This window comes from Sinohyriopsis cumingii, chromosome 17 (genome assembly GCF_028554795.1).
Source record: "Sinohyriopsis cumingii isolate HCF-2022 chromosome 17, ASM2855479v2, whole genome shotgun sequence".
Taxonomy (NCBI): Eukaryota; Metazoa; Mollusca; class Bivalvia; order Unionida; family Unionidae; genus Sinohyriopsis; species Sinohyriopsis cumingii.
Genome location: NC_142977.1, coordinates 99,286,111 through 99,430,182, shown reverse-complemented (window position 1 = coordinate 99,430,182; position 144,072 = coordinate 99,286,111). Strand labels below are relative to the sequence as shown.

The window sequence follows — 144,072 nt, the reverse complement described above, 5'->3', positions numbered from 1 at the left end:
CAACGAGTGACATTTTGCATCGTATGCTTTTTACAGTCTGGGCTCCCGAGGCTGAAGGGGCCTCGTACATCATCGTATGCTTTCACAGGCAGGGCCTCTAAGGCTCAATGGGCCCAGTATATTATAACCTGATTTCGCAGGCGGTGTTGCGAATAGTACTGTAACCATTTGTATGTACAAGGCAGGATCGCTATGGGCCACTATATTGGCAGTTCCCAGGACCCCAAGAGCCTTAATCCGGCCCTGTTCATCAGTATCGAGTATTTCAGTTACAAGCGTATTAAATCTTACTAGTATATATATATATATATATATATATATATATATATATATATATATATATGTTTTGACAGTTATTATTTAAACATAATAATTTGAAAAACATGACTCACTGAAGCCAGGTAAAAGTTATAACTTGTGAAACCTACACATTGAGATTATAAATTCTGCACAACTACTTAACGTGTGTTAATATGTTATTCTAAAATTTAATGGACTTCTTGAACTAAGTCTTCCCTTGTGTACAATAAACTACTCATATCTAACACATATTATAATATTAGATACACCTTAACTATCCAAAACTTGAGCTGAAATATAAGTATAAACTCGAGCACGTGCATTGGACAACTTTTAAAATTACATCAAAAATGTAATATTTGTTATTATCAGTTTGTATGGAACTATACGCTGATACAGCCAGCTTTCTGTGCGGAGACAACTTGATTGAACCTAAAATTACCAACCACCTGCTTTATGTGAAGACATTGGTGCAATAGCTACCGCCAACACCAGAATCCAATGTATCTCGTGATAGGACAACCCCAGGGGGACAGCCAATCACAACTGGTTCATATGCTGCCAAATCTAATAGTAACGCCACTGTGAGAAATCCTTCAAAGTGCTTGCTTCTGAACGATTGGAGTAAATATGCAAAGTATATATTGTCCAAATATCACTTTTATAAAAGTAAGGCGTTACTCATAGTAAACTAAGGACATTATGTTACGGAAAATTAATGCCTTAGGTTTAGCTATGTGATATATTTCCTTTACAACCCGTGACAATAGAGATTACTAACCATTTAATAGGAATACTTGGCACCTACTTTAATAATACAGATACTACGGTTACATCATACTTATCTATCAAAATTGTTATTATATGTAATTTGCATTGTATGTATGTTTGTTTTTTTAGTTTGTTTATTTTTTGAAATTTAATTCCATATCGATTTTGTTCAAAGCAATGGGAACATCCCATCTATCATGGGACAGTTTACTTTCAATATCAGCATTATAGATCGATCTTTTGTTGAACGGATTGAGCATATTAAAGAAGGAAGACAACTAATATTTTCACAGAGGAAAATATGGTAGAGATGACGGCGCTAATGATGATTCCAATGCAAGCAATCAAATAGCTTTACAGAATCAAAATAGCGAAGAAGTATCTTTGTACTCTTTTCTTAGAAAGAAGTTTGTTTTTATGTAGAAATGACCCACTATCCATTTCTACTATAAATTGTTTTACGTTATTGTTAAACGTCTTTACCAATCTGAAAAGTATCAACAGATGATATCATAAAAATCTCAGCATAATATTGATGCAGATATAGTTTTCCTTTTCCGTTTATATTCCTGTGACACTTGAATAAATCTTTCATCTTAATCTTATTAACCGCATACTAACTGAAGAATATGCTAGGTCGATTGTGGCTTTTTTGTGTGTATCTTTTTCTTGACTGATCGGATCACTAAGTTTTTTAACTTTTCTATTATAACTGCACTTACTTTATTAAGAAGATTGAAATATTTTGATCCATCAAATATGATCAAAGAATGTTCAAGCTTGTCAAATCATCCTTTGAAACATGTACCAACAAAGTCATATGTTATTGTAACGGTTAATGGTTTATCGTCGATTAGTTTCTATTTTATTTTACAGTTCTTGCTGTCGGTAGTTGTCAATGTTCCTACATTATTCTTAAATTTTGGATAAAAGTTATACTTTAACTGATACTAACAGATTAAGAAAATGACCATCAGATGTTTAAAACTTTCGATATCCAATTGCAAATGTATCTATTCCTTTTTCACAATACCCTTTGAAAAACCGAGTTGCATAATTACATCAGTTTCAAGTTTATGATGATTTTTTCCAATTGCCATTGTCCGAACACGATTAACATTTCGGCCAAGTGATGATTTACATTCTTCTAATTTTAAACTTTTTCAGTATAACCACCTGTTATTCCATTCTTCGGGACTGGTATTGAGTTTTATTCAGGCCTTTAAATTACTAGGACTTGTGTCTGTAATTTGTGGACTACTTTGAGATTTAATTCACAATACTGTAAGTTCTTTTTTCTCATTTTCACTTTGAATTGTAGAGAATAAATTAGTTCTTAAATTCTATAATGCCTATTGTCTCTCAAGTATGAATGAATTACAAATAACAGACAAGATTGGTATATCGAAAGAATCTCTGAATTGGTGTATGTTCTAGACTTGTTCCAAAATCACTCGCTAACAGAGGCAACCAGAGGTTTCATTATCTCGCTGATCCGAAGCGATGTTTAGGGTGTATTTATGCATCAATATGTAATAAATGTTTAATTTATTTATTTATTTCGTGGATAAAGTACACATATAATTATTTTGTTTCTATAGACATGGTTAAGATTTTCCAGCTCTATTCCATTATAAACTACTCGACTTTGATTTTTGAAAACTGGTTTTGATTCATACAAAATGAAATGACAGTTTAAACTACCAGTGCTTGGTGACTAATTGAGAGAGAGAGAGAGAGAGAGAGAGAGAGTGTGTCCACAAAGATTGGTTTCTTTCTGCAGCTAAAATACAGATTACATTCATTTTAGCAAAGTGTTTCCAGGCACAAGCGAACTCCATGAACATGTGATTAGCTGATCTACATGTAACCCATTGTATCCACTACAGTTTTCTGTACCACGATGAAGAATATGTCATCAAGTCCAAGCTTTCATATATTTTGTTTATTGTTCTTACTTGTCGACATTATAATGATAGTCATTAACACAATATTAAACGTTGTCGCCTTTCTCGATAATATAAGAGGATTAACTTTTAATGAAAGAAAGTAAAATTTTTAATAATCAAAGTGAAGAATCTGTTGGTTAAGCACAAGTGTTTAGCCAAGGTATCTAAAGCAGAAAGATGAACAGCGAGGGATTAGGTGAAAGACGCTGTTAAGGAAAAAAGTAGCAAAATGGTGAATTGTCCATTAAAATGGGTGAAACATTCTGTAGAAAGTTACTAAAATAGGCATAAAAGAAAGTAGAATCGTAAAAATAAATAAATAAATAAATAAATAAACAAATAAATAAAATAAATAAATAATAAATTAAAAAGAATAAATAAATAAACAAATAAATGAAACGGAACACAAAATGAACATTATAAATGAGCACTATATCAGGATTGAGACGTTGTAGAGGCGATGACTAATAATTTGTACAAAATATGGGAAATTGCTGTTTGTAACTGTTAAAGACCCATAGAAGTGCGTTTGATTAAATCTGTTTGACTTTTCTATGAAAAACATCGCAATTACGAATGTTTTGTTATTACAGAAGCGTTGTATCAGCACACGAGAAGGTATTCAGTGTTAAATTACCATAAGGAGAGATTGAAACAGTTCGATATGTTGTCCTTGGTAATATATGCAAGATAAGAATTAGAACTGTGTACCTTATATCGATACACATCTACTAAGCAGTGATCCGATTATTTACTTTCTTAATAAATGTTGATTAAGTAAATTGCAATTTGTGCTTGTCCTTGGTTTTTGATATGTTTATGAAGTTGTTAATGGAGTCTGTATGACTAGACTCAAATAGATAATGTATTCCATTCTCGAATGGTCGAAGGTAGAAATGAGTTGTAATAAAGAAATATTCTAGCCTGTACAATTTAGTACTTTTTTCCATTACTTAAGTCACATCGAGTAATAACACAAACAGCTGGTGCAATCAGAGGTGTGAGACAGAAAGGCCGTTTTCGAACCACATGCCTTCTTTACCGATACGTGATATCATATATTTATTTACCAGTAAAATGGTGTTGTCGACACCGACATTAATTTGACCAATAAAATTCAAAAGGATTGATCATAAAAGTTGCGCTCGAAAAGTGAACATAACGAGTAAAATATAATTTGATTTTCCGTAATTTTTTAGAGCTGTCTATTAATTTGTTTATTAATTTAGTCTTTGACCAACAAGAAACAAACATTCATTAATTGCTACCGCATGCAAAAGGTAACTTTTTTAACAAAGGAAATTAAAGCATAACAAATACACGAATAAATAAATTAATATTTCTATCATATTATTCTTATTTTGTTATCTATCTGACTATCTCGTGTACCTTTGAAAATTTGTCGCTTAACATTGCATGTATATGTCTTAAAAATGAAATCGCCGCTAACTGCTATGCAAGGCACAGCTATAAAAATCTGAACAATTAGTTAGTCCTTCATGAACTTTTAGAATTGTAATTTACGACATGTCTGAAAACAAAACTGACTGAAACCTCTTGAAGAAGTTGGAAATAAGGCTGTAAGTATTAGGATATGTTGAGGTCCAGCCAATCTTACTGTATTAGTGCATCCCGCATATGGATAGGAAAACATTAAACATGAAGACAAAAAGATAAAATTGCTGGACAAATTAAATATTTAATACTTTTCAACTTACGTAGGCCAGAAAGTATGTGCAGTGGAAAGTTTTAGCAGCACCCTAGAACTAGAACGGAGTAGTATTTCATGTAAAACGAAAGTAGTTTGACGTTGTATCAATTCTATCTTGAGGGATAGACTAAACACTCATCAAATATCCGCATATTGGACTTCAGTAAGGAAAAAACAATAAATGGTGCGGATTATAATATACAATTAACGAACAACTAACCTATTTTGAATACTAAAATTTAACTTCCACAAAGCAGTCTTTCCATATTCAAAGCTGTCTTGATAGGTTATCCCTCTTGGGTTTTTCTAGGAAGTGTTTAAAGTCAAGGATTCAGTTTTGTATGATCCAGTTTCATACTAATTGTACGGTTTAAAGGGAGAGGTTACATGATGCATGCTTTATGAAAAAAGAGTTATCTCTATATGACAAAGAAAAAAAAAACACATACACTTGAATTGTTAGGAAGACTAGGAGAAATAATGTCAAAAGGTATGTTCTTGTGAAATAAATAGAAAGATTGTGCAGAATAGTCGTGCATTTGGGAACCAGTTGACAATAGTTTACCTTGAAATAAATGGTGTGCCAAATCAAATGCACGCCTCTCATCAGGAGACTACTGAACAAGAGTACTAGGAGAAAATTATTAAGGAGCATGACACATTTAAGCTTTTGTAGTCCATTGAGACTCTGTAATGTGACAGAAGTAATGATACTGACCGATGCCACATGAAGGACATAACACATGCATTATATGGAATACCTGAGGGAAAAACATATATCCAAAAAATCTAATTAATAAAATAACTGACATTTAAAACGTCATAACGTGACTACAATCTTCTCAATGTCCTACCAATGGAATAAAGAATATTACTAGAGAAACGACAAGGGATGACTCTAAAAATATGAAGTGGACTTAAACTTCGACTCCAAAAATCTAAAAGCCAAATACAATGTGAAAAACCCTGTAAGTTATTATACATGAATCTGAAAAAAATTTAAGCCAGAGAAATCACATACGCGCTGATAAATCCTGTGAGAATTTAAATTTCTGTGAAAAGAGCGTGTACAAATTACACAATAAACTATGTATTTCTCTTGGATAAGAGTTTTACCATTGTTCAATTTTAGCAGGCCCAGAAAACCTTTTATCACAACTAATTACCACAAGAATAGTCCAAAAGGTTGATATAGGTGAGGTTTTCGCTACACGTAAATGAAGTTAATGTCAGCATACCCATCACAGCATGTAGATATGCAGATTTTGAAGATGATTTGTAAAAAAATTCTGAACATCCAATTTACCTCTAAACATGAAAACTAAAACTAAAAATTAAAAACCAAATTTGAAAATGAAAATGAACGTAAAAAATTGAAACGTACACTTAGAAAGGACAATTGAAAAATCCTAATTTGAAAATGATAATTGAACAAGAAAACTGAAAACATGAACTGAAACTATTAAAAATGAGAATTAAAAAATGAAATTTGATGCAAAACGAATTTGAAAATGAAAATTAAAAATGGAAAGTAAATAATGAACTTAGAAATATAAATTTGAAGACATCAAAATGTGAACTGGAAAAACTAAATAAGAAATGTAAAAAGACCAATTGGTTGAAAACTGAAATTGAATATTAGAAACAAATTTTAAATATAAATTTGGAAATGAACATGAAAATGGAAATTAACATTGTGAAATCACTAAACCAAATAAAAAAATTTATGATGAAAAGTATAAAGTAAACAGAAAAGCCAAATGGGAAATTTAAATGATAAAAGGTGAATTGAAACAAAACATCAGCCAGTGAATATCGAAAAATATGTATTACTTATTTGATGTCGCACTAATACAGGGGCAATTATAAAACAGAGTCAAACAAGAAACACCAAAGGAAAGGGCGAAGTTTAGCAAGTTTACAAATTAGAACTAATGGAAATATTGCATTTAATTTTTAGGATGACGCTCTCAGTTCTTTGAACTTCGATGATATAACGGACGTTGATAACTTCAGCGGCATGACGTTGTTATAGTATGTGTGTGTGTGTGTGTGTGTCAGGTACGAATCACTAAAAAAGATGCGTTGGATGGTAGTGGATGACTGGGCACTGGTCACTCCAACAGCATATTGATGGTATAGCGTTGCTGTTTCATAGTGCATGATGGGGTAATTATCACTCCAAACAGCTTGCTGGATAGTAGATAAATGAGTACTGGATATTGGGTCACTGGGTGTTGGATAGTATATAACAGGGTAATTAATGGCCTGTTCAATTGTATGAAATGTTCAACATTACGTTCACCGTTATCGCCATGTTAAGCTATAATGTTAAACATATGGAGTAAAAAAATTGGTGGTGGTCACTCCAAACGGCGTGTCGCTAGATTTTAATGGGCGATCTCTAGGTGTTGGTTAGTAGATAAGTCGGTAATGGTCAGTTAATGTGTATGTTAAACCTATGGACAAAAGGCATACATTAAATTCCCTTTAGAGACCATATCAATTGACTCATCTTAAACCTGTGGTGTATTGTTTATTCTCGTTAGATGCGATAAACGGCATAATGTTAATACCTGTTAGCGGACATATAGATCTCTATGTGTTAAACCAATTAACATTTTTAACTGGTGCTGGCCTTTTCAAACGGCGTGAATGACAGATGATTGGGTATTATATGGTGAATAACTGTTTGGTGGATAGTATATAATTTTGCGTTGGACATAAGGTAAGCAAGTCGCTTTATTTCCTCTTGGTAAAGACTATAATGAATATGATTAAAAACAACGACTCTAACGCTGACCAATAATTAAGTTCCTTCAAGCCTTAGACACATTATGCTGAGCTAAATCATACAATACATGATACAGTTAACACTTATTACTACGTCATTACTCTCGGTCTAAATTTCAATTTGGCAAATCCATTAGCTTTGTATTTTTAAGACAAAAATATATCTTAAACTATAACCCATCTTCGTCGGTAAAAATTCAATCAAAATAAATCAATCTTGTAACATCAATTCTTTTAAACCACGTGAGTATTTGCCTATACTTCCGACATGTTTCTTGAAAGGAAAAATTAGCAATTAGGAAAGTAGCATTGTCCGGGACTTACTTTTATTGTTTCCCCAAAAGCTAGCGAATAAATTAAAATGCGTCCAAGTCTACAGAAACATAGAGGTTATAAGTATGCATGTTCAAGTCCATGTCGAATGTTGACAGTTGTCTCTGAATCACAAACATTTGCTCAGGCCTCCATATATGCTGATTAGCGCAATGCAATTTATTCTATCTTATCAAAATGTGTGACACTTTAGACTTATATTAATTTATGTGAACAAATAGAACTATAATAAGAATCTTACACAAAGTAATTGTTCATAAAATTTGTTATAGTTTAAAACTGGGACATGTGATTAATAGGCTCCTGTTAATATACAAAACCTTCAGCACTTGAATGATAATGACAATACTTTGGAAAATATACCAGGTTTGTAAAAATAGGATAGAGACATTTTCAGAGCTAGTTTATTCTTGTTATTGTATTATTATTATTATTATTATTATTATTAATTGACATGTCTCAATCCATGAATTTATTGTTTCGAGAGATGCTATATCTGAAAGTTATAACTCCTACTCCTAATAAATTGATATGTAATCTGTGTGAATAAACATGTACGTCTTGTCTGCGTGTGCTCTTACCCGTGCTTGTTTGTGTGTGTGTGTGAAGAGACAGGTGGAAGAGAGAGAGAGAGAGAGTGAGAAGAAGAATATAAAAAAATGTATGTTTCTTTATTCTGTGTATGTGCGAAAGCGACAGACGCAGATAGAAAATATTTGATGAGTGAAATAAAACCTATAAATGGATAGTTTATCTTTGTGCTCAGGTATTTGTTTGTGTGAAGACAAGTAGAGATAGTAAATCTCAAAGACCAAAATCAATATTGTAAGACATACGCGTTGTTTTGTATTTAAGTGCTTGTGTGGCATGATGAAAATGTGATTTTATGTTCTTGATTTAAGCAATGACAATAAGCACTGTGATCCCTATTATCATTTCGACCTGTCTCTAAAATATATATTGTGCTATCCCTAAATAGATTGATATCAATAAATATTTCTTTTCAACAGTCAAGAAGGTGGGGGTTGGAGGTAGCACGTACCAGGTTACATTTTTCACTGTATGGTTACTTCGGGAGTGTCCATTTATATGGAATGTACATAGATTCAAAAGTCCTCTTGTTACAAATTTAATGATGTTAAGATATTTTCATTGTTCAGGCCAATATTGTTCAAAAATAAGTTGTATGCAAAGTAGTTGTTTTTGTGACAAATTGTTTTGAATATTACAAATAAAATTATATTTATGAACCTTTATTCACGTGTCTAACACGTGACAATGTGATGGTAAAAATGGAATGTTCTAAATAATATTCGGACCAAATATTTCGAACTGCAAAAGATAAAAAATCATTGTTTTAGTTTTTACGAGCGTATGCTAAAGTGTTTCGTATATATATATATATATATATATATATATATATATATATATATATATATATATATATATATATATATATATATACCTTTGTAAGAATGAGAATGATCCTATGATTTTCCGGAGAGAAGGTGACTTGTGTTTGAACTTCGCTTAATTTCTCAAGACCACTGGATATTTTCTCTTTCGTTGCGTTATTGTGCTTTATGTTCACTGTCATCTCTGATAAATACCTTGCTCGGGTGTTGGCATCCCACTCAAAGTTTCCCTGCCTATTATATCCAAAGTATAGCTAGCATACTGTAGCCATAAGTGTCAAAACTTCTTATTTTTATCAGCAAGTTCTCATCCCAATGCCTTTCATAGGGTGTCAGCTATAATGTAAGCTTAATCACCGCACTTTAGTTAAAGTGTTTAGATTGCAACTGATACAACAATTAACATACACATAGCAACCCCATCTACTACAAGGTGCTGATCATTTCATTCGGGGGTGGATGGGGGTGGAATGGGGGGATGAGCATGTGGTTCTCGAAATGTTTTTCTTTGAGCTATTTTTCCTTTATCCGAAGATAATACATTTTTGTTTGTTCAAAACTGGTATAATATTTTGTGTTTTTATTGCTATAAATCATAACAATATGTTTCTTCCAGGTAATAAATTTATCTCAAGTAAATATTTGTCTGGCTCATAACAAGAGTTTTAAAGTTTTGGCTGCCATTTGTGACAATTTTGATTGAATAGAAGAAGGATATATGTAGAAATATAAATGGTATTTACAATCATCTTTTAGCAAGTCTTTGTTTAGTTGGTAAGTTCGTTGAGTATCACTATTTTGAAGAAATGATTTTTGGTTTGTTTTTATGCAAACTCATGTCTGTATTATACTAAATTTACTATATAATGTTTACTTGTTTTGAAAGTTGTATTGCGGTTTTGTTCATATTTTCAACATCGTCAGCAAATAATAAACACAATGTGTCCCGTATTTCGTTATTGAGAAAAATACCTGAACCACAATCATCTTCTATTCACGGTACAGACATTCTAAATCAATCAGCGCCACCTTATGGTAATGTTTATGTCTCCTTATTTCGTTTCGAGACTACAAATAAACGACACGCGGTAGTAATTATTTAGAATAATGCAAACCAGTCTAAGCATGGGTGCAGATGAAATAGATATATGCGACTGGCTGACCACAGCTGGTTGATAACGAGAGTAAAATTTCATTAGAAAGAATCTTTTGAGATTTTATGCTCTTTGTAAGTGAGAGAAAAGAGACTACATTTTACTGATGGAATTGTAATAGTTTTAGAGACTTTGGAACACTCATTACTAAAACTAGCACCTGATTATTTTTAATGCGGAACTGAACAACATGTACGTAACACATTTCCATTAAACAATAGTCCCTCAACGGGACTGATGCTTTCCTGGGCGGAAAGAAATCACATCATTTCATGTGACTATTTCGTCCTTGCAATAGTCGAGTGTTTAAACCAGCAATGATATTATTCAACAATAGAAAGATTGTCAAATTGTATGCTGTGGTGCACGTCTTTGATGTCAGTTTGCCACCATTTTCGTTTTGGACAAAGTTGACATCAGTATAAGTCTTTTGGTGAAAACCCCATGTCATCATGATCACCCATTCAGAGGAGTAGCGTGAACGAGATTGTAAATAAGTCTCAGCAGCCATGCTCTGGCGTAGGACTTGTACCATTTTAATCTAGAACACTGCGAAAGCCCCGTGTCATAATGATCATCCATTCAAATGGCATAAGAATATTAAGATTCTGAAGACAGTCGTTGAGGCAGCCATCTTGGATTTACGACCTGCACAATATTCAGTCAGGACCAAAATGATATCATAAGACGTATATTGGCTTAAACCACATGTTGATATAGCCATCCATTGGGAAAGCAGTAGAGATTACACTACTTTCATAGTTCATAGTTGCTTGTAACCTAATATCATAAATAATAATTAATTTTTTTCCAAAGCACCTTTAATTAAACTCTCCTGAAAAACAACGTTGTCTCATAATGACCGTTTTAAAGATATCCAGGAATTTGTTTCAATCTGGCGGCTACGTTTCCACCTAAAACTTCTTAATATGGATCAAAATAATTATTATTGGTTCCTATGCGATATGTAGTCCATATACTGAGCTAAATTAATACCTACACTCATATCAAAACGATCATGACAAAGGGAGGCAATCATTTATTGCAACTGTAACATGGGTTCAAGTCGAGATATGTTATTTGAGCTTTTCTCAAATTATCACTGAATGACACTGAATTTGCTTACGTAAAATCGGTATTATTTGCCTTTCTTGCTTTAAAGGGCGATGTACATTTTATATAAATGGTGTACGTGTACAGTGATTATCATTGCAAAGGGTATTAAATCGTACAACTCACTCCTCCTTTATCGATGTCAGTTTTCATCACACTTGTGAAACCAAGTGATCTTTTATGGTGTTAATGAAATCCCAAATTAAACATTTTATACATTGTCCAAGGAAACAGTTTTCATAACCAACTGAGTCTTTGCACTCGAACCTGAGAGAGAGAGAGAGAAGAGAGAGAGAGTGGAGGGGGGAGAGATCCAAATGTAATATAATCTTTTAAAGATTTCAGGAAATGGATGAAAACTATAGAAAAGCATCAGGTGTCTCATCATAAATAAAACTGCCAAGGTACAGAAGCAAGATACAACACATTACCAGTGGCGTACCTAATGTATTTGGCACTCATGCGGATCCTTTCTTTGGCAGCCCCCACAAATAATTTTAAAATGTGCAAACACACAGAAAAGTATTATATATTTGCAAGTAGATGCTTAAATAGTACATTGCTGTCATACACAAATTGTAAATAACTTACACTTTGGCAAGTTTTCATTTGGTCTGAAAACTTGTACTGGTATTTCAACTTGATGGCCCCCTCCACCTTCTGGTTGTCACCTGGGGCGGACCATCCCCTCGCACCCCCTTCTTTGTACGCCACTGCACCTAACATATAATGACCCGCAACCTCATTTAGTAGTCTAGTTTTGCAGCGTATTTTGTACGCTAAATGAATTTCAAACACAAACTGCAACTCATTTCTAAAAAATGGAGGCAATCTTAAAGAGAGATCGAGATCCGCATGTAATCAAATCGGTCAAACATGTTACAAATTGATGAAAAATATAAAAAATGAAACAAAAGAATCTTTTATCATAAATAATTTGCCAAGCTACAGAGCAGGATATACTTAACAGATAGCGATCGTGCACCCTCGTTTGGTGGTCAGGGTTTGTTTAGGTAGGTATACTAGTTTTGAATAAATGCAATATTTATTTTGATGCCTTGTGAATACAAACTGTCCATTAACTGTTTGACCTTTGTTAGAAATGCAAATCGTAGTAAAATGGTAAAATTAATTAATAATATAAACTGATTCTTTATTAATTTCTTCATTATTCTTTAAAATTTTATAAATATTTTTCGAAATGAATTCGCTGTAAACTTAATGTTGCAATACTTATTTAAAAATACATTTCTCATACTTTCAAAGTTATGAACCTTGTTTTGTTTTGACATTCCAAGTCTTTCATTTAAATTTTGTATTTATTTGTAAACATTCTCAACGGTTTGAGAATTATTCGGAAATATGGGTCTTCTACCGGAAATCATATGCTATGCATACGTTTGGATAATTGGTTGTTGTTGTTGTTGTTGTTGTGGGTTTAACGCTATTTTTCAGCACACGATAGGCTATGTATGGCGGCCAGTATTAATGGTGTGGATAATTGGTTATTTAATCATTTATAGGAAAATATAACGTTGGTAAGCCTTATTTTGAAATTTAGCATAAAGAAAAATAATGTCATATTTTTTCTTGTAAGTGATTTTAAATGTGGTTTTGATTTCATAAAATATAATTGCATTTGCATTCTGAGCGTTCTTTTCTTAGGCCATACGTCAGCCAACTTTGACTCTTACGATCCATTTTATTCGAAATTCCCTCGCGGGAGTGATACCTCTGAATGACTTGACGTGTTCACAATAATGTCTCAAACCACGGCATGATAAGTGTTTCTTTGTCGCACTCTATCGCCTACCTCTTAAAATGAACACCAGCTGATAAACAACTCTTATGATTATTGCAGGACATAAAGTGTGGGGAAAATAAAATTAAAAATACAAATATGAAGAAAAAAATAACAAAAAGTGAACAAAGCAGAAATCGCAACTGGACCATATTTACAGAATACTGTTGAAGGCGTGTGACAGCATAATTTAAAACTTTGACATGTTCATTCGTGAAAGGCAACACATCTTCCAAGAAACTATGAAATAATTTATTATCTCAATAGATGCGATAATCAGTTATTGGTATTTTGCAAGGAACATGTTTGATGAAACAATAAAAAAGACATGAGTTGAATTCGTGTATATTCCAGTTAAATGTGTCGAATTAATTATCAAACATCAATGTAGCTGAATTTTTGGAGAGGTCCAATTGACAGTAGTGTTTTATGGACTATAACGGTTTTGAAGAACGAAAAAAAAATGGCAACACCTAGGTCTGACGGGCATTTATCAATGCATTTCGTAATGTAAGCACATTAATGAATGAAAGCAAATATAGTTTAGGCACTAAAATGTTTTTAAAAGAACATGTTCCAGTATTTTGCTACTAATAAAGAAATAAACATTTCGTTATATATGTAATATAAACATGTTTATCATGGTGTGAAATATTGGTGAATACACACACATCTCGTTACAAATTAGCATTCAAAAAGGGACCCATTATTTTAAAGACTAGAAAATCGGAGAAAGCTTGTCAATACCCTTTAATCTTAAGACACAACTAGAATATGAATAAGAGTGTAGCCAGAATGAAAGCAACCAATAAAGGAAGGCACACTGTAAAATTCTTAATGAAAAATAGTTGATCTTGACTACTTTGGCCGGATAATTTTGTATATGCCTATTCAATTAATTTGTGATTTATTTCTTTCTTTATAACCTTTCCAGGATGTGCATCTGTGGGGAGTTGGAAATGTATGTACTAGTTTTACTGTTTGATTTTGACTTAGAAAAACTCGATTTTGCTTTCTGTCTATCAATATTTGTATTAGATATTGTTACATTTTCACTTTGAATCAAATTAAGTTCTCTAAAGAACATGATGCTAATTTGACTAATACAGGCTCTTTCCACGTGTAAATTGCACATCTCTGCATTTGTGTTCCCTGTTACATCTAAGATAATTTGATTTATTTTCATTATTTATTTTTACACATTTATTTCTTCGATCATGAAACGAGGCGTTTGAGAACAGACATAAAGATGGTATAACCGGACTAGAACCAGATAGTTCTGATCTTGTATCATTAGTGTTGTCAGATATTTGATTCCATGGATCAAGTACCAAATCCTTTTTATCTCGAAAGACATTTTATCGTTTGTAAATTTGTTTGGGCCATTTGCTACATCAGAACAAGCAGACATTCGCATCACCTCTTTTTCATGATTTCGTTTTGAAGCGTGCACAGAAAATTAAGAACAATGTTCTCCGGGACATTTCTGATCACAACTAAAGGACCACTGACCACTGACCAGCCACATCTTTTCACAAACATTATTGTTCTGGGGTTCCAGGAACAAGTGTCATCTGAGCGTTACCTTAGTTCTGTTACAGTCATATTTGATTCATCTGAAGACTGGATTGTTTTCGAAACAGATGTCAATTCTTCCTGTTTTGTGTCACTTTTCTTGGTGTTTTCCTTGTATAGTGTCAACTCTTATTTACTTTTACTAATATAGTACTGACTAGTAATGGTTACCCGTTGAAGTTTTCCTTGTGTTGCGGTTGATACGGTTGAATCCATTGTATCCTCGTTGCCATTGTCCTCTCAGAAAGAACTAGTACTCTCGATGGACACGGAGGTATACGGTGAGTCGTAGCTGTCTAGGACAGAGGAGTTTCCTAAGTGGCCATGTAGGTGGTCAGAGGTGTGCATAAATGTATTTTTGCAAAGAAAAAACACCATTGGTGTGACGTTTTCTCAAGTGAAACACATACTAGTTTATTTATGTTGTTGTAATATTCCTTGTTGTCCTATTAATGTGTGCATCGTCAGTCAGTATAGCGCAAGTAGTTTGTTTTCTTCGTTAAAATTTATTTCAATATCGCGGGTGTTCAAAGAAGTTGGAAAATCCCACCTATCTCGGTGAAGTTTCTTTTAATATCACTATTATAGACAACTCGTTAGTGGAACGGATTGAGCATATTAAGGAAGGAAGACAACTCATACATTCATAGAGTAAAAAATGGTGGTGGTGACGGCGCTAACGATGATTCCAATGTAAACAATGAAACACGTTTATATAATAAAATGGTGAAGAACTGTCTTCATAAATATGTGAATGTAAACGAATTTCTAAAACAAACTTCTCCCGTCACATTGGTCGACTGAAATAATGTACTACCCAGCTGGTACCCTCAATTTAGATCTACCAATGAGAGTGTAGTATTCTCTTTAGCGCAAAGCAGCTGCATATTAAGTGGGCGCGATCATGGCCATGTCCCGTAATATAACTGAAAACGAGTCAAACTGGATATAGACCTAAAAATTCGAATCTCTGAGATCGGTGCTAAATTGTTTCATGGTACGAGATGTATGGCTTGAAATATTAGTGTTGATATTTTAAATGTTCTCGGGAGGAAAGAGAAACGTGTCCGCCTTTTGTGTTAATATACATGTTATTGGCATCCGTTAGCCTCGAGAGACGATGGAACTGCGCCCATAAGAGATGTCCCGGTTGGTGGTTGTGCAGCGTCTGCTGTGGCTAGTTAGTCCAACGCTGGAGTGGCAGTCCTTGCTGCATTTGCTAAACTTGAAGGTTGCGTATGGTGTTGTTTGGAGCTGCTTCTTCTTCCTCTGCGATCGTCTTTCATCAGCTAGCAAGCGTAGCTTGTCCTCGCTGGCTTTCAGACCAGTGATCAGAGCACGTCTCCTTCTTGATCTGTCTAGAGCGAGCTCTTCCCAGGTGTTGACATCGATGTCAAGGGCTTTCATGTCGTGCTTGCAGACGTCTTTGAGGAGGAGATGAGGCCGTCCGATCGACCTTTTGCCAGAGACGAGTTCCCAATAAAATTTGTATTCGGGTATTCGTCATTTATCCATCCGACGTACATGGCCTAGCCATCGGATGCGACGTTGGCGGAGGAGTGTGTCCATGCTGGGAATCTTGGCACGCTCGAGCATCTCGATGCTTGTTACTCGATCGCTCCAGGTGATCCCGAGTATACGTCGAAGGCATCGCATGTGAAAGGCGCTCAGTTTGTTCTCTTGTGATGCGTACAGAGTCCTGGTTTCACTGGCGTACATGAGATTGCTTAGAACGCAGGCACAGTACACGATGATCTTAGTGTTCATGGTCAGCATGCTGTTGTTCCACACTCTCTGCGACAACCTAGAGAGAGTTGTTGATGCCTTTCCGATCCGCTTGTTGAGCTCAGCATCGAGCGAGAGGTTGTTGGTGATGGTAGAACCGAGGTACATGACCAGATTGACCATCTCAAGTTCGTAGTTGTTGATGATGATGATTGGGGGTCCGCATCCTAAACGATCACGTTTGATTTCTTTAGGCTTATGGTTTACCCAAACTCATCGCATGCTTTAGCAAACCGGTCCATCAGGCGCTGTAGCTCAGCTTCTCTGTGGGTGGCTAGAGCAGCATCTTCTGCGAAGAGCATGTCCCTGATGGTGACTTCACGCACTTTGCTCTTTGCCTTTAGTCGTGCTAGGTTGAACAGTCCGCCGTCTGATCGGGTGTACAGGTAAATCCCTTCTGTGGACGTCCCAAATTCGTGCTTGAGCAGGACTGCGTAGAAGATGCCGAAGATCGTGGGGGCACGTACGCAGCCCTATTTAACTCCACTGCGGGTGTCAAAGGGGTCGGATGTTAAGCCATCGTACTGCACTGAGTCTTTCATGTCATCGTGGAAGGACTGGATCATGCTTAGCAGTTTTGGAGGGCAACCAAATTTCGCCAGAATTGTGAAGAGTCCGTCTCTGCTGACCAGATCGAATGCCTTGGTGAGGTCTATAAAGGCCAGAAAAAGGGCTCTGTGTTGTTCTCTGCATTTTTCCTGCAGTTGCCTTACGGAGACGATCATGTCGATTGTGGACCTCTCTGCGCGGATCCCGTACATCGACTTTGGGTACACCCTGTCAGCAAGCTTGTGCAGTCTGTTCAGGAGTTCAGGATGACGCGTGCAAAAACTTTACCCACGATGCTGAGAAGTGATATGCCTCTGTAGTTGTTACAGTCGCTTCTGTCGCCCTTGTTCTTGTACAGTGTTATGGTGTTAGCGTCTCTCATGTCCTGAGGCATTGCACCCTCATCCCAGCACTAGCAGAGGAAGTCGTGCAGCTGTGCGAGCAGCACGCTACATCCGCATTTGATGACTTCTGCTGCGATACCATCCTTCCCTGGGGCTTTACCTAAGGACAGTTTCTCTAAGGCCTTCTTTAGTTCGGCTACAGTAGGTTTCTCGTCCAGTTCGGCGATGAGAGGGAGGTTTTCAATGGCGTTGAGGACATCATTTGTCACGTGGTTCTTTTTGGAGTACAGTTCAGAGTAGTATTCCACCCAACACTCCATCTGCTTGCCCTTGTTGTGGATGGTATCGCCTGTGGCAGACTTCAGTGGTGCTGTCACTTTCTTCGAGGAACCCATTGCTTTCTTTATGCCATCATACATGCCTCTGGTGTTTCCGATATATATATATATATATATGTGTGTGTGTGTGTGTGTGTGTGTGTGTGTGTGTGTGTGTGTGATAAAGAGGATTTGCGTTAGGTTAGAGGCAAGTTTTAGTGCTGACTCGCAGCGGTTCAGCATGTCCTCATTGTAACTGACTCAAAGCAACACCAAATCCTATGATAAGTCTATTCAAGACCTTCATATTCTGTCCGGGACCAAGCCTAGGAATCATGACCATGTCACCACACATTTGTATTAAAGAACCACGGAAAAGGAAACCATGGTTTTAGACTTGTGCTGATCTACGTCATTCCCTTCAAAAAGATCACAAAAGGTTACAAAGCCGAAAATGTTAAAAGATGTACAAGATTTGGAAGAGATATGTATTGCTGATGGAGAACAGATCTCCGCTTGGTTCTCTATTGCTCTAAGGTATTTTTTTTAATCGATATCCAGCTTTCTACTTTAATATATATATATATATATATATATATATATATATATATATATATATATATATATATATAAAATTAACTTTTCTTTTCTAAAGTTATGTTGTTTCTAAAAATATATTATTATCTTTATTTTGTCGAGGCTGACCAAAACTTCATAATTCTTAACTAATGAGATCACTCTCTCTGTCTTTCTTCGAAATTAAATCGGATTTTTTCTGATATATGTTTGGGACTTAATCTCGTCATACCTGGAATTTCTATTTAGTGTAACCTAGAGCTCGAAATAACGAAATTGAAATTCACGGTGTCAGATGTTCATGTATGCACATAAAGATGCAAGTTTTGGGATGACCATAATATGTTCAATATTCCTCAAAGGTATCTTTAACTGAGCCTTAAACAAATCTTTTGAATGCAATTTTATAATTGCAAAATGACAAAAAGACAATATTTATAAACCAATTATCAGTTTTCTGTCAAGCGTTGTTTGTTCGGCATTTCAGTCGACCAGTACGCACTCTCAAACAGGATTACTTTTCATTACGTACTATCATCCGGGTTCAAAGCCAGTCTGAGTATGAAGTGGCCCAATTAATTCGTGGTCTGACACATTAGGTAACTTCATTAAATGATATGTACAAATTCAAACTATGAAAACTCCAATATGTTCTGCAATTTTCATGAAAGTTTCACTGAAGAATACAATTTATTATTGATTAAAGTGGTACAATTTTTCAAAACAAAGATCTTATTTTGGAACAAATTACTCTGGTTGAGTAATAAGCGTTGTTTTCTCTGACTCAGAGCTTGTTTATTATCTTAGCATTATCAGCACCTAATTTAGAGCTTCGACTACAATAACAAATAACTACCTAAATCAATTTAATATATTCGGCCTAAAATTGATTAACCTGTAACAGGCCTCATGAGTGATTGATTCACGTTGATCGTAACCTGAATCCTATCAAATATACATACTTCCTCACTGTGACGTTTTCTCTAACCAGTAGGTGATAATTTGTGGATAACAACTCCATACTTGAAAGACAGATTGAAACGCTACATTCAGTGCTAGACTTTATTACGGCAGAATACTAAGCCCACAAAAAGATTTGGTCGAAAGTTACTCTAGAGCTCAATTTTATCTTGAAATTATCTTGAAATGTGGCTCTGAAGGCTCTTTTGGTGCTTTAGTTTACTGAATACACTGGAGATAGAGACTTGAAGTGGGTAAGAATTGAATCATTATATATATATATATATATATATATATATATATATATATATATATATATATATATATATATATATATATATATGTATATATATCCTCAGCAATGAGATCTTCTTTTACAAAATAACATGATTACAAATTGGCATTTTATTCTGATGCTGTTCTCGTTTTTATTTCACCCCCACGAAACAGGAACTTTTTTCCAGAGCTTTGACATAGTCCAAAAATTTTACCTCGATCTAAATTAGTGAGACCGTGCATGCATTATTGTACTTTTTATAGTACAGTGATTGAAAGTTTAGCTTTGAAAATTATGTATCACAAATGTGTAAGTTGTGGGTTATGTATGTATATGTTATTTAGTGTGCCTTACCACCGATCCAGGGAAAGACTATAGTGGACAAAGTATAATAATGTGCTTTATTGCAAGCAAGCAGGATGCTTTCGAGGCTTTTTCAATTTTTGTAACTAAAATAAATGATACAGTTACGCTTCATTCAGCAGATTGTCATTTTGCAATGTAAATAAATATTAAGTTTGGCTTTGTATGCACTTTCAGACATGTAATCATAATATAAAAAAACAAAAGAGAACAAATCTTTATTTATAGCAAATATCTCAGGCCACACAAATCTTTTAATCTAAGGAAGAAATGCGACGTTTACTGAAGCTAGGTCCTAAATATTGCAACTTTGTTAAAATCTATTACTGTAGATCAGGTCTTCGGGGCAACTACTTGCTACGTAGTGAGGAACCAAAGTTATTTCAAACTATGATCCTGTGGCTCGGGTCCAGGGTCTTCATTTCTTATTTTAACTCGGTTCAACAATATGTTATACATTAGTTTGTCTTGGCATCAACACAATACAACGTTAAACTATAATTGTTTGCTTAGATGATTCATGATGACAGGTGCTTGTTGTTAGATGAATGTGATGAGTGTGTTCATATTATAACTTGTTGGCTAGCTCACAAACCTGATGAATGAGTGTCTTGACTGACGGGTGGACACTCACAGGCCCCATCTTAAGATGTCTCTCCTCTTTCTATGGCAAAATAACATGACTATTAATTAGAGGTTCCAATTTCAATGCGTCTTGTGTTTCTTTTATAAAATCTGATATTGATTATCGGTTCACGGTTTACTCTGTATACTGATAGTAATTTTGTTTTCCTTACAATTAGACAATTCGCATTATTTATTGCAATTTATCGTAATGTCATTGTACTTGTATCCAGTAAAATAACTTAGTTGCTGAACTGGTCATCTGTCGATAGTTTTGCAAATTAAATTCTATACTTACGTCATAAGGTTATACAGACATTGGTCAAATTATATAATGAAGCCTTGAAATCAAGATTGCACCAAAAGTACTGCAGTCTAGTTTCTTTCCATGACGTTTAAGACACAATCACTACGTACCAAATACACAAATTACATCACCAAAGCAATATACAGTTCAATCCTACACATACATGTGCTTGTTTTTGAAGAATAAACGCTATATATCGGTAAAAGGTGAGTCATCTAAGTACACATGCACAAACATATCATTTTTTTTTTTTCATGTAATGTGTGTATGATCGAACATAAATCGAAACATTTATGATCGATGTTTAGTGATTTTAATCTTTTCTTACCGGGTAGACGAATTTTCTGTAACCTAGAGTTCAAAAGAAAGGGATTGAAATCCACGGAATAAAATGTTTATAAATGAAAACATACACTTTTTTGCATAACCATCTTATGCTCCATACTAGATAATTTTCTTGAACCTCATTTTATAATTGGAAACTGACCAGCACCCAATCTTCATGAACCAATGGTCAAGCGTTGTTTGCTCGGCATTTGAGTCAACCCCTTCCAAACCCCAAGCTGGAACTCTGTTTTATTACTTAATAAACTCGGCGTTCAAAGCCAATCTGACTATAGTATGGCTATAATATTGCCTAATTAATTCGTGGTCTGACACTTTAGCTAACTTCACTAAATAATATGTACACATTTAAACTATGATACCTTTAATATCTTCCCCCAATTTTCATGAAAGCTTCACTGAGGATTAAAACGCATCAATGAGTTAAATGGTAAATTTTCAAACAAAAGTTTTCGCTGTTGAATAAATTATTGTGTTTGAATACTATGCGTTGTTTTCTCTGACTTGGAGTATGTCAGTAGTTGAATATCATCAGTACCTAAATTAGAGCTTCAACTACTATAACAAATAACTACCTTAATCATTTTTATATATTCGGCACTAAAATCGATTAATCTGTAACAGGCCTCATGAGTGATTGAATAATATAATATATGTTGGGGTTTGGCCCGAGACAATGATATTCCAGTCAAGGGGTTACATTATTTGTCCCCTCACGTGGCTTGTCGAGTGGGGAGACATATAATGTAACCCTGAGACTGGGATTTCCTTGTCTCAGTCCAAAACCCAACGTAGATAATTTTTATCACCCAATATTTTCCTTTAAAGTAAAAAGAACTCTTCACTAGTGCAATATAATTCACGTCCAAATGTTTACATGCGGATCATTAATACAAATATGTTAATGAGGTATGTGGCGTAACCGTTGCATCCGAAGCACACAGCTTACACAAGCGAGCAAAGAAAAAATAACAACATGAAACGTTGCATAGTGATTAAGCATTATCACATTTAATATATGGATGTTATATGAAATTAACAATACATGATTAATATTTATTACAGGAAAATGTTTCATTTTCATCAGTTCCATTTTTGAAAAGTTATAATGTAAATAATGAAACGATTCTGGCTACACATCTCTACTGTAGTTATACTTAGTACAAGCTGTAACGAAGAGTAACATGTTTTGCATTGGATTATTCAAGGGTAATTCAAGATCTATGTCATTATCGTACACAACACTCCTTTTCTTTGATGGAGGTGAAACTGTTTGTGACATACCTGTGTTGTAATTAGTATTGATTGTAAAATTACTCCCGTGTTCGAAAGACCCTCCAATTACGGACCCACGCGGATAACCATGTGCTAAACGTTCAAGTTCACAGATACTTTGAAAATTTATTTTTCTGTCTTGGAAGTATGGCAAGTGTTACAGTGAAATTTGCTTATGTATTAATGTGTGATAAATGATTCTTCTGGCTGGTAAGTGCATTATTTGCCATTAAGGATTGTAGGTATACTTTTGATTCAACTGGGGCACAATGGAGATGCTTAACAAAATTAGAAGAAAGAATGTTTGACATAACACATTTCTGGTTGTTACTAAATTTCTGTAGTTGAGAGAGTTGGGATTTTTGTGGCCAGTAATGTGTATAGCCTGAGTATCCCTTGGTTAATATAATCTATGTTGTGTCTTTGGACCAAGACAAGGAAATTCCAGTCGTGGGTTATACATTTTGTCTCTCACCAAGACTATGAAGTGTATAGGTCTATATTATATGTGCCTGGATGAGCGTTTTCTGTCATAGATCATTCCACGCAGCATTGAGAATTTTATCATATCTGTTGCACAGTCATTTTTCAGGTCAGGGTCTTTAAATATACTTAACAGTATATAATTTGTTTCACACGAAGTATTTAAAACTAGTTAGGAAGCTTTAGCTACATTTAATGACGCTGATCTTAAAATGTATTGAGTTAGGCCTGCATATAGGATAAAACTGACCATGATGTGAGGAACGAACTCGTTGGTTGACCATCGGGCTCGGTGAAGTCAATCCTGCGCTGCTCTTCGCCGAAGGGTCCTCATGTGGCTGATGAGACCGATACGAGATTCGCATGTCCTGGAGCAGTGTGTACACTGGAGGCATTGGCTGGTTCTTGACATAGAGGCCTTCCTGCGTTTCTTGGCGTCGGCGACTTTCATTCTGTGGGCATCCTCGAAGGTTTTGCACCCATTACTAACAGCTGCACTCCAGCCAGGTCTATCCTTGGCGCAGTACTCGAGGTTTGTCATTGGTATCGAGCAACATCTGAGGCTGTCCTTGATGAAGTCTTTGAATCTTTTCTTCGGTCGACCAATTTTACTGTGTCCACCATATAGAGCTCCATACAAAATCTGATGTGGCATTCGAGACTCCTCCATACGGATGACACGACCGTCCACCGGAGTTGGGCTCTCATGACCATCGCTTCAATACTGGTTAGTCCTCCTCTATCCAGCACTTCTTGGTTCGTCACTCTGTCTTGCCATCTGACGCCCATAATCCAGAGCAGGGATCCCGTGTGGAAGCGCTCAAGTTGCTTGATATGCTTCTTGTATGTTGTCCAGGTCTCACATCCATATAGGAGGCTTGTTAGAACAAGTGCTTTATATACCTTTATCTTGGTGGACGGTTTGATATTCCTGTTATTAAACACGCGAGAGCGCAGACATCATAATGATTGACTTGCGCTGCAGATGCGTGCCGTTATCTCTTTGTCGAGAGATCCATCGGAAGATATGCTGCTTCCAACGTTCTTGAAGTGATCGACAGCTTTCAGTTGGGTGTCTTCGATATACACAATCGGAGGACGAGCTATGGTGCCTGGGACAGGTTGGTGAAGTACCTCTGTCTTGTTAAGACTGATAATGAGTCCGAAGAGTCTCGAGGATTCCGCGAAGTGAACAACGATGATCTAGAGATCTGCTTCCGTGTGTGCCATGAAAGCACAGTCATCCGCGAAAAGTGCTTCAAGAATAAGTTTCTCCATTGTTTTGGACCGGGCATACAGTCGGTGAAGGTCGAAGAGAGAGCCTTCCAGTCTGTACTTTATGTACACTACGTTTCTGGAGATCACGTGTAGTATGGTCAGAACTCATGTAAATAATAGGCTGAATAATACTGGGGCGAGAACTCAACCCTGCTTCACGCCATTAAAAACGTTAAATGGCTTGGAGACATAACCGTTGTAGAGAATGAGTACCGTCAAGCCATCATGGAAAAGTCGGATCATCTTAATGAACTTCCTAGGGCAACCGAGTCGTGCTAAGATTATTCATAATGCATCTATCGAAGGCCTTTGCTGACTATGTTGTGTGGAACGAATTAGCATAATACCAAATAGCTTGATATCGTGTACGTGTGTGTGTTTGTCTCTCTCGAAATGTCTTGTGTTCTCAAAGATGGATTGACCTTAAGTTACTATGTTTTTGTTATATATTTGCTGTTGTTCTTGTTTGATTTTAGAACAACTACGTCAGGCACAGCAGAAGACGACAAGGATGACTATTTTAAAAGTAGTTCTGAGCGCGTGGACACATTGACTGAGACGTCTGGTCTGAAATGACTAGACTGAAATAAGAAAAGTAAGGTTAGCAAAACAGCTAGATATCTCTGTCGCTTGGGTGAGAATCACGTTTATCGTACCCTGGACAATATCAAATATATATACTTCCTCATTGTGACATTGTCTGTAAACGATAGCTGCAGATAAGTAGATAACAACTCCATACTTGAAACACAGATTGGCGCTACACTGTCAATCCTAGAGTTGACTACAGCTCTTTTCTCCATAGAATATTAAGGCTACAAACGGAATTTGGTCAAAACGAACTCAAAAGCTGATTTTTATGTTCAAATTATCTTGAAATGTGGTTCAGATGGTTGCTTTCCATCTTTTTCTGCCATATTGTACTGCAAACACTGGAGATAGAGGCTTGGAATGGGTAAGTACATAATATTACTCTATGTGACTTTTCTTTGCATAAGGATGTTTCTGGAATACGTTTATATTCATGCATACAAAATTAAGATCACGGCAATCGAATTAATAGCCCTATACTGCACAATCTACCAAAGATTACTGAATTACTATAGATCTAATAGTTCTATTCTACGAAAGATTACCAAATGACCATCGATTCAATAGTCCTATACTATCACAATGACCAAACAATTACCGAATAACCATCGATCTTGTAGTCCTATGCTATAAAAGCTACTGAAGATTACTATATGACCATCAATCTGATAGTCCCATTCTATAAAACCGACCAATGATTTTCGAACGACTATCGATTTAATAGTCATAAATTAACACAATACCATAGGTTACCAAAAATACCATCGATCTAACAGTGCTCTGCTATGCAACCTACTGAAGATAAATCTTATAGTCATATTTTATAACACCTATCAATGATTACCAAAAATGACCATCGATTTAAAAGTCCTATACCATCACACATACCAGAAGTTTACCGAATGACCATAGATCTTTCATTTTCCATTCGATCAACACTTATTCAACGTACTTACGTCGTCCTTAGCAAATATGTGAATTTCTGTACAAAAATATATTTGCCATGCGACACTCACAGCTGTTTCATATAATCATTTAATTACACATATTTTGTTATTCTGACAATTTGTTTATTTAATTAGATCATATAATGTAATATATTTCTGTGTGCATACATTTTACGGGAGAATGATTAAGTCTAATAATGCTCATGTTTCCCAGTCCTGGAAATATTTAACATGTACGATTTAGTGAAAGAATCAAAAGATAATCGATCTTTAAATCATTATGCCACGAGTTTCATTTTACCATTTGCAATGTGCTACGCGAGATAATTTGTATGTAGCTGCCCTTTCAGTCCCCACAACGTTTCATGCAGGTGACTGGAATTTATTTACTCGTAGAGAAATAAATCCCTAGGTAGTTATAAAGAAAAGAATACTATTGTGGCGAAGCAACAGAGAATGGCAGACAGGCATAACGAAAGATAGCGAAACCGAAAAACATATAGAGAAATAAGCAATCTAGTTTGTACATATTATTTTTAATTGATTTTTTTAAAGAATGCGGTGACAGTTTTCAAGTTTTTATTTGAATCTGACTTTGAATTTTTTAGATTAAAGATTCATATTGTAAACGTAAGGAATTGAGAATGGAAGGTTTTAAAAATTCGCAAATAATTGCAACAAAAATTGAACTGCAGTTGCAACATCATGATATTCTGTTCCTCACTGTATTATGCTCATAATATTTAGAAGAAACAAGAAGAAGAAGATTTTAAGCAATTTTATGCATTTATTCTTCACATTCTTATCTTTCCAAAACTATAGCTTTCTTCATTTATTACATATTGAATACCAAATCTAACAGGAACGCAAATAGGTTATTTATGCTTACATATGAAGTATAGCAAAGACGATTTAACGTATTTATTTAGTTATGCTGCGAGACAACCCATCATGTGGGGATATTAAATGAACATGGTTAGCTCTTCTGTATTGCATTTCCTCACAAACGCATATCCTAAAATACAAGTAGTTGTTATTCACTGAGTAAGGTAAAGGTTAAATATATTTAAAAACCTTTTATTCACGATTGGTTTTCCAGTTTTATCATTATTAACTTGCAACAATATATATATATATATATATATATATATATATATATATATATATATATACTGTACCTCACTTATGTGTAGTGCTCAAGAAAAAAAAACTTTTTAAAAGACGCACTGTGTATGCCGCATAAATATTATGTCTCCGTTACTTAATTTTCTCCAGAACTATGAAGAAATAAATATAGGGCAAAATATTGAAGGAGACAGATAAAACCGGGATTGTTAAACCGAAGAATACATCTAATTTAAGTTAGTCAGTGTAAACCAGTATGTTTGTTGAAAAACGTCCGACAGCCAATGGTATAATTAGGTTCTAATCGTAGAATACATGGTATTAAAACTTGTTTATTTTAATGTCTTTGACAATATAAAAAATACTAGATGATACTAGTAAAGATTTGGATAGGGGTGGGTGGGGTATATTTAAACGGCACTTTTAGCACACTGTTGAATATAGTTAACTTGCGAAACCACCCCAGGACAGCCCCTGTCTGCGGCCTTGGTGTATCCTTGGGACAGGCATCATTTAGCTCCCACTTCCTGCGCATGATATATAACCAATAGTGTTAAAAGTGCCGTTGAAAGCAAAAAGAACAATAATACAACATCAACAACACATAACAACATCTTTATTAAAATGCCAATCCTTTATCTGGCATGAGGCATCTCTATCTAATAAGGTACACACACACAAACAATATACATATATATATATATATATATATATATATATATATATATATATATATATATATATATATATATATATATATATACTTGCAGGTGAATAAATAAAATCCTTGCATTTCTGTTTGGGTAAAATGTGTACGTTTAATAAATATCGGTATTTCATCTTTTAAACAGTTCTAAATAAATATGGTATTTCTTACAGTACATCATCATATGTGAATTTCATGCTCCAATAATCAAAAATACAAAATCCTGTATACCCTATTCCTACCCCCACCCTACCCTCTCTCTCATTTAAAATGAAACAAAGATGAGCTGCGCTATTTAACAAATCAACATGCAAGGGTTTTACGATTAAAAGTGCAATCATTCTGTCAAAAATGCAGACAAATTCCTTTCACTATACAATTTCTATAGCTACGTCCACACAATTATGAACTGTTTAGCAGCGATGAAACTATGAAATGGGTGTGAGTTTTATATCGGCAATAGTACTGCACTCGACACATTAGAATGGGGGTTTAGATCTGTTTAGTCATGATAATACCTACTTCTCCCGGCAACCGATACTACTTATTAGATATGAATCCTTTAGGTATTTATCTCTTAAGTCATGTATATTACCTTTTCCGGTTCTCAAGTGCAAACTTAATAATTACTGAAGTGACACATTGCTTTGTCGCCAGGCAAGTATGTCAACCCGTGGTTTGATAAAATTACATGAATTTGAATACTAGCGCTTGTGTGATTTTGTTTTATTGATTAACAACAGGAATCTGACGTTTTATCAATAAAGAACGGTGAAATCTCTGACAACATGAAAACAATGTGTTCATTTTTATTACCGATAAGGTGATTTCATGATGTCAGAGGTTTCGCCGTACTTTATTGATAAAACGTCAGATTCCTGTGATTGAATTTAAGAGTCCATAAAGGTCTCCTAGTGTGCTCACACAGCTTTCGTTTATATGATAAATTTAATCTTCTACATGTGATTTTTAAAAGTATTATGTCAAATTCCTCATCATTGATGAAAATAATGACCACAAAACATCGATTTTTTTTATCGCACAAGGAAAAACGCTCCTAACCGATTTCGCGCTCGATAATTTCCGTAAGACAGAGTGGAAGTGGCATGTTGTCGGGAACTGTGCATTTATACTTTCTTTGTTAGTTGTATTCGGTAGATGGTAGCAAGCGTTATCCGACTAGTGACAGGCGAGATAGTTTGCAGTGACCATTTGAGAGACGACGATTTCGATACCATCTATAAAATTAGAGTCACTTGGTATTAGGACCATCAGACGACTCATTACAAATGCAGTACCAGGCGCTTTTCTCGCTAGATAACTGAGTCCGTGAACACCAGATCAACAAAAGACAAGGGTTACGGCAGGGCTAACAGCACGTAGATAGAGAGAAGCTTGTACAGACGCGAGATCTAGCGAGGGTAAAATATTTATACATCTTTATCTTGCTATATTATTGGTTGTGAGCCCCTACCCCCTCGTCACAAATATACCTAACATAAGAACGATCAACGGGAGAGGGCGATTTTATTGGGAAGGTGTTTGCAAACCAAAATAACCCCACCTCTACCCTCCAAAATTAATCCTGCTTTAGGTCTCACTGGATAGTTTCGTATTTTGACAGCCCCCTAATGTTTAAGGTAGAAGGCATGAACCTAATTATCACACAGAAGCTAAATCTGTAATGTGGTTTACATTTACTTTGAGTTCGGCTTGGAAATGGGTTGGCTTGTTGGTGACTGCCCATCACAGTTAGACGAGCATTGGAGATCAAATTCTTAACTTGGACTGCAAATGTGCAGCCGACTTAGCTTACGTATTCATGTGTGTCTGCTACAGAGGTAAATATCTAAAACTCTAGATGGTTGAGGGGTGATGAAAAGTATGCTAATTTGTTATAGTACTAGTGAACTCTATTCATGCATAAGGCACACACCGAGTCTTTGTTCTGCCTTGTCACAAGAAAATATTTAAAATAGCTCTTTGCTGTCATAAATGAGTGTGAAATTTAGGGGCTGTTGGCAGTGTTGGTTCAGTACAAAAGCCACCAGTTGCATCAGGAATTTACCAGATTGCCGCAGTCAAAATCTCACATGTATGCTTTCTACAAAAATCATTACATGTAGTTTGTTTTCATTTGTATCTTCAGTGTAAAACTCTTGTCATTTTTCTAAAATAGGTCATTGTCGGATGAAAATTCACCAGGTAAACTGTCCAGTGAGACCTTACAATGACGGGCGTGTGTGTGTGTGACCCTTGAATTTTAGTTTTGCCCACTCCCCCATTATTATTACCCCCCCCCCCAAAAAAAAAAAAAAAAAATGTGCATGCCCATGTTTTTTTTCATGCCCGTTCAAGAAAAATAATAATGACAAAACAAGTTTTCTACTAAAGCCAACATGTTGTGATTGCTTGATGTATTGTGTTTAATTGTAAAGGCTAATTACCCCTTCGTGTGGAGGCACTGAGAGTAAATTACATTGTTTGCCAGAATATACACAACTGTGTCAATGGATGGCGGTCTAGGTCAGAGTCAAACCCACAACCCACTGATTGTGAGTGTGAATACTAATGTCCGTTCAGTGAGGAGAGTATGGTATTATTATTCACAATATGTACAGAACCATAGTTAAAAGGAAGATTTAAATCTTTTCTTAGGTACTGAATGAGATTTTTGAGAACCAGCGCCCAGAAGATAATGCGCTAAAGAGAACCAAAGACAGTAAATGGTGTGACATATCCCGTGGTGTATTTTGATGTAACAGTGAACTTTCCATTCATTCCCTGTTTACATGGTTTGTATAGCTTCATATTTGATATGGAGTCCTAAGGCTTCACAAATCAAATCAGCATATGAGTCAATAAATAAATTATGTACTTTATTATTGCAGAAAAAACTACAGTGTATTGGTAACATGTCAAACTTCATGATCAACCCTTAGTTGTAAAAGTAAGCACAAAGATTTGGTGCAATTGTCAACTATTATTCAAACATGAAAAAGACTTCATGTGTGACTACCATATCTACTGCCAAGGCATGAAACACATTTTTCATACTCTTATTACAGGGACTAGATACACCGTCACGCAGTATTGCTGTTCAATGTCAGACTGATAGGATACTTAAGAAAAAACAAACATGCAAATGAAACATATAGCATTGTATTAACTAGACCCAGCATGATTATGTAAGCGTTTGACTCGGTAGAACAAGCACTTGTGGACTTGTTATTATTTAGCAATGATACACTGTAATTGATACACATATTCATGAGAAATCCTCATCTGTGTGAAAACCATGGTGATCAGTATACACGTCTAAAATTTCACCTACTACACAGGTTGTGAATTAAATGTCCAGCAAGTAAAGAGAAGGAGGAAAGGCATTGCAAACTTTCATGTAATTGTCAGCATTCATACACGACACTCATGTAAGAAAATGAGCTTACTTTTCCAATGTTAATTATGCATAAGTCCATTTTTAAAATGTTGGTAAACACATTTAAGCTATGTACAGATAGATGATGTCACATTTCAAGAAATAGAAGTATTGTTAATTTTTCTCAACACATTTTTCTCTCTCTTTTTTCTTCAGATCAATGAAGTGAAGAATAGTTATGATATGGATAAAGAGGGACTTTCTAGAGCCATACAAAATGCAGGACCACAGTGTGGAGGTGGACACTATTATTACAGACAGGCATGTTCAAAACAGAAATGGATCAGAGAGAATATGAGAGCCACACACAATTATGACGTGTGATATGTAGCCAAGGATATGTTGATATTGCAACTTTTACTACACTGAATGATACCATTTGATAAAACTCGTATACAAGCACATATAGTAATATAATAGTTGCATGTTTAAAGTTATATTAAATTTCGATAGAACATATCACTATGAATACAGTCAGCCCCCTCCTCCCCAGCCTTGTACATGCACACACAGGAGGGAGAAACTAACTAAAGAAAAGCAACTCGAACTTGAAATATTTCAATCAAAACAATGCTAACACATATTTCTTTTTGTAGCACATATTCAAAATCATATATCGCAACAAACATTATTATTATTATTATTATTATTATTCATTCGTTCATTCATTAATCTATGATTTATAGTTATGTTAAAATGAATGCTGTGTAAGTCTTGTTTCCAATTTCATTAATTATCTTTGGTAAATTGTCAGCATGAATATAGGCAGTGGATGATATTTTTCAGTTTCTTGAATTACTGGGGTAACGATTTTTTTTTCAGGCTATGTTGGAGAATTGATGGCAGTGCTGGAGGAAGTGACCAGGAAGCCGTAGTCAGTTCATAGTTATTGCCACCTGTATGCAGCCATGTATATATTATGACTGAAAATAGACTATACAGCACACTTTTTGAAATTTTAAACTTGAATAAAGTTATATTATTTCATGTATTCTGGTTTTATGCTACTTACATGTATTTCATGTTTTCAACACCCTTTTAGCATAAAATTAATTTTTACTACAACCAGTGTTAGGATACTAAATGAATCAAATGTGAACATGAACAGACAGCAATATGTTTTTAATGTCACAGTATAGAATCTGTTCAAGAAATGAAATTACAGAGCATTAAAAAAAATTCATGAGAATTTCCAAGGTAATGGACGAATGATTTTAGCATGATCTATTATCAAATTGAAAAGTTTGGGTACAAATTCCACACTCAAGTAAAGTGATAGTACTGATACATTTTGTTAATAAAGGAAGGATGTTATGAAAAAGAATTTTGAGCATAATTCTCACATGTGTATAAAGCAATCACTTGTCCCAAAATTGATCCTGATAGTGGCGGTATAACTACTGTAAGAATATTTTGCCTACAAGTGTTCATGTACTCGAACAGTATTTCCTGGCAATTTCAATATTGCTAAATGTTGGCACAGTATGCTGCTCCCAGGAAATATTCATCCAAGCAAACTGTATGAAATCTTGGATGATCATTGATACTATCCACCTTGACCTCCTCAGTTTTATTCAAAATTATAATCTTTTTTTACAGCATCTATAGTATCGAATATTTAGTTACTGCTGCAATTTCCACAGGTACACCAATATACATGGTAAATACACTCTGCCATTCAATATTGTGTTGGAAGCAAACGTGTGGGTAAAATTTATGAGAAGTTCTAGCATGTTAAAGTATAATATGTATGTATATTGGATGGTTAGACTTTTGTTCTTCCTTTTATACCACAATAACATAACAATAATCAGCAATGTGTTATTATTATTATTGTTCTCAAGACTTGTTTCCCCATAAATATGTATACTTCCTTTGCCACACCAAGACCCTCAGAAAAAAAATATATGCTTGCTGAATATCTGGATACACCAGGTCTATGATTACTTTTTCTTTTTAACATAATTCGTCACTTTTATTATTTGTGGAGGGTTATAAAAAAATCACACTAAAAGTACATTCGGGGACTGCATTTCATCACGGTTTAAAAGAAAAAACTTGTGATAAAGTTAATAAAGTATTTATTTCTACACCTCTCACAGTCTGAGTCTTAAGTGTTTAACTTTTAACACCACTAGCTACTGATGAAACACCCCCACATGACACTCTGCTCTGAAGGCATCCAAGTATTGCCCAAATTCGTGGCCTTCTCTTTCATTATGAATTTTAAATAACATTAACCATAGAATAATAATAATAATAATAATAATAATAATAATAATTGCTATAATGATAATAGTAATTACCCGAATTAATAGCCCAAGCGCTATTCAGCCTCATTATGCCCAATGGCCTCTTTAGGGTTCTCGTCTCGTTATGGCTTAAATTGGTGCTGTCTAACCTCAGCGAGCAGAATTTTCTTAAGATTCATTACGTTCTAGGAGTTCGCCTTCCTCACATGACGAAAATGAGCATGACAACTTTGCCATAAATTCGCTTGAATCATCACTAAATTCAGCCATCACCACATACGCTAAACGTGAGGGACTTCCCGACAGTACGTCACTTCCAGAAATCCTATTACTACCGGAAGTATAAAAATATTTCCAGAGCGGTTACCGTAAAACATCGATAAATGAACACAGTATCTTCATTTTCTTCTCTGTCAGTTAAAATATGCATATTCAATGCACATTTCTGAGTTATTTAGCAAAAGATGAACATTATGATATATAGTGTGTACACATTCTAGTAGACCTTTACACCGAAATCATGATGTCTTGTTTTTCTAACAAGATACTGACTTATAAACAGTAAAGAAGACCAGTTTCCGTATTTTTTGAAACTTGTTAAGCAAGAATTCAGGAATAATCAACGTAACAGAAATTGTGCAGGTTAATAGAGGAAGCATAGTTTAGACGATACTGACATACTTAAGAGTTTAACTTCATTATAATCCAAGTTCTAATACTTCTACGTTGTCAGATTGTTACCTTTATATTGAGATGTGTTTACAACAGTTAAAAACTTCGGGTCAGGAATTTAATACCAAATATTTGCAGTCGTCGTTTATCAATGTAGTGTGAAAGCGTGATCTCTAATAGTTCCAGTTCTAAGAGCTAAACAAATGAGTTAAATTTTGTTGTTTTATATCGTCATCATGATTGAGACGAGCTTTGTTTTAAATTCTCATTCTCCTTAAACTAATGCTCATGAGAATATATGGCTCAAGAGCGGTCGATGATGTATCGCCCCGACTAGGTAGTATAGCTGTCCAGTGCGTTAATAACAAACAATTATTTTGAAAATAGATTACTCAACATAATTGTTATCCCATATGTTTGTCCATGTCTGTCATTGCGTGTTTGTGTTTTTATGAAACAAATACCCCTATCCCCAAACCCTCCCTCCTGCCTCGGTCTATTTGTAGACGTAAGCGTTGAGTTGATTCAAAGTGTGTATGTTATCGTATCATATTTCATATTCCCCGTCAGTTTTTGTTTGTAGCTGTTGGTGATAGTAAGTAAAAAAGTGTGTTTGTTTTCATGTCATACTCCTCTCCATTTACGTGTTAGCTTCTAAGTTAGGTGTGAGATTACAGTGATACATATTTGACTGTACAAAAAAGTGTTTTCATTAGGTAAAGCATGTCAATGAACTTTAATTTGCTATACCAGAGCCATGTGACATATTCCTGCTTTGGAATAATACAAATGAACATAATAATTGTCAAGTAAAACTACATACACGTTCATCTCTTTTTGTTTCTCTCTATTTCTCTACAACAAGAACAATTGATTACTATTCCGCTCGTGAATCAACTGATCCATGTTAACATGATTTCATATACATTTTTTTTTTCAGCAGCAGAGGGGGCGAACAGACCTTTTGCTTAAAAACGTAACTTTGAAAACTGAAAACCTCATACGAAAAATAAGGTCACTGGCGTTAAGCCAAAACCTCTAACATATCGAGAGTTTTTCTAATTGGGTTACTTTATTTTTGTCAAAATTTGTGTTTACCCGCCTGACGTCTCAATGAGGTCGTGCCCCCTCTGCTGCTGTAATTTTAACCAAAAATGTTATCAAGACCCACACGATATCTTGTTCTAGGGTCGTGCAAATTTATTATTATAAATCCGTGTGGAGTAGCTTGTGCGTTTGAAAAGAAATTTTTAAATTTAATTATATCCATATCTCCGCTACACCAAGTTTGATGAATATTTCTTAAAGTATGTGTATCAACTCCCTTAAATACAACTAACATATTGCAGTTATCTCTGATTACTTTTGATATTTGTGTATACCTCTGCATTACATAAATTATGTCAATATTTCAGTGTCTGCCTCGAGAAAATATTCTAGCTGGATTTGATTGCTTGTCCATCATTACATCATCATATACTACAAGATTATTAGTAAATTCATCTAGTTCATCAATGCTCGGTGCTTTATCAATATCGTTTATAAAATTAATATTATCATCGCCATCTTCGTTTAACAATTTTGCATTTTCATTAAAATCTTTAAGCACATCATAACATCTGTGATCATCAACTGATGGTGCAACTAAATACAACTTGTCCCACTTTAACCATCTCATTATCAAATTAAGCAGTAATTGTGTCTTTCCACTTCCAGATGGGCCTATTATAATCATTCTGATAGAATTTGGCAATGATGAAATATGTTTTACTGGTTCTTGTTTTCGTGTCGCTGAAAAATCAACTACATCCATATTATTAATATACATGAATATTGTTTGCGTTGTAGAGTTAAACTCCAACCACTGATTTAGTCACGGTTACAACAAAAATAAAAAATAGCATTTGGTGGAAGATGTGCAATATGTAACAGAAAGAAATTGTCGTTTTTACCTGGAATTCAACGTAGAGACGGTGGTGACATTGTCAAGATTTCCAGGAACACCATGGGCAAAATACCCAGGAGCGAAACATCTACCAGGATATAATTATTGTGGTCCTGGTACCCGACTTGATAACCAAGATCAACCAAAACCTGGTGAATATCCAATAAACAATATTGATCAAGCATGTCATGTTCATGATATAGCTTATAAAATCAAAAATCTACAAGATAGACATATTGCAGATGTGAAGTTGATTCATTCGTTAAATTCCATAAAAAAATAAAAATATCAAAGAATCATTAGCTAATTGGTTGGTAAGATCTGCAATGAAAAGTAAACTAACATCAGGAGCAGGTAATTGATCAACTATTTATTAAGATAATGAAATCAATTTGTTATAGTCCATGGGGATTTTGGAGAGGTAGAGCAGTAATTAGTACACTTGTTGATACAGCAGGTGTCGAACGTTCCGCCGCCGCAAATTGGTTAGCGCGACAGACAATATGGCAAATTTTTCCACCACCACCTAAACGAATTCAGCATGCACGCTTTGATGTCAGCATTCCAAATGAAGTTATTCAGGCTGATATTTTGTTTTCACCACATGATACTATCAAAATTGGAAGACGTCATTTAACCTACAAATACGCATTAACTGTCATTGATGTTGCAAGTAGATATAAACAAGCAGAGCAATTATCAGCAAAAACAGCTGCTGAAGTTGTATCTGCGTTTGAGCGAATTTATCAACTAGGTCCCTTACGATGGCCACAACTACTACAAGTTGATCATGGCAAGGAATGTTTTGGTGCAGTATCATCTCTGATGAAAAAACATGATGTTGAAATTAGACGAGGGCATACTGAAATTCATCGTGATCAGGCAATTGTTGAACGATTTAATCGAACACTCGCTGAGCGGTTATTTGGATATCAGTATGCGAAGGAAATAATTCAGGATACGAGATCTCGCAAATGGGTTACAAGATTACCAAGTGTGATAGCTGCATTAAATAATGAAATTACTCGAACAACTTCCATGAAACCTACTTATGCAATTACAATCCCCCTGCTGGTCCGGGGTTGTAGAATTGGCCCGACGTGCCTCGCTACGTGTCGTAAAAGGCGACTAAGTAGAGGCAACTTGTTTGCCGTGGGTTGCGTCCCGTGTCGGGGGAGGAAAGGATCCTGGAAGTTGAGCAGGGGCTTTTCATGCAATACACTACTTTGGCCTCTACTTCTCTTAGACGGGTGGTCGGGATGGGCCCGGTTCCGACAAATTGCCTGGTCACGCCGAGCCCTAGGAAGTCTTTATTTACTCTCTGACCTTCTTTATTTTTCTCCTTGTATCTCTCTTGATACCACCGTTGCCACTATAGGCTATTCCTGTATCTTTCCCTTCCCAAAGTCTTAGAAGACTTCCTAGAAGGCGGTGGCTTAACGGGTCAATCGGGAGGTAATTTTACCGACCTTAGAAACAGGCGACTTTTAGGGTCAATCAAAGGTAATTTTGTCAACTGAGTATGTCATCTGTGTATCCCTGGCACTTGCAAAGTGTTCCCTTGTTGTGCTCCATGGTGGGCGGGGAGCATGGGTGCTAAATTTTAATTAAACCAACATGGAAAATTCCAAAAAAACAAAATAAAAGATTCAAACCCCTATTAGAGTCTGACGACGAACCATGTAGTGTGGAGTCATTTCCACGCTTCATGGTCATACAGTCTAAAGATGCCACAAAACCGCTTACCGCACTATCTCCATTTGTCATCGAAAAGACTATCACAGGATCGATTGGCACACCTAAAAGTGTTAAAAAGATGAAATCGGGTTGTCTTCTTGTTGAGTGTGAACGACGACGTCAAACAGACAATATCAAGAAAATGAAAACTTTCTTTGATATCCCAGTGACCTCATTCGCTCACACCACACTCAATACGTCCAAAGGCGTCATTCGCTGTCGTGACTTGGCTGGAGTCACCGACGCAGGTATCATTGAAGGAATGAAAAATGAAGGTGTCACTGCAGTCCGAAGAATACGTATTAAACGTAATAACAATCTGCAGGACACCAGCACCATTGTACTCACCTTCAACAGGCCAACTGTACCCAAAGTGGTAAAAGTTGGCTTTTTGCAAGTAAAGGTCGAGATTTACATCCCAAACCCCCTTGGATGCTATAAGTGTCAGAAATACGGCCATCACGAAGACCGCTGCTCAAAAAGCCAAATATGTGGCCGATGCGGGGACAATTCTCATCAGGTATCTGATTGTAGAGCAACTCCGCATTGTGTCAACTGTGGAAAGGAGCACCACGCCAGTTCCAAGGACTGTGATACCTGGAAACAGGAGAAGGAGATACAGAGGGTAAAATATGCATCTAACATACCCTATCCATAAGCCAGAAAACTCGTTCAGGCCAAAATAGCCCATCCTGGCCCATCCTTCTCCACTGTAGTGAAGAACAATCCGAAAACAACAAAGGGCGCTCAAACACAAACAGAAACACCCGATTCAACACCAAGCTCAAACATCCAACATTACCAAGCACAGAAAAACACGGCATCTACGCAGACTACATTTATTAATACCCAACAACCTAAATCACCAAAAAGTAAAAAATCTCACGGAAACAGACAACAAAAGGGGTCAGATGACCCCATCAAACTCTATAACAGGTTTGAGACATTGAGAGCATGGATGCAGAAGAAACTGCTTCATGCGCTCAAGGTAGCTCCAGACCTACAAACAATAAATTCACCCCCGTACTTCCTCCAGAGAAATGACCACACAAATTGCCTTCGCGAAAAGACTAACCTAGGTCCACAATCTTCAATTTAAAAGGATAATGAAGAACACCATCATACAATGGAACTGTCGAGGACTTAAAGCAAACTACAATGACATCCTCCAACTTTTAAACGAACATGATCCAGCAGTACTATGCCTTCAAGAAACATTCTTGAAAGATACGGACCACATCACATTTAAAAACTACTCCTTGTTTAACACCTACTCCCAAAATGTTGACAGGGCCTCAGGAGGAGTTTCTGCTATTGTAAACAACAGAGCCCCTCGTAGCGTCATCCCTTTAACCACAAATTTGCAAGCCATTGCTTAAAGCGTCTCTCTACATCGAGTGATTACATTTTGCTCTATTTACTTACCACCAAACACTAACCTAGTACCAAACGAATTAGGCAGCCTTTTTCAACAGCTTCCCGCGCCATTTGTTTTACTCGGGGATTTTAATGCCCATAACATTTTATGGGGTTCAACTCATATAAGTGACAGAGGTCACAAAGTTGAAGACTTTATTTCTAGACACGATCTGTGTCTATATAACACCAAAACACCGACATATTTACACCCAGGAACGGGTACATACACGTGCATCGATTTGACAATTTGTACTCCATCGCTACTTTTGGACTATGAATGGAAGGTCGCTGATGACCTTCACAGCAGTGATCACTTTCCAATCTCCCTTGAAAATACTAAATTTACAATTAATGACGCAACTCCAGAATGGAACATTAAGAAAGCCGACTGGGCTACGTTTGAAACACTCTGTCAAACTAGGCTCAATGAAGATACAGTTTTCAACATTAATGACCCTATTCAGCATTTTACTTCTATTTTGATAGAGATTGTAGAAGAATCCATTCCCAAGTCCTCGCCGAACTGTAAAAGAACCCTAAAATCTTGGTTCACTAAGGAATGTAAGGAAGCCATTAGACAACGCCGAGAAGCATTGAAAAAATTTAATAATCATCCGACGCCCGGAAACTTAAATATATATCGTATTGTCCGGGCCAAAGCTCGCCGCATAATTAAAGAAAGTAAAAGAGCATCATGGAAGAAATATGTTTCTTCTTTAAACTCTCGTTCCTCTATTAAGAAAGTTTGGAACACTATACGCAAAATAAACCGAAAGAGAAAACAAAATCCTCTCCGACATCTGAAACTGAACAATAACAATTTTAGTTCAAAACGTGACATTGCAAATGCTCTTGCTGACAGTTTCTCCAAAAATTCCTCATCATCTAATTATTCAGAAACCTTCCGAAGACTTAAAACTCAAAAGGAAAAGTCACGTTAAAATTCACATCCAACAACTCGGAAAGTTATAACCAACTGTTCTCACTATCAGAGCTTAAAGAGGCTTTACATAAGGCCCATGATAGATCCGCTGGGCCTGACCAAATACATTACCAGTTTTTGAAACACCTTCCAAAATCATCATTAACATCTCTTTTGAAACTCTGCAATGATTTATGGATTACTGGTTATGTACCAAACATTTGGAAAGATGCAACTGTAATGCCAGTTCCCTAACCAGGTAAAAATAGCAAAGATCCCACACCTACCGACCTACTGGACTTCTGTGTGTGCAAAACAGTGGAACGAATGATCAATTCTCGGCTTGTATGGTACTTGGAAACTAACAATTTAATATCTCCTTTCCAAAGTGGCTTTCGATATGGCCATAGCACCAATGATCATTTGGTTAGACTAGAAACATTTATTCGCGATGCATTTATCAAGAAAGAACATTTAATAGCGGTTTTCTTTGATTTAGAAAAGGCCTATGACACGACATGGAAGTATGGGATACTAAATGACCTGCACGATCTAGGTCTAAAAGGACGTCTGCCCTCTTTCATATCCAACTTTCTCTCAGATAGAGAATTCAAAGTACGAGTAGGCTCTACCCTCTCAGATCTCCACGAGCAAGAGATGGGTGTGCCCCAGGGCAGTATTTTATCTGTGACACTTTTCAATATCAAAATTAATAGCATCACCAAGTGTTTGACTCCTGGTGTGGATTGCTCGCTATATGTTGATGATTTTCTCATATGCTATCGATCGAAGCACATGCATACAATTGAAAGACAACTACAGCAAAATATACATAAGATTCAAAATTTGGGCCAGTTCAAACGGCTTCAAATTCTCGAAATCAAAAACGGTATGCATGCATTTCTGTCAGTTACGAAGACATCACGATGAACCCAACCTCACGCTGGACGGAACACCCATTCCAGTTGTTGAGGAAACAAACTTTTTAGGTATAATCTTTGACAGAAAACTGAATTTTATTCCACACTTAAAGAACTTGAAAGCTAAATGCATAAAAGCACTTGACCTACTTAAAGTAGTAGCGCACACTGACTGGGGTGCTGATAGAAAAGTCATCCTGAATTTATATAGAACGTTTATTCGCTCCAAACTGGACTATGGTTGCGTTGTGTATGGTTCAGCCAGAAAATCATATCTTAAAATGCTTGATCCAATTCGTCATCAGGGAATAAGACTGGCTCTGGGAGCATTTAAAACATCCCCGTGTGAAAGCCTGCTAGCTGAAGCGAACGAACCACCGTTATCGCATCGTAGAGAAATGCTTTCCGCACAGTATGCTCTAAAATTAAAATCAAACCCTCTGAATCCTGCTTTTCCGGCTCTTTTTCAACCCAAATACAAAATCTTATACGAAAATAAACCAAACGCCATACCTTCCTTTGGCATTGGAATATCATCCAGCCTTGACAGTACAAAAATTGATCTTTCTAAAATTCAGAAAACGTCCATCTCCGAAACACCACCCTGGCTACTTAAACAACCAAAAGTACTTTTTACGCTATACGATGGAAAAAAATCTGAGACAAACCCTTCCGTCTTCCACAGTTGTTATCAAGAACTCCGCACCGAATTTAAAAACTACACAAGAATTTATACCGACGGATCAAAGGATGAGAAAAAGGCTGCTGCAGCCTTCGTTTGTGGAAATCACACAACGCAAGTTTGCTTACCAAATGGAACATCATTTTTTTCAGCCGAAATCAGAGCAATAGACCTTGCTCTGCAACATATAGAAAGCAAACGTATTTTAAACAGTATCATCTTCTCTGACTCACTATCAGTACTTCAGTCACTACACAATAGAAAACTGGAGAATCCATTATTGAAAAACATACTTGTCCAAAATACCGAGATGAGTGTCTCCCACGATATAATATACAGTTGGTTACCTAGCCATATTGGTATTAAAGGTAACGAAAAAGCTGATCGCGCTGCTGAAATGGCCCTTACTCAAGAACCATCTGATTTTAAAATACCGTATACTGATTTTAAACCTAGTTTCAGAAAGTCCTTACGTCAGACGTGGCAGGCATCATGGAACGATGCATTGAATAACAAACTTCATGCAATCAAGCCAGCTCTTGGAGAATGGACTCCTTCCTACAGAACCATGCGTAGGGAGGAGGTAGTCATTGCAAGAATCCGAATTGGTCATACTTATATCACCCACTCCCACATACTAAAAAGTGAAGACCCACCAGAGTGCGTTTCTTGCAATGAACCATTCACTGTCAAGCACTTTATGATAGAGTGTTTTGACCTGCAACCTACGCGCGATCAGTATTACAATGTGCATGACATGAAGGAACTTTTTGATACTATAAACATCACTCGTATTATAGAGTTCCTGAAAGCAGTGAATATTTAATCTAAGCTCTAACTTTTATGCTATCACCTTGTGCAGTTTTATGCAATATATATACCTTCCCTTTTTAATACCTTTTCATTATTTTTCATTAACATACAACATTTACATACCCCGTTGATCGGGAAGCTTTATTTTGCACCGTTACCATCTTACGTTTTAATTTCAACTGTTTGTTTTTTTATATCGCTGGTCGAAATGAGACTTTTTATAATTTTTGAAAGATTATATACATAACATTTTGTTTTTCCCTAAATAGCCTTACAGTGCTAATGCGCCGTTAAAAATAAAATCAATCAATCAATCAATGCAATTACAAAAAAGCACATGCCAATAAAACGAAATGATTTTTCAAAACAACCAGTATTAGGTAATGTTACTGTAAGATATTTATATGAACCCTGTGAACTTGAAGGCGGTAAAAACAGAGCGACTGATCCTATTTGGAGTGTAACGACACATAAAATATCTAGTGTTATAAGATCCACAGGTAGACCTGCAATATACAGACTAGATTCAACTGCTCCTCAGCGTGTGATTGTACGCGAGCAATTAAAAGTAATTCCTGAAGACACACAATTACCACCGCGTTCACTTAACTAGCACCTCGACGTCGGTTACATTCAAGACAGGTCAGCATCACATTTTTGCATATATAACCAAACTTACTATTAATTCTGTCTACGGTATATTGTCTTGGATCATTACTCGAGTATCGCCACAACATTACTGTATTATAACTCGCACAATGATTATTCTGTACCTCATTTAGTTCCATTTGGCAAGAAAGCTATTTCTCGACTTATAAATGTATTTTTCTTCGTTGCATCAGCGATTATAAAATCTAGCTCATTACTGTCTATAATCAATCTTGTACAATGTCGTTTATGATCAAATGCTCCTCCCTATGTAAATTTACCTATTATTTTTCTACCAAGATCTTTTGCGGTTGTATCAGTATTTATATCGTCAGAATATATTTTTTGTTGTGGTAACCAAACTTCGGTCTGTCTTTGATATGATATAATTGCTTCACTTACTGTCAGAAATATCAATATTTTTATATCGAGCATATGCCATAATAATACTGTTGGTGCCCATATTTTTTCTGAGAAATATCTACCAAACAAGACATAAAAAAATTGGATGAAGATCTTTAACAAACTCAAATGACTCGACACAAGCGAATCCAGTCAAATCAAAATCTGGTAAAGATCCGATAAGCTGGTGATTTCATGTGTCGGATGGCCGAATCTACGAAAATACTTAGAACATTGTCCCATTCCAAGAAAACTTTCTGGATAACATGCAACCATATTAACCGAGATAACATCTCTGTGATCGTATTTACTATTCCAAATCCACCGTGTCCGTATTTGACACAACTCGATATTATATCAGTAATAAAACCAAACCGAGTTGGTTTCCACGAAATTTGTTCTCTAGCAAAATGAGCCGCGACTGAAGGAACAGTAAAACAATTACTTAATAATTGCACACCATCATCAGTATATTCAACGATATATCGTTGTGCAAGAGTTTTCTTTTTTGTGTGAAGGGAATCTGTTCGAAAAATCTCACCATTAGGCCGAACAAACTGATCAAATTTACCTTTTCCTTGAATACAGATATTTCCATCTGGTCTAAGAAATTCATTGTCGTTTTCAAAACTCTGAAATAACCATACTGAAACAGGATCTTTTTCACTTACTTCGTTAATAAAATCAAACATACCTCCTTGGTAAAATTCAACAGTCCGATTTCGTGGAAATATTGTTACTGCATTAGTCCACGCATGCGCATTATGATCAATAATTTCGATCGAAGTTCATTTTGATTTATATTTCGATTCGTACAAAATCAAAATGTCTCCTATTTTTGTTTTTACTATTATTGGGAATTTTAGTTTCTTTCCTATCTCAGCAACATCTATGATAGACGATCCGGTGTCTTTAACTATTTATCCCCACTCGTTTATTATTTTACGTCTTTTATCCGTTAGACCGTTTCCACGAGTCGAAATGGTAAAATGTTCTGTTACTCGTTCGGCTACACAATTCAGTCTTGAAAATTGTATCGGCTTTATATTATCAACGCTGAGTTTTTCATTCATCGAATAAATTCCATAAATAACCACGGTTACAGGATACGCTCTTTCATAATACGGTTTGTCAATACCAGTCAACATTCCTAGTTTGGAATTTTTACTCAATGTGGCAATTGTTTCGTTATGAAGAACAGGATCATATTTGTCATGATAATTCAATTGTCCGTTTCTGCTAGTACAATAAATTTTACTTTAAAAAGATATTTTCGATTGTCGTTCATCGTAGCATCGACACCATCGGTGATTTTGAATGTTGATCATACGTGAGATGCGCCATCTTACCTAAATTCCTTCTTGGCGTCGTGAAGTGTATTAATCAAACTTTTATTCTTCCGATCAACCAGAGATTTCATCGGTCAGTCAGCAAATATTCTGTCAAGATTAAATTTTTCTTTAGAAGGCTTGATCTTAGATAATCTCTCAAATTCGTTCATATTATAATTAAGACAAACATTTAAAATGAAATATTATATATATATATATATATATATATATATATATATATATATATATATATATATATATATATATATATATATATATATATATATATATATATATATATATATATAGATAGATAGATAGATAGATAGATAGATAGATAGATAGATAGATAGATAGATAAATAGATAGATAGATAGATAGATAGACTCAAGCAAAGTATAAATGCAAGTGGCTAATGATAGGTTTCTTGACTCCTTGTAATAAAGCCTGCATAATCGAATTCTGCGGACATCATCTGCAAAGCGTTCGTAATGGAAGTTTAGGACCAAAACCGTGTTTGAAATGCAGTGTTGGAGTTAGAGAAAACACGCAGTTGTGTGTACAATGTGGTGGTAAAAAATATAGAAAACTAAAAAGATACTATGATAAAAAAATTAATGACAGTGAGAAGGTTATAAAAAGCGTAGAAAATTATCTAACTAGATTCTCAAAGTAATGATTGAGACAAATTATTATTTAAACAAATAATAGTATATATAATATGGAACAAGCGAAGACTTTGCTAAAGACCCGATAATCAAGGATTATTAAGCAAATCGTGATGGTGTAATCAGACACTGTCGACGGGAAAAAAAACAGTCGGTCATGTGATTAATACTGATTTTCTCATATTTAGTACTGGGGAAAATCAAACATATCTCTGTCACCGATTTATATTTGAGTGTTATTACGGAGTAATCGAAAACGGCCTTGTGATCGGTCATATCAACGGTATAATAATCGATAATAATTGATCTACTTTACAAGCTATTACAAAAATCCAGAATTCTGCATGTGGTGGGACTGGCAAACATTCGAAAATTGCAAGATCAGTTGTATCTACAAATGTAGAGACTGACGAAGAGATAATATTTCAATCGATAAATTCAGCTGGGAGATATTTTGATATTAACTCGCTTGCGGTAAAATATGTCGCAGAAAAAATAAACAGATCTGCTCTCTCTAAAAAAATATAAACAAAACAAATCACTTTCCATTATTGTTCGTTATAACTGTCAAACTAAGCTATCTCCGCCAGAGGTATTAATTACCGCTTATATTTACTAAACTATTTGCATAATTTTTTGTGTCATTGTTCAGTAATTATATAATTGTCAATTTATCATTTCAAGCTGATTTATTTCGATGAAACGCTTTTTAAAAAATTCATAATCCCAAGGGAGATAACTCCCCTACTCTTGACAAATAGTAATTCAACGGTTATTTCCCTTTCTTAAGGTCAATGACATGAAGAAAGGGAAATAATTATGTGGCATATAATTCTGCGTAGATAGTTATTAATTTTGTCCTACGCAGAAATAAATCCGCATTGAACAGTATGTAGCAAAGCATATGTAACTTTATAATAATTTCTGAAAATGATATTTGTAAGATTGGAACATGGCGCAGAGGTAGCGTGTCTGACTCTCATCTTTGGGGTCAGGGTTCGAATCTCGTGACCGGCATTACTGTCGCGGTAACGATTATAGAGGTTTTTCTGTATAAGTTTGGGGGCTCCAGCCGAAAGCATTTCATGTGCACTCCTCATCACGTCGAACAACGTGGTGAATCCCGTTCTGCACTCAACCGGGTTTCGATATGGGGGAGATTACATGAAATTGAAAGGCCTTTTGAATATTCTAACATTTCGTTTCGCTTAGAAAATTCGCTGGAGGTATGTTTATGAAAGAATTTGCGATGCCCCCAAAAATAAACCGTAGCATGATGTAAGCTCTAAATCTCAGAGAAGGGTAAGGACATTCAGGAAGAATGTCGGCCAAAAAGAAAGCCTCGTGAGGTTTCCAAGGCCATAAGAAAGGACTCAAAAAATGTCGCTATCGAAGGCACAAAGGCCAAATAAAGGGACCCCATGAACGAACACCGCTCACCATGCTACGGTTTATTTTTTGTTAAATATAAATATATATAATAAAATGAATCTTGAAAATATTAATGCTATTATTTATATTTATTCCATCTTTTTAATTTTTTATTTCTGCAATAAAAATATTAAAAAGATGGAATAAATATTCAACTTGATCCTGAAAAGATCATTTCTGATTTTGAATCATTACAAAATCGTATATTTCAGGGTGGATACAGACTATCATCTGAACATCGATTAATGAAAAAAAATATACACGAAATCATATTACAATCTTAACCAACAACGAAAAATATAGAATTAGAAAAATGTGTACCTCTTCTATCGCGATTGATAATATTAGATCAATATTATCTGATGAATATGAAACAAAAACGATTATAAATACATGCGTGAGACAAATGACAAAAAATTATATCAGATATTGAAAGTCAAAACACTCTCGTTTATGAAAATGATTCTAGTAGCAACGTCACTAGTGAGAGTGATTAGTGAAAAGAATATACAAGCAGAATATTGTTTTTGTTACTTTTTAAAATATACTAACTAGAAAATATATTTTATTTTTAAAATTCAGAACGAGACAAAGTTGATCAAGTTTAATGCAGGAATGTGCATAATTCAGAATCTGATCTCTATCGCACGTGATCATAGAAATATGTTCTCTCCGCAGTTGATCTAATTGTTCCTGCGTCAATAAAAAGTCTTCGTTACCCTATTCATCAATAACTACTTCAACACGAAACTGCTCTGTGTTTACTGGAGACTGTGTCGTTATTGTTTTGATGGCGTTTTCAAGTGCTTCTCTGTCGTGTATGAAAACCCCCACATGTTGGAACATTATATAATTACCTCTTGCTTAATTGTAAAATATTGTTTTTGTTTAAAATTACAATTTTTTTTTTATTATCATTGATTTTTATATCAAATATTCTGAAAATGTGTTGTTTTTACATGTAAATTAGTCAAAATTCATCGTTTACTTTTTACCTATTGTAGTCGTTTTTTATGAAGAAAAATCGCCAAATTTCCAAATTCTTGAGGGTAAAACCCCTTGCGTTTCTCTAATTGATTTTGGTTTTTTTGTGATTTTTTTGTCTCAAGTTTGTTGAAAAATCTCTAAAATTAATCAAAAAACATCATTTTCTATTATATTTCAACCAAACATCCTAAAATAAATTAGAGAAAAGTATGCTGGGGTTTTCACCCTTCAAAAATGAGAAATCGGACAGATTTTTATGATAGAAATTGACTAACATAGACTGAAAAAATCATTACATTAACAATTTTTCACTAAAATAAAACAAAATTCTTTCAAAAGTATTCTGTTATATATTTATTTTTATTTTTTTAAATAAATTATTCAGAACCGGACAATATTTTTTCTGAAATATTTTATTTTTTCTGTAATATTTTATTTTTTCTGAATTTTTGTCAAAACTGCAGTGATCTCGCTAGGATTTTAAAACTAGGAGTCCAGGACTCCCGTTTTGGTAAAAATAGGAGTCCCAAAGTTGATCATGATCAAAAGTTGCAGTCCCTTCTTTCCAACAGAATCAACACAAACGTGAGCGGATCTATTTTTAGATGGAGAGGTTTTCGTAATGTAATCACTCGCTATAATATAGCTTCATTACAAATATTCCATTGACAGGATCACACATTTTTGGTTTATTTGTTTGTATACGTATTTGTAGTAATTTTAGGCAAATAAATAGTATCTAATTTGCTGTTTGTTTCCCGTATTTTTGCAAATACGTGTCAAGTCAGAAAACAGGTTAGACCTTAAAGCGCATCTCGCGAATTCCACAACAATCACTGTTCCATACGTAATTTGCATTTTAAAGTTAAATCTTTAATAAAATAATACCTAGGCTTTGGTTTCAATGATGTGTTTATTTTTTATGAATATATTTGCCCGATTATTTAAGAAAACAGACAATCTAATAAACTGGTACATCCCAGACTTAGCGAAGTCCGACATTATTTCCCGTTAGGCCTACTTGTTCACTTATAGTTTCAAACTAATTTTATGACGAAATAGTGTATAAGAGGCAGTTAATATATATAGACAGATCACCGATTCTGATCTTAAAACACACGTTTGTATGTTTTATCATCAAAGGATATCATGCAAGAAATTGATAGTTGCTACCTTACTCAGAAAAGGGTTAATGGTCAATCAGCTATCAAAACATGATGCTTGTGAATAGGCAAGCATTTGTCAACGTAATTGATATATAAACTAGGCCTATCTACTGATGCCTTGATGAATACATTTCGTGACAACAACCGGGCTAAGGCGAGGGGCATTTAAAAAAATATGGTATGGTCAGTCAATGTACCTCTTAAATAATCACAGGGTGAAGTCGTTTTCGTTTTCCTAACAGAAGAAGTCGAAGTTTACATTTTTAGGCGACTTGTCACCCACTTACGAATGGCATTTTGTGTAAGTCTCAACGTGTCTTGATTCTGAGGTCACGTGCACTGCTTATTCCGCTACATTCGGAAATGAACACAACAACGAAAGCTAAAGTTGTTTATTTGATGCATTTTTATAAATGACCACATGTACATCTCTGGGTCTTTCTGCCTCTGAATTCAATCACTGTAAATATCAGTACATTTTCCCACCCGCCGCCAGTCAAAGCCTTTGAACTTGCGCCCAGCTATTGCATCGTGTTTCTTTTTTATGAACTCTTATAAAGTGGCAACATATGCATCAGGGTGTCTTTCAATCAGCGAATTCTGTCATTGTAAATATCAGTACAGCTTATTAATTGATCAACACATTTTCCCACAAAGCAGGTGACTGAAGCAGGACTGGCAAGTCTTTGATTTTTGCCGCACACCTATTACATGCGTATGGAGGACTCCCGCCTCAGTGAATTTCTGCGTCCCAGATCAAAAGGTTGCGTCCAAAATACGCGTAATTAATCGTTTCGAGATCATTTTTCATGAAAATTAGTCAAAATTCATCGTTTTCTTGCTATTTTGGTCGTTTTTGACAAGAAAAATCTATCAAAATTTGTAATTTTGGAGGGTGTTTTGCCCGATTTTCTCTAATTCATTCTCTAATTGATTTTGACCTTTTTCGATAAAGTTTTGCATGACACATCAAAAAATCACTAAAGTTCATCATTTTGGATCATGTTTCAACCAAAAATCCTAAAATCAGTTAGAGAAAAGGGTGCTGGGGTCTTCACCTGTCAAAAATGAGAAATCTGGCAGATTTTCCTTGACAATTTTACACCAAAAAAATAATTTTGTCATCAGAATAAATAAATCTGATTTCACGGCGGGTTTGAAAATTGTTAAGATCAAAGATTTACAAGCTTACATATAAATTTATATTAAGAAATTCTCCACGTAGGTCAATCAAATGTCCGCTCTGGTCAGTAAGTTTGAAATTTATTCTTGATATTAACGGATTATGACATTGTAGATATACGATTAAATATCCAGGAGGTACTTGCGGAGTGAATGTATATAAAATATATCCTTGTTGAGCTTGATTTGATTTTTCAAGATCCATTTGAAAGCTGCTATCAATTACGTCACATACAAGATTGACTGCAATCGTTGAAGTTATATTAACGATTCCTAGTGAAATATGACGACCTTCACCATACGAATTATTATTGTGTCTAAGAATAGTTGGAGGAGGGCATATTTTTCTCCTTGACTCGAGTATTGTGGAAAAGTTTTCGTTGATAAGATCGTGGAGTGATTGTTTTTGCTCGTCTGTTTTAAATTCTAGTTATATAAATCACCTATTATTGTAGGAAACTCATCCCCCCCAATAATAGTAATAATTCCACGGATATGTTCTCAGATATTCTGGTTCCGTTATATATTTATTTTCGTCGGTGGAAAATTCAGTCCGTGATGGTTCTGGTGGTCCATGATACTCTTGCAGGATTTCAAGCCAACCTAAAACAGATTTGACTGATGATTGATAAATATCTACAACGTAATCTGGAGAATTTATCCCTATCGCGGATGATAATGTTGGTTCATGGACTGTTATAGCTATTTTCGCTTCTCTTCCAGTTATTGATTTGATTATCTGTTGAAATTCAACATTGATTTGTTCGATTTGATAACTTCCGATGGGAACAGAAACAATTAACCAAGCGGGGGTTCCATCATCTTTATTTCTATTTGCAAATACAAGTGAATTATTCGCCTGTAAACCACCAAATGATTTAGATCTGATATTTGGCCAATAATATACTCGTAATTGTGCTAGTGCGATTTTTGTTTACTGAATCGCAGTTGGAAAGGTAACACTAAATTCTGGATTACTTGAATTTACTGATATCATTGCTGTTTTTGTTGGAGTCGTATTCGTTACGATTTGTTGTAGTAGATCTTGCGATGTCATTATTATTTAAATTCCGATTTTCTAAATCAATCACCTGCATTGCTTCATCGTAAATTTTAATAATATCCGTGAATTCAAAATCTGATATTTTTCCATCACTAAGGCTAGTTGATAATAACGAAGATACTTTTAGAATATGCCGATGTTGCTGTGTGTAATTTTATTATATAATCATGCAATTTTGTATTTGTGAAAGTAGATACATATAAGGTTGCTTTTTTCTCTCTGTCTCTCTGTCTTTCTGTCTCTTCTCTCTATCTGTATTTCTTTCTTGCAATAGCAACTTTGAATAGAGCAAAAAGGTACCTCCTCCATCTTTTTATTTTTGACCTGGTGTAAGGACATTGCAGTTCCGTTTCTCAAAGAAGGCCACCTGTCGGACCTTTATATTGCTGTCCTATACGTAATGGTAACGTTCTTACATAATACTATAGTGACATCTGTAATTTTTAACTTTCATATGGGAATCATATTGTCCAAAACATAATTTTAAAAGTCCCATAAGGGGCCATACTGTCCCAAGCTTAATATTAACTTACAGGGGTGAGAGGACGAGAAAAACGACCCTTATAATAATTATAAATTTCATAGGAAACCATACTGTCCAAAACGTAGTTTTGTATTCCCACAGAGAACTATAGAGACCGGGGCATATGATTACAACTCTTATAGAGGGATAAAGTGTCACATGTTCATTTAATTTCTCATGGTGGGGCTATATTAAACAAAACGTATGGTTAAATTCCCAAGGGGGCTTGCCATCTCGAACATGAAGTTAACTTCTCATAGAAGGGAATAAATTCCCAAACGTAATGTTTAATTCTAATAGAGGCCTTACGTGTGTCAAACCGAACACTAAATTCACACAGTATACCACAGCGCCCCAGTGGTTGCATTGTATTCCATATGGATGAACGATATGATTAATGTACCAAATATTCAATGGACTAAATATCATATACTTTTCTCTGATTTCCAAAAATAAGGCGGTGTCACTTATAATGAAGGTTAGCAATGATTTTTTTCAAGATCGAACTGGTAAAATGAAAATGTCTAATTTGATACATTCAGGTTATTGTATCAGGCTGCAAATAGTCTGGCCGTGATTAGTGAAATCGGAGGAATCAAATAAATTCCTTTATGGATTTTAAAGACTACAACGACAAAAATACGGTATCAAATGAGTGGAGATCTTATCATGGATATAATCGAACTCAGCTGTTGCGAGAGTCCGTCAATGATGATGATGATGCGACAAAAGAATAAGTGGATATCAGATTTGGTGGCATCAAGGTCGTGATTGGTATTGTTAAATTGGCAATGCATGCACAGGCTTTTATCGACAAAATCGGAAACCCATTTAAAAATCCGATCCATCAGATATAAATTTCGATGGGTTTCATAACAGTGGTAGTCAATTTGCTGCTGACAAATCCCGATATTATTTCTTTATAATGACCACGATTACTATCACATCGGGGTCTTGTTGTGGTATATTACTTTTACCAATACTATTGAGTAATTTTGAAGATACTATCTAAGAATTGAAAGATTTGATATTCAGTTCAGATAACAATGACAAGTCACTTAAATCGTTTTCGGAGGCAGGCTCATTTAAGATCACAAAAGGTGAATAATAGAGATATATAAGTAAAATATCACGGATGATGGGCATTTAGACATATTTGGTGTTTGTGTTTAAGATTAGATTTTAATCATATACGTAATGGATTCTGATCTGTGGAATTTACCGACAAAGTCATAGATGGCCTGACAAAAAGCCGCTAACATCGATAATAATTTCTTTCCACTTGTAGAGAGCATCTGCTTCAAACTATAACATTACCAGACCCTGGTACAAACTCAGTTATAATTTTTTAAAGGCGTAATATAAATCAACCTTTGTACCTCCTGATTTACCAATACCAAGTCGAAGACAGCTTCAAATCATTGTACCATCTCGTTAAAACGCAAAATCGTTGATTGCATCAACGGGTGCAAATACACGAAGGAATTGTTTCTACAATGATGAAGTGGAATCCACCGCTCTATCCACCCCGGTTGCGTCCACAAGATATATGGAAAACTACATTAGCTCAACTGCGAAAATACAGATCTCGTAACTTATTCAACAAAGACGCACTTGTTCGCGCAACAGTTATTGGACCAGAACGAGAATGATCATTGAATATACCAGTCATATTTTCCAATGGCCGTAGTGGTTGGGGGCGCAGGGTGTGTGTGTGTGTGGCCTCATCATTCCAGTTCTAACTTTGAGGGATGGTGAAGACTTCCCTCCATCTCCTTTTTCACACCCTTAGATGCTGTGGCCGCCTTACCTCCTGCTGTCGCAACTTCTCCTCCCAGTTTTCCGTCTGGGGAACCACATGTCTTGGTACTGGTGGTAGTGGCCGTGGTGTTGGTAGTGGCTGTGGTGTTGGTAGTGGCTTCTGCAATGGACTCTATGGCCAGCTCGTCCAGGTTTCGCCTGGCATACACCAGGTGGATCTGAAGCTCAATTAATTTAGCTATTCTTCTCATATTTATTATAGTTGACTAGTCAACAATGGGTAACCAGACTGAAAAAAACTCCGATTTATATCTCTGAAGCGTGGACGTGAAGGAAAACATCCCTGACACAAAACTCACAAGACCCATATCATCCATAACATGGAACTCGCGGACCGAAAAGAAACAGTTTTTTACCTGCAATCACTAACTACAAACATTCACATACTATCTTAGAAGGTCTGGAAACGAAGTGTGTATAGTCACACTTCTAACAAAGTTAAAGAAACGAAGTGGTTATGGACACACTTCTATTTGTTTACTTTACAAACAGACAAAGAGAGGCAAACAGTTTGGTGATTTGACTAGTATCTCTTTTCTAGATGGTTGGGGTAGCCCTCAAAAGGGTTGTTTTGTGGACGGGATTGTGGCAATCTCCTATGATCTAAGATTGTGTCCCCGTCTGGCTGCAGACTTTCCCACATAATAAGGTCTGCTTCTTCGGATTGAGAAGAAGAACTCCTCGGTATCTACTCGATGGTCCACAAAGCCTGTCTGGCTCCTGCTGTTGCTGCTGCTGCTGCTCTCTCTGCTTCTGAAGTCTATAGTTCTCAGTCCACTCTTCTTGCTCCTTCTTGATTTAAAGACCTCTTCAATCAGGTCTTGATCTACTTTTAACATCCTGCCTTTCTCTATCTCATCAGGCTTGGGTATCAGGTGTTGCCGGACACGATGCAAATTCACGTCTGCTTCGTTCAGCTCGGCTAGTCTTGAACACATATTTGTAGGAGGATGAGTCAACGATGGATGGTCAGACTGGAGTCTGCCGCGCTTTATATTCGCGGACGCGATAGAAAACATTCCTACGTTTTTTTTAGGGTCGGAACGCTTTGATATTTGATTTCATAGTAAGGGTTAGAGAGAAGTCAAAGAGCATGTATAGTCACAAATTTGTTTTGAAAACAAGCGAGAGACATTTTTTCTTCACAACACAACAATTTTTATTTTAACAACAATTAACCAAAATATAATTTCAAACAAACAAACAAACAAACTATTCGTGACAAGGTTCACAACGTCGTGAAGTCAAATTCGACACATTATAATGGCGGTTTTGATCTGTTTAGTCATGATAATACTTCCAGGCCTTCTCCCGGGAAACCAATACTACTTACACAGGAAAGATTACAAGGGAATCCTCTATGCACTGTATGTATCTCTCAAGCCATATATGTTTCGTAATTCGTTTGTCATGTATAAAATTAATAATTATTGAAATATCTTATTACTTTGTCTCTTGGCAAGTATGTCAACCGGTGGTTTGATAAAACTACTAGCGCTTGTGTGATTTTGTTTTATTTATTGAACTTATAGTTCATGCAATGTTCGTCCTTAAACCTAAATCATGATGTCTTGTTTTACTGAGTAGATATAGACTACAAAGCAGTAAAGAAGATCAATTCCGGATTTTTTGAAACTCGTTAAGCAAGTAATTGAGGAATAATCAACGTAACATAAATTTTGTAGGCTAATAGAGGAACCGTAGTTTAGACGATACTGGCAGATTTAAGAGTTTAACTTCATTTTAATCCAAGTTATAATACTTCTAAGTTGTCAGATTTCGACCTTGATACTGAGTTTTGTTTACAACAGTTAAAAACTTCGGGTCAGGAATTTAATATTAAATATCTGCAGTCATCGTTTATCAAGGTAGTATGCAGCAGTAATCTATTATCGTTGCAGTTTTAAGAGCTAAAGAAATGAATTACATATTACTGATCTATGTCTCATAAAACAGAGTGAGACAAGCTTTGTTTTAAGTTCTCATTCTCCTTAAACACATTCTCGTGAGAAAAAAATGGTTCAACAGCAGTCGATGATGTAGCTCAACATAATTGCTATCACGTATGTTTGTCCTTGTCTGTCTGGCATTGCGTGATTCTGTGCTTTTATGAAACAAACACCACCACCCCTCCCTCCTGCATCGGGTTATTTATAGGCATGAGCGTTGAGTTGTTTCAAAGTGTGTATATCGCATTCCCTATTCCCCGTCAGTTTTTATTTGTAGCTGTTGGTGATAGTTTGTAAGAAAGTGTGTTTGTTCTCATGTTATACTCTTCTCCATTTACATGTTAGCTACTAAGTTAGGTGTTAGATTATAGTGATACCAATTTGACTGTACAAGAAAGTGTTTGTCATTAGGTAAAGCATGTCAGTGAACTTTAATTTGCTATTCCAGAGCTATGTGGCATATTCCTGCTTTGGAATAATAAAAATAAACATAAATACCGACAATTAAATAAAACTGTATACACGCTCGCCTCTTTCTGTTTCTCTCTCTCTATTTATCTGCAACAAGAATACTATTCCTCTCATGAATAAACTGATCCATGTTGTCATGATTTTATGTACATTTTTTCTCATGAAAAATTGATGTATCCAACAACACGACAGTATCTTTTTAAGTGTATCTGAAATTGGCTTTCATTGTTTATTTTATAATGTTGCAAATGTAAAACATGAGCATCAAAACTTTACCAAAGAACTTCGCAAATGTTGAAACGAAAGAAAATACACACATTTTCTACAAGTATTCCGACAACGAACTATACCTAGAGGTCAACGAAGCAATTATCCATTCTATGTTAAGATGTAGATCATGAAGTGCACTGGTAAGAAATCTGACAACAAACTGTACCTAAGGATTTACTAATGAGTATGTCTCTTTTAATAACGTATGTTGAATTGTAAGAATAGTCGTGTTTGGACTTCCATCATATTACAATTCCCATAGTCACAACCGATATGTCACTACTTACCTTTCAACCATAAGAAGATGTTTGAATGTGATACTTTATCGTTGCTTGATAATCACCAAATTGCATTGGATTCCATAAGGATAAACCATATGATTAATGCACCAAATGTTTAATTGACTAAATATCATATACGTTTCTCTGATTTATAAAAATAAGGCAGTGTCGCTGATAATGAAGGTTAGTAATGATTCTTCAAGATCACTTTCTCTTTATTCCTGTAATTTACAATACTGGGTGATCGTGGGCAGAAAACGATTTTATCACTTGGAATTCTTGTAGACATTATTACCTGGAGTTGGTAGAATTCCATTAGATCAGGGGAGGCAACTTCTCCTGCAACTATTTTCAATGCATTAAAGAGTCGTGTCCCTTGAACAGCATCCTAAACGACTGCTACTTTGAAGTTTGGTGTGTTATCTGGACGAAAATAATGCTTGCCCAACGAACGCATATAAGTTCATCAGACTGAGAATTTTAGTCGAGGAAAGGGTTATAGTTGAAGATAAATATATAGATTAAATAATCACATATATTTATCTAATGCATTTGGTGTTTTATAAGGAGATAATTATTAACATCGAATGGTCACAAAATCTGTGCTAATGAAAGGGTCGCATATGAAGAGAAAATGGGCTAATTCAATGACCACAAACATTTTAGTAAAAGCTTAGCATGTTAAGAGAAAATAAAAGCATTCAATGACCTGTGGTGGAAAATGTCACCAATCATCACCCAAACAAAGTTTTACAACTTCAGTGTATACGGACGTCAATGGGAACTCTGATATAATGACACAACTGGAAGCCGCAAAGAAATAATCTTCTCAGAGGACATGTACTAAATGTTGAATTTATAAATATGTCACACTCACGAAATGGGATCGTAGATGAAATATAGAAGTAAAAAATTTGCTCATGTTAGAATAGTAAGTAAAATTAATGTTCTACATTTAAGTACTGAAATTACAGTAGTAACTATATGTATCTTAAAATTTGCTAGCTAGCTAAATTGTTAATGCGATACAAATAATTCCAAAATAAATACTAAATAAATTATAGAAGTTACTGCAATCTAAAATTAAAGTAGACTCCAATTTCTTGCTATATTGACTCTTGAACCTGTTACATGCTGCTGTACATACCCCGTTGCTTGTTTACTGTCGTGCTGAATATTGCTTCGAATTTTCCAGGGTCTTAAATACGGTATTGTTGGAATTTCGCTGGAAAACCATTGAAATTTGGAGGACTCTTGGAAAAGTGTTAAATGTTGTTGAACTTGAAAATTGTTGTAAAGCTCTAACTCGTCTTGAGACTACAATGTATGCTAAAAGGATAATTATTTGCAACTAAAGAGATATATTTGGTTAAATTATCATGAATGACAAATACTTTATTGAATATTTGTCTAAAATCCGTTTCTGAACATCATATCGCCCTCCGTACGGGAGTACTATACAGTTACTTATCCTGCGCATGCTCAGTGAGCTATAAATAATAATGGCAGTGCTTACGAAGGCTACACGCAGTCATGGGTCAAATGAAACAAATTATTTTCTACAAGAAGTGGTGACAGCTATTAAATATCATCCAGCGACCAAATGTTATCTCATATCGCCAATCAATAAAACATCTCGCTATCATGTCAAATTTGCAAATGCGTCCTTCGAAATCATCAGTAGTTCACACGTTCATGTATAAATACTGTGTGTAAACAGCTGAAAATTTTGGTCGACTGTTATTAGTCCTAACTGTAACTTTTCTTCTTCCAATTTAAACATGTAAATGTTTAAAAGCTCTTGTGCGTGGTGTAGTAATTGTGGTGATCTTATAGGTCTTAGCTTATTGCTCTTGATAAAATGTCATCAATTATCGTAAAGACTAGACAAATTCAGCATGTTATACGTGCATACGTGTTTTTTCACAACTGCTTGCAGCGGTACAAAGTCGTCTCAATACTAAATTGTATTCGCTGGACATCGATGATAAAATAAACAGCACGGCTGAATTTGCGACTGTGTTGGTGGAAATACAATATTATCGACAATTCCGATCTCAAACAAGCAATCGTGTGGTAGCGGATATATGTGAGCAGATTTATCCGATGCTTTATGTCAATAAATTATATCTAACTTAATTGTACTCTTTAAAAACTTTCAATAATTGCAACGCCTCTTTTATGCATATAGCGTGAAAATGTACAATACAGTGTGTCACTGATTGTTTAACTTTTGTTAGACACGAATATCTTAGCAAAAAGGTAAATTAATTAATGATAGAAACGGATTCTTTATTAATTTGTATTATTATTATTATTATCATTATTATTATTATTCATAATATTAAAGTTATTTTTATTAAAGACTTTCAATGTCAACGTAATGCCTTGCAATAATTATTTTCAAAAATGAAGTTAAAAGTTATAAACCTTGGTTCATTGGCATTATATTAGCTATTTGAAATTTTGTATTTATTTGATTACATTCTCAATGGTTTGAGAATTATTCAGAAATATTGATCTGCTAACGGAACTCGTAGTGTTTGGATATTTGGTGAATCATTTACACGAAAATATGAAGTTGGTACGCCGTATTTAACCTTTAGCATGACGAAAAATAATTGCATGTTTGTTTTAGTATTTGAATTTAAACGTGGTTTTGATTTAATAAAGTATAATTGGATCTCCGATCTGAGAGTTCTTGTTTTAGCTCACAGATCAGCCAACATTATTGCACCTTCATCATCATCATCATCAGTCCCTTAGTCTGGTAGACCGTTGGTGCACCGCACAAGACCGAACAACCAGCTTGCTCCATTCTTCTCGAATTTCCGTTTTTCTCAGTGAGTCGCTCAATGTCAAGCCTGTCCACTTTCGAATGTTATCTTCACACCTCTTTCTCTGCCTGCCTTTCTTTCTTCTTCCTTGTACAGTGCCTTGCGGGATTGTCTTGGCAAGTCGTGAGACATGCCCATACCATTGCAGTTTACATTTTTTTTTCACTATGATGAGGAGGTCTTCGGGAGGCCCAATGGCTTGACTGATCCTTTTGCCGCGTTTCTTCATTGGTGACACGGTCTTTGCATGTGACGCCGAGGATCTTTCGGAAACATTTCATCTCTGTGGCCTGTATCATTTTCTCTAAGTCAACTGTTATGGTCCATGATTCGCAGGCGTATAGAAATATGGAGGTCACCAGTGAGTGCATCATTCTGACCTTTGAACTGAGTGCGATGTTCTTGTCGTTTCAGATGGGCTTCAGTTTTGTCAGCCTGCTTCTTACGCTCCGTAAAATGTAACACCCTATTCCGAATCCACTCGCGGAAGTGACGTATTCTACGACGGGACACCTCTCAACAAAGGGACATGTTCTCAACGATCTGCCTCATATCATGAAATAATACGTTGTTTTTGGCTGGTTTTTTTTGTCGAAGTATATCAACTAGCTCTTAAGAATGAATAATATCTGATAAACAACGCGTGTTTCAAATGAGTGTATATATGATTTTGCAGGATTTAACGTGCGCGGAAAAATTATTTTAACAAATATTAAAAAAAAAAAAAAAAAAAAACAGAAATCGCTATTGGGCCTTATGTACACCATATGCAGTGGAAAACAGTATGACAGTGTAATTTAAAACAGTAATTTTTCATTTCCTGAACGGCAACACAATATTCCAAGAAACTACGAAATAACTCATTACCTCAATAGCTGCGACAATGAGTTATTGGTGCTTAGCAACGGAAATGTTTAATAAAACAATACAATAAATAATGCAAGTGGAATTTGTGCGTATTCCGCTTAAATTGTGTCGAAGTATGTTAAGATCTTCGAATGTGATTCTTTATCATTGCTTGATAATCGCCAAACAGAACTGTATACCATCATCATGATCCAGTAAAAGATCTACTTAATTTACCAAATATTCAATGGACAAAATAGCTTTATATAATTGACACAAACAAGGCGGTGTCACTGATAGTAAGGTTAATACTATTTGGCGGGTTATATTCTCAGTGCCCATGCTCGCCCTTATGATTATATGAACGTTTGGCGGTATTTGGTTTCAAGCTGATGTTCGTCGGCTAATACTAATTTATCATATCACTGTTTAAGATTTAAATTATGATGATATTTATTTACAGATATTATTTTTTTTTAAATCGAGTGATAGAGAATGTAAGGTGGGCAAGGAGACCTATTCCTCTCGTCAATAAAAGAACAACTAAATGTGAGAAGTGGGTGATTGATGGTACCGAAATACTTCATTTTTGTACTTTGGAGACTTTACATATTTGAATTGGGATTTCATGATTAATTCCAGCATTGAAAGACATCTCATGAGGCATGCCAGAGATATATAAAATAAACCTATATATCATCATGAAAAGTGGGTTTTGATACAGGAATGTAAAAGCTCTCCCTAAATCCGTATATGTCAATATAAACGTCTACGTTGATCATACCTTTAGGAGGTGACCCAAATTGAATCCTTCAAGTTATTATGCCAAATTGCGGCTTGCTTCATAACAATATTTGGAAACTATTCGAAATGATTACACATTGTATGCTTATTTTATGTGACAGTAAATTGTTGATATTTCACCACATAAGGTCACGCTAGACTGCTAAATGCGCTATTGTTCAGTCGCAATAAAAATCATGTTCATTTTTTTAAAAACAAATTATTAGTAGCAGTACAAGTACTACTAATAATGATAGTAGTACTAGCGATACGAGGAGTTGCCGTGGCAGAACTAGTAGGTGTAATGGTGGTAGTAATAGTAACAGTGGTAGTAGTATTAATAATAAGAGTAGCTGTAAACATATTGGTAGTAGTGTGGTTACAACTAAAAATACTATTATTATTACAATTAACTAATTATGTTACTTCCTTTTATTTTTTTAACAAAGTGCATTAAACTTCTTCAAGAACCTTTAAAGAAAAACTTGTAAGGCATTTCATGTACTTAGATGTAATAGAAATCATGAAGACAAACGGGTATGAAGATAACATATTGCTGGCTCCAGTCCATCCATCGAATTAGCCAGTGCTGGTTACATTGCATGTCATTGAGTAAGGCACCTTGTTGCAATTCCCTTGGCGCAACGTAACCTTTATGTGTTGCTGTACCCTAAACCACCAAAGTATAAAATACTGTAAATCTATTTATTGCAAATACTTAAATATATGTTCTACCATTGTTAAGCAATTGAAGAACTTAATTATCATTATCTGTCTCAAAGGAACGTTTTGAAAATAGTTCTACTAAGTCACTCGGTGACATATAGAAATCCGAACAGTTTTTACTTTTTATAAGGGACTCTTTTGTAATACATGACACACATCAGTTTAGGAGACAAGAACTGACAAGGAACAAAAACCAAGTTAAAACATAGTGAATGTATAATAAACTTAAACTTTTAAAATTCAAAAGTCATTAGATGATCTGCAGACAATATGCTTGAATGTTTTCATAATTTATGTTATGTGAAATATTTCATTATGCAAATGAGCGGATGCGGGGAAATGGAAAAATCGTGGAAGTTTCATTGGTCCTAATATATTTTCGGACAAGTGTTACATTAAAAAAGTAAGCGAATAGTTGTATATAAACAATCAAATGTATACGCTCATTGATTGTACTGAAAAATATCACACATCTACTCGACCATCAACGTTTATTTCTTTCTCATTTTACAAAGCATAATTTTGTAATCTGATGATATGTACTAGTTATGATATTCTTTGTTTCTTTTGATATCACATGGCGTTTTAGATGACCTAATCCAATAAAGAGGAGACTGATTTATTGAAAGATGCTTTAATCTCATTTGATCAAAAGTTTCGTCTACAAACAAAATAACTTTGAGTACATTATTGCTTTTTCTATGTACTTTACAGACATTTCTGCACAAAGTACAAGGTTACCTACTTAAAGGAACGCTATTGTCACAGTGCAAGATACTGGTGGTGGACGGGGTAAGTAGAATAACTATCCAGTCACTTTGTATTTTTTACGTTGAACACGTACTTATAGGATACTGCACTTGTGTGAGAAAATATGAATGAGTTTTCTTTCGGAATAGTACTGCACACTATTTAATAAATCAATATAATATATCACATTAATTTACATAATCTCTTTAGCAATTACTAGTCTCATATTGACCCTGTTACATCATTAAAACTACCCTTCTAAACGTTACAAACGGCCATCTCTCTGCTTTGCATGATGGTAAGATTTCAGTTATCACACTCCTTGACTTATTCGTAGCTTTTGATAAGATTAGCCATGATATCTTGCTTCACCGTCTGTATAATGTTTTGGGAATCCACAGTACTGCTTTATCATGGTTCAAGTCATAGCCAACTGAAAGTAAAGAAATTCGTTCAGTAAATGGATCGAGATTCCAGCCCAGGTAACCATTAGGTCCAACAGGGTTCTGTTAGAGAACCAATTATCTTTTATTCTTTACACACAGCCCCTATCAAGTGTTAAAAATCACCATCCCGTGTCCCACCAGTTGTATGCTAACAGCACTAAAGTGTACAAATCTAGCTGTCTAAATGAAGTTGCTTACAGCATAGAAAGCATAGTGAAGTGCATTTCAGTCATAGACGAGGTGAAATAAGCTACAAATTAACAAAGATAAAGCTAAAGTCTTTCCTGACAAAGAATTTGTAAAGCCCAACATTTACCAGAAACAATTAATATCAGTGACACTCCTATTAAATTTTGACAATCCTTTAGAGATCAGGGTGTTACTTGATAATTCTCTCTCACTCTCACTGCACCAGCATCTCCTGAACACTTGTACAGCACTATACTTGGAATATGGGCAGTGGCACTCTTCTTTCTGGTTTTCCTATGTGTCTTCTGCAGAAACTAAAACAATTACGAAACACTGTAGCTAGGATAATTCGTAGAGCACAAAGAACTGATCATACCACCCCACTTCTCTACAAACTCCAATGACTAAAAGGCTGGCAGTAGAATCAAACGCAAAATCTCTTTCCTCTGTTACAATTTGTGACTACTTCTGTTCTGAAATACAGATCTGATCTCACCCGTGTGTATAATCCTGCTAGAAGCTTGCGCTCATCATCTGACACTCGAATATTAAGTATTCCCACGGAGAAACTAAGTTCTATCGAAAATGTTCATTTCCACAAAATGAAGGCCCAGCTACTTACAATGATCTTCCTCTTGATCTCAATGATCTCAGAGAGAAATAGACTATGATCTCATTTAAGAGTGCTATCAAGACACATCCTTTCCACCAGCAAGAATAAATTTGACATTTCTCCATTTGTCGTTTATTAGATTAAAACTGTATTGGTAACTTATTTAGTAAGTTTGTTTAATATTGATGGGACAAGAAAAGGTTTGGATAAGGTGGGGTTAGCGGGTCACATATATGAGGTCAGTTGCTAACCAGCTTTTAAATTTTAGACCCTCAGGTCTTGCTTCATTGGTGTGTCGCTTTTAAGAGGAGTGGACGAGATATGTGGCAACAATTACGTTTGATCCATCCCGATTGGCTAATGCGTCCTTTGCACATTAATCAGCCACACGTGATATTTATTATTCGAGTTTGGTTTGAATAACTGCTATGAATGAGTAGCTCTAAACGAGGTTAATGAATCTATGACAACATGCCCTCTTTTTATTTGCAAACATTTGTATGTTAGAGACATACATTTAAGGAAGATATTATGTCTTAAATATGATTATTTTGACTAATCATCTTTATAGTGAACATACTTGCAAGGAGTGGAAGAGTCGACAGACATCAAGAATGTATTCCGTTCGATATTGTTGCAACGGATGGAAGAACAATGGAGACCAGCTCTGCACAATTCGTGAGTAAAGTTGTACTTTAAAATGAACAGTGTCTACGTTGCTCAGTTGAATTTACTACTACTGCTATGTAGTAGCAATTACTCTATACATCAACATATATATCTGATCTTAGCTTTGCAGTAATGTTTGAACAGTATATTACATTTTAAATCCTCACAATTAATTTCACTGTTGAGAAATAATAATAATAAGAATCACTTTACAATAATCACCAGAATCTTCAAATTGATGTTTTTCAAATTCCGTCTTTGTTTAACAATGTCGATGTGATTTGCCTATGGCTCACATTCTATAAACTAACATCAATATTTCCTCGAACTGTGTAATGCTCCACTGGCTGATAATTATGCCAGGAAACCACGATACATTTCTTTATTTTATTTATTTTAAATGCTGAGTACTGCAACAATCTGAGATCCTCTGACAAAACTTTAATGCACCATATTTGGTAACAAAATATTTTCCTCTATATTTGAGTTAACGTGTTCACAAAAAATTGTAAGTTTAGTACAACATTCTATGTCATGGCCTTTTATTTTGAACCTAGTGTAATGGATAGAAGATCACTGCATTTTTCTCGGTGACTGTCAAGGTGTGCCCGAAATGAAAATAGTGGCTAAATGCATAGCTCGAGACAGTTATCTGTTCATAGCAAATGGCGGCAACAAGAGTTTCTAGACTGCAGTCACGACGACCCTATTGCATATCAGATTTGTATCATTTTCAGTTAGATTTAATTGGATGTCCGTTAGTGAAAATCCCAATTACATAAAAGCCTAAATGGATTTTGAATATCTTAACTTACAAGAGAATATTAAGCCTCCCACTAGATATAAATACATTTATCACAATACATAATATATCGGTATGTTATCGATATCTTTATGAATGGAAACAACATATCCGATTTTCATCAATTCCATAAAGTCGACAGAAGATGTTACTAGGTTTTTAAAATGTATATACTTTTATTTTTTCAGTAGGAGCAGACAAAATACTTGGTTGCGCTTGGTCCTGTAAATCACTCAGAATATATATATATATATATATATATATATATATATATATATATATATATATATATATATATATATATATATATATATCCTTTTAGGTATGAACATGTCTACAGATGGAGGGGGTACAGAAATACGGACGCATCCAGACATGAAAGACATGTTTGGCAAACAATTATTTCTCGTCAAACGTCAAGGTATCGGAATGATTATTCTATTATTTGATAATTATCGTTTATAATTTCGTTGTCACTATTTCCAAATGAAACATTTTGAACAACACTAACTTCTTTAATATGACGCTTGCATTATAATTATAAAATTGACGATTAAGTGCGTGTCATTCATATGAAAGGAAAAATATACGTTGCATTTTTTAAAAATATGAAAACTAAATCCCTAAGATCAGTGATTGGACAGACAATGACTACATGCATTATGACTAAATGTTTTATCTGACAAACCCAAGTATGGATAACTGGGCAAAGTTAATGATGATCAATTATAAAGTTGTTTAATGAGGATCCTTGCTTAGTCCTTGCCTTGAGAATGTTGAGGGCCGTTCGTTTAAGCTGCTGATGAAATTAAAACGTGACTACATTTAAATGTGAACTTGTATTATTCAATATTCGATAAATGTGTTACACATGAAAACAATTCTTTATGCCGACATGAAGAATGGAGATGGGTACAGAACCGATTCAAGTTTGAATCAAACAAATAAGCAGAGGTGAACAATATAGTTATCATAAATATTTGACATTTCTGACATCATTCTATGGAAATCTAAAGCTAATTTGTAATCGAATCGTAATTATTTAATAAATAATACTGAATAAAATCAAAATTATATAAAGGCTTTGCTTAGTTAACTACTTTGCATATTTTCAATTTTTTTGTTCATTTACTTCATTATCCTTTTATTTATTTCTTTAGTTTACTACTAGTTGTATAGGATATCTGACAACATTATACAATGTCACCAACATATTCACCAGAATACCCCAACCAGATAAATGAAACAACAACCATTCCATCAATTATTGCAACTATTGCTTAAAATAGAAGCGAAACAATCCACCTTTCCTAAAACACCCACACAAGAATTCACTCAAATTTGACTAAATTTGAAAGCACCTTGCCGTAAAGCCTTTATAATATTTACAAATGATGGCAACTAGACACTGTATTTGGCGGCTCTTATAAAATAAATAAAAAAGCATTTTTTATATTTTTTAAATAATTTCTTCTGAAAAATGCTTAACGGAGACCACCATGTCATTCGAATGTATAAACATAGTTGACTCCTGTTACTAAACTTATTTTGACCTTTAAACGACATATTCTCGAAAATCACTGACACAAATTTAACTAAATCTAATGAAATTTATGTTGAGATGAAAACTTCTTTCATATAATTATGAAGCAGATCTGAAATTTAAAAAGAAAAATCTTTATACTGCTCTTTCTCGAACACTGCTGCACAGAAAACATAATGGTCTTTTAGCCGTTCCAGTTTGAACAAGTGATAGAGGTATATAATAAAATATGACTATAATCGCTAGTCAATGAATAAATAAATAAATTAGAAAAATTTAAAAAAAAAAACAACAGAAAAAGCTTTTCTTTAATTTTGAACTTTCCTGGAACTGTACAACAGAATTTGGATAAGGCATTAAATGAAACACTTAAGTGCATATCTGCATAATAATATCGCAGCATTTGCTAATAGCTGCAAAATGTTTAGCGGTCGTTGTTAAAACTATTTCAACTGAGCTCGATCAAATTTGACTGAACACATTGATTATGACGCCCTTTCAATTGTCAATTGCACAGTCATGAGTCCTCTTCTTTAGGAATAAGAGTAATTTTAATCAATATTTGCTTTATGCCTCGGCAATTCCATTTTACTTATAGGTTACTGTATTTGAATGCAAAAATATGAACGAGTTTTTTTTATAGCTATATGCACTAATTTGGCTGCTGCTTTGGTGAGCCAGATGTAACCAGCTTTTTATCGTAGAGTTGGACATCTTTATGTGTTATATTGTCTCTGCATCCAATCGGGAAAATCATTTGCTGCCTCTTTTGTTGACTGGATTTAAGTATTTTTATTTTTGTGCGGTATTTGGTTCACCATCGGTTTGAATGACTGTTCATTCGGGTTTTCGTCAATACTGTGAACTAGATGTCGGGTAGGCTAGTATCCTCTTGGAGCGATCTTTGTGGTGGCCATATTTCTGCAGTAAAAGCATCACAAAAGACTAACAGTGTAATGGACAACTGGGATATAGTAGAATCTGGCATTCACTGGTGTAGACAAAGTTGTGCAGTAGAAAGACTGGATGAACATGTTATCAGAATGAATTTCCTTTGGGGCGAATGTTATTTTGTTTCATTTGGTAGACCTTTTGAGATCTAAGATTTTCGAGCATTGGAGTGGCAGAAGCAGATTGTCAGAGCTAGCGTTGCGGCTGCACTCTTCAAGCATTCTACGGGAGCTACAGTTTTAACGCTCTTTGACTCTACGACAAAGTCCTTAAGTGCATTAGCTATAACGAAAGTCGTAGCTTAGCTAGCTTTTGATTATCATCATTCGCCTTAATGATGAAACATCTTGGATAATTTAAGGAGACTAAAAAGTGTCCTCTTCAGCATCACTGGTCGAATTATTCCCTATTTTTTGGATACCAGGAATCTTACTATTTTTACGTTTCACATATTGGAGGCATATTAATTTGTCACTTGTGCTCACAATCCTCCCCGAAGGGCAACAAAATGGACAGTGATTTAGCCTCATTTATTGCGTTTCTCAACTCAAGACTAAACGGAGAGGTATTCTCTAGCAAACACTCTCAGGGATCATGTCGATTGTAAGGTTCCAAGGAGAACATTACGCTGCTTTAATGATAATGGTGACCATTTAAAAGCATGGGCTCACTGAAATGAAATTTTTATAACACAGCTCCAGATTGATCAGACCGGGCCTCGTGACCATGAAGTCAGAGTAGTATGTTGTGTCATATTGTCAAATATAGGTCTCACCTATACTCAACTTCGATGATTCTCTTTCCAGCCAATACGGGGCAGACTCCAAACAGACGACCTCTGCTAAGTTGGTTCTTGATGTCTTTCCCATTTATTCAAATGATACCGATGTACTATCCAGTATTACCAACAATAAAATAAATTAAAACAAGCAACTGTCAAATACATCTTTATCACAACTGCACATCATTAGCCGACCTACTTTTATGTAGACCATATCCCTATGCACCCTTAAAGTTTTGTACATAGGATGCAGGATATTAAATATCAACATCGTTGCTAAAAATACAAAACTTTTGAAACGAATTTTAATTAAAAACTTACAGAATATTTTTTATCAAAGTTTTTCAAACTGACATCATACATGCAGACCTCCTAAAAGACACATATGTTATGCTTACAATACCAATACAGAAACAAATTCTTATTAAGATATCGTTTATCAGAAGTTGAAACAATCGAACAAAACTATCTTTCCATTCAGGACAATTAAGCGTTACAAATAACGCAGATCTTCGTATTGTACAGACGATCAGACAACTATGAATAATTCTTCTAAAACATCTTAAGTTGAAAGGGTCATATATGTATAATACTTCAAGCTGATCTGTCTTAAAATGATACTGAAGGTAAAAGAGCAACATTAAGCAGCGTATTTGTCAAGATCATGAATCATGAATCATACTTCTAAAGTAATTTTTCGATAGATAATGCTCTGCTAACCCAACTTATTTACAAACTGCGCTTGCAATTTGTACTCTGGTATTTGACAGACAAGCTGATAAGCAAGAACCTGCGATGAACACTACAAGACACAATTCTTACGAATCCAATTATTCTTTCAGAATCTATATGGAAATCTTAGGAGTTTGATATCTAAAAGGAATAGTTTTATAATGTTTCATTTTTAATCTGCTTTATAATTCAAAACGGCGAAAAGATCTCAATATCCACATTGTTTCATAAATATTTATTTTATTGTTTATATGTACGAACAGATTGGAATTACCTTTGTGCACAAAGTGTAGACCAAGTATGTGAAGTAGGTGGACATATAAGTCTAAATATGATCTTATTTATTTTTGTTAATTGAATTCATTAATTTTAGCTGCAAATTGTGGAGGGAATCTAACAGCACAAACACGGACAACATCACTAACTTCACCTAATTATCCTTACATGTATATAAACAACCTACGTTGTAATTGGACCATTCAAGCGCCTTTGAATTCAAGAATCGCCATACGAATAACAGATATCGACCTCGAAGAAAGAGCAGTGTGTTCCAATGGTTATCTGAAAATATATCTAGGTAAGAATGTTAAGAATGAAAAGAGTGTACTGCAGTGCAATTTCAATTTGTCGTGAAAGATCAATTTCTGGTTTTGAACAATTCCGTTTTACTGTTCTTTTAAAAATTATAAAATTCATTCCCACCAGAAATAACAAGGTGTACTGGATCTTAGGTAAATTAAACACATTGACAGCTCAAAACAATGAGTAGAGAAGGATCACCATGATGATTTCTACTATTGACCTATATTGTGATTTGTTGCATTCAATTTATTTAGCGGATATATTATTTTGAATACTGATGAAATCTACCATAATTCCTTTAAATTTGAGGCCTGAACAGAATGGACAATTTGTGAAATATAAAATGAACCCTGGATCAAATAATGATGGGGATTGAAGTCATCCGGTCTTTCATGTGAGCGCCTCGAAAGTCTCAGCAACGCAGCTTAATAATTAACTTGGGCACAGATTACCAAAAGATAGTTAATTATGTATATATTGTCATAAACGCATTTATAAAAGAGCTGAAAATAAAAAGGTCCTGGTTTAAATACATATGGTATAAGGATAAATATGTAAACATGTATATGGGGGAAATAATACATGTGATATAAACTGATAGTTGATCAAAATTCAAATACATCTTAATCTCAGTAGGTGTATACATGTACATTTTTACAGATAGCAATAACATTCTGGAGACCGATAGAATTTGCAGCCGGAACAATATAGACTTGATCTTCATCTCGAGATTTAACAAAACAGACGTAATTTTCGTCACTGGTGCAACAGGATCAAATAGAGGATTTTCGCTCCAATATCAAGCAGGTACGTGCCCTTTTTTAGATAATACAGAATATTTTCATTTGAAAATGGGAGAATTCTTTGATTGTCTAAAACTCAAATGTAATCTTATCTTATGCATAATACGTATAGAAAAATTCCATATATTTGTATTTCATCATCTACCTTTATTAAATTCAAATCCTGTAAAATAGACATAATATAAGTAGTCAGCTAATTATTTGCCGAATGTTTGTTGATTTGCTTATTTGTATATTTTATTTATTTATTTATTTTTAGTTCCTATCTGTGGTTCATATCTAACAGCACAGGCATGGTCAACATCTTTGAATTCACCGAATTTTCCAGCCCAGTATGAAAACAACTTATACTGTCATTGGACTATTGAAGCAGGGGGCAATTATAGAATTGCCATCCACATAACGTATATAGATCTCGAAGAAACGTTGGAGTGCTCAAAAGATTATCTTCAAATATATCTAGGTAAACATGGTTTAATTTGTCGATGGCAATGGGCACATTAATTTTGTTGAATTAACAACAATACGATGAATTCAAGATGATTAATATTTTGAACTTTTGGTTAATGAGGAAGAGTGTGAAAATCATGTCTTTAAGTGACTCTTATAGTCATTCTCAAACAAATGGTCATATTCGTACACCAATGCTAATACATATCTGTTATCAGATACGATCTGATCGTGATTGTTAATGTAACACATTGAAAGAAATACATCTAATAATGATCCGTAAACTATTCCAAAGGAGTTTTAAGCTTTAATTGCAGGAATGGGGTTAAAATTTCGATCATTATTTTCAGATAACAGACGGATGTTCTGTCAAAAATTTAATTATTCCCAATATATTTGCGAAAGGTACAGGTGTTTTCATATAGGTGAAATTCTTCAAACAGAGTGTGTGACAAATAACTTGAATCAGAACAAATGTCTTTCCACAAAACTTTAATTATTCGCCCTTTTAATGGATAATTGTGAACGCTCGATTAACTCGATTAATTTCAAAGTATTAAATCTTTTAAATGCTGATATATCTGCATTTATACAGGTAACAATACTAGTGTGGGGACCGGTAAGATTTGCAGAGGGAACAATAAATATTTGTACTTCCTGTCAAGGTCGAATTTCGCTGATGTCATTTTTGTCACAGATGGCTCTACAGCAAAGACGGGATTCTCATTGCAATATCAGAGAGGTATCGATCAGTTTGATTAGATAATTTTGGAAACATTAAATTTAGAAACATGGAAGGCCATGCAAGACATTGATAGGATGATTGATGATTACAATTCAAATGTGCGAGCTGGTGGAAAAGAGTAAAGTCGACGCAATATTATGATAAAGCAAGATACCTCATTATGTTTATAATTGACCACACCCAGAAAGGAAAACGCTTTAGAACAAAAGGAACGTATGGACTATTAAAACTACGAGAAAGGAAAGCGCCATGCTTATTCCCTTATTTATCAATAGTTGTTGACAAGCTAGTGAATTTTAAAAAAGAAGAGTACTTTAGATACCTTTACTGAGATTATTTTACATTCAAGTTCCATTCCATTAAATTTGGCACTATTTCCTTCTTTATTAGATATATGATGTTGACATTAGAATGTAATGGTGTTTATTTTCTAGTTTAGAGTGAATAAAGTATTCTTTCTGATTTATGAATTAAAGTAAGTATACAAGATCATAATAGTATTGGATCTTTCTATAGTAACGAACAGGAAACTCGCTCGTTTTATTAAACAAGAACAAAACAAGCAAACTCGAATTGATCTACACTAAGCATTAAACTTTGGATCAAAGCGCTTCGCAGATTAATGTGTGCATATATCTTTATAAGAGCTCATTCTCTGACGTTCGATGCCATATGTTATTAGTAACACCGAGTTTGCAAAACAATAAAAACAATTTCAAAACTACTACTACGACTGTTATTACTACATATAATATACAATTATTTTCTTATAGTTATTGAAAGTTAAATTATACAAGCTAAAGAGATAATTCGAAGCTGATTTAGATTTCGGAAATGCAAACAATATGCTGAAAATTTTATCAAGACTTGGACCAAAGTACAGAGCTATGTTAATATATTCATTGATGACCTTTTCCCATGAAAAGATCCATTCTACTTCTATACGGCCGACAATTAATACATTTTCTTTATATTATTTCTAAGGACTCATATACAAAATCAGAAGAAATAAAAAGTGGGTAAGATAAATTATTGCTGTCCTCATTTTATCTGTTCCGATTTGATCTCTGTTTTTTCAAAGATATATCAATATGACTAAAGTACATATATGTGCAAAGCTGCCTTGATAAATACACAGATTTTTGACCGGAACGAAATGTTCTGTTTTTGAAAGTATGTGAATACAAACGAAAGCGTTTAGTAATTTTCTAGTGCGATAGAAACTGCACTTTTATAAATGAGGATAGTTTGCGTCTAATATCCAGAAAAAGTAATGTCTATATCGTAGGATATTAAACTACTTAATCTGATGGAAAATATTGTCTGGAACACATGGAATATTCAGGGACATAAAATATTGAATTACACCACGTCCCGCCAGGAAGCTGTTAGTTGGAAACTCAAAGTGAGAAATGTATTAAACAACATTTTTTTATGCAAAACGTGCTTAGAGACAGCGAACTAATTTGTAAAATCCCTTTACATTAAAATTTCTCATGAAATGACTAAGTAAAAAATTCGACCAAATTGTAAATAAAATGTGCTGTGATAAAGGCAGTTGAACCTGCACAAAACGATACTGATCTGTTCCACCTTTAACCCCATTTATAGGGCAAAGTGAGAACGCCTTTTTTTCTTCACAAAATAAAACTTTGTAATGAAGTAGTGTAATAATTGTAGAATTGATGCAGATCTGATATAAAATATGTTTCCCGTTATTACAAATATCAAACAGATATTTATACCAAGTCTTCTAATCATGGTGCACAACAAAATCTATTCAAATTTGAGTCAAATCATCATTGAGACATGGTCTTTTAACATTTGTAAATAGTGAAGCCCTGATCTCCAACATGACCTTTGGTACAAAACATAGAAATACTATAACATGACGTCTTTGCGATCTGAACAACAAACTTTGAAGTTATTTAATGAAAATAATGAATGAAATATGGATGAAGATATTTGAGTACATTCATATTATTGTTTGAAGACTTTCCATAGAAAGCATCATACCAGCGAAGAGTTCTTTGCGTTTAGGTATAAATCAAGTATGGGCGCGATTTCAGAACTAGATAGACTTCTTTCAAAAAGTTTAAAATACATTGTTCAATCATATTTGGAATCAAAGTAAATGATCTTGTAAACTTTATGTTAGAACGTGTCTTTGATCTGGATATGTGTGATTTTAGTCTACTTTTTAATTTAAATAGACCAACAGTCTTTCTTGATGACATTTGTCCAAGATTACTTTCAAACAACATTTCGCTAAAGCATTTATATGAAAGCGTTTCAAATGCTCTCAAATAATGTAAATATGCTATCAAATACGACCGCTGTCATTAAATATCCCAACAACTTTCCGTGAATTCTTATGATAAGCTGTCTTAGTAAAAGATTAACTTAATTTGATCCAAAGTATCGTTATATCATTTCCATTTTCAGCCTATCAAATGATGCATAAAGCGACGGCAATATGGCGTTTTGTGTTGAAAACAATAGTATCATTGGATGAAATTATCAAAAACTATAGATGATCCTAATAATTTAGATTTTTCCAAACTGCTTAAAATTCGCTGTTTGCTGATATCACTTGGTGAGAGATGTCATACCTAATCTCTTTGTTTTTTGTTACTGTTTATATATAGATGTTGATAAGAATTGGATATCGACAGAAAGTTTAGAATTTATACAGTCCGAAAATCGTTTGATGTATTTATTTCTTTTATATCTTTTATATTTGTTACATAGTTATATTAGTTCAAAGCTGTGGTGGGAATCTTATAGCACAGACATGGATAGGGACACTGACCTCACCTAATTACCCTTTCAACTATGAAAACAACCTACGCTGTAATTGGACGATTCAAGCACCGATGAATTCTAGAATCGCCATACGAATAATAGATATCGACCTCCAAGAAAGTGCAGTTTGTTCTTATAATTATCTAGAAATACATCTAGGTAAGAATGTTAAAAACGAAACCAGATTACTGCAATGTGATTTCATTCGTAGATTACATATTATTGTTCGACCGTTTTCATAAAGGATCAACATGTGGTTTTGATTGTTTGAGGAAATATAGAAAAACGTTCTTAGCACAAATAACAATGTGTACTAGATCTTAGTTAAATGAAACAGCTTGACATCTCAAGACAATGAGTAGAGAAGAATTACCATGATTATTGGTACTGACATATATTGTGATTGTATTGCATTCGATTTATTTTAGAGGCAATAGTATTTGGAATACTTATAAAATCCATTATACTTGTTTTAAATACTGACAATTGGACGGAATGGACAATCCGTGATTTATAAATGAACTCTGAATAAAATAATTTTGGTGTTGGAAGTCATCCAGGCTTTCAGATGAGCGTCTCCAAAGTTTCCGCAAAGCTATTTAATGATTAATGTGGGAACAGATTCACAAATGATAGTTTCTTATGTATATATTTTCATAAACACATTTATAAAATAGCAGACAATAACCAAATCTCTTATTGAAATCTATGGGATATAAGGAGAAACCTCTAGATATGTACAAGGGATAAACTATTACATCTGATATACACTAATATTTGATAAAATTTCAGATAAAAATTTTGTTTAGTTGTCGTATACATGCACATATTTACAGACAGGATTAACGTTCTGACGACCGGTAGAATTTGCAGCAGGAACAATACGGACTTGATCTTCATCTCGAGATTTAACAAAATAGATGTCATTTTCGTCACAGATGGATTGGGCACGACGAGAGGATTTTCACTTCAATACCATGCAGGTACATGTCCTCATTTAGATAATACTGAATATTTTTATTTGGGAACTTTATAATTCTTTGATTGTCTGAAACTTAAATGGTGCATCATGCTTATGGAAAACATCCATATCTCGGTATTAACTTATCATCTAACTCTTTTTAAATTCAAATATTGTAAAATAGACGTACCTTAAGTAGGCAGCTAATTATTTACGAAATGTTTGTTTGATTAATTTATTTGTATTTTTTGTTTATTTATTTATTTTTAGTTTCGGACTGTGGTGGATACATAAGAGCACAGACATTGTCAACATCTTTGAATTCACCGAATTTTCCAAACCTTTATAAAAACAACTTATACTGTCACTGGACTATTGAAGCAGGGGACAATTATAGAATTGCCATCAACATAACGTATATTGATCTCGAAGAAACTCTGGAGTGCTCAAAAGACTATCTTCAAATATATCTGGGTAAACATGGTTTAATTTATTGATGGCAATAGGCACATTAATTTTTTTGTATTAACAACTATACGAAAAATGCAAGCCCATTACTCGTTTGCATTTTTGAATAATGAGGAAGTTTGTGAATAGCATGTCCTGAAGTGGTTCATATATACACTTTCAGAGAAATGGTCATAACCATTTACCAATGCTAATAAAAATATGTTAACAGATACGATCCGATTTTGATTGTCAATTTAACGCATCAAAAGACAAAGATATAACAATTATCTGTAAAAGTATTCTGACAGAATATTTAAGCTTTAATTCCGGGGGATAGGGTTGAAAGTTTGATCATTATTTTCCGACAACAGACGGAAGATCTATCAAGAATTTATTAGCTGGAATTCTTCAAACAGTGTGTGTGACACATAACTTGAATCAGAACAAATGTCATTCCACCAAACTTTAATTGTTAGCTCTTTTCATAGATAACTGTAAATGATCAATTAACTCGATTAATTTCAAAGGCATTCATTCTTTTAAACACCGATACATCTGCATTTATACAGGTAACAGTACTAGTTTGGAGACCAGTAAGATTTGCAGAGAGAACAATAAGAATTTGTACTTCCTGTCAAGTTCGAATTTCGCTGATGTCATTTTTGTCACAGACGATTCGACAGCAAAGACCGGTTTTACATTGCAATATCAGGGAGGTATGGATCAATTGGATTAGATGGTTTTGGAAACATTAAAATTAGAAACATGGAAGGCCATGCAAGACAGTGATAGGATGATTGATGATTACAATTTAAATGTGCAAACTACTAGAAAACAGTAAAATCGACGCAACCATAATATAATGCAAGATACCTCATTAGATTCATAACTGACCACATCCAGGATGGTAAACGCATTAAGACAAAATGAACGTATGGATAAATTAAACTACTGGAAAGCAAAGGGCCATGCTTATTCCCTTATTTATCAATAACTGTTGACAATGTAGCGAATTCTGAAATGAAAAAAGAAGATTACCTTAGATACATTTATTGAGACTATTATATATTCAAGTTCCATCACATTACACTGGACACTATTTCATTTCTTATTAGAGGTAAAATGTCTAAATTAGAAAGTAACAATTTTGCTTCTAGCTTTGAGTGAATAAAGTATTCTCTCACATTTATATATTAATGAAATTATCCAACATAATAGACGATTGAATCTATATATAGCAACAAAAAGTACACTCACTAGCCTTAAAAAGACCAACAAAAACAAAGAAGCAAACAAAGATGAAATAATTTAAATATTCTTCTACCAGCTCATTCCTTGAATTTTGATGCATTATGTTATCAGTAATTCAGAATTTGCATACCAATAGAAAACAACAATAACAACAACAATAATAATAATAATAATAATAATTTAAAATAATACTACTACTACTAATAATAATAATAACAATAATAATAATAATAATAATAATAATAATAATAATAATAATAACAACAATGATTGACTGAGATTTCGGCAGTGGGCATAATATACTGAATAGTTTAGGAAAACTGGGACCTAAGTACAGAGATATGTTATTAAATAACGAAGAAAATGATAACTGATAAATTTAATCCTTGAAAGTATGTGTTCCACTCCCATATGTATGGAAGCCAACTAATACTTTAATTTTATATCATTTCTAAGGACGCCATCAAAGATCAGAAGAAAAAATAACTTGTATATATATATATATATATATATATATATATATATATATATATATATATATACGAGTCTATGCTCTTAATAAACTAAGACAAAAGAGTGAACACAAGAAGCTTTGTAATATTTAACAAATAATTTTTTTCTCTAGAATAAAAAGTGAAAAGACGAGAAAAAGAAACTTACGGTATTGCGAATTAAATCCAAAAACAATCCAAGAATGAAAACACAAGTCCTATCAATAAAAAGTGCTAGGCAAATCACAGTTGAAATCCCGATGAAAATCAAAAAAGTAAGGCGATGACGTCTGTAATTATCAACGTTGTACTGATGTGTCAACAGTGTATTGTTGAATCACAGAAATTATTATTCCAGTTTTGAATTCTGTATAATTTCCAGGGAATGTCTTTGTCCAAGAATTATCAGTGCATATTTGTATTTCCAGGGAAAACATTTGAAATTTAATAATTTGAACAACATAAAAACAGAGCTCAAACTGGACACAACATAAAACAATCTGACACCTCAAGTGTTAAAGCAGGACTGATAGATTTCTTATCATAACATCAGTTATAAGACTAACTAAAACAGAAAACAGATTCCCTGATGGAGGTGAAGAGTACATCCTTCTAGAAAAAAATCAAGTTTGTTGCATGATAATTATCATGTAGTATATATATATAATCTATTTATTGAAATTTGAGGCTCAATATGTATCATCCCGGGAAATAGATAGCCAGACAAGGAATTATTTATTTCCTTAGTTAACCTTTATATTTTTTTACTTAGTTGTTCCAAGCTGTTTTGGGAATCTTAATGCAAGTACATGGACAATAAATCTGACTTCGCCTAATTACCCTAACTCGTATGAAAACAACCTACGCTGTTATTGGACCATACAAGGCCCGATTAATTCCACAATCGCCATACGAATAACCGATATTGACCTCGAACAAAGCACAGATTGTTCTGATGATTATCTGAAAATACGTCTAGGTAAGAATGTTAAGAACGAGTTGGTGTACTTCAGTGTGATAACATTCGTTGTTGACAGACTATATTTCGATCTTTTCTGTGAAAGGTTAAATTGTGCTTTTTAAAACTCTTTTTTAACTGTTTCTATTTAGAATATGTAGAAGCACTTTGCCGTCTGAAATGGCAATCTATGTTTAATCTCAGGGAAATGAACCTGCTGTTCATTACAATACTGAGTAATATAGGATTACGATAATCATGGCCACTCTTTCCATGACATATTTTGTACTTATATTGCATTCCACATATTATTCGATAGACTAATAAGAATACTTATAAAATCTACGATACAGCCATTAAATCTAAAGTCTGGACGGAATGGATAACAGATATGTGATAATTAATTCATCTCGGGCGTGCACGTCAACATCAATAATTTTCAGTAAGTCTATTTATTTTGTTCAGAAATTTGCAAATGATTGGTAACATGTAAATAATATCACCATAGTTTATATGGGAAGAAATATTATACCTGGAAATTAACAAAATGTCTGTTTTAAGGCGACCGTGCAAAGAATAAATTTAGATCTAATACGCACGATATGCAATAATGTTCGACAAAAATTCACATCCATCATCATTTGAATTGATGTAATGCTGTGCATTCTTACAGGTAGATATATCGATTTGGAGACCTATAGAATTTGTACCAAGGACACTACAGACTTAATCTTCGTCTCGAGGTTGAACAAAGCAGATGTCATTTTCTTCACAGATGGAACACAAACGAGTAGAGGCTTTTCACTCCAATATCATGCAGGTGCATGTCAACTTTTAGATAATACTGAACACTTTAATTTCTCTGATAGCTTAAAACTTGAATATAATCGTATCGTATGCGTCAAATATACTTAAATCTTCCATATCTCTCATTTTCATTATATAACCCGAATGAAATTCAAATCCAATACAATGTCCGTAACGTAGGTAGTCCGATAATTACTTACCTTGTATACTTTGATTTATGTATTCGTTTATGTATGTTTATTTAGTTACGAGCTGTGGTGGATATCTGACAGCAGAGACTTGGCCTAAATCTTTGAACTCACCTAATTATCCAGACCAATATGAAAACAACTTATACTGTCACTGGACTATTGAAGCTAGAAGGAATTATATAATTTCCATCAATATTACATATATTGATATCGAGGAAAATACGAAGTGTTCAAAGGACTATCTTCAAATATATTTGGGTAGGTAATGCAAAATTTTAAATGATATTTAATTGACATCTTTGAATGTTCATTTTAAGGTACATATTAATTTGGTTATTTTATAGTCCTTACGATGAACTCGAGATCAAAAGTATTTAACTTTCTTATAAATATAAAACAGTATGAATATCACGTCATTACATGAATTGTACATTGTCTGACACATGGATATATCGCTATGCAAATGATAATAAAGCGTTGTTATAAAAAACGATGCGACCAGGATAGTCAATGTAATTAAAATATCGATATATAGCACTGATCTTTACAAAGATTTCTTCAGAAATATTAATCATTATTTGTTGTGATTCGACTGCAACGTCATGGCCGATCATTATTTTCTGATAGATCGAAGATGAACACGAAATATTAAGCTATATGACAGGCATTATCGTACAGCCTAGGTCTTCAAACTGAGCATGACCTATAACTTGATTCAGGCCAAAGGTCAAGACCAAAATGTATAATTTGCCTATTGCACAGATGATGGCTAATGGTCGATTTACTCGATTAATTGCAAAAGCATTAAATCATTTAAACGCTAACGTGTCTACCTTTTTTCAGGTAACATTACTCTTTTGGAGACCGATAAGATTTGCGAAGACATCGGTACCAATTCGTACTTTCTCTCAATGTCGAACGATGCTGATGTCATTTTTGTCACAGATGGTTCAACAACGAAAACCGGATTTTCATTGCAATATCGGGAAGGTATTGAGTAATTATTTTGAAAACGTTAAAATTAGAAATGTGAAAAATCAATAAAGGACAGTAATAGGATGATTGATTATTCCAAACCTGATTTGCAAGCAACAGGAAAACAGCAAGATTGATAGAATAATATGATACTCCAAGATGCATCGTTAAGTATAAATTGACTACACAAAGATTGGAACAATCTGAAAATGCAACATGAATGGATAGCCAAGTACAGATACGAGAAAGCAAGAGAGGTTATAAGTCTTATAATGATCAACAGTAGTTGCAGATATGGCGAATTTTAAAATGAGTGAAAAATAAATGTAACTTAGTTCCCATTATTTTGATAATTTCACAGTAGTTCCATCATTATATTACTTTCGTCACTCTTAACAAGTTGATAGTCGTGCTTATACCTTCACTACTATAGCACCGGGATCGAGGTCTAAATGCAGTATTTATTTTAGAATTTAGATTTTGGTAAAGGGATCTAAGATATATGTTTTAAGGAAAGCATTCAAGAGAATATAAATATTACTTGCAGCCAACTCTAGTTACAAACTATCCACCGAAGTATTAAAACCCCCAAAACAAACAACAAACAAATACGGAAGAATTAAACTATGCAGTTGCTTTCAGGTCAAGGGTCAAAAGGATTTCTGTATTTTTACATATTTATTTGAATGTTTGGAAAATAGGTGCAATCTGCTATTAGCAACAAAGTGTTTGTATATTAATATAATACCACAGTTAACTTAATGATAATAATAATAACAATAACAATAATACTTAATTATTTGATGATAATAACCATTACTATTACATAAAGTCAAGAATAAAGATTACAGAGATGGAAGGAATGTTACATCGAAATGGCCACCTTGAATATGTTAGCAAGACTGGAATGTAAATGGAGACCAATGCTGAGAGTTGAAAAAACTAAATATATATTAATGATTGAATTTAATCGTTTCATTTACTCAGTTAATGCTATGTAATCTATCTATTGAAACTTGAGGCTCAATATGTCTTATGCCGGGAAATAGAAATCGAGACAAGTAATTATTTATTGCCTTATTTGACCTTTATATTTTTTACTTAGTTGTTGCAAGCTGTTTTGGGCATCTTTTTGCAAGTACACGGACAATTAATCTGACTTCGCCTAATTACCCTAACTCGTATGAAAACAACCTACGCTGTTATTGGACAATACAAGGCCCGATTAATTCCACAATCGCCATACGAATAACCGATATTGACCTCGAACAAAGCACAGATTGTTCTGATGATTATCTGAAAATACGTCTAGGTAAGAATGTTAAGAACGAGTTGGTGTACTTGAATGTGATATCATTCGTTGTTGACAGACTATATTTCAATCTTTCCTGTGAAAGGTTTAATTGTGCTTTTTAAACTTCTTTTTTAACTGCTTTTATTTAGAATATGTAGAAGCACTTTGCCGTCTGAAATGGCAATGTGTGTTTAATCTTAGGGAAATGAACCTGCTGTTCATTACACAATACTGATTAATATAGGATTACGATAATCATAGCCACTCTTTCCATGACATATATTGTGATTATATTGCATTCCCCATATTATTCGATATACTAATAATAATGCTCATAAAATGTACGATACAGCCATTAAATCTAAAATCTGGACGGAATGGATAAAATATATGTGATAATTAATTCATCTCGGCGTGCACGTCAACATCAATAATTTTCAGTAAGTCTATTTATTTTGTTCAGAAATTTGCAAATGATTGGTAACGTAAATAATATCACCATAGTATGCATGGGAAGAAATATATATACCTAGAAAATAACAAAATATCTGTCTGTTTTAAAGCGAAAGTGCAAAGAACAAATGTAGATATACTATGGAATAATGTTGGACAAAACTTCACATCCATCTTCATTTGAACAGATATAATGCTGTGCATTCTTACAGGTAGATATAACGATTTGGAGACCTATAGAATTTGCACCAAGGATAATACAGACTTGATCTTCGTCTCGAGGTCGAACAAAGCAGATGTCATTTTCTTCACAGATGGAACACGAACGAGTAGAGGCTTTTCACTCCAATATCATGCAGGTACATGTCAACTTTTAGATAATACTGAACATTTTAATTTCTCTGATAGTTTAAAACTTGAATATAATCGTACCGTATGCGTCAAATATACTTAAATCTTCCAAATCTCTCATTTTCATTATATAACCGGAATGAAATTCAAATCCAATGCAATGTCCGTAACGTAGGTAGTCAGATAATTACTTACCTTGTATACTTTGATTTATTTATTCGTTTATGTATGTTTATTTAGTTAGGAGCTGTGGCGGATATCTGACAGCAGAGACTTGGCCTAATTCTTTGAACTCAACAAATTATCCATACCAATATGAAAACAACTTATACTGCCACTGGACCATTGAAGCAAGAAGGAGTTATATAATTTCCATCAATATTACATATATTGATATCGAGAAAAATACGGAGTGTTCAAAAGACTATCTTCAAATATATCTGGGTAGGTAAAGCAAAATCTTAAATGATATCTAATCGACATCGTTGAATGTTCATTTTAAGGTACAGAATAATTTGGTTATTTTAGCGTCCAAACAATGAACTCGAGATCAAAATTCTTTAACTTTTTTTATTAATTTAGAAAAGTATGAATATCACGTCATTACATGAATTGTACATTGTCTGACACATGGATATATCGCTATACAAATGATAATAAAGCGTTGTTATAAAAAAACGATGCGACGAGGATAGTCAATGTAATTAAAATATCGATATATAGCACTGATCTTTTCAAAGATTTCTACAGAAATAATAATCATTATTTGTTGTGATTCGACTGCAACGTCATGGCCGATCATTATTTTCTGATAACAGATCGAAGATCAAAAGAAATATTAAGCTCTATGACAGGTATTATTTTACACACTAGGTCTTCAAATTGAGCATGACCTATAACTTGATTCAGGCCAAATGTCAAGACCAAAATGTACAATTTGCCTATTGCGCAGATGATGGCTAATGGTCGATTTACTCGATTAATTGCAAAAGCATTAAATCATTTAAACGCTGACGTGTCTACCTTTTTTCAGGTAACATTACTCTTTTGGAAACCGATAAGATTTGCGGAGACATCAGTACCAATTCGTATTTTCTCTCAATGTCGAACGATGCTGATGTCATTTTTGTCACAGATGGTTCAACAACGAAAACCGGATTTTCATTGCAATATCAGGAAGGTAATGATTAATTATTTTGAAACGTTCAAATTATAAACGTGAAAATCAATAAAGGACAGTAATAGGATGATTGATGATTCCAAGCCTGATGTGCAAGCAACAGGAAAACAGTAAGATTGATAGAATAATATGATACTCCAAGACGCATCGTTAAGTATAAGTCGACTACACAAAGATTGGAACAATCTGTAAATGCAACATGAATGGATAGCCACGTACAGATGCGAGAAAGCAAGAGAGGTTATAAGTCTCATAATGATCAACAGTAGTTGCAGATGTGGCGAATTTTAAAATGAGTGAAAAGTAAATGTACTTTAGATCCCATTATTTTGATAATTTTACAGCAGTTCCATCATTATTAGATTTGTCACTCTTAACAAGTTGATAGTCGTACTTATGCCTTGAATACTGTAGCACCGGAATCGAGATCTAAATGCAGTATTTATTTTAGAATTTAGATTCTGGTAATGGGATCTAAGATATATGTTTTAAAGAAAGCATTCAAGAGAATATAAATATTAATTGCAGGCGTCTCTAGTTACAAACTATCCACCGGAACTATTGAAACCCCCAAAACAAACAACAAACAAAAACGGAAGAATTAAACTATGCAGTTACTTTCAGATCAAGGGTCTAAAGGATTCCTGTATGTTTACATCTTTGTTCCCTCTTGATTCATCCGCTGAATGTTTGGAAAATAGGTGCAATCTGCTATTAGCAACAAAGTGTTTGCATATTAATATAATACCACAGTTAACTTAATGATAATAATAATACTAATAATAATAACAGTAGTATTTAATTGTTTGATCACAATAACCAATAGTATTACAGAAAGTCAAGAATGAAGATTACAGTGATGCAAGGAATATTACATCGAAAGGCCACCTTGAATATTTTAGCAAGACTGGAATGTAAATGGAGACTAATGATGAGTGATGAAGAAACTAAATGTTTATTAATGATTGAATTTAATCGTTTCAATTATTCAGTTACTTCTATGTCGATGAATCCTAAGATTAAATTTTAATATAGTTTCTAGGAATATATATATATATATATATATATATATATATATATATATATATATATATATATATATATATATATATATATATATATATATGTTTATAGTATATAATATATATATAATCTATCTATTGAAATTTGAATCTCAATATGTATCATGCCGGGAAAAAGAAAGCCAGACAAGGAATTATTTTTTTTCCTTATTTGACCTTTATATTTTTTACTTAGTTGTTGCAAGCTGTTTTGGGCATCTTTTTGCAAGTACATGGAGAATAAATCTGACTTCGCCTAATTACCCTAACTCGTATGAAAACAACCTACGCTGTTATTGGACAATACAAGGCCAGATTAATTCCACAATCGCCATACGAATAATCGATATCAACCTCGAACATAGCACAGATTGTTCTGATGATTATCTGAAAATACGTCTAGGTAAGAATGTTAAGAACGAGTTGGTGTACTTCAATGTGATATCATTCGTTGTTGACAGACTATATTTCAATCTTTCCTGTGAAAGGTTAAATTGTGCTTTTTAAAACTCTTTTTTAACTGCTTTTATTTAGAATATGTAGAAGCACTTTGCCGTCTGAAATGGCAATGTGTGTTTAATCTTAGGGAAATGAACCTGCTGTTCATTACAATACTGAATAATATAGGATTACGATAATCATAGCCACTCTTTCCATGACATATATTGTGATTATATTGCATTCCACATATTATTCGATATACTAATAATAATGCTCATAAAATCTACGATACAGCCATTAAATCTAAAATCTGGACGGAATGGATAACATATATGTGATAATTAATTCATCTCGGCGTGCACGTCAACATCAATAATTTTCAGTAAGTCTATTTATTTTGTTCAGAAATTTGCAAATGATTGGTAACATGTAAATAATATCACCATAGTACGTAAGGGAAGAAATATATATACCTAGAAAATAACAAAATGTCTGTCTGTTTTAAAGAGAAAGTGCAAAGAACAAATGTAGATATACTATGGAATAATGTTGGACAAAACTTCACATCCATCTTCATTTGAACAGATATAATGCTATGCATTCTTACAGGTAGATATAACGATTTGGAGACCGATAGAATTTGCACCAAGGACAATGCAGACTTGATCTTCGTCTCGAGGTCGAACAAAGCAGATGTCATTTTCTTCACAGATGGAACACAAACGAGTAGAGGTTTTTTACTCCAGTATCATGCAGGTACATGTCAACTTTTAGATAATACTGAACATTTTAATTTCTCTGATAGTTTAAAACTTGAATATAATCGTACCGTATGCGTCAAATATACTTAAATCTTCCATATCTCTCATTTTCATTATATAACCCGAATGAAATTCAAATCCAATACAATGTCCGTAACGTAGGTAGTCCGATAATTACTTACCTTGTATACTTTGACATATTTATTCGTTTATGTATGTTTATTTAGTTAGGAGCTGTGGTGGATATCTGACAGCAGAGACATGGCCTAAATCTTTGAACTCAACAAATTATCCATACCAATATGAAAACAACTTATACTGCCACTGGACCATTGAAGCGAGAAGGAGTTATATAATTTCCATCAATATTACATATATTGATATCGAGAAAAATACGGAGTGTTCAAAAGACTATCTTCAAATATATCTGGGTAGGTAAAGCAAAATCTTAAATGATATCTAATCGACATCGTTGAATGTTCATTTTAAGGTACAGAATAATTTGGTTATTTTAGCGTCCAAACAATGAACTCGAGATCAAAATTCTTTAAATTTTTTTATTAATATAGAAAAGCATGAATATCACGTCATTACATGAATTGTACATTGTCTGACACAAGGATATATCGCTATACAAATGATAATAAAGCGTTGTTATAAAAAACGATGCGACGAAGATAGTCAATGTGATTAAAATATCGATATATAGCACAGATCTTTTCAAAGATTTCTACAGAAATAATAATCATTATTTGTTGTGATTCGACTGCAACGTCATGGCCGATCATTATTTTCTGATAACAGGTCGAAGATCAAACGAAATATTAAGCTCTATGACAGGTATTATTTTACACACTAGGTCTTCAAATTGAGCATGACCTATAACTTGATTCAGGCCAAATGTCAAGACCAAAATGTACAATTTGCCTATTGCGCAGATGATGGCTAATGGTCGATTTACTCGATTAATTGCAAAAGCATTAAATCATTTAAACGCTGACGTGTCTACCTTTTTTCAGGTAACATTACTCTTTTGGAAACCGATAAGATTTGCGGAGACATCAGTACCAATTCGTATTTTCTCTCAATGTCGAACGATGCTGATGTCATTTTTGTCACAGATGGTTCAACAACGAAAACCGGATTTTCATTGCAATATCAGGAAGGTAATGATTAATTATTTTGAAACGTTCAAATTATAAACGTGAAAATCAATAAAAGGCAGTAATAGGATGATTGATGATTCCAAGCCTGATGTGCAAGCAACAGGAAAACAATAAAATTGAGAGGATAATATGATACTCCAAGACGCATCGTTAAGTATAAGTCGACTACACAAAGATTGGAACAATCTGTAAATGCAACATGAATGGATAGCCAAGTACAGATACGAGAAAGCAAGAGAGGTTATAAGTCTCATAATGATCAACAGTAGTTGCAGATGTGGCGAATTTTAAAATGAGTGAAAAATAAATGTACTTTAGATCCCATTATTTTGATAATTTTACAGCAGTTCCATCATTATTAGATTTGTCACTCTTAACAAGTTGATAGTCGTACTTATGCCTTCAATACTGTAGCACCGGAATCGAGATCTAAATGCAGTATTTATTTTAGAATTTAGATTCTGGTAATGGGATCTAAGATATATGTTTTAGAGAAAGCATTCAAGAGAATATAAATATTAATTGCAGGCGTCTCTAGTTACAAACTATCCACCGGAACTATTGAAACCCCCAAAACAAACAACAAACAAAAACGGAAGAATTACACTATGCAGTTACTTTCAGATCAAGGGTCTAAAGGATTCCTGTATGTTTATATCTTTGTTCCATCTTGATTTATCCGCTGAATGTTTGGAAAATAGTTGCAATCTGCTATTAGCAACAAAGTGTTTGCATATTAATATAATACCACAGTTAACTTAATGATAATAATAATACTAATAATAATAACAGTAGCATTTAATTGTTTGATCACAACAACCAATAGTATTACAGAAAGTCAAGAATGAAGATTACAGTGATGCAAGGAATATTACATCGAAAGGCCACCTTGAATATTTTAGCAAGACTGGAATGTAAATGGAGAATAATGATGGGTGATGAAGAAACTAAATGTATATTAATGATTGAATTTAATCGTTTCAATTATTCAATTACTTCTATGTCGATGAATCCTAAGATTAAATTTTGATATAGTTTCTAAGAATATATATATATATATATATATATATATATATATATATATATATATATATATATATATATATATATATATATATATATAATCTATCTATTGAAATTTGAATCTCAATATGTATCATGCCGGGAAATAGAAAGCCAGACAAGGAATTATTTTTTTTCCTTATTTGACCTTTATATTTTTTACTTAGTTGTTGCAAGCTGTTTTGGGCATCTTTTTGCAAGTACATGGACAATAAATCTGACTTCGCCTAATTACCCTAACTCGTATGAAAACAACCTACGCTGTTATTGGACAATACAAGGCCAGATTAATTCCACAATCGCCATACGAATAATCGATATCAACCTCGAACAAAGCACAGATTGTTCTGATGATTATCTGAAAATACGTCTAGGTAAGAATGTTAAGAACGAGTTGGTGTACTTCAATGTGATATCATTCGTTGTTGACAGACTATATTTCAATCTTTCCTGTGAAAGGTTAAATTGTGCTTTTTAAAACTCTTTTTTAACTGCTTTTATTTAGAATATGTAGAAGCACTTTGCCGTCTGAAATGGCAATGTGTGTTTAATCTTAGGGAAATGAACCTGCTGTTCATTACAATACTGAATAATATAGGATTACGATAATCATAGCCACTCTTTCCATGACATATATTGTGATTATATTGCATTCCACATATTATTCGATATACTAATAATAATGCTCATAAAATCTACGATACAGCCATTAAATCTAAAATCTGGACGGAATGGATAACATATATGTGATAATTAATTCATCTCGGCGTGCACGTCAACATCAATAATTTTCAGTAAGTCTATTTATTTTGTTCAGAAATTTGCAAATGATTGGTAACATGTAAATAATATCACCATAGTACGTAAGGGAAGAAATATATATACCTAGAAAATAACAAAATATCTGTCTGTTTTAAAGAGAAAGTGCAAAGAACAAATGTAGATATACTATGGAATAATGTTGGACAAAACTTCACATCCATCTTCATTTGAACAGATATAATGCTGTGCATTCTTACAGGTAGTTATAACGATTTGGAGACCTATAGAATTTGCACCAAGGACAATGCAGACTTGATCTTCGTCTCGAGGTCGAACAAAGCAGATGTCATTTTCTTCACAGATGGAACACAAACGAGTAGAGGTTTTTTACTCCAGTATCATGCAGGTACATGTCAACTTTTAGATAATACTGAACACTTTAATTTCTCTGATAGTTTAAAACTTGAATATAATCGTACCGTATGCGTCAAATATAGTTAAATCTTCCAAATCTCTCATTTTCATTATATAACCCGAATGAAATTCAAATCCAATACAATGTCCGTAACGTAGGTAGTCCGATAATTACTTACCTTGTATACTTTGACATATTTATTCGTTTATGTATGTTTATTTAGTTAGAAGCTGTGGCGGATATCTGACAGCAGAGACATGGCCTAAATCTTTGAACTCAACAAATTATCCATACCAATATGAAAACAACTTATACTGCCACTGGACCATTGAAGCGAGAAGGAGTTATATAATTTCCATCAATATTACATATATTGATATCGAGAAAAATACGGAGTGTTCAAAAGACTATCTTCAAATATATCTGGGTAGGTAAAGCAAAATCTTAAATGATATCTAATCGACATCGTTGAATGTTCATTTTAAGGTACAGAATAATTTGGTTATTTTAGCGTCCAAACAATGAACTCGAGATCAAAATTCTTTAACTTTTTTTATTAATATAGAAAAGCATGAATATCACGACATGACATGAATTGTATATTGTCTGACACAAGGATATATCGCTATACAAATGATAATAAAGCATTGTTGCAAAAAAACGATGCGACGAGAATAGTCAATGTAATTAAAATATCGATATATAGCACAGATCTTTTCAAAGATTTCTACAGAAATAATAATCATTATTTGTTGTGATTCGACTGCAACGTCATGGCCGATCATTATTTTCTGATAACAGATCGAAGATCAAACGAAATATTAAGCTCTATGACAGGTATTATTTTACACACTAGGTCTTCAAATTGAGCATGACCTATAACTTGATTCAGGCCAAATGTCAAGACCAAAATGTACAATTTGCCTATTGCGCAGATGATTGCTAATGGTCGATTTACTCGATTAATTGCAAAAGCATTAAATCATTTAAACGCTGACGTGTCTACCTTTTTTCAGGTAACATTACTCTTTTGGAGACCGATAAGATTTGCGGAGACATCAGTACCAATTCGTATTTTCTCTCAATGTCGAACGATGCTGATGTCATTTTTGTCACAGATGGTTCAACAACGAAAACCGGATTTTCATTGCAATATCAGGAAGGTAATGATTAATTATTTTGCAACGTTCAAATTATAAACGTGAAAATCAATAAAGGACAGTAATAGGATGATTGATGATTCCAAGCCTGATGTGCAAGCAACAGGAAAACAGTAAAATTGAGAGGATAATATGATACTCCAAGACGCATCGTTAAGTATAAATTGACTACACAAAGATTGGAAAAATCTGTAAATGCAACATGAATGGATAGCCAAGTACAGATACGAGAAAGCAAGAGATGTTATAAGTCTCATAATGATCAACAGTAGTTGCAGATATGGCGAATTTTAAAATGAGTGAAAAATAAATGTACTTTAGATCCCATTATTTTGATAATTTTACAGCAGTTCCATCATTATTAGATTTGTCAATCTTAACAAGTTGATAGTCGTACTTATGCCTTCAATACTGTAGCACCGGAATCGAGATCTAAATGCAGTATTTATTTTAGAATTTAGATTCTGGTAATGGGATCTAAGATATATGTTTTAGAGAAAGCATACAAGAGAATATAAATATTAATTGCAGCCATCTCTATTTACAAACTATCCACCGGAACTTTTGAAACCCCCAAAACAAACAACAATCAAAAACGGAAGAATTAAACTATGCAGTTACTTTCAGATCAAGGGTCTAAATGATTTCTGTATGTTTACATCTTTGTTCCATCTTGATTCATCCCCTGAATGTTTGGAAAATAGGTGCAATCTGCTATTAGCAACAAAGTGTTTGTATATTAATATAATACCACAGTTAACTTAATGATTATAATAATAACAATAGCAATAATATGTAATTGTTTGATCATAATAACTATTACTATTACATAAAGTCAAGAATGAAGATTACAGAGATGGAAGGAATGTTACATCGAAAAGGCCACCTTGAATATTTTAGCAAGACTGGAATGTAAATGGAGACCAATGATGAGAGTTGAAGAAACTAAATATATATTAATGATTGAATTTAATCGTTTCAATTATTCAGTTAATGCTATGTCGATAAATACTAAGATTAAATTTATATATATATATATATATATATATATATATATATATATATATATATATATATATATATATATATATATATATATATATATATATATATATATATCAAAGGGATGTAGCTTAATTGTTTTATTGCTTCTGATACAACCTGGTACAATCATTTGTTGTCATTCGACAGGTTTTTAGCAGAAATGAAATATTTTGTTGTCCATATTATGCAAAAAGGAACAAATATATCAATTTGTTTCCAAAGCGACAAAATCTTTACGCATTGTATATTATGGTACTTTGTATCAAATATCCACATAAATTACTTTACGATACTGCCAATATTAAATAGATAGGAATATAAGATATATGAATTAACCACGTCCTCTCAGGCAGCCGTTAGATTGTCACTAAATGTAGGAAAAGCTATTAAGCTAGTCTTTCTCTGAAAGATCTTAAATGATACTGCAATACTCTTAAATTACCATTTACGGTACTGATCAAGAGAATCCTCTTAAATTACATTTTACGGTGAATGATAAGAAGAATAGGACCAAACTTGAAATAAGGTGTGATCGTATAAAAATTATTTATGTCTACACAAACGATGGTGACTTGCTTTATTTTTTATCCCCATTTACTGGAAATGTGATAAATGTCATTATGTCACAAAAGGTTTTGTGGAATGTAAGCATGATAGGCGGAAAATATTTCAAATATATACAGATGATTGACATCTGCTGTAAAATAAAGATTCCGTTATACATAAAGCAAACATACATATACACAAATTATACTAAGCATAGTGCACAAGAGAATGTGTCAAAATTCAATTGGAAACATCTTCATATTAACGTATGGTAGCATTATTAAATAGTGCAGTTCTCCTGTCCAATATGAATTTTGATAGAATTAATATAAAGTTTTATTTGATGTTTTGAAAACTGATCCGATATTGGTAGGCAACGTGTTACGACTCTAATTTATTAAACTAAGAAATAAAACAAGCGAGAATAGGTAGCCTTTGTTAAATTGAAGAAATAATCAATTTCCCTCAAAATAAAAAGTGATACTTTAAAGAGAACTTACGGTATTGTGAATTAAATCCTAAATAGTCGAAAACGGTCTATCACAAGTCCAAATGTATATATCCAATTTTAATAGTAATGTACCAATACCTCGGAATGCGGCGATGTGATAAGATTCCTGATGTGACACAATAATATAATACAAAATGTCCTTGAACGAATTCACAATAATTCCAAATTAATGTTTTTATACAAAATTATTATACACCACCTTAACATCTAGTGAATAATTTAAATAAATAAATCCTCTCCAATCTTAAAAGTAACACTGCCTAAATTGATTCCACTAAGACAAATGTTATGTATGGAAATACTAATTATAAGTTAACAATTATATTCTTAAGGTAAGAAAGTAAGAAAAACAGGACGATCGGTATTTTAGGATCAGCTTTGTAAACAGCTTGCTTCTAGAATACTGTGAATTTCCAAAATATTTTCCTTCAACTCAGAATCTGTAAATATGTTTACCTTCAAGTAATAATGATCTTAAATGCAATCTACGATAATAGACAATATAAGCAATGTAATATTTCGCTTACAAAATACAGAACATTAGTCAGGTAGGATCAACTCCTACCCTCAGTGATGGATAAATGCCAGTAACATATTACAAATGAATGATACATAGCATATAATAATGGACAATAGCCAACAGAGAAATTAAATATATTTGACAAACGTTTATATAAATGATAATGGGGAATACAAATTGGCTGAAGACGGTTGACTACATTCTATAATATTTCTCGCAAGCGCCCGTGAGAATTTGAAAGCGTTTCGATAGATATCAACTCACCAGGGAAGATTTCTTTGTATTTAGGTACATGTCAAATTGGTGAGCGATGACAGATCCACATATATGTCTTCTTTCAAGTTGTTCTAAAATACAATATTCTAAATTTCCATTGATCTCTAGAATCAAAATTAACAATTTTGTAAACTTAATGATCAAAAATGTCTTTGATCTGGATTTGATTAATTTTATGTCTGTTTTGCAATTAAATTAGCTTAAAAATGATCCACTGAGGACGATTTCAAATATGACTATCTTTTTGTCAAAGAAATTATGGAAGCATATTAAAGTAGTACTATATATATATATATATATATATATATATATATATATATATATATATATATATATATATATATATATATACCACTTTAAAATGCTTTCATAATTTCTTTGTATATATATATATATATATATATATATATATATATATATATATATATATATATATATATATACACAATTTGCATTGTTTGTTTTCTAGCACTTTAAAACATTTGTATTTAATTATATTCAATGGATAATATTGTATTATGGATCTGAAGTTGTCCAAAATCTAGTGCATTTCCACCTGACGTGAATCGCTGATTTTGAAAAACTTGTGTAAATAGGAAATGCATAGCAAATATCTTTTCTATTAGTAATGGTTAGATAATGATTTTCACTCTTTTCTATTACTCCTTTAAACCCACGCAGTTGTAACATATATCTATCTATCTATCTATCTATCTATCTATCTATCTATCTATATATATATATATATATATATATATATATATATATATATATATATATATATATATATATATATATATATATATATATATATATATATATATATATATATAAACAATGTATGATATGTCATCTATCTAGAGAACCTTGAGGCCGAATATTTAAGATGTTTGAAAATTACAGGTAAGAAAAAGAATTATTTATTTCATTGGTTGTCCTTTTTATATATTTACGTAGTTGATCCAAGCTGTATTGGGAATCTTACTGCCTATAGATGGAGAAAAACTCTGACTTCACCTAATTACCCTAACCTGTACGAAAACAACCTACGCTGTTTTTGGACAATACATGCACCTATTAATTCCAGAATCGTCATTAGAATAACATATATCGACCTCGAACAAACCACAGATTGCTCTTATGATTATCTGAAGATACTTCTAGGTAAGGATGTTAAAAACGAGTGGGTGCACTTTAGTGTGATGTAATTCTTTGGTGACAGACTATATTTCATTTTTTAAGGTTAAATTTTGCTTTTGAGAATTCCTTTTTAACCGTCTTGCTTTAGAATATGTAGAAGCACATTCCAGTCAGAAATGGCAATGTGTATCTACTTTTATAGGAATGAACTGGCTTGGCAGTAGAATGCTTTCAATAGAGTAGGATTACGATTATTATTGCTACTCTTTCTCAGTGACATATGATTATATTGCATTCCACATATTTAGATGATAACTATTCAGAATACAAATAAATTCTACTATACTGCCTTTAAGTCTGGGTAACATATAATTGATAAAAAGCACCCTGATCAGTACAATGATGGGGTTGTAATTCACCTCGGCGTTCATGGGAACACCTCATATGTTTCAGTAACTTTATTTATTGTGTTTACTAAATTCGGCAATGATTGCTAAAAATGTAAATGTTGCAATGAAAGCGTTTATGTAGGAAGACAAATTCTACTTAGAAAATAGCATAAAGCCTGTTTTAAGCAAACGTACAAAGAGAGCAACTATAGATATGTACAAAAACGAATTTAATACTTGCGTGATACAATGATGTTTCATCAAGATTCACATTCATCTTTATTTGATTGACGTAGACATGTCGATTTTTGCAGGCAGCAATAACGATTTGGAGACCGATAGAATTTGCAGGAAGAATAATAATACAAACTTGATCTTCATCTCGAGGTCCAACAAAGCAGCTGTTATTTTCGTAACCGACGGATCAGGGACGAGTAGAGGCTTTTCACTCCAATATGAATCAGGTACATGTCAACATTTAGATAATACTGAACATTTTAATTTGAAACTTGCACTTTTATGGAAACTTTATTCGAAAGAAATTACGTATACAGGAATATAAGATATATAAATTAACCATGTCCTCTCGTGTAGCCGTTAGATTGTCACTAAATGTAGGAAATGGCTATTAAACTACTTTTTCTCTAAAAGATCTTAAATGATACTGCAATATCCCCTTAAATTACCATTCACGGTAATGATCAAGAGAATTGGAACAAAAGCGAAGCATAGAGTTATCGTATAGAGTTATTTAAATATACACAAACGATGATGATCAGCCTAAATTGATCCCAATATACTGCAAAAGTGATGAATGCCTTTATGTCACAAAATATGAAGTGGAATGTAAGAATAAATGGCGGAAAACTTTGTAATGAAAGCACATGAGATACATACAGAGCAGTTACAGCTACTGTAAAATACAGACCCCATGATTACAAATAGCGCAAACGAGATTTACACAAATTCTTGGAACAAAGTGAACAACAAATTGTGCCCGACTTTGATTGAAAACATCTGTATGTTAATTTCTTTCAAGATTTTTGAATAGTGCAGTTTTGCTGTCCAACATGACCATTGATACAGAATTACAATATTTTCATATGACATTTTGAAAACTGCACAAAAGATTGGAAGGTCTTTAAAGTGGTTTGACTCTAGTGTCATAAACTAAATAATATATAAGAGCGAGAACCTACAGGTTTTGTAAAATTGAAGAAATAATTGATTTTCCTAGAATACAAAGGGTAAATTTAAAAAGAACTTACATTTATTATGAATTAAATTCAAATAGTTATAAACCTTCTATCGCAAGTCCAAAGTATCGAACATTCCAAATAAATTCTAGTAGGATTCCGAACAATTTCCAGTTTTGATTCTGTTGTACCAATAACCTGGAATGCGGCGAGGTGAAAAGAGTTTTGATGTGACACAATGATATAATCCAAAATGTTCTTAAATGAATTCATAATAATTATCGGGAAAATATTATCATGCAGCTTGTAATTCTAGTGCTTAATTTTAATTAATAAATAAATCATCTCCAATCGTAACAGAAACACAGCTTAAATTTATTCCACTAAGGCTAATGGTAAGATATGGAATGAATAATTATGAAGTGAACATTTATATTGAAAGATAATACACCATAACAGAACCAGGACGATTAGTCAGCCAGGATCTACTGCTACCTTTAGTTTGGACAAGGTCAGTTACGTAATACAATTAAATGTTCATAGCAAATAATCATGGACAAAAACCAACACAGATTATAAAGTAAATATAGTTTATATAGATGACAATAATGAATGAAACGTGGCTGAAGACCATTGAGAATATTTGTAATTTTTTATGGTGAGCAATTGACATAATTTGAAAACGTTTCGATAGAAATCATCATAAAAGCGAAGATTGTGTTTAGCACGTAGGCATATGTCAAATTGGTGTGAGATGTCAAAACCACATATACTTCTTCTTCTTCACCTTGTACTAAAACACAATTTTCTAAGTATCTTTCGATCTCTAGAATGATAATGAATAATTTTGTAAACTTTATGGTTAAAACTGTCCTTGAAACGGACGTGTTGAATTCTCTGTCTGCGTTTAATTTATGTATAATGTTTCTACCCAAAACTATTTAATGTGATATTACGATATCCCAACAACTATAGTTGCGAATATTAAGTACTAAAATAGATTTATGTGTCTGTTATATATTGAAATGAAATTTGTCATTTTTTATATCTTCTTTTGACCATTTACATTTGGCTATCTTACTTACAAAGACTTTAAAATGGTGGAAAAATGTATTTAAAATAAAAAGAAAACACATGTTAAACCCTAAACAGATATGGTAAAAGACTGCTATATATGCGAAACTAAATGTAAATCCAAATCATAGGTTGATGAGTAAGTTCCCGGAATAAATATTAAAACAACTTCTCTTTCATCAGAGTGGAAATTGGTACATTCTACAGAATGAGTTACACAAGAACTAAAATTTCATTTCAATTCAATTAATCCGAACAGAGCTGAACATGCTATCTAATGTTAAAGTCCATAATATATTTCTATTAGGTCCAAGTGGGTTACCAAATCCATCAAAATAACAAGATCGCTGTGACAAGATATTATTTTAGTAAATCAGTCTGTTGCAAAATAAATTTGCTGATCATAATGTTATTAAATCCATTCAATGCAAACTATAAACAGGCATCTGTTAAATCTAGTTAATACTAATTATAAACAGGCATCTGTTCTTGGAAAGATGGGTCTGATGTTACGAACTGCACCTTTGGCTCGGATACACCACTACAGGTAGTAAAATTATGATAATACATTGATTCTAAAGAAACTATATTGTATATTACCTAATTTATAGCAAGGGCGATTTCACAATTGCATTGATAACTGAAGGATAAGAATCAAGTTTATTCTATAGTTTAGAAGTTTTATGACTTGACATAACAGAGCAGAAAGTATGGGTTGTTTAAGCACATTTATGTTTATTGTAGGAGAGCTGTGGTTTGTATGTGTATAAGACTCTTAGCAAACTAATCCAATATGGTTTGGGAATTATATGCCGGAGTATAATGCAGACTGTTGACACTTTCCTAGCAAAACTTTCAAGTATTAAATTAATCTTCTTCTACTGCTCCCGCTTCTCCATCCTCTCTCTGTCTCTCTCTCACTCTCCATCCTCTCTATCTCTCTCTTCAAGTACAGCACCACCTCAAACAGCAATGCACGGAAATAAGGGTACTTATTCCCAAATATAATTGAAGTCTTCTCTCTGTCTATTTATCTTCAAGTGCTTGTTACAGCCTAATTATATTTGCTGTGTCCATGGAATGGAACCAAACTATAATTCACAATCTTAGTAAATTAATTCTTAAATATCCTTTTGTTATCATAAGCATGTATGCACTTACACAATTTTTATTTACTATCCACAAATCTTTTTGACACAATAAATAACTCCTCCTTTTAGCACAATGGTTTCGATGCAGAAACGGGAGGAAAACGTTGGCATAAAATAATTCGGGCCAATGTCTTATCGGGCCAAAAACATGTTTCCCAAAAGTAGGTATACAAAATAATTTGTTTTCCGACAAAACATTTTTCTCTCAATTTAGAATGGATCAGACTTCGTGAAAAGACCTTTTGAGAAGAAATTAATAACCACTCAGAAGCCACAGGAAACAGGTATACAAAACTCATTTCGGTCTTTATACTTTATTAAACTCTAGGGATCAGAGATCTGTCAGATAATGATTTTTGTAATTTACAATTATTAGCAGGATCGTTGCGTTGTACATATTAACTTCTGAATCTTTAAAATTTTCAAGCTGTTCAACAAAACATGTATATATATATATATATATATATATATATATATATATATATATATATATATATATATATATATATATATATATATATAATTGTGACTCTATTAAAATCTCATGGAGGTGAATTTGATATGCCTTATCTTTTGTTTACTTGACAGTAACTTGGATTATAATATCTGTAGTGGCTGTCGTCGTATTATTAATCTTTGTTGGACTCTACTGTTGGTTTCGTCGCCGAAGACTGCAAACTCAAAGGTAATACCGTTTAATTAGTCTGCAAAAAATATTATACACTTTTATAAATACGTTAAGATCTATATACAATAGATAAAATACAATTTTCAGTTTTATATTATTTTCCTAATGATGCAAACTCTCTGATTTTTATGTTTGATTTTGTTAATAGAAGTAAGGGGGTCGTGATCGCTGAATACAGTAATCGGAGAAGTGCTGCTGAGTCAATATGAAAATGCCAAACATCACTTCTCGATTGCGGAATAATTTTTCTGGAGCTTGTTTAAATGTTTTAAAAAAAACCACTGGATGATCCACACCAACCCCTACATTACCTGTTTCAACATCATTTTAATTCATTGGCTGAAATCTGGAGCTGAATGACTGGAACATCTTTATATGTAGCCTTTAATTTTATCAAAAATTACTGATACTTGTCAGACCAATAAAACTTGGATTTCTTACTCCATACAGTTTTTCAGAGGCTCCGCATTTATGGAAAAATTTGAACGAATGTTCCATTAATTTTCAAACATAACCCCAAAACATCTTCGCTAGCCGATGTTTCGATATGATAATGCTATTTGCATCTTGGCGTATCGAGCATATAGTTATGTACTTCTGGTCTGTGAATTCTATTGGATGCGGCGACAAGGTACCGCATCCAATCAACATTATGTTGTTCAAATTTAAATACTACCCCATATGATCCAGACAAGAGGAACACGTAACTTGAATTGACTGATAAATAAGCATTTTTCCACTGCCGAGCCGTTTCTGTACAAATGCCTTTCATTCAAATACATCTATAATGGATTCCCTCTGGTACTTAGTCATACTTTTGATATTAACTTACAAAGCATCCTTCTTGAGTCAATTTCATCCACCATTTGCGGCCGATGTGCAATACACCACTCCTCTGTTACACGCTATTGGTTGGTTTGCATTACATATTAAGGGAAGCAACTCATGAAATCCAATAGATGTTGCTTGGACAAAGCTCTAAAGTATATGTCCGGTCCGCCAAGGTCTCGATAGGGTTATTATATCGGAACCTTGGCTAGCGAAGATGAGGTCTACAGTGGATTTGCATATCCGCATGACAGTTGCTCAAATATCCAGTTCGGCACTCTAAAATTGGATACATTATTGAGTACGTCTGATAGATATCTGCAATTTGTTTCTGAATCTAAGAATGTTAGGCAAATTTGTTTAGCAAGAATATATATTCATTCCACTTATAATGATTCCAGGGATATGACCTCAAATTATAGTCATCTTCAGATAGATACACTCTGAGACCGTTTTAACTATTGTTGAAGTTTAGCCCAGACATTTAAAAGGATAATGTAACTTTGGTTATTCAGGATAAAAAAAGGCCGTCTAACATTAGTAACGATTCAAATGCACATTTCATAGTATGTATGTGGTATTTTCACACAGAAATACTGTAAACATTTTTCCTAAACTAAATGTATGACCAGCATTGAAAATGCTATAATGATTTCGCTTTTATATTTTTAATTCTACTTCAAGGCAAGTTCAGGAGAGGCTACAAAGATCTGGCACAGAACTGCAGGAAATACAACGAACGACACGTATGGCGGTAGAAGAGCAGATTTGCCATGGAATGACAGATCTATCCAATGATTCCTCACTAATACAGTACGGCACAATAAAACTGGATAAATCATGGGTCAATTCTAATAGACTTGTACAATCTGTGTCTCAAGCGAACATTGTCAGGGAGGGAAATGTTGACCGAAATATATTTTACATTCCAAGAGCGTAACTTACAACGTCAGCATCGGATTTGAGTCATACATAATGACAATGGAAAGACAAAATTCTTACATATGGCGACGGTGGAATAAATGCATGGTTTGAGCATTTGCTTTCATCATTTTCAAGTTGAAAATATACATCGATTGCACGAAATACTTTAAATCTGAAGTTGCCTGGATCGTTTAGAAACATACGCTAGATTGAAAAGTTAGGATCATTTTTCTCCGAATATTCAAACCGTGAAGGAATCTCAGATTATATCTTCACTCGTTGAAATTGTGATATCCTAAACATGTTAAGCAAATCTTGCTTTACTTATGGTTACGCATGCTTATCGATTTGTTCAATATTGTTCGGAGTGTCCCAAATGTTGAGTTCATCAGTACAGGATCGAGGACGTTAATAACATACTATGTATTATCACAACTTCATAAATACCCTTTTAGGTTTACATGCTTCATCTTTCTTTTATGTTGTTATTATATCAATATTGCATTATCACACAACTTTTGTTCCTCTCTGTTTTGTCGCACTATTTTTAAACACAGTGAATCAAATTTTATAGCTAGGCGTGTAATTAATAGAAGGTAAAGAACTCGTTTATTGCTACTACTACTTGTCATTATCATTGTTATTGTTATTCTTATTATCAGCATTAGTATTATTCTTCTTATTATTATTGTTAATATTATTACTATTATTATTATAATTTAGACATTTAATCCACCAGCCAATATTACAAAATACAATACAATTAAATTGAGTATACACCATGGTGTATATAAATTAAATGTAATGTTTAACATCAGTATAGAGACGTAATTTCCAATAAATAATATGTGCATACTATAATAATGGTCTTACTACAACTATGTATATCAATCACCATTCGTATGAGTTATCAAAGATTGTCTAAGACTTAAAGCCAAATTTATAAATTAAGAAAGATTTCTTATAATAAATATTTTACCAAATATTGCTGCAGACGTATATTGATAGTACACTTCATTAAAATATTTCGTTCTAAAATGATCATAAGCTGGACAAACACAGTTCAAACAAAATTCATCTTCTATTAAATAAACAGTCTTTTTCCGCGTAACTCACAATACCTATTATGTTTCTCATTCCAATTTGCCGACCTGATTCTACCTTTGAGTGCCTGCGTTTACCAAACAGCTTCCTAAAATGTGATAATTCGCATGATAGGTAATTTTCTAGTTCCAAATCAGTTTTATACATGCTATAAATGCACATTTATGTGAATTGATAATGTCACTGTACCAATTTTGGAATGTCAAATCCTTAATTTTATGCGAAAATAGTGCAAAAAATTGTTTTGTTTTTCCAGCATCTTGATTTAAACAACGTACCCATAACTAGCGCTAAACAACATGTCTTTTTAACTTGTCTGGCATATGTGTAATGGTTGGTTTCCTCTAATTTTTTTAACATTAAATAGCATTGGTGTGGGTGGCGGGTTAAACGTATTGTTGCAACCTTTAGCCGGTATTTGATAAGCTGAGGTACAAGTGTGTATCTTCCTCACTCACCTAACGCAATCGCATTACACTGGTCAACAGTGAAATCATTACTGACTTGAAAAGGCCCTAATCTGTAGTATTTTGGTGTGCCGAACACGAATATAACCGTGAAAAATTTGTATTGGCTCTCGTTTTGAAGATATTCATATACCTCATTTTCTATGTTTCACTGTGTAAATTTCTCCAGTAGGACTGCAGCAACATCCGGAATAATGATGTAACATTGCATAATACCATCATGCTCACATCATCCACAGTTGATTGCATCATTTTCTGATGCAATGCAATACTAATGCCATGCGGCTGCTGAAGTAAGTTGACGTCAGCAGTGTACTATACATGTGTAGGCCTATTATACTAATGCCAGGCGGCTGCTGAAGCTGACGTAAGCAGTGTACTATATAAAGCCCAATCAGATAGGTTCAGCATTTAAAATATTTTAGACGTTGTGCGAGACAGTTCAAGCTACTGTTACATAAAACTTATTATTTTATCCATTTACGTACAATAAAGAACAGTAATGCCTCGAAAGTGTGTTAATACCGCGGACAATTTTTGCTATATTTGTGGGGAAGTGACATTTGCCAACCAGAAGAAAAGTATCAATTCTCAAGTGAAGAAGGCATATCATCTTTACTTCGGATGCAAGGTTGGTGACCAAGACAAGCCTTGGGCTCCGCATATATGCTGTGCTACATGTACAACACAGCTTTCACAGTGGTTGAATTGCAAAAGGTCATCAATGCCGTTTGCAGTCCCAATGGTGTGGAGAGAGCCAAGCAACCACCTAAATGACTGTTACTTCTGCTTGGTTCCTCCTCTTTCCGGCGGAATAACGAAGCGAAAGAAGTCGAGAATAGTCTACCCAAACATTCCGTCTGCATTGAGACCAGTTCCACATGGTGAGGGACTTCCTATTCCAGAACCTCCAGCAGAATATTCTCTTGATTCATCTGACGAAGACAAAGGTGAGTCGACCTGTTCTTCTCCTGGTCCATCAGCATGCAGTGATCCAGATTTTCACTGTGGTGCATCATCAACCCCACACAGAATAACACAGGAAGAACTAAATGACCTGATTCGTGATTTGGACTTATCAAAGAACAAGGCAGAATTGCTAGGATCAAGACTCCAACAATGGAATCTTCTAGAAGAAGATGTCACAATTACTGCATATCGAAAGCGCCACCAGCAATTGGAGCCTTTCTTCAGAAAGGAAAGTAATCTGATATTCTGTTCCGATATTGAGGGCCTCATGAATGCTTTAAAAATCACTCATGACCCACAAGAATGGAGACTATTTGTGGACTCTTCGAAACTGAGTCTCAAGGCTGTGCTTTTGCACAATGGAAACATTCTTCCATCTATTCCAGTAGCGTATGCTGTCCACATGAAAGAGACATACGATAACTTAAGGCAGCTACTGAATTCCATTGAGTATAACAAGTACAGCTGGCACCTCTGTGGTGATTTGAAGGTAGTTGCCCTTTTAATGGGACTGCAGCAAGGATATACAAAATACATGTGTTTCTTATGCGAGTGGGATAGCCGAGCAAGGGAAATGCACTACATGAGGAAGGAATGGACTCACAGGCAGAATGTAGCCATTGGAGAGAAGAATATCCAACACCCAGCTCTGGTTGAGGCTCAGAAAATCTTGCTACCACCCCTTCACATCAAACTAGGTTTGATGAAGAACTTCGTGAAAGCCATTGACCGGACTTTGCCAGCATTCCGATACCTGCATGAAAAATTCCCTCGACTCAGCGAAGCAAAGATTAAAGAGGGAGTTTTTGTGGGTCCTCAGATTCGAGAGCTTTTCAAAGATGACCGGTTCAACAACTTGCTGGAAGGTGACGCGAAACAAGCATGGAATGCTTTTCGCCTAGTTTCTACAAACTTCCTCGGAAATGTTAGGGCAGAAAACTATAAGGAACTAGTAGAAGACATGTTGATGAAGTATAAGAAACTTGGCTGCAATATGTCTCTAAAGATTCACTTCCTTCATTCCCATTTGGATTTCTTTCCTAGCAACTGTGGTATTGTTAGTGATGAACACGGCGAACGTTTTCATCAAGATATCGCAACAATGGAACAAAGATACCAGGGAAAATGGTCCACTACAATGCTGGCTGACTACTGCTGGACACTCCTCAGAGATGCTCCCGAACAGCTGTACAAGAGACAGGCGAAGAAATCTAAGATGTAGTCAATGACTTGATTTTTTATAGGTAGGCTATTACAGTTGACCTTTTACTATTGGAATGCATTTCGTTATGTAAACATTAATTTCTTGCAGATTACAAAAAAACTAGAGCCAATTTTGCAATTTGACTGTCATATTCGTGTTCAGCACATAAAAATTGATAAGAATTGACTAATTTTATTTCAGTAACATGACTTTTGTAAAAATTTGTTGTCCAGTGTTATTAGTAGTGCAAAAATTGTGCACAATTTCAATATCACTGCTAAATTCATATCCCCAAATTCCAGACATATACCTCGCAATTGATTTTATCACAGAATCGAAAGGTTTAAAGAATTTACACTAAAACAGAAATCCATTTGATTATTCAAAATCCTTGAAGTTGCTATCTTTTCCTCTGGTATCTGCTCAGCCTTCATCCCAATAAACTTTGCAGAAACAAATAGACCCGCATACTTGTAGTAAGGCATACACTCAATAAATTTTTCTTTTCAAAACCAAACCCCCTCTTTTTCTTTGAAATATTCTCCATTTCTGACATCAATGATTTTAGATTTATAAAAATATTGACCATCATAGCAGTTTTATCACAGAAACGTTCAATAACATGTATTTGATTCTAAAGTATCTTTAATGTATCAGCACAATTAGCAACATCATCAGCATCACGCATTGCAAAATTAGTGTTATGTTCATTTGATCCAACTTACATTTGATTTGATTGTTTATTTTAATTATCTTTATTCCATTGCATGCCATTGTAATGTCATTTTATTTATTGGCTTTTATATTTTCCAGAAATTCAGTTTAGTTTTTGGAAAACCTTTAATTAGAACTTTGTATCTAAAGCTGACCTAGTTCCTGACCTTATTTCACGATTTTAAGTAAACAATTTTTCACTATTGGTCTTTTTTAAACAACTTAACGCCAAGTTGTCTTTTTTCATAGTGACCAGTTGGAGTTTATTTTTAATTTATCCTCAGATTATTTGGATTCTAAGAGATTATTGTTCCCAGGAAATACTTTTGCTCGGAATTAATTGTTGGACGAAGATAGTTATTGAAATTTACAGAATTTATTCACCGGAATATTGTTTTCGGTGGTTCAACAAGGAACTGTTAACACATCAGTACTATACTGACTACAATATACGTCATATCCTTCCATTTTGGATTTTCGTCGCGACTCGAACTCAAATTCATTAGAATATTTTGTCACTAGGACTTCCATTTTTTAATTCTTGGATTATTCGTGGAATAGTTTTGGATTTGATTCTTAAAACCTTAAGTTCGTTTCTCATTGGTTACCTTGTTTTTCTAGGGAAATATATTATTTGTTAAATTTTACAAAGCTTGTTGTCTTCACTGTTTTCTTGTTACTGTTTAAAAGTGCCTAAACAAATAATAATATCATCAATCCTCGTCCGCGATAAATAAACCTCTGTTGCGTTCGAACATTGGATGAGTAATAAAATCATTAATGAAAAGGTAGAAAATTATAGGCTGAAGGCACAATCTCGCCTTTTACCTAATGTACATGCGAAGTATGTAATTAAATCTCTACGTGTTCGGACACAGCATTTCAGTTTTCTATGCATATCTTGTCAAATCCTTTACTATTTCAATATTCATACCCTCACGTACTAATGACAATCCTAATTTATCATGCTGTATTTAACAAAATAATTTTTTAAAATCGAAAAAAATGCAATAAAATCTACCTTTTCTTTTAGAAACATAGTTTGTAACTAAAATGACTAAATATATAGTCTTATTCAAAGTATTATTCCAAAACCTTGCTTCGGCGTCGCCTATTGTTTGATATGGCTTATGAAAACGTCTTACTCTGTCGCACTCATCGTATTCCTACATTATATTAAACACATCATTTCCATCTACTCAGACCAAACAAAGTGAGCAGTTATACCAACTTGTTATACTGCAACTTGTGGTTAGAATCAGTCAAAAATTCTCCGACAGCTTCACTGAAGCTGATGTTATGTCATCTACCTTCCCAGTGATATCGACTTGAATCACTTCAAGATGATCTTTAGCCAAATGGGATGTACTTAATTTAGATATTAGTTGATAGATATGATGAACAGCGTCAGAATTAACTGCTTAATACAGTCAGGACGGGAGAACAACTAATGTACAAAGACATGATGGTTGATCCAACTAGGGTATCGTGAATACAGATCAAAGTTATTCTGAGTGATACGGGTTTGACACAGGTTAGCTTTATTCAAAATATTGTCATATTCTATTAACGACGGTAAATCTCTAGTAAACGATATCATATTTACAAGTGTTTCTTCTTCCTCATCGTCATACGTGATAAATGTATCATTCACGGTCCTTTTTTATTCTTCAACACCATTCTCTTTCTCTCTCTCAAACACACTGTAGGATGGAGAACCTTTAACGTGATGTCATGTAACTAGGAAACGTTCCCATCACTTTCCCACATACATTAAAAAATTAGCTGACTACATTATGTTAATGAATCAATTATTGTGGACAATCAATAGCTATGTCTGAATTTAAGACAGTCTGTACATTTACGGGTAACATTTATTTACCTTCTCAAGTGAGTTAATGGACTGAATTGACTGCAGATGTTTTCTCCAGCCGCGACTCTCCTTGGTTCTCTCATCCGCTGTGCATGTTCAGACAATATTTCGGGACTATCGTCATCTTCGAAGCCAGTGGACTGCTCTTATGAACATCATGAAGCCTCTGCAGTTTTTCAAGATCTACTTACAAAAGTAGTCTTACTGAATCGTCCGTGACATGTGCATCATAAGGCAAATGGACCAATTTAAAGCCACCAGATGTCAAACTCTGTATCAAGTCACAGTCATACAGATTGCTGCAATAAACGTAGGTACTTCGGTAGTTTGGTTTACCGATATCATGGTCGCATTCACAGGGTGCACACTTTTGGCAGAAGCCCACCATCGTAATGCCACCAATTCCCTTCCCAACTAGCTGGTGTATGTCGATATCTGTCAAGCAACTCAAGCTAAACACATGTCTGCCCCAGAAGAACAACCCAGCAAATACCCGGAAAAAGTACAATACTGGGCTGTGTACAAGCCGTTGTGATGGAGCAACAGGCTTCAAATACGTCCGCTAGCAGTAGCACATTGGTCTTTTGTTACAGGCTGGAACTACCGGTAATGTGTTGCGTCTGTATTTTATAATTTCTTCTCCATGATTATATGTTATATATAACCATATTTCAGACTTGACCTTTTTCAAAATCAAGTGCATTGTGCACCTGACCAGGAATGTCTATTTTGTAAACAAATAATACATAGCTAATATTTCTCCATGAGGGTGCGTTAAATATTAGGATTATTATCAGCGAAGGTAAATGTATTTAATTTGGCTTGGGTCTAAGACAATGCAATTCCGCCTCCTCAGATAATCTGTTTTACCTGAAGTTTTCATGCTCTTTATTGTCATTTTAGTAATAGATTTTTTCTTTTAGACAACTTAGAATATTTCAGAAAGGAAATTGTGGGCCCCATCCTGGTTCTACACTGTTCTTTAAGCTTTTTAACAAATCTTGAATGCTTGAGAAGTTACCCGTTCTCATTTCTGTGTTTAACGTCTAAAGTATAATCAGTCTTTTTGTCGTGTCCTATTATTAATTTGGGTGTAATTTTTTTATTCTAATTATTACCTGCTGCAAATACAAAGTGCTCATCTACAATATACTTGGACAGAGAATTAATTTGGAAATATAATGATTTTGGAAAAGAGCATGTGTGGATTATATGACACAACAAAATGCTACTAGCACATAGCCACAATTCAGGTTATTAGCACATTACTACAATCGTGACCACTCGCACATCATCACAAACATTATTGGAATTTACTTGGAATGCCACTGTAATTCAGCAGGAACTTTATTCATCTGGACTTGTAATAAACGTTTAGAACTATTTCGGATTTGATTCACAATTTTGTAAGTTCTTTTTAAATTTTGAAGGTACTATTCATAAAATGAAAACTGGTAATAAACTGTCGCTGTTCTTGTCAGATTGTCATGTATATTTACATGACTATTTCGAATGACTTTTATCATTTTTTTCTTTGCTTTTCCGATGTCCTCCATGATCAAGTGACTATCATATTATGATTAAGAATCGCAACAGTATAATTTGCTGAATAGATACGTAGCGTACAATTGCTTGCTTAACGTGTGGTGCTATGATATTTTCCGGTTATATCGAAGTGATATCGCATACTGTCTACTAGTTCCCGAAAGTTCTTTCAGCCATCCTTATTCAACACCATCTGGCAAGATATCAGAGTACCTCTATGATCTGTTATAATTCACGAATGTGGCGCAGTACAATATTGGTGGCAGCTTAATGGCCTCGGTATAACGCGGGTTCCTTGAGAATCAATGACCTTGTCAACGTCAATGATCCATTTATAAGAAAAAATCTTGTCAAAAGTAATTTTTTTTTACTGAATTATGTCTGATTTTGATTTTTTTAGCAGAAAAAGGAGAATTTGTCGATTTGTCGATAAATCACTCAGAGATTCGCTGGGGTTTTCACCTTCAAGATTTAGGAAATCTGAGATTTTCATTATTTTTTAGTATCATATATAATTTCTCTTGATTTGTAATAGCACGACATGATCTTAACTTTTAGGAATCTATATTTTTATTCAAATAATTTTTACTTTTTTCCGAAATATTTTTTTTCCTGAATTTAGTTCTTTTTAATGAAATGTAGTCAAACTTTATCGTTTCTTCACCCATTTTAGTCATTTATGTCAAGAAAAATCTGTCAGATTTCCTAATTCTTGAGGGTGAAAATCCCGGCGAATCTCTAAGTGATTTATCGACAAATCGACAAATTCTCCTTTTTCTGCTAAAAAAATCAAAATCAGACATAATTCAGTAAAAAAAAATTACTTTTGACCAGATTTTACCTTATAAATGGATCATTGACGTTGACAAGGTCATTGATTCTCAAGGAACTCGCGTTTTCGATAAATACTCTTTTTTAATCGAAAATCAGTCCAAAAACTGACCCAAAAAAAAACCACATGAAAAACGTCATTTTAGATGTGTTTTATCAATTTAATGATAAATCTCTTATAAAATCGCTGGGTTTTTACCCTAAAGAATTAGGAAATATGACAGATTTTTTTCTTTGACAAGTTTATACACCATCAGAGTAAAATAAATCTGATGGTGAGGTTGAAAATCGTCAGAAATCTACGATTTTACATATAAATTTATATTAAAAAATTTTCCAGGTAAATCAATTAAGTGTCCGTATTGGTGAATAGAGTTTGAAATGTATTCGCCATAATAAATTATTATGACACCGTAGATAAACATGATTACTCGGTTCTTGTACGATCAGGAATCTCGGAGGTATTTGCGGTGTAAATGTATATAAAATATATCCTTGCTTACCCTGACTAAAGTTTTGAAGATCTATTGGATAGCTGTCATCAATTGTGTCACATACAAGATTAACTGCAATTTACAATTCCTGGTGAAATATATATGCCGCCAGCGTATGGATCATTGTCATGTTTGAGAATATCTGCTAGAGGTTTTATTTTTCTCCATGCCTCGAATATTTGTGGAAAATATTCGTTGATAATATTATTTGACCGTATTTTATGGTCGTTAATTTCAAAATCTGGTATTATAAACGTTTCTAAATCTGCTTCGGATATTTTATAATGTTTGAGAAATAATCCTTTTTGATGAAATATTCTTGCTTGGAATGTAATTGTCCCCTTTCTTATAATACCAATGCTTTTATTACTAATCTGCTCAATGCCTGATGCAATTTGAATTAAATGTTTTATTATTTCGATAATTGTTTCTCTTAGATCGTTATTAGGATATTCCAGAAAATAATTTTTAAACAACAATTCTAACTAATTTTATGTAATTTCATATTTATCTTTAATTTCTTTGGATATTAATTAAAACATTAATTCATTATCATCTCTAGAATTTATGAAAGAAGAAGGATATAAAATTCCACGCACAGGGTGTAATGGATAATATTGACTTTCTCGATATTTTGGAGTTGTTATAAACTGCTTTTCGTCAGTGGAAAAATCGTATCGCCGCGGTTCTGGTGGTCCATGATATTCTGGTGGAATTTCAGGTCAACCTTATACAGAAATGATTAATGATTGATATATATCAACAACGTAATCTCGCGAGTATATTTCTATCGCGGCTGGTAACGTTGGTTCGTGAACTGAAATAGCTATTTTCGATCCTTTTCCGCTTATTGATTTTACTCTGCGTTGAAGTTTATCATAGATTTGTTCGATTTGATAACAACCTGTGGGTACACCAACAAAATTCCAGTCGGGAGTTCCATCTGGTATACTGTTATTTGCAAATACAAGCGAATTATTCGCCAGTAATCCACCGAATGATTTGGATCGGATGTTTGGCCAACTATGATAGTGCGATTTCTTTTACTGGAATTGCAGTTGGAAAGTTAACTTTAAATTCAGGACTGGTCAAGCTTACCGATATCATTGTTGTCTTTAACGGAGCTTTATTGCTTACAGTTTGTTGTAGTATTACGCCTGACGATGTCATTATTATTATTAATATTATCCAAATCATAATTTGGCAAATGATAATTTGGTAAATCATACGTGGATTTTATCACATTTGTTACTTCTTCGTATATTTGATCATCTCTGCAAACTCCGTGCGCGAAATTATTTCACCATTAAGACCTGCTGATAATAACGAGGATAATTTGATGTGTGATAATGTCGCTGCGTGTAATTTTGCTACATAATCATGCAATTTTGCATTTTAAAATGTGCATAATTTGTTGCGATGATATTAAGAAGGCAATCACATGTTGTTGCAGCTGAAAGACACATTGTAACAACTGCTGATGCCGTCATTGTTATTGCTGATAACAATACGCCGGTTCCAGCGATAACAGCAGAAACCGAATAAACACTTATATCAATAACAATTGTGCGTCTATTTATATTTTTACTGTTATATTATATTGATCAATGATATCATTTAATTTTATTTGCCACATACATACCTGATTATATCTATACTGAGTTGCAACATCACGATGAAGGTTCATTATTTAGTTAGGTGGGAATTTAGCTACTAATTCAAGACACCAATTGTAAATCAAGCCGTTTTTTTCTTCCGGTTCCCCAGTAAATCTTGCCTCGTTGTTTTCATCTAACATCACTGACATAGATCTGCCTGACAAATAACGCCGTGAAATTGTGGTGGATATCATGAATGTTACAACACCAAGTACTGAAAGCCTGTATATACCCGTGACCTCAGCGCGATGTGTAATGGTTTTATTATGTGATGACCATAATGCTTGTGCAGACGCTACTGTATATACCATGTCGTTAATTTGTTTGTGGGGAATTTTAATCAGATTCATTTTTTAACGATATCAGGAATTCCACTTATAACATCACCTAGTCTTTTTCAAATATCATCGATATTACTCTGGGTTATCGTCATTAGCTCTGAAAATGAGTTAGGATCTCCGATAACACCTAATCGTTTATTAATCGTTTATTAATCGTTTCAATGTCTGGCATAGCTGTTTTAATATCGGCAAGTTTTGTGTTAACATCAACGAGTTTCACGTCAACAGTCTACGGATCTGCAAAGAATTCCCCTGGAATTTCATTAATATTTCTAACATTTCTACGAAGATTTGAAAACATATTTACGTGAACGTGACACTCAGCTCGTAGTGTGCTTAATTTAGTATCTACATTATTGTAGTTATTATCTACATATCTTTTGTTGCGCCATCCTCATCAGATGTTGGATATCTTAAAACGGTAAATAAATTACCGTCCATGTTGAGTTCACCTGACATTGTATCACCGGTAGATCGTAAACGATTAGCAACACTTTTTGCAATTTCATTTCTAATAGTTGCGATTGATATGTTCGAGTCCCTGATTTTTTGGTAAATAATGGAATATTATCCATATTAAATCCGAGAACTCGTCTATGTCATTCCATTTGATATTACTCGTCTTCAAAACACCATGTTTATCCTGAAAAACAACAACCTCATCTGGATCAACTCCAGAAAGATTCATAATATCAGCAAGCTCATCTTTAGTCGCGCAATTCGACAGATCAATGTTGTCGAATTTTTTCTTGCCCTTAGTGGTACCATAAAGAGAAGATCTTCCGTAAATATCTACCATTATACTTTAAGATTTATTTAAATCACACGGCGATGCCGTGTACTTGTATACTCGTGCACGACCATAAGAGGTGGTCTTGACGATGATGATGTAGTGTTAAGTGCAGCAATTGTTTCACGGCTGCATATTGGCGGATCTGTTATCTTTTGTGTTAGTAATGTTGAATACCAGATAGGAGTTGAACGCGCCTGAGAATTTATCGTGTTTACGTAACTTATAAATTCTTTTGGTGGAGCCAACCCATGCGAATCAAAATAAACAATTCTACTTGGATGAATCGCGTATGCAACCCATTGAGTACCTGGACGAGAAATGTTATCGAGATTAATGATGCTGTTTCAACATTGTTTGGTTGTTTTGGTAATTAATTGCGCATAAAAACACCTAGATAATTTTTTATATTTAATTTTTAGCAGTATCAAGTAAGTCCAAATTTGACATTGGTAGAGCGTTAAAACATTCTGCGTCTAACGAAGTGTCCCTGAAAGTCTCAGACCACGTACATATTTTTAATTTTTGGTAATCTTAGACCTCGTCCTTTCTTAAATTCCTTTTCCTGTTGCTTTCTTTAATGCCATTCCAGCAGCGGTTCTGACAGCACCGAGTGCGGCTGCTTTTGCAAGGGCAAGTGCGGCTGCGCCAAATAGAGCTGGAATAGCTGCAAGAAGTGGAAATATACCACCTGTCTTAATCGAGTCTTTAATCGCACCCGCAGAAAGTTTCACGCCAATCTTTGATTGTTTGGCTTTATTAAAGCGCTTAAGTTGACGTTCTGAGAATGATAGTTTATATGAACCAGTTGCGATTTGTTCTGATTTAGTGATATTTTCATTCCACAGTTCTTTATTGAATTTGACTGAATATTTCCAATATCACCAGGAGTCAGACTGACACTAACATGATAATATGGCATTATTAAATATGTGCGTGATCTAATTACACGTCATTACGATGTCACATATTTAGAAAATATTACATATTTTCCATTGTGGCATCAATAACTCTCATTCGTCCACCAACACCTTCAAGTAACATCGAATTATCAATGAGTATAACATTGATTGCTCTATAATTAACACCAGCTCCTGGATTTACACGAGCTCAAAAATGAATATCAACAACAGATTGTCTAGATAAATCAAGATGTTCCAGTGAAAAGCAATAAATCAGATATAAATTTCTAAAATCTACCGGTGATATTCGTAAACCGGTATCTATATTTTGATCACGACCCATAAATGCAATTAAACGATGATATGCACGTGCTATGTAATTATTTTCAAAATTTATTGATATATCTTCGGATGGTTCTTGATGTCTATTTATCCGTAAAGAAACTTCACTAACTGTAAAGTTGTCAAATATCATAATGACTACGTTCTTGACTATCTAATCGATCAGCACTTTGTAGCGCGATAAATATATGCCTTGGCGCAGAAACTCCTTGTTCTAATGCAATATGCCATGTAAATAACCCATCAACATTAATCTGAATGCTATCTGTGGTCATTGTTAACCATGATAACAATTATTTATCACCTGAATCCATAAAAGAGAGTATTTTTTCTTCTTCAAAAATTGATGGAGTCATTACTGGCATCAATAGTGAAAGTTTACATAAGATTATATTACCAGCAGCAACGACGACTGGTGGCCAAATAGCATCATTATCGTTACACTTTCTTACAAGTACAACTGTATGTTTCGCTCCAAAAATAACTTTTCTGACATTTCGACAAGATCCAAAGATGTGTGATAATGGAATAGCGCATGCAAATCTTCTACGACCATCTTTAATCCTTGATTTACGTATAGTAAATCCTATGTTATAATTATCGTTGGCGCTTTGTAAAATCAAAAATGCAGCGCTAGGTCTGCTAGGTCTGGATATTGCTGCAGCTGGTTGTGGATCAGTCGCAGTTTTTGTGGCACTTGTACTTATGAATGTTGTCTGGGATCAGGATGATCAATGTTATCTTTAGCGAACATCTTTGACGGACCAGCTGCTCTTGTATAAACATATGAATATCTTGCTAAATTTATTATCGTTGTAGCAACATCAAAATATTTTTAAATTATTTCAATGTTTTTTTCTCGTCCGTCAATCATGTACGTAGTGCTGTCAAATAACGCCATAATACCGTTGTTAGCAAAACCAACTATAGCATCAGCTGCATATTCTGTATTAAGAGGAACATCTGTTACAAGCTCTCTTTCTACCTCAATAAATGCTTCAGCAGGTAAAATATATCTACTTGTATTATGAACTTATAACTCGATTCGACCACGCTGATTTGGCAAACGTGCCAAGAACTTGGGCGTCCATGTCAAACTCTGGATTGGAAATACGTTTGAACATTTATCTAAAATTATCTTCGAATATCACGAAGACCACTATCTGAAATAAAACTTGTATTTGTCGGAACAATTGCATTAGTCAATTTTGTAGGAGCGACTTCATTAACAGCCAACTCTGCTAATTTTTGATTTCCAGTCTGATTTATTTTTAATTTAGGCATAATTTTAGTGCTGGCCAGTTTTACTGGTTTTAGGTTTGTTTTCGTATTAATCGAGCTAATCTTTCTTTAATCGCCGAAAATACTTTACCGGAAACATTACCAAAAGCACCAGTACCTTTATCACGAACAATGTCCATAGCTTTCATTCCTAAGTGTTTTGCAATCGGTATTGGTTTTGGAGCTATCCTCGCAAATAAACCTTGAACAGCATCACCAAGTCCATCTCCGTTAAGTTGCTTTGTAAGTTGGTAATCGTGAGTGTAGTACCCTAACTGTGATTGGTCTACGTTGTGCATTGTGTATAATCATTTTATTAGTTAATCATTTATCTAATCAGCGATCTTAATAGAAGCAATCTTAATCGAAATAATAATCATGAACGATTTCATCAATAAGAGATCGATAAACATTAATATACATGATACCGCAGGTACATCATCTTCGACAAATATCAGCTGCTTCATTAATAATTTCTGGAGAATTATTTCCAGCATGTTTTCCTCCAATCAGAATTTCTAAGTGATCAACATCGGCAAGAACATTGTTAGGACAAGCGCCAACACCACTTTGTTGAGTTACAAGACCACTTCCAGTAGCGCCGGTATCAGCTTCTCTAAGCATACCAGGAAAAATATCTTCTTCCGCTGAACTTGTTAATCCAAGAGAATATCTTCTATCTTGTACTTTGTGCTGAAATTCAAGAAAACCTGAATCACCGGGTTTGATTGAATCATTATCTTTAAAAACGATATTCATTTCTATTAAACAAAGTTCAGGTTTTCGTTTTTTAGCAAAATTAGGTTTTACATATTTTTATCTTTCCTCATAATCATGTGCAGCAACATATACTGCTCTGTTCGAATCGCTTAGAATATCGTGGATAAATTGAGGAAAAAATATACTCACAGATCTCGATGATTTTTTTTTGTTGGCTTTTATAGCTGTTGTTTTCGCTCTATTTGTTGCTGCGGTGGAGGAAGTTGATACGAAAGTTCTGGCTGGGGAGGTTATGGTTGATCTTCAGTTACAATATCTAGTTGTTTTTTTTTCTCAATTCTCTTTTCAATTTTTTAAAATCGTAATCATCAGCCTTGAGAAAATTTTGCTTAGTAGAGATAAGATACACATCTCTCTCCCAATCATCTTCTGTAAAAGAAACAATATATCTTACCCTCACATAATAACCCCTACCTTTATAATTTTTAGCAATTTCATAAACTTTTCCTGTGTCTGCATTCGTGATGGCTCTAAATACCCTTTTCGTCAATTTATCTTGAGGAGGAGATATAGGTTTAGGTTGTTCTTTTAATTGTTGCTTAAGTAACGATATTTTTCTTATTTCCGCTTTATGTGCAATAAAATCACAATCATCCTCTCTAGCTTGCTTACTTCCTTTGTACAATGGAAATATCCAAATTTCCCAAGTATTTTTGAAACCGGTTTATCAGCATGTTCAAGATCTAAAAAGATATCTTTATTACTAAACATTATACTAGCGAATTCAGCTAATTCTTTTGCTGTTTTCAATTTTCTTACTATACCAACACTGTCTTCATGAAATTTATCAAATAATTTAATCTTTGGTTTTGTGTTTGGTTCTCCACCAACTGCAGCTTCTTCTTTAAGCTGAGCCAGTTGTTGAACGCATGGAAGATCTTCCAAAATATCTCTTGTTTGTCTAGTTTATTTTGCTATTTTTTAGTTTGCTCACGAGTTTGTTTTACTGCTGGAATAATACTTTTAGTAGCCTCTGGAACTATCTCAGTAACGTTTACAATAGGTTTGAATAATTTTTCTGTATCTTTTCGTCTAAGGGAATCATGAACGGGAAGAAATTTATTTATTGCTTCTAGTCGTTCTCGAGCTATTATAGCTGTGTAAGATTCTTTAGCTGGTGGAATTATTGTCATGATAATGATTTAATAATAGCAGCAGAGAGGGTGCCAAAACAAGTTGGTTTAATTTTAAAACATGCGAGTATACATTTATATTTCAGGTCGGGGAAAAAAAGCAAAAATAATAAAATGAACTAACCCAATTAGAGAAGCCTCCGCGTGGTTAGAATATTTCGATTTTAACGTTATTTACGTTATTTAATCGTTTTATTTACGAAGGTTTATTTCCATTTTGGACATTTCCAAAAAGTGATCTGTTCGCCCTCTCTGCTGCTGGAATTGCCTGATCGTTAAAATTTTTTAAGTGCCTGTCTTTCTTCTTTATGAGCCTCTTTGCATAGATAGTTCCATCAGGGTACTGTTTGTTTAGTTTTTATGCCACTAGTTTTGGATATGTTGTTAGTTGCTGCTATTTGTATATTATTAATTATAATTTCATTAAAAGTGTTAATATCAACATTTTCTAAGCTATTGGTGTTTATTTGTTTAGTTGTTCCCTAATTGTTCCCTAATAAGCACTGTCGTATTTCCATAGTGCATGTTTTTTGCATGTTTTTTGATGGGGTTATGTTGGACTGTCATCTGCAGAGTGATAACGATTTGAACGTGGTCACTGCCAAGCGAGCCAGTTTGATCCACCCCGAGCCAATAATCTGTGCTAAATTTGGCGAGCATATGGTTAAGTCAATGGCAGACAGAGTTCCATCCAAATGATTGAGACGTGTTTTTGTCCCATCATTGAGGATGGTCAGGTTGGATTTGGCAGCCCATGCCTCAACCAAACCGCCTCTTTTGTCTGTCTCCCCCCGCAGATGAGAACATTGTCTTCTAATGTGTGCTTAGTAATTTGTCTATAGGTGGCCAGATTGAATACATTAGTGTTCCCCCACCCACGGTTGTATATATTAAAGATTTGAATATTACCCGTTACCGTTTGAACTATTAAGGACTGAATTTCAAACGCCTGATTGCTACCTGGTGTTGGTGTCATATCAACTGGTATTATATTTGTCAGATTGGTGAGGCCTTCTCACTGTGCATTATTGCGATTTTTAAAGTAACCTGGTGAGTAAGCTGTGTTTTTTAGTTGTCTAGTTTTATCAGATATCTTGCTTTCTTTGATGCAAATGATACTGGTATTGGAACTTGATCTTGTAGTTTAATTTTTAGTTCGTTAATGTTAGTTGCTATTCCTCCTGAGTTTCATTGCCATATTAGTAAATTACGTTTAGTTGTGATATTCATTATGGTAGGTGGTCATTTAAGTTGTTTCTTGAATGGAGAATGGGTTTAAGTCATTTTGGATGGCATTTGTTGGATCATTTCCATTATTTGCTCTAGATTTTGTATGTTTGAGTGAAAGCAGTTTATGGTGTCTATTAGTATTTTTTTAACTATATGTTAAACTGGCGGTTCTGTTATGGTTCTATTATTCAAGTTTAATTTTACCTTATCTGTTAATGGGGTGTTTGGGTACCTTTGTCCTGTTTGAGTGTTGTTAACACCTTAGTCTTGGGTTTTTCTGTGTTTTGCTGTTCCTTGGTTTAGTGTTTTATTTGTAACATTTGATTTTCAGCTTGTTTCTAAGTTTTTGTTACCCAGTTTTGTCAATTTTTTATCTGCATGGTAGAGTAAAGTTTTGGCGTTCATTAATTCAACGATTTTGTCCTCACTGATGGCATAGGGACATTCAGGGGATTGTGGCATATGCTCATCGCTGCATTTTGTGCATTTTGGTATGGCCCTTCGGCACTGTCCCTTATGGTTCCCCCATCTTTGTTTACATAGTTTGCTGAATTTGCACTTGAACTCGTAGTGCACCCAATGCTTACAGTTGCCGCAGAACCTGGGTTTGTTAAGGTATGGTTCCAGGCGAATGCGTATTCCATATGGGCCTAATCGTACCATGCTAGAGAGTGGCTTTTTTTATTCTAAGACCGCTGTATTGGTCTCCTGTCTTTTATGATTTTTTAAATGTATATTCCCTATCAATGGGTGTCACACTGTCTTTGAGTTGTTTAATTAATATTTGATGTCCATCCATTTGTTTGGACATTTTAGCTTCATGACTGATTTAAATGTGTTGGTGTCTATCTGAGTGTGGGGGTTTCAGTTTTTGTTTTGATGTTTGTGTCAGGTGGAGTTCGGGTCTTTATGAGGGATTTAGGGTGTTGAAATGTTTGGCCTAATTTGTGGTGTCTTTTCACTTTAAGTTTGATGTTATTTATTTCCTCGAGTTCTAAGAATTCGGCCACTTGAGTAAGGGTGCTGCAGTGCACAATTATGTACTTGGTGTTCGGCTGGTGTATAGTAAAATGTCCCTGATGCACCTTGTGTAGGGCCCCTGTTAGGCTGTTGAGGCTTTGGTTAAGCATTTGTGAGGAATTACTATTTAAATAAATTGTGTGTTCTATTGTGGCGCGAACGACGAACGATTTTACTTTATATTTGTTAAGCACGGACGTGAAGGAAAACATCCCTTACACTCGCTTCACATAGTATATACTATACACACGGGAAGGAGAAAAAACTAACCCTTACTATACTATCCACAAACCACAAATATACTATTAACACAAAGGTGTTGAGCGAAAACAAACCAATATCTGCAATCCACACAGGAAGGAGGAAAAATAAACCCAAAATATACTATCGAAAACCACAATATCTACTATGGAAACAAATCTATGCGATCGATTTCGAAACCCCAAAATCTACTATCTACACAAACGTTTACTCACTTATTCAAAGGCACACTCTAATATGCACACAAACGTAAGTGAACTCATACAAACACACACACACACACGCACACACACAATCACATCAGCAAACGAGTGAGTCTTTATAATCACACTACTTCAAACTCACTCAAATTGGCAACATGAATAGTCTCTTTTCGAGGGATTTGGGTAGCCCAGAGAAGGGCTGTTTGTTTTTGAACTCCAGATGCACCTAGTTAATGGTGACACCTACCAGGCCGGGCACCAAAAGACACAGAGTCGGCTCCAGTCATTATTATCCCAAATGACTGTAGTTGCTGGGAGTGGGATGGCAACTAGTGTGGCCTCATCATCCCAAGTTTCAGTTTGCTAGACCCTGAGGACTTCCCTCTGTCTTCTCCTGTGCCACACCCGTTAATGCTGTGGTTCTCGTGGCTGCTTTCGCAACTCCTCCTCCCAGTTTTCCGTCTGTGGAATCACGGTCCTTTGTACTGGTGGAAGATGTTGTGGTTGTGGTTGACGTGGCTGTAGTGCTGGTGCATGTGGAGGTGTACTCACCACTGGTTTCAACTCACACACAGGTTTCATCATGAGGTGACGCAGGATGCTTGCCTTCATTTCTTCCTTCATTTTTCTTCTCCTTCTTCTCTATCCTGGCTCGACTACTACGGTCTCCATAGCCAGTTCAGCCAGGATTCGCCTGGTATACTCCAGGTGCATTTCGAGTTTAAGCAATTTAGCAATTATTGTTCATCCTCTTTAGTTGATGCGTCAACGATGGGTAGCCAGACGAACGAGCGTTTCACTTTATATTTGTCAAGCGCGGACGGAAAGGAATCTATCCCCTGATACCAAAACGTACAAAACCCATATCATCACCCTAAAAACATGGAACGCGCCGACCTGAAAGAACCACTTACTCACTTTTTTACTTACAATCTCAAACTACAAACACAATCACATACATATTAATTTTTGACAAGCTACGGAAACAAAGTGCTTCTAAACATACTTCTAATTTTTAACTTAATAACATACCATTGGCAATGAATTAGTATTTCTTTTCTAGAGTATTGGGTAGACCTAAAAAGAACTCTTTTTGAGGACGAGGAGTTATGGCAATCTTTTGTTGTCTACGATTGCGTCCCCGTCTGGTTACAGACTTTCCCGCAGGATTGGGTCTTTTTTTCGGAAAGAAAAGGAGAACCCTTTTGTGTCTACACGGCAGTCGACAAAACCTCTGTCTTATTCCTGCTGCCTTTGATGCTGTTTTCTCTGCTCTCCCTGTTTCTGAAGTTTGTACTTCTCCATCCATTCTTCCTTTTCTTTCTTGATTTCCTATCTAAAGAGTTCTTCTATAAGGTCTTCATTCACATTCAAAATTCTGACATTCTCTGTTGTCTATTCAGCCTTCAGTATCAGTTTTTGCCTGTCCCGATGTGAATTCACAAAAGCTTCGATCAGCTTGGCTAGTCTTGAGCACATCTTTATAGGAAGATGAGTCAACAATGAATGGTCATGCAGAGACGGACTCGCTTTATATGGTTCAAGCGTGGTCACGATAGAAAACATCCCTACAATGTTTAGAGTCGGAACGCTAGGATAATTTGATTTGAAGGTGAGGGATAGAGAGAAGTCAAAGAGCATGGTTCATCATAAAAGTTGCAAACAAACGACAGACGAATTTTTTTCAAAACAACATTTTTATTCAAATAACTAGCAATCAACAATTAACAATTAACAGTAAAACAAGCGAACATTTTTCAAATAACAAACTATTTTGGACATGGCTGACAGCATTTTGAAGTCAAGCTAGACTTCCATAAATGGAAGTCATTGGGCCACTGATGTACATTACGTTTCCTAGCTAAAGACAAAAGATAGCCATAATGGTCACAAAACCATCGATCTGCTGTGTCATCATTTCTAGAAGAGTGACGATCAAAATAAGTGACTAAATGTTCTAAAGAATATCCATGACTGAGTTGATGCAGTAAATACACAATATGTTGTCTACACACCATGGAAACTATGCCTTGTAATTTCACATTATTTAATCGTGTTGTATGGGCATTTCTTCTCATAAAGTCGATAATATCGTCTTCCAAAGGTGGCATTCCATAACAATCAAAATACTCCACACAACCTTCTTTAGGAAAGTAGACGGCTACCCAGCGGGTTCCTGGAAGATGACTGTCGTCCATGTTGATGACATAAGCTTGATGGTCTTGAGATTTGCGATGAAGCAGTTCATTTTTAGCACACACCATCCAAAATGTCATACGATTCAGGACAAAATCTAATACCAATCACTTTGTCCTCCTGAAATTTTATCAGTAGGCAATGTTCCACTTTATGGTTCTCAATGATGACACTTTTTTGGTACTCTTCAAAGCATGAAGAAACAGTGTATTGAATTTGGTAGCAATTGTGTACACCAGATGTTGACCGCTAAAATAATAGCCTACAGGAATGGTCAACAGATATGTGTGCCATTTAATTTTGGTGTTCGGTGGATCATTCATAGCAGCAGTTCCAGTTACAACAGATTTTTGGGTGTTCAAGTATTCTTGCACTTGAACGTCATAAACTTCGACCGCAAAACTGTTTTGATATTCATTGATGTTTTTGATTTGTGTAGGGTGAATGATTTCCACCAAAGCCACTTCACAAATGTCTTCGTGATCTAATGGGATGGCCGTGTAACTCCACAAAGTATTGTGGGGAAACACCTCCACGGAAGTGTCACTGGGTAACGTTAAGTAAAATTGATTGTTGTTGTTCAAAATTCCAGAGTTCTGTTGCTGTCCGAGGGGTCAATCAAAGTCAGAGCAGTGTATCCGCCCAAAATGTTGCTGTTGTTGGTGTGGTGAATGACGTTGGGCAGAAGTTTCCCGTTGTTACCGCTCGATGAGTATTTCAGGGAAGGATTGGGAAGAAGGTAACCGATGCAACTGCTCAGAAAAATAGTCCACAATTGTTTGTCTCCTTGTTGCAAACTCAAATTGACAAGGGCTAAACCGATGACACAATACACCACAAAGATTTGGCAGAAAAAGACGATATGCCTTTTAGGCACACGTTCTCCACACTACACCCACGAGTTCTTTTGTAGATCTTGCAAAGAAGAACTCGGTGAAGGAATGGTCACTGCTGTGGTAGCACTAGCTGAGGCTGTGTGGAAGGGCATGATGGTCACTTTGTTTTATAGTCGATGACTTGCTAAGCGTCGATCCAAAAATCAAAACTGGGAGGATATCCTTTCCAACGCACTTTGACTTCTTTGACACATCGTTTTTCCACTATATGTGTTGTTCGTTCGAGAATGCTTTCGATATCGTACACTTAGTCTTCTTTCTTGATTACGGGTTATAACTCGGGAAAGTAAAACGTGCCTTTTAACACTTCCCTGTTCATGTCTTCCAATTTATAGACGGCGGGATCAAGGCCACGCACTCGTCCAGTGACACAAAACAATTCGGTGGTCCAGTTGGGTAAGTAACCTTTGTCGAAAGTGCTTTTGTGTTTTGCAATGTGCACTCAATCTCCTACTGCCAACACTCCACTTTTCTTGGGGACAGCCACCGTCGGGGACGTATCAAACCGTCACTTCATTGTCGGGAGTAACTTCTTGGGGGGCACGTCCGATGCTTTGATGGTAAGATTGGTTGTACGCTTGGACTAAATGCGGTAATACGTACGTCGATGTACTTGAGAGTGTGGTCATGCGTAAAATATTTCCTCATGCGTTCTCTCAAGGTGCGTTGAAAACGTTTCACGATGCTGGCTATGGTTTCGGGATTCTCGGTGGTGAAAAAATTAATGTCATGTTTCTTTAATTCTTTTTGGAAAGCTTCGTTCAGAAATTCGGTGCATTTTTCGGTTTGCCATCGAATAGGGTGCCAACCAATTTCGTTCAACACCAGTTGGATGGCTTACACTAAATCACTGCTCGATTTGGAATTCAATGGCATGACCCAGGCAAATTTAGAAAAGACGTCGATGACACAAAACAGATATGTGTAGCCACGATTGTAGGTGACCAAATGAGACATCGGCTAAATCGGCTTGCCATTGATGATGGATACCCTATACTCGGGTGCGACTTCTGGAAAATTTTCGTCGAATGGTTTTGTGTAAAGTGTACGTGGCTTGTTCTTGTAACCATCGTTGCACTTGAGGTAAACGGGAACTTTTCAGTCGAGGTTTGGCAGCACGATACAATTTCCGAATTCTTCCGGAACATACAGGATGGATTGAATCGTAGTAAATGCCAGCTAACACTTCTCCAGTTTTAATAAGTTACCCACTCTTCGCTGATGCTACTCTGAATTTGGCGAAACGGTGGTTTGGAAACGGCTTTACGTGTCCGATGTGCCACGGTAGTAGAAGTCCAAGTTAGTGGTGGCGGTGGAGGTGGTAATGGAATGGTTTTTGTCTTATTTTCTCTTTTTACTTCTGGACTCCCTTCTTTTTTTACTTCTATCGAAGGATGAGTGGACATCATCTTTTTAACCCAAGCTTTAAGTTCTTCTCGCTTGGGAGTGCGGGAAGGGGTCAACAAGGTCGCTAAAATCTTACTAGGAATGGGAGCTGCTGACGGTGTTTAAAAGACTTCTCGTAGCTCTTCTTCCTCGGGTGTTCATGGGGCTGCGTCTGTCTTGACAGCTGAGGGCGGTGGTGGTGATGTACTTTTCATCAAGGCCTTAAAATCGTTCAGAGTGGGAATAGCTGTTTCCACTAAAGCTTTCTGGTGAAAGAGTTGTAGTCGTCGCAATAGTTGACCGTACTTTTGCGATTTTTCTTTTTCTTACAAATCGTTGCGATCCATCAACGATTGCAATTTGTGTTGTAACTGTTACATTTCTGTCAAATTCCGATTTAGATGCAAATGCGGGGTCCATTGTTCTTGCCAACGCTGGCATTCCATCCATCGTTTGTAAGGCACTAAAACCAGTTTATCTTGTTCCCATGAGTCCTTCCCAGCATTGTTCCCAATACTCCTTTCAGCATCGGCCCCAACAACAGACGCTAAATTCCTCCGCGTTGTACCAGCACCTTCTTTTAACGAATGGGTATTTTCTTTTGAACCATTTGGCGAAGAACGTAACGATGTTTGGCTAAGCATTGTTTCTTGTGTTTAGACAAAGGTATCGTACGTTTCAAGACACTCAAACAACATTCGCATTCGGTATCGATGACCTCTTTGGAGGTGGTTTGAGATTTTTTCGCATGGATGAGAAGCTTTGAACAGGACGGACAACATATCCCCATGTTGGACTAAACGAGTAGGCAATCCTTTCCTTTTCTATCCTTTGCGGTTAGAAGACGGATGGCTTCTGGGTGATGACATCTTTAGGTGTTCAGGGGCACAAAAACACTGATACCCATTCTTTGCCTCGGGTCTTTTTAATACTGGAACGCGTCGCCACTGATTGTCTTTACGTCGTATGAACTTAATGACATGCATCACGCGTCGTGGAAGGTTTCACAACGGACTAAATCAAGACATTTCGTGCTTGGAAAAATTCGGTAAACTCTGTATAATGTCCGTTCTCTCTTGGACTTTTCAGGGTAGGTACTTTGTGAGCAGTTCCTACTGCAGCTAAAAATGAGGAGGGTGTCACCGCCGGAAAAAAAAATTTTTGGAGACGCGGGTTTCCATTGTTTCATCAAATGTGGAAGAACGGGTGTGAAATTGGGTTTGGCAGGCATTACCAACAAATGGAAGTGGAAGAACATAAGGATATTGGAGACGCGGTCACCGTTGCTGCAGGTAGTGGTTTGCGAATGTAAGATTGCGTCCTGGCTGAAGCGTCTATCTTGCGGGTAGAAGCTGTTTTCAGGGGGACTTTTCTTGGGGGGGGGGCTTTTCTTTTTCTTTTTCTGTGGGTTTTTCTTTTTCTAGACTTGTGACCTGGTCTTGACACCACTACTCTTTTTCTTCTTTGGGATTCGTTTGGCTTTCTTGGGAGTGGCTTTTTTCTTAGAGAGAACATTGGGGGCATTAGGATCCCATTTTAAGAGGAAGCGAATGATGACACCTCCTACAGAACACCTCCAGGTTTCAAAATGATTTGCTTTTTAGTTTGAGGGTCGAAGCGGAGATCGGCCAGTTGCATCAAGACTACTTTGTTTCTCTCAAAAAAGCGTTTGGCTTGATGAGGAATGTGAATGATGCCTTGCAGTAATTGACGTGCTGTCACCGTAAAATATCATAAGACTTCTCTGAGACTGGCTTCTAAGACACAAGCACGTATTTGTGTATTTTTATCGCAACAGATGCCGTACAAAACTCGAATCTATTTGACGGGAAGATGAGACTGAAGGGACGTCATGCTGACGCTGTGCGAGGCAGATCAAAAGTGTCCAAGGTTTTTATAGATTATGTTTGTGAAATCGATGAAGTGGATGTGTACATGACAGGCCCTTCGTCTCGACACCAGTGGTGAAACATATGGGTACGAAATCGCAAATAGGCGTGTGGAGTTTGAGTGGCATCGCATGAGTCAGCCAAGGCATTCCTAACTACTTGGCCAAGACTTCCACTTGCGGTTTATCTATAGGGCTTTTAAACGAGACCACGTTATGAGCATTGAGACTGATGGTGCTACGAGCTTTACTTTGTTCAAACAAATTTTGAGTAATATAAATGACGATAGCATTACGATGATGCCCTTTGCGCGTAAACCAGTTTAATTTCTTTATCGTATTCTCCTAACATGTCGTCGAAAATGACCAGATGGTTTTGACTAGAGTCACACACGATTCCGTCGTCTTCGCTATTAAAGCCTTCCACAAACACGATGGAATCACCTTGATTTTACTCGCAGGAGGCTGTAAGCCGATTGCCACTTTTTGTAACACCACACGATCCGTTGAGGTGGACGATCTATCAAAATAATGTTTATGATCGATCAAACGTTTGACAAATTAGGTTTTGCCTGTACCACTAGGTTCAACAATTAACATGTTAAAGGGATGGCGAAGATACAAGGCCTCCCAACTGGCACGATCTAAGTGTTCGTAGATCACTTTGAACGTGGAGGAAGAGGGAGCAGTGCTAGTAGAGGTAGCCATAGTGTAGGGAATGTCACCTTTGACACGAAGACAGACAAGACAAGAGTTTTTATACTCTTTCAGGACACGTTTATTTTTTTAAATGGAGCAACACAAATGACAAAAGTACATAAAGCCTAATGATTATGTACAGCAATAAGAAACACATCAAAACGATCAAAGTGGAATATAAACAAGTCACTGTACAACATGTTTTGGTAACCAAGGCGTAGTGTTCTTACAGTCTCTACATTGGATACAGTCACACAGGTATCCTCCCGGAATGGTCTTACAGGAATGTCTATGACAGTCCTGTCCTGAAGGGAGTGGCTGTCCTCGGTGACGGGTTCTTCTGGAACTGTCACTAACACAGGTTTAAAAGTTACTTTTTCCCTGGAAGTTTGAATTGATGATCACAACTCTTGGACATGATTGGCCACTTCTTTGATCCAAGTCTCGAAACCCCATTTTTTCCAGTCACGTACATCTGTCGAATGATGATGTAAGTCACAAACTACAAATACATCGTCATTCACATCTTCGGTACCTAAAAATTGACGAATCATTTTTTCCCGTAGAGGTCGAGAAGTACCCAGAAGAAAACGGAAGGCTTTGAAGAAAATGAGTTTCTCGTGGACATTTAAAGGGATCAATTTCATGTTTTGTTTTGGTGGCAAATACTGTTAATAAAGAGTCCACAAGGAAGCGGCTAGTAAACGATATCCCAGAAAGGAAGTCATTAAGACACACACCACACGTCGACACCCAATTCAATGGACACAATTCTCGTAATACGTGTTGGTAATCCTCTACTGTCAGAATAGTGTCATTGATTTCCAAAATGGTGTCATTGATTTGTTGTATCACAAGTGATAAATGTTTTGACATGGTAGCCTGTTTTTATACACTCTTTTGCGGGGCCCCGAGTGGCCGAGTGGTCTAAATCGCTCACCGTTCCGGATCACTGCCATCTCACCTCTGTTTGCGTGGGTTCGAGTCCAAGGCTCGGCTAGCGTGGGTACGTGGGAAAGCCTGCCAGTAGCTTCTCGTGGGTCGGTGGTTCTTCCCTGGATTTTCCAGGGTTCTTCCTCCACCAGTTATACTGGCCGCCATGTATAGCCTATCTTTAGCTGAAAAATGGCGTTAAAACCTACAACAACAACAACAACAACTCTTTTGCTCTTTTGCCGGAGGTAATAAGTGTACGTTTTGGACAAAACTGATCGTACTCCAGTAGCGAAACCAAATTTTTTAGTCGCTAGTTCACACATCACACATCACACAGAATTTTCCATTCAATACAAAATTAGATAACGTAAAAGATTTTGGTAATCCACTAAATCTTCCTCTGAAACACGTTGCAATATGGCCAACATGTAACAAGTAGGATGAGTAGACACCAGTGTATTCTGGTCCTCGTCCAGTTAAACAACCATTGGAACGTTTTCAAATGAAGCAGTCCTCTTATAGCATTCAGATACCATTGGGTTAAACATCGGTGACGTAAACGTAACGGTTGCAACTGTTCCTTGCGGTGGACTTGTATTTTGACCAGCTCTCGGTAAATGCTTCCTCTCACTCAACCGGCAAACCAAGAATATTCTCTTGTAAAGTGTTCATAATCATGTCACTCAGTATTCTTTTATTTAAAATCTTCTCCTAGAGCGAAAGTAATGGACATAGTGATTAATTTCTGTCCACCGCCATTCAGGGTAACGGTCAATAACGTCAACAACAGCTTCTGATGTAAACCGTCTAAAGCAGAATACTCGGAAGAACGCAGACTTGATCCAGAGAAATCTGACGCGTTTGTTGACTTGTTTCACTTTCCTTTTGTGAATTTCTTAACACAAAAGTTATACAGTTACCAATTGAGATTTTGATCTGGCAAGTCTCTGCCAAACTTCGTTGTAGATCTTCTCCTGCAATTCGTTTGGTAATCCTTGAATATTAATTTTTAAATGGGGTTTAAATACTTGTCTAGGTTTTGTCCGACTTTTGACTCCTAGTCAGTCTGGTTTCTTAAATGACATGGTATGCCACTTTAAAGACTATGTCCCACTAAAGGTAGATAGTGACAATTCGGAGTACATCAAGCCTGTTCCAGGTAAGCTGAATCTTTCTGCTCCCATTCGTGAAGTGACACACCACAACTGAAACACCTGACTTTACCCTCTGTGCCCAAGTAGATAAATCCGGCTCTGGCTAATTCTTCGGGGGTAGGACTTCACAAATATTTAGGCCCTTTTCCTTGGAAGGTTTGGAATCGATTTCAAAGTCACAGTATTCAGGCAAACGTATATTGAACGAATGTTCGTCTTTCACAGGTTCATATTGATTAGGGCATGGTGGAAATCCCGCGAATTTATTCAGTTTTAGATGACATCCGTAGGTTGATAGCTGCATGTTGTCACGTGGAGAATGACATCCACCATGAAAACCCGTAAAGAGTACACGATAGCAAGTGGCATCGCTTTCGCATCCATCAGGTTTGACACATACAGCATCCCTTTCTATGGTAGGTCATGTAATAGTAGCAGTTATAGCAAAGTTCCCATGATGTGGTACTGCATTGTTGAGGTCACAATGTACGGCATCGCTCTCATTGCAAGGCACAGCATCGCACTCCGCTTGAGAATCCCCAAACGTGAATGATGCGTGTTTAAAAGTATTCATCTTTCTCGCTTCGACTTGGTAGTTACAATGAACTATCGGTCTTGGACGATGTCCCTTTTTATATGCTGACCAATATCGACGTGACGGTACGGTAAAGTAAAGAGGATGGGAAGCCACACTCGCGTCTGGTAGACAATGTGATACAGTTTTTCCAAGGGTCGATTGACGATTTGGTGAGTGGGTAAACGTACAATCTTGTGCGGTTCGTAGGTGGTCACGTTAAAGTTTCCATCCTGTCCATACTGCATGGTTTCTTTCAGTACGCCAAAGTTCACCACTCAACTGTTGGAGACAACTGAGAGTCAATCCTTTCACATTACACTCGGTGTGCACTTCTCCTTGTTTGTTCGGTATTCGTAGCCGTAAAGTTTAGGACCGACACTAGCAAAACGTAGAATCTTGTCGTCGGGGTATTCGTCCGTCCAGGCTCCAAAAGGGTTTCTTTCGAAGTCAGGGTTATCTTGACCCAGGCGCTCGATGTAGATGCAACTGTCCGTGTCAAAGTACAGGACGCGATCAGCTAACAGTTCTAAAGCTTCGTACAATTTTAAGCGAGCGTGGGCTGTCAAGTAGGCCGCAATGATGACATTTCCAAATTCGTCGGATTCTACAAAGTCTAGTTCTTCTTCGAAATTGACTAAGATCAAATCCTCACAAACGACGTCCACGTGTTTTATGTATTTGGTTTTGTCGTGAATCATCTGGAAGTACCGTCAAATACTCGGTCTTGGATAAACACGGTAGTTGTGCCATTATACCCCACAAGCTATTTAGCATCACTTTGGCAAACGATCGCCTTCCTTCGTTTTTCTCCACGTGGTCTAAAGTGATGCCTTCTATTCCCAGTATTTCTCTTTGAATTTCATTTGGTCTTTGGGAGTGTGGCACCAGGAAGGATAGCCGCCGGCTTCTTGTTTCAGTTTCAAAAAATCATGCACGTAGTCTGCGGAAATACCTTTTGGAGTCTCGTCACCCTTGTGGAATTGTTCTGTCTTGGGAAAGTGGTAAATTTCGTACACTTCTAATAGTTGGTGTCCCAGGTCCAGAACTTTGAACAATTCCACTCTGACCAACGTCCCCGTCAAGGTGCGTTCTTCTTGGGTGTGCTGACAAGGCTGGTCTTGGTTGCACGTTTCGGCACAAGTAAGGCACAAGGGAAGCATCACGTTTACTTTGCAATGGTGAAGGAAAACGGGATGGTACAAGTCGTTGGGAGGCAAGACTTTGCATTTAATCAAGGTTTCGTGTTGTCGAACATTGTCCAGGTCAATGTGTTCCGTCAGCAATTGCGGATGAACTGCGGCGAAGTGACAATATTTGCTCACGTAAGGATACAGTGAACACACGTCCAACTATTTAATTTCTTCTCCTTTCTTCTCGTCGGTTGAGTACAGAAGACAAGTGGCATTCGTCCGTCCTCCAAACTATTCCGCGGGTTCAGTGGGTCCACCAACTTGTAAATTTCCAAGATGCGTTTAAACTCACGATCGGTTTTCAAACGGTGATCGTACTTGTGTTCCCACATTTCCACCACTTGGTATCCTTGCTGTTCTAACTTCAAACGTCGCTGACAAATGGCCTGTACAAGTCTTACATGGTCAGTTGTAAAACTGATTTTTAGTGCCACGTTGAGGTTAGTAGAGAGGACATCTGTTAAATAAGCATCCGTTAAAGTCATACACGATCTTGGGATTTTCTAAGTCCCACCCATCCACCGAATACGGCCCGATGGTCTTTTCGCCTCCTCCTTGGATCCATTTTTCTTCCGTGTCGCACAAGTAATGTAGACAGTCTAGGACTTTGACCGAGTATTGACGTTTGACATAGTTGGTCGTTTGAGGGCTGATGACAGCTAGGGTGTTTTCAGGCATGAATCGTTGGCGGTATACTAAGAAACACGCTTTCGCGATGGTGCGGACTTCTTTCAAAGGATCGACACCTCCGTGTTCCATGAACAGTTCTCGAAATTTTTCACAGCAACGCCGTAAAATGTCCACGCCAGAACGACAATACTTTAACTTTTCTTTCTGAAAGTCAAAGGGGTCCGATGCGTGAATCTGGTACCAAGTTTAGAAAGCTTCTCATTGTTCGGTACGCATGTTGTAGGGGTAGTAGTAGTGAGCCTCTTGCAAATGGGGTAAAATGGCGTGCTGATTTACTTCGGTATTGAAAAAGTGCGGAAAGTAGCCTCTGGTCATTTATGTCATTCCAAAAGTTTTAGGCATTCGACTCAATGACATGGCCAAGTAACTCATCGAATCTTTAAACTGTACTTGACTGACTTGCATGGAAATGATTTTAGCTCCGTTCAAAGTCACTTTCGCACGTTCGTTACTTTGTTCCGTATAGTATCTCAAAAGAAAATGCCCGTCGTATCCGGAGAAATTGTGAGCCATCACCGTGGCATGGCGATGACAATCTCCGTAACGTTCGATGTCCTCTTGGCTCCACGTTTCGACAATGGGATCCAAGAATCTTTGGGCGAAATTGGCTAGCGTGTTCGGTCACCGAAATATTTTTTCACGTCCTCCAGGAATCTTGCTGCATTGAGGGCAATGACTAAAGGTAGGCTCTTGGATGCACCTCTCGCACGCTCGGTGAGCCACGCAGAAATTAGGAATGTTAATGCTGGTTCAAAACAAAAGATGAAATTGCCTTTCTTCTTGTCATCTTCCTCCACTTGTTTGGAATGGTATTTTTGAATGTAGCATGTGTGTTCCAAGTCCACGATTTGTTGACAAATGTGATATCGTTTCTTCACTGAACATACGTGTAACTTGGCACAATTGGATTTATATGTTGTTGGTAACAGGCAGGACTAACAAAAATGCACTGACAAGCAGGGCAATGCACTCGTTCTTGTCCATCGTCCAGACAGGGTTGAAAGGCCAAACATCCTGAGCATTTCGATCCACAATGCTTGTGTTGCTCTCGATTGTTATAGCCATAGTCATATTTCACACAATAAAAACTGTATCCCAGGAATGCGGTGATACTGGTGATGCCATCGAAGTGTTCGTCGTGATGATAGACGGAATGGATGTTCCTTCTTTGAAATCTTTTCCTCGAAACATTAGAGGTCCGCGAACTTCTTGAAGGTGCACTTTCAAGGTGTAGCGTGGAGCCAGGTCATCTTGCAATTTTTGCATTTCAGGAATGCCACAGGGTATGTCCTTGGACAAGCCAGCTTACTGTAATAGGAGTTCTGCTTCTCTTCGTTGTTTGGCTCCGTCCGATTATTGAAATGTTTTCCAGACTCTTTTCCATTCTAACGTGTCGTTCTTGTCGGCATACGTTCATCCTACCACGATAGCACGGGCTAAACACATCTGGTCTTGCGGATTGTAAATTTGAACAAGGCTACGCTTGATGCTACGAAGGATGTCGACCAGTGAAACCTTTTTCTTTGCCGGGTCCCTTGGGGAATAGAAACGTGGGTCATGAACAGTATGGCCTTTCCATCGTTGATGTGAAACTTGGCATATGATTGTAGCATGTATTAAATCGTGTCGATGACTTTGGAAGGTTTCAGTTCTGATGGACTACTAAACTCGATCCAAACTGTCGAGATGAATGAAAAGTCTCAAGCGATCGTCTTCTTTGGCTTGACATTGCCGTTTCAGTGTGGTTAACAAAGAATCACACACCTCGATGATGAACCCTTCTGCTTTATCCAGCTGTACGTGGGACTTGAAATTTTTAAACTTCACTGTGTACGTGTAAGCCGTGGTTCAAAATTTCCTAGATGAGTGCTTTTCCGTCTCTCGAATTAGGTAGTACTTTTCAGGGTGTACTAATGGTAATGAACTTTGGTTGAGTGTAGAATCTCTGGGTCTGGATTCTGGCTCTCTCATGACATCTTCAAATTCACTGGCATGAATTTGGTCCAAAACTTTAGCTACTGTACGAGGCGACAAATCACGTTTCTGCCTCTTAATTTCTTCTTCTTTTTCTATGACATGATGCGATCGTCTCATCTTGACTGAAAAAGTCAAATGACTACATTTTAAACGCCTTTATATCATGTCAGATCAGTGTATATATAAAGGGTTAGTGTCTTCCCTTCCAGTATCCATTTCACTCTCAAACTGACCAGAACGATGAAAGAGCCCACACAGATCGAACTTCTGATCAGACCTGTGCGAGGCGTCATAAGAATGTTTTCTTCAGACAAGCCGATGGAGCACTTCCCCTCCTTTTGAGATAAAGGTCAAGATACTTGATATATCTGTAAGAAGAAAGGACATTAGTCTTCAGAGTGTCCAGACCGTCAAAAAAGCAAAACAGGTGTCAGAAGAGACAAAAGTCAAGATACCTGTTATCATTGTCAAGAGAAAGGACATTGGTCTTCAGAATACCCTAAGAAACAACAGGAGCAAGAGGAAGAGAGGGGTCCCGAACAGGAAGAATAGGTACCCTTCCCAAAGGAAGAACTCAGACACGTACATAAAGAGAAAAAGGAGAAGAAAAGAAGACTAGGAGAAATTGAGAAAGAGAATGAAAAACCTTTAAAAGGGAAGAAATTAAAACCAAACAGAGTGAACAAAAGACACAGAAGAAGTCTATAAACTTTTTAAATTGTTTTGTTGTGACTGGCTCCTGTCGATGATGGTTTGGTAGAAATCACTAGGGGTGGTATTGCAGGCGTAGTAACAGAGCTGCTGCGTTGATTGGTTATGGAAGGTCTTTTTCTTGGGTGGCATTAATGAAGTCTGATACATTTGTTTCAGACTTCTTAACTCTGACAAAATGTCTAAGAATACCGTCACCGTTTGATTTTTACTGTCCTCCTTCTCTCCTACACCTTGTTTCTTCTTGTCGTTTCCTTCTTCTTGCCTCTTCGTCTTGCAGTTGCTGTTGAAGGAGACAAGTTTGTTCTGCTTCTTTCTGCTAAATGCCAATTAAAATTGACCTCTTCTGGAAGTAGGCTTCTGTTGACTTTGATAGCCTCTGCTCTGCCATCTCCACGGCTGGCGCACCCCAATTAATTCTCTTTTTAGTTTCCGTCATGTTTGAAAACTCTGTCGCATATACTGACTGCGAACGGACGGTAACACACCTATATAGTGAATGCCACAGGCAGCTCTCTTCTGATTGGAAGACAGACTCCACACTGTGACTGAATTTTGTAACACGTGTTAGGTTTGGTGAATAAACTCAATCCGTTTCGATCCGCTCTTCCACTATAAATAACCTCGTTCAGCTCATTGACTTCTCCTGTTTTCGTAACAAGATGTGGACAAACGTAGAATCATCTACTCTCGTATCGTCAATGCTGTTCCGTACGGACTTACCCATGTATGTCAGATCATCATGGACAATTATCCGGATCACCAATACGAGCATTTGGAAAAGAAGAATTTATATGGAGAGACAAGGCTGTTTCAAGAGGGTTCTCATCTACGGACCAGAAGTTTGAAGACGTTTGAGGAAGAGACGAAGACTATGTTAACGGAATGATGTTAACATAAACCCAAATGTCCTTTTCAGGGCCACTCATATGGCTCGAAAAGATTTGCGTTTTTGCCTAAGATTTTATAGTCGCTTGTATAGTTGTTCATGTTTGTATGTTTACTGTTGTATGTGTTATCTATGTCTCTGTCCCGCAAAGACGTTCTATGTTTTTTCCTGCTCTCTGGTCTTTAGGTCAGCCCCTTGCTATATTGTTACCAATCTTCAGTACTGTGACGTCACCTTACCTGTAATTTTTTTTCCCATTTGTTTCTATACGTCTTGACGCTATACAGACCCAAGAGGGTCTGTAATGTATTTTTTCATTGACGCTATAACTCGTGACGCTATATTGACCAAGGGGGGGGGGGTCTGTAATGCATTTTCCGTTGACGCTATATCGACCACTTTCACTACTGCCAGTATATTAAACGAACGACGTGTTTATGTTTACACCTAGATGATACAAGAACAGTTTCCTTCTCAATGCACTATCCATATCAAGCCACGTCAAATATACAGTCTAAAACCTGTTAATAAAGTGTTAATAAAGTGCACTATCGAATTACAGCCCAGTTTTTTTAACTTGTGTCCTGGGAAAATATTTGAAGCACGTTATGCTTAGTCAATAACCTAAGAATAACACACTGTGAGTATTATTCCAGTCTTGATTAGTATTTTCACTTGAATCGCAATCTGTTGTATATATGTATAGGTGTATTTATTTGTGCATTTATATATTGTTGCATATATAATTGACTTATCAGTGCAAACGTTGTAAAACAAAGGTATCATAAAGTTCAAGGGCATGGTCACAAAGGAGACACCATATTCCGCTACATTAGATATCACATTGGTTGTTATTTATTAATAATTAAGTCTTAAGTAAAAACAGAGGACTTCAGATGACAAATTTAATTAATTTATTAATCAACCCATATTCCTACTCTTCCCAGCATCATTGTGTATCCAAAAATGCAAGAGATATGAATCTCTTGCGTTCGTAATCCCTTTAAACAATGTTTCACATATTTTTGTCTCCCATCCTTATCATCAAGCAGGTTGTATTTTTCACTGAAAGATAAACTTGATGTAACTCTAAAGAAAACGTAGTTTGCAGTCAATAGTTGCCAATATTCTGTGGTCCATTGTTGATGATTGTAACGCTTAATCATGAGGTTGTAAATTAAGTCGCATGTAAGGCATAAACATATACATACACACTGTTGAGAAACAAAGCAACTTTATTTAGCATATAAGGCCGATTGTCCATGTGTAATTCATGCTATAAAGTATAGAACAAGCTATGGAAGTTGCACAGGGAATGTTCTAAACATTGTTATATGGCTTATCAGGCAAATAAAATCCTAAAAATAGAACTAAACCCGACTGTCTCATTCAAGGTGTCCTCACCGCTACTAATTTTCAGGGGAAGAAACCCTTGTGGTTTTCTGCTATGCCTGACGAAGTAGTTCTAAGTTCAAACAACAACAGAAATATACCAAAACGATCAACACCCATAAGGTAATATAAGGTCTCTATAACATGAATAACATATCATACAAAACAGTTTGAGAGACAGACACGCACGAAGTCTAGCTATTTGGTTATGTGCATAAATGAAAGGGTACCATATCACCCCAAACTGACAAAGCCATCAGTGCTGGTTTCATGAATACATGTAATCTGTCTGAATCCTCGCACTTGGGGCATTACACACCATCAGTTTTATTAAACACATTATGGTTTAATAATATGTTACACTTTGGGGTACGGGGAGATGGCGAAGAACACATAAATAGCAAAATGGGGGCGATCTACTTAAACCATGATATTTAACTAAATTAGAATATTTCTAGTTTAACGAAACAGCGACATGGAAGGACATAATAAAGACAAGCAATGAAAAACCAAGATTGTACGCTAATCCAATATTTCAAGTGGTGTTTGTGACCTGACCATCCATTTTACATTGCCATCTAACCCATGTAGATGTCCCTCGGCCCAAATAAGCAATGACTTTTAATGGGCACCTGTTTGGACAAGAACGCAAGGTACTTTAATTAACAAAGGTTTGAAAACAAATTTGCTAACTAAACATATTAAAATGTATCCAGCGTTAGAAAATATTCATGTAATAAAATAAGAGAAAATATATTTCCAGACATATGATATGCATATCAACAGGCTCAAACACCCAAACTCTCAAAAACTTAGGCAATAGCCAGAAGTATGTTATGTTAAACCTGCATTCTTCGAACTTTGTCAGACCACACCAATCCGACACAGTTGCATCATACTTAGTAATTGAATTGCTAATAAAAGAGTCAGCACTAAACAATCAGTGTGATTCAGTCATCAGCCCACAAGTTATTTTAAATGATGCTTTCCCCCATGATAGTACTAGTAATAACTATACTTGCCGCATTTCCGGGACAAAGGATATCAATTTACCAGAAAATCATGAATTAGAATGTGCTTAATATTTTGCAAAAGTGCATCATTATTTTAGTTTCAGTGGACAATGAGAATAATAACTTATGTTGGTGTTTGTACATAAACAAGATAGTCCCAGTCGAGTGATAAAATTATTTGTCATGCAGAACATGGCATAATAAAACCGGAATAACAGATTAAGGACAAAGCACAAATGGTGCCAGCGGCTGTAGAAAGAATATAAATTTATGAATGTTGATGGGAACGAGCACCAATGCAAATACATTTATGTTTGTGAAGTGTCTATTTTGTAATTGCAGAACATTTTAAAGTTGAATGCATTGAGCATTACAATCGTACCGCATTTAATCCAGAAAAGTCTTTGTGAGGGGTCACTTCCATCTTTCTTCATTCATTTCCCCTATGTCAGTGTAAACTTCAAAGGGGCAGCATTCCAACTCAGTGAAATTTACCGGGGTATCTTATCACGGTCCTTAGAAAGTAAACATTTGAGCTACCAGCCCATGCCGCTTGGTAGGATTCCGAGCTATCTAAAGCTAATGAAAGGAATTATGTCTTTGGTAAAATTTAGGGACCGCTGCCTACGATTGGGCAGAATAAATTAGGGCGTACGCTTTAGAGCAATCAGACTTTAAAGTGACGACGAAAATTTCCTAAAGAGGAAACTTAGGAGACTCGGTGGAAGCATAAAGAAATTATTGCTTTCCTCGTGAAACAAGAAAGGGACCAGTTGGTCGTCTTGTAAAAAGAAAGGTTTTAGTGCTAGGACTCACAAGTTCTGAAACAGAACAGCAATAAGGTACGCAATTTTAGTTTTACGTAATATTCTTTTATTGTATTTGATTGTTTGTTTTATGCAAATATGTTTGCTATGACTAGGTTTCCATATTATGTATCGTTTATTCAATTTCATGGAAAGTGTTGATCCTATAATTGTTATGCAATTTATCTTTTAATTATACAATTATTAGTTCATTGGTAGAACTGATTACATGCGATCCAAATTGTTCATATGTGTAGGATTTCATAGGGATATATGAAATAACTTCCTTTGTTTGTTAGGTATATCTGATCTTGTAATGTTTGAATAATCTTGTAGGTTAAGGATTGCTGTGAGTTACAATTTGTGAACTTCATGCAATAGTAATCGAACATGTAGTAGCATGTAAAAGAATAATGTAATATTCGATAGACACTCACGTGGTAATTTAAGACCTGTCTCTAGAAAGCGAGGTCAATGTCCTACCTTACTAAGTCAGACTTTACTCATTGTCTGGATAGTAACATGCTCTGAATAACGTAAGTGAATTGTATGTACCTCTAGAGAGTGGGTTATACATACTTATGGGGTAATTTTGTCCTTTAAGGAACAGCTTTCTGAGAGAAAGACGGGATAGTCTGAAGACAGAAGTCCGAGAAAACGAAGGACGAGGTCAGAATAAAAGGACCAGTAAGTCCATGAATGGGCAAAGCATAGAGCTTAGGAATGATGAACTAGGAGACGTTGATATACGGTCCAGACAGGAAGGTGATGCTCATCAATCTGGACATTGCGCTCTATTCACCTCTCGTTATGATGATGAAATAAATCAAAATTGGACCCACCTGTTAAATTCTATTGATATAATCTAACTTGAATTGGAACTAACGTTATTAATTTGTTCTGATTAAATTATTTATTTTCTTGTCAAAGGAAGCTCGTATTGCTTTATTTCTTTCCAGTATTCTTGCTCAGTTCTCTGTTGAATTTCTATTCTTCTTTCACTCCAGCCTCTAGATAACGCCAGCCAAATCCAATTAACCACTCCTCTTACTAAGAGGGCGACATTACAATGTTCTTGTTACAAGAAGCAACATATTTTTATCTCACGAAATTCAATTATTTATTGAATTTATGTTTCTTCAGTTATGTTATTGGTTCCGGGATAATATCAGTTTATATTATCCAGGAACCAATAACATAACTGAAGAAACATATATATCGAGATTAGTAATTGTATAGACCAAATGGTTTCCAAACACAAGTGATATATCAATTTGAAATGGAATTATTGCAATGTTAAAATTTGTATTTGCGTTGAAAACCAAGATTCTATTAAATCAATCATAACCACGATATCAGGTGATAGCGATATGGAATAAAGAGTTATTTCCCTTTAATTATAAGCATATTGTTGCGTACCTACGAGTTACAGTACATATTTCTTGAAGTAGAAACGTGGTGATTGTTAAGAGTATCATGTCAATTGTATTTATTATACAGGCGTATACCTCTAAATTAGATTAATGAATGTTTGAAAAGTAATGCGTTTATCCTATCTATTCTTTCAGTGTCCGCATTTCGTAGCGGACTTTCATTTCTTTCAAACAACGTGTCACTTTAGTTTGACGAAGAATAATTCATATCATCAATATATGTATTATTCTGCCTTTATTTTATCTTTCTGTTTGTATAGTACTTATTGTGCTTACTTCAGAGAGGATCTTTTCTTTTCAGTTTCGGGAACTTGGGAACTGGCAGACATAAAGTACGGTAACTGTTTTGCGATGGTGTTGAAGTCACTCTTTTTAACTTATTGAGCACAGTACTGGATCGTGTGTTAGATTAAATGTACATGTTAATAACCACAGAGCACGAGTGTTGATATTGCAATAATATGTACTTATGGATTGATTGATTTACCACGTTAGTGAGAGGTAAAACAATACTCAAACACTTTTCTGGTACCAGAGTTTTATTGTCCTAGGTAGACTTTCTTCTCATTGTGGTTATCGGTAGATCTGATTATTCAATGGTATATCTACATTTAAAATCAAAACCCTTTATCAGAAAACATTGTTCCTGTTTGATATGGAATTTGCAAAAGACGTTACGAATGTAAGCATTAGCGTAGAAACTCAATATTTTCAGGAATTCTCAGTGATATATTAGAATTATACAGTGCCGAAATTATATCCACATTTCTATCAACAACACATTTTAATGGGTATAAGAGGCTTAGGTATACTCTGTTCTAATTTCAAAGAAGGCGAAAACACAGATATGTGTAAATTAGAGAGAAACTATGTTACTAATTTGGAATTTTTAAAAACAAACATCAGTTTGTAAATATTTGGAAAGAAACTATTCTACGTGTATGGATTAAAAAAGGGAGTATATCAACTTGGTGATGCTGATTTCCATAATGGATTTTTAAATCGTAGTCAAGTAAACATAAATTATACGAACATTAATTAAATATGATGAAATAATAACATTACTATTACGAAACGTTTTATTCAGGTATTAACGAGAACCAAGATTTTCATTTAAATGAAATTCTACAACAAAACAAAAAAAAAATTAAAAAAAATAAAATATTAAACGTAAGACCAATTTGAAAACAAACTTAAATATGATAAAACCCACTTGAATATGTGACGAAAAAAAACTTTATAAATACTCCGGTTATCCTAGTTTTATTAGTGTCTTTGTCTTCAATAGTTTGAATTTTGTTGAAGGTACTTGGGAATATTTACCAAAGGGAATTATTAAACCATATTTTAAATGGAACATTTTCTACAGTCATTCGGCAGGGAAGAGTTCCGTTTATGCCAAAAGAGCTGTCTTCTCTGCAAACCTTTCATTCCTTATTAGGTTAACAAATACATATCACGCTAAAAGAGGATGTAGGGATCTTTACACGATATTAGCAAATCAAACATGTTACAACGCCTCACAGTGAGAGAATACTATAAGTATACAGGCATTGGACTGTAAGAGGATTTTTTTGCGGGGGTTGGGGGTAGCAATCCTGGACATGATTAATGGTACTTTCCCGATCTCAGGGCAAATGCTATATTTACATATGTATACATTTAAGTATACGGATTTGAGGGACTTTATTTGATGTTATTTCGAAATTGAACAGTATGAGGCTTTTATGAGTGATACGAAAGTTGTTTTTTTAGACTCTGTGTAGAGAATGGATGCAATTGACGTTGAATGAATGAACAGTTATATCAACAAAATCGTCCACAGTGCAACAAGTCCTATGTAATATAGATTTCCTATATTACATAATAAATTGCACTGCTGTTACAACGGTTGCCTAAGTGGTTAGAGAGTCGACCTCGGATGCTGGGGTTCGCGGGTTCGTACCCAGGCCGAATCATACCAAAAACCTCTAAAAATGGTATTAGCAGCTGTCTCGCTTGGCGCTCAGCATTAAGAATCTAGTGTTAGAAATTGTCGGCCGGGTGTCATTGTAATGTGATTGGGTGAAATATGATGCCACATGCCTGTGGCTAGACATCACTAAAACCTGCCGCAATGAAGACATCGGAACGATGTGACTCAAACATTGTTAAATGTATGTTAGAAACCCAAATAGCACACACACACACACACACACACACACACACACACACTGCTATCATATCAATACTACTTCCTTTTCTAAGACGTTTTAATAGCAAATTTCGTCTCTCAGCTTATTGTTTGTTTCGTGTTTACTTCTTTCGGTACTGGCTTGTAAAGCTTTAGAATATAGCATGAGTCTATTCCCGCGAACGTTCCATTTCTATATTCAGGATATTATTTAGTATTTATTTATATGTATATGTGTTCTCAATTGCATATACTTATAAAGTGATGAGTTAAAGGTTCATACAGCAATATGCCTGGGTCATTAAATATCCTACACTATTCGTACATTTGAAAGGACCCTTTCGAGTTGTAAATTGAGCCTGAACCAGAAAGTGGTTTCTTACCAAAGATTATGAATGGTTATGAGAAAGGAGTACATATCAATAGACTTCACTTTAGCTGAAGCAATCAAGGAAACGTCAATATGGAGTACTTACTAACTGATACCTCTGGAAAATCAAAACTAAAACATGTAAAACGGTTAAATATCGCTATGCAAGAACACGTTATAAAAGCTACCAATTTATCTTTACAGAGAAAGGATTGGCATGCAGTTATAGGTGATTATGTCGATTCTGTCATTTACAAACTGGAAGGCTTGAATGGAGCGGTTATAGAGGGAATCATTTGGAAAGAACACTTATATGTGGCATTTACAAAGCTGACACGATTTTTTTTAAAAAGCCAAACGGATGAATACTAAAAATGTATGTACTTGTAAAATAGAAAGGATATTATGAATTATTCAGCAACTGAATACCAGTTGAACATACCCTACCCTAGAAACAATGCATTTTATAAAAGCTACCAATTTATCTTTACAGAGAAAGGATTGGCATGCAGTTATAGGTGATTATGTCGATTCTGTCATTTACAAACTGGAAGGCTTGAATGGAGCGGTTATAGAGGGAATCATTTGGAAAGAACACTTATATGTGGCATTTACAAAGCTGACACGATTTTTTTTAAAAAGCCAAACGGATGAATACTAAAAATGTATGTACTTGTAAAATAGAAAGGATATTATGAATTATTCAGCAACTGAATACCAGTTGAACATACCCTACCCTAGAAACAATGCAGGAAACACATTAAAATAGTATCACTAATAATGAAAATGGAAAAAGATACCATTTATACAATGATAGTGTAACCCATTTGAACTCAACATGGTGTAAAGACACATATATAATACATAAAATTGCTTATTTCACTATATGTGTATAGGAAAATATGTTAAACGCTTTTTCCTAACTAAACCTATTACAAGCATTGATAGTGCGATGATGATAACGCTTAATTCTACTTATATGGTCTACGAAGAGAGATAACAGAGATCTAACACAGGTATAAAGCAGATACAATAAAAGGAATGTACGGACTTAGAAGAGTAGGTTTACCATAAAATCACATATCTACAGTACGAGTGTTCTACAAACGACACAATACAATTGGATTAAGTACATATATGTATCAGATTATTTTCTGATTTGAACAATGACACGCGAGAAAAAGCTAATAAGAATATTTATCACATTCCGCCATTGCAACTTACAATCCGATTTCAGTCATAAATAATAACGATGTATCATGA

The 144,072-nt window shown here is 35.0% G+C and overlaps 2 protein-coding genes across 2 annotated transcripts; both read left to right on the top strand.

The window, feature by feature from the left end:
- Positions 1-25,029: 25,029 nt before the first annotated feature.
- Positions 25,030-85,875, top strand: LOC149779529 (cubilin-like). Its single transcript, XM_089938436.1, has 19 exons — positions 25,030-25,353; positions 62,668-62,745; positions 64,523-64,629; positions 65,745-65,843; positions 69,803-70,006; positions 70,672-70,818; positions 71,074-71,277; positions 71,860-72,006; positions 74,761-74,973; positions 75,651-75,797; positions 76,046-76,249; positions 76,795-76,941; positions 78,740-78,946; positions 79,599-79,745; positions 79,978-80,181; positions 80,767-80,913; positions 82,004-82,210; positions 82,858-83,004; positions 85,772-85,875. The coding sequence occupies exons 1-19, from the start codon at positions 25,277-25,279 to the stop codon at positions 85,873-85,875; spliced, it is 2,937 nt and encodes a 978-aa protein (XP_089794562.1). The 5' UTR covers positions 25,030-25,276.
- On the top strand, positions 85,490-101,959 carry LOC149779528 (scavenger receptor cysteine-rich domain-containing protein DMBT1-like). The gene is made up of 14 exons (XM_089938646.1): positions 85,490-85,640; positions 86,288-86,434; positions 86,667-86,870; positions 87,459-87,605; positions 88,835-89,041; positions 89,689-89,835; positions 90,068-90,271; positions 90,861-91,007; positions 94,859-95,065; positions 95,745-95,894; positions 98,180-98,247; positions 99,066-99,135; positions 99,440-99,536; positions 101,052-101,959. Exons 4-14 carry the CDS (start codon positions 87,527-87,529, stop codon positions 101,305-101,307), a joined length of 1,632 nt encoding a protein of 543 aa, XP_089794772.1. The 5' UTR covers positions 85,490-85,640; positions 86,288-86,434; positions 86,667-86,870; positions 87,459-87,526; the 3' UTR covers positions 101,308-101,959.
- The last annotated feature ends 42,113 nt before the right edge of the window (positions 101,960-144,072 follow it).

Bases quoted from the DNA above. Each gene is read 5' to 3' on its own strand.
- LOC149779529 (XM_089938436.1), top strand. From the start codon at position 25,277: ATGTGGTTCAGATGGTTGCTTTCCATCTTTTTCTGCCATATTGTACTG. The intron at 25,354-62,667 runs GTAAGTACATAA...TGTACTTTACAG, and splicing joins GAGATAGAGGCTTGGAATGG to ACATTTCTGCACAAAGTACA. The intron at 76,250-76,794 runs GTAAACATGGTT...GCATTTATACAG, and splicing joins CTATCTTCAAATATATCTGG to GTAACAGTACTAGTTTGGAG.
- LOC149779528 (XM_089938646.1), top strand. From the start codon at position 87,527: ATGTCGAACGATGCTGATGTCATTTTTGTCACAGATGGTTCAACAACG. The intron at 89,042-89,688 runs GTAAGAATGTTA...GCATTCTTACAG, and splicing joins TTATCTGAAAATACGTCTAG to GTAGTTATAACGATTTGGAG. The intron at 95,066-95,744 runs GTAAGGATGTTA...CGATTTTTGCAG, and splicing joins TTATCTGAAGATACTTCTAG to GCAGCAATAACGATTTGGAG.